Raw genomic sequence first — 144,179 nt, forward strand, 5'->3', positions numbered from 1 at the left:
TGTGTGTGTGTGTGTGTGTGTGTGTGTGTGTGTGTGTGTGAGCCCTGTTAAACGTCTCATGACAGTAGTGCAGTAGTGGCTAACTCCCTGCAGTTTTAATGAGGCCAGTTTTGTAACAAACTGGGCACACATCACAATGTTGGGCAGCAAACACACTATGTGGACCAGAGTAGAATAGAAGTGGACTCGGGACAACAGAGATATAAAGCAGTCCACGCTCACAATGTATACGACACCACTAATATGACCCATAATTTAACTCCCTGCTAGTCAAGTCGATGCCCTGGCTTCATTCTAGTCTTTATGAGAGACAGACTGCTGCATGTTTCACAGTAAGCAGTCTCCAGGGGAGCCTATGACTAAATGCAGCCAAGGAAGAGCGGGGGACCACACTTCATGTCTGCATAACATCAGCCGAGATGGATCGGGCTGGCGGGTTGTAATTCACACACGATGTGCGCGCACGCACACACACACACACACACACACACACACACACACACACACACACACAAACACACGCTCACATCATACATACACACAGTCACACGTTTTGCTTGTACAGAAAACAGAAAAGTGGAGGTGGGAGGGGGGCAATTGAAACCCAGAGATTTCTCACAAGGGAATAAACACACACACACACACACACACACACACACACACACACACACACACACACACACACACACACACACACACACACACAACCTGGCTTATCTTCAGATGGCTTTAACACTTTTTAAGCTCATTATTTATGTGTGTTTTTAAGCGTGCCCCCTCTAATAAATGAGTGGCTGTTTCTGTTTTGCCCTCCTCGGTTTCTTTTCCTTCAGTGTCCCTCTTCCATTTCCCCTCTGTAGGAGTGAACTCAACTGGTTTCAATTAGGTTCGCAGGGATGTGAAAGGGCCCTGCATCTCTCTCCCTCTCGCCTCCACTTTCTCGCGTTCTCGGTTACTTTTCCTCTTTTCCGTCCGTCTAGTTGCCTCCCTCTCTCCCTCGTTGTCCCTCTTGCCCTTTCAGTCTTTCAGCATCTTCTCCCCCGCACTGTCTCACCTCTTAAATTATGATTTAATTTTGTGGGGTGGCTATGTTTTGATTTGCAACAGACTTTGACACACACACACACACACACACACACACACACACAAACAGGAAATTTGGCTGAAGGACAAAAAAAGTCAGATTGGCTCACTGGGCGGCAGTGTGGCAGAGGAAATTAAACTCCTCTCCAGTGGTTCCCTCCTGTCTCTCTCTCTCGCTCTTTTTCTCCCTCTTCCTGTTTGTCTTCTATATTATTTGTCTACTTGTTTCTATGATTCAACATCTGCTTTGGCTGACCTACTGACTTTTTTCACTTTCCTGTCTGTCCATACCAAATCACTTGCTTTCTGCCTGCTGCACCCCAACACACACACTCTGTCTGTCTGTCTGTCTCTCTGTCTCTGTCACGCTGTCTGTCTGTCTCCCTTTCTCTGTCTGTCTGTCTGTCTGTCTATCTGTCTTTGTCTGTCTGTCTCTCGCGCTCTGTCTGTCTGTCTGTCTGTCTCTCTTTCTCTGTCTGTCTGTCTCTCGCTCTCTGTCTCTCTCGCGCTCTGTCTGTCTCTCTGTCTCCCTTTCTCTGTCTGTCTGTCGGTCTGTCTCTCGCGCTCTGTCGCTCTCGCTCTCTGTCTATCTGTCTGTCTGTCTGTCTCTCTGTCTGCATGTCTCTCTGTCTGTCTGTCTGTCTGTCTGTCTCTCTCGACGAGTCTCTCTCTCTCTCGGCGAGTCTCTCTCTCTCTCTCTTGGCGAGTCTCTCTCTCTCTTGGTACAGACCGCTTCTTGTATTCTGAGACCTTTCCTCTGGAGGCTTGTAATCTTTCCATCTCTGGTACCCTGTCCAGTGTTATTGGAGCACTGAGAGGCTCAGTCGGCAGCCAGTGGAGGTAGCTTAGCCCCTCGGGCAGCCTCAGGGTTGAAAAGGCTCAGTGCTGGCAAAGGACTCCGCGAAAATGCTCTGGTTGTGCAGGTTACCCAAAGTGGAGTGTGAATAAGGATCACTCGGCATTTTTTTTTTTAATCGCCCACCTCATTTCTTAACTCGCGCAGGTTGCTGAGCAGAGTTGTCACAACTAACGTTTTCCTTGTCACCTCATCACCAACACTGCATGGATTACAAATACAGTGTTTAAGGGCAACATGTATTGTGTATCTAGCTGTTGAACTAATTTCCATGCCATGGCTTTCGCTCTGTGCCTCTGAGGGCATGACAGAGTAGCACGACCTGAAATCTATCTGACTTGTTTCAGTGTACCAGGGGGATCAGCTTCCAGTCATCTGGAAACGCTGGATTTAGATCTAGACCATTACCTTCCCCCGTAGCACTTACTGCCTCGCTCTCCCAACCATCCAATCACTCTTTCCCCGAGGTGCATGTTTAGAAGCCGAATTTGCCTGGAACGCCTACAGGGTCTGCCTCGCCCATTTTCTTTCTTGCCCTCTCATTTTTCATTCTCCGAGCCTCACACCTGTGGTCCCACGTCTGTTTCTGTATTTGCTTCTCCTTTTTTCTCTTCCTCGCTCGCTTCTACCCGTGCTGTTCTTTCCTGGCTGTAGGTGGTTTGTGATGGTTTTGGAGGCCAACCTGTCTGTTTCCTTTTGCCTGCTGGGGCCAAGCCTCACAGCCTTCTGTGTAAGACAAATGAGCCCACAGACAGACAGTACACACACATACACACACACACACAAATATGCACACACGAAAGAAACAGAAAAAGCATGAATATTATGCGTACACACACACATACACACACACGCGCACACGTATGCTGTACACATAAATACATCCACACATGTACACTCATGAAATTCACACATGAAATACAGTGATTTTCAAGATTCCTACAGGAACCAAAAATGTCTCATCTTATTCCATGAACACATGCATGTATATGCACGTGTGTACAAAAACAGCACGCTACACATGCAAGAATAGCAAACACATGCATTTCGAATCACACACTCTCACCTCTCCAGAGCCTGTGTGCATGTGTGAGTGTGCACGCACATGCGCATTTGTGTTTATGTGTGCAGGTTCTTGTGAGTGTGTTACACAATTTGTCGCTGTCGGCTCATTCACCCGTTCACACTTTGACCCCTGCGTCTGCAGCGGAGCAGTATGACATCCTGTTCCCCCCTGGCCTGCATCTCTACTGCACTCTCGCCAAACCAAACACTTACACTGTGCTTTCCACTCCATTGTGTAACAGAAACACTGCCCCACATTAGCTAACATATGGCTTCATTTAAATACATTTACCCAGTTCAATTGTGTTTTCACATTCTAAGTAATGCTAACACTCCCCTCTCATCGTTGCATCATTTAAAATGACTGCAACAGTAATATTCAGTTTCTTGATCACCAACACAATATAAGATTAATACTAATGGTTGCAAAGATAACAGCTGTAAGTCCTTGACAGTAAACCTGTGAAACTCTACAGACTACAGTTTGATCATATACTAGGAGAGATAAGAGATAAGAAAGGTGAGATGAGTGAGGAAAGACACAAGTCAAGCAGAGAGATTAATATTCCACTTACTCTCACTTGGTTCCAACCTTCTGTATGACTAAGACTTTGCTTAAAGTACACTTCAAGTGCACTTATGTCCATGAGGAGTGTATTGTCATCATACTTGCACTATTTTCTATTACGGAAAAGTGCACGCATTGGAGTTTGCATGACAGACAATATAAGCCATTATGACTCTGGTTGGACTGTCACACTGTTACTGCTCTCAGTCGCCCCAAATAGAAGGCCACTCCGGAAGTTGTTGCACGTTATTTTGCATTATGGCTCATTAAATCATTTTATTATAAGGATCATTAGTCCCTTTTTATTTTCTTACATTGTGCTTACATAAATGTGTATATATATGCAAGTATGGATGCTTTGCTGGGCGGTGTAATGAGGGGTAAAAGATAAACGTGTCAACAAGCCATATCTTTGCTCAATGCAGTTTCCTTGCATAAAATTCTCTGTCTTGTGGTGAAAAACTATGATCGGTATATCTCTTTGAGTCATTTGACGGATTCCACACTTCACTGACACATCATGGGAATGCCGCCCCTTTGCATCGACACTATCACCTGCAGTATGTTCAAGTTCAGCTTTATTATCATGTGTATTGGAATACAATGAAAAAAAAAATTCGGCTTTCCCCCCCCCTTTTTCTCCTCAAATGTACTTGGCCAATTACCCCACTCTTCCGAGCTGTCCCGGTCGCTGCTCCACCCCCTCTTCCGATCCGGGGAGGGCTGCAGACTACCACATGCCTCCTCCGATACATGTGGAGTCGCCAGCTGCTTCTTTTCACCTGACAGTGAGGAGTTTCACCAGGGGAATGTAGCGTGTGGGAGGATCAAGCTATTCCCCCCAGTTCTCCCTCCACCATGAACAGGCGCCCCGACCGACCAGGGGAGGCGCTAGTGTAGCGACCAGGACACATGGCCATATCCGGCTTCCCACCCGCAGACACGGCCAATTGTGTCTGTAGAGACACCTGACCAAACCAGAAGTAACACGGGGATTCGAACCGGCAATGCCCGTGTTGGTACGCAACGTAATAGACTGCTACGCTACCTGGACACACAATGAAGTTCATATGCTTTGGCTCTCTCTGCCTTAACACAAAGGACACAAGGACTAAAGACAAAAAGGCACTCCATCCCTACACCAGACCTACATAGACTATGTACACAGAATTCATACATTATATACACAATATAGAAAAGTACATGATAACATAACAATGTGAAATGCATATGGGTGTGTCCGCTGTTCAGCAACTTGACAGCCTGTGGAAAGAAACTATTACTATTACCGGGGTGGCCAGTGTCCTTGATGATATTTTGGGCTTTCCTTTTGCAGTGATTGGTGTAAATATTATGAAGTTGTGGTGGTTCCACGACAATGATTTTTGCTGCTGTCTTTACAATCCTTTGCAACAGTCTGCAGTCCTGAGCAGTCAGGTTGCCAAACTACACTGTGATACAGCCCGTCAAGACACTATCTTTCAATCTGATGTGTGTTTGTAAACTTTCTATTTCTGTCTGTCTTCCACACCGCCTGTCAAGACACTCTCAATGGTACTGCCATAAAAGTTCATAAGAATTTTGATACTCATACCAAAACTCTTGAGACACCTCAGAAAATAGTCTCTGCTGTGGCTTCTTGAGGATGCAATTGGCGTTGAGAGACCACGTGAGGGCACCTGTAATGTGTAAACCGAGAAATCTAAAAATGTCCCCAATTTCAACAGATTACCCATTGATGGAAATAGGTATGATATTTCTTCTGATCTTTCTAAAGTCAACAGTGGTTTCTTACTGACATTTATACCCTTTTCACACTGGCCAAAAAACCCGCTAACAGTGTGAAAATACTGCTAGAGAGAGATCGTTATCATGACTCCGTATGGTTAAACATTCGACTTCCCTCCTATAAGACCTCTTATCACTGTGACTTATTAGTCCAATCACTGTGGTGTCATCTGTGAATTTGATTATGCTATTGTTATATTTGGTAACACAGTCATGTGTAAACAGACTGTACAATAGGGGACTCAGACAGCAGCCCTGAGGTGTTCCGGTCCCAAGAACTAATGTGGATGATTATGTTTTACCTATTCTCACAGTCTGGGGCCTACTTGTCAGGAAATCAAATAGCCAATTACAGATAGAGTTGCCCAGACCAAGACCTCTGAGTTTCAACACCAGTGTGGATGGTACAATTGTATTAAAAGCAGAGCTGTAATCAATAAACAACATTCTGACATGTGTATTTTTCTTTTCAAGGTGTACTAAAGCAGTATGCAGAGCATGTGAGATCGTGTCATCTACAGATCTGTTGGAATAGTAGGCAAACTGTAATGGGTCAAGGGTAGCAGGAAATTTACATTCCAAGCTCCACACACAAAAAAAAGATAATATAGGCAGTTATTAGTTGTTTGTTGGTTGTAAATTAATGCCCATGATAAAAATTTACTGTCTCTTCAATGTTCTTGGACAAATTTTTTTTTTAGTTTGCAAAGCCCGCCCAGGGATACGCAAGACCGTTACACATACTATAAACACAATTTTCCATTTGCACGGTAATTTCAAACATAATGGTGATTTTCTGCTCAGCGTATGCTCGTAACTGGATCCCCACCACAAAGAAATTATTTGAGAGTGCTCAATTTTCATTTTTTCGGCGTTACAAGTGCAATTTTCTGCTGAGCACTTACCGGTTGTAATGTGTGTTGTAATCTTTGGAGTTGTGGCAGACTGTTTTTTTGGCGATGTGGTTTCTCTTTTTAAAAGTAACCCTGTTTAGGGAGGAATGTGAAAGAATTGAGTTTTGAGCCAAGAATTAAAAGAAGAAAAAAACCCTAATAAATACGACTTTGTGAAAGGAAAATGATACTACAGAGGTGCTCTGAGGCACATAAATTCTACAGTTTGCGTGGAAGGATTTCACTGGACCATTAACACGTGAACACACTGATAAAAATATCAGCCAAACACGACAATTTACAAACTGTTGGATGATATAAGATTGGCGAAATAAGCTTGTTGATATGTTTAACTCTTGGTTTACCTTTTTTTAATTGAAACCCCAAACTTTTTTTGAATTTTTTTTTGTCTTATCCAGGGGTCTTTTGTTTGTGTGTATGTGTGGTATGTTGATGTGTTTGCTATTGAATGAACAGTAAACATTACATCACAATTTCTGGACAAATATATTGAATTAATTTCACTTTTGTTTATCTATCTATCTATCTATCTATCTATCTGTTCTGTGTAGATTTTATAATTTCAGTAATCTTTTAGTAAACTTAATAAAATTCTTTGAAGAAATATGCTTGCTCAAAATTAGTTTCTTTTGCAATGCAAAATTTATAGTTATTTTGCCAGAGTAATGTGGCAAAAGACAATGTTCCTGTGACTTTGTTGCTCAATCCTTAGTTCTGAAAAACACACACAAGCAGAGACTCACATACAAATTCATCCATCCAGCCATCCATCCATCCATTATCTTAACTGCTAATCCTGCTCACAGAGTCGCGGGGATGCTGGAGCCTATCCCAGCAGTCACTGGGTGGCAGGCAGGAAGATACCCTGGACAGGCCGCCAGGCCCCATCACAGGGACCCCACACACACACACACACACACACACACACACACACACACACACACACACACATTACTTCCTAGGGACAATTTAGTATGGCCAATTCATCTGACTTACATGTCTTTGGACTGTGGGGGGAAACTGGAGCCCCTGGAGGAAACCCACACAGACACGGGGAGAACATGCAAACTCCACACAGAGGACAACCCGGGATGGCCCACCAAGGTTGGACTACCCCGGGGCTCGAACCCAGGACCTTCTTGCTTTGAGGCAACCGCGCTAACCACTGCGCCACCGTGCCAACCCCATACTAATACAGATCAGACAAAACATCCCCCGGCGTTAAGATTCCTCCCAAAGGATCATTACTAGTGGACATTTGAAGTAGACTACAGTGATGCATGTCCAGACAAAGCCTCTCTGGAAATATTTCTTTCTTCAATGGCTGGGGCTATCCACAGGAGGCATAAAGGGTACTATGAGAGTAACTGGCCACAAGTATGAGCTTTTCTTGGCTTATACTTATTTGAAAGCGTTGGGATGGGCAATAAAATGAAGCCAGGGTGGCTTATTTGGCTTTGTATGAGTGGGAGGTAAAGCACGGGGCTGGTTAAGAGCTGGAGTGGGTTTGGTCCAGTCATAACTGGAATGCAGCTTATTTCCAGTAAGCTGAGTGTACTGTTTTCATTATGTGGCAACGCAATTTAACAGCAAGCTAAACTCTGTCCAATAAATGCATGAGTCAGGGATCATCTTAGTTTCACTTTTAATAAGATGCCTTTGTAGATACACTTATGAATCAAGAATGAAACTGTAGAAAAATAACAAAATACAAAAACAATTCAATTGTATTATAGCTGGTGCAATGACAAGGTAGCTGTGGCTTACTGCTACATACTACATGAATTTTAAATGAACCGAAATGTGAATTTCTACTATACATGTATTTTAAATTATAGTAATTCACTTGCACTTACATACAACGTAGGTCTCACAACATCCTACATACTATTTTAGCAAATATCAGCTCCAAACCAGGCAAGCACGTGTTACATCTCAAGAAATTACAGCATATATCTTACAGAGCTCACAAAAGCATCCTCCTCACAAATGTCCCCATATAGGATTAGAATATGAGGTAGCATAACACAGAAACTTACAGATAATGTCTTGCCAAGTTTAAACAAAAAGATGGCAGCAAATAAGATATGTGTCTGCTTGAGGAGAAAACGGCTGCTTTCTGGTCACATGAGAACTACTTCCTGTACAGGCAGGTTACTTTCTGTTCAAACAAACCACAACTAGTTGCTAAAACACAGCTAAAAAGAACTCAACAATGCTAAAAGAACACAAAAGCCTGAGGCAGGACACTCCCCGCATGGCATCTATAAGGTGTCAAATCTAGTTAACTATATCTTGGTCTTTTCTTGACAACAGAAGGACAATTTCTGTGACTGGTCTCATACACCTTGCACAATCCTTCCTTGGAAACCTTGATTTGTATCTTGAGTACTTTCTCATCTGGACTTGTTTTTTTTTGGTGGGGGGGGGGATTCTCCCCCTTTTTCTCCCCAATTGTACTTAGCCAATTAACCTATTTTCTGAACTGTCCCGGTCGCTACTCCACCCTCTTTGCAAATCTGGGGAGAGCTGCAGACTACCACATGCCTCCTCCGATACATGTGGAGTCGCCAGCCACTTCTTTTCACTTGACAGTGAGTAGTTTCACCAGGAAGATGTAGTGCATGGGAGGATCATGCTATTCCCCCCAGTTCCCCCTCCCCCCCGAACAGGCGCCACGACTGACCAGAGGAGGCACTAGTGCAGCGACCAGGACACATACCTACATCCGGCTTCCCACCCACAGACACAGCCAATTGTGTCTGTAGGGACACCCGAACAAGCCAGAGGTAACACAAGGATTTGACCTGACCATCCCCGTGTTAGTAGACAACGGAATAGACCACTACACTACCCGGACGCTCATCTGGACTTTTAAAGACGTCACAGACAAGTGCCATCGGCCATTCATGGTGCGTTACTTGAGTGTCTCTCATCAGAATAAGGTCTCCCTTCTGAATGTCCAGCTGTGTTGTCTTCCATTTGCAGTGGGTTTGCAGAGTGGGGAGATATTTGTGCCTCCAACAATACCAGAACTGGTCAGACTCTGCACTGTGGATGGCTTGTAGAGGAAATATGGTCCTGTAAGCCAATTTATATTCTGAAATTGAAAGGCAGGAACAGCTCTTGCAGTATGGTTGGCTGGATTGAGCTCAAAAGGCGCGTATTACCATCGCTTGGGACTCGTCGACTGTCTGATTATTTGGATTCTATTGTGTACATATGCATGAAAGCGTCGGCTCTCTCTGTAACCCAGTAAAACTTTATTGTCACACTTAGAGTGCACCTTGTCTGGCTTGATATCAATTTCATGTAAAATGAAATCCGACATCTCTACTGCTAAAACAGCTGTACAAAATTCAAGTCTGGGAATGGTAGGTTCATGTTGGTGTGTCAACTTCCCCCCCCCCCCCCAGAATGAATCTGACGTCACACTTTTCATCCTCATAGATGGCTCTGAGATACACTGCTGCACCAACAGCTTTGGGGGAGGTATCAGAGAAGAGACTCAGTGTGTTTTGCATTTGAGAGAGATTTTGAATTGTATGTTCAGCAGATGTGAAGCTGTTGCAGATCATTAAGAGAATCTCTCCATGCTTCACACTCCCTGCACTTTTCTACCAGGAATGGAGTGTCCCAATCATCAACTTCTTTGGAGAGTTCTCGCTGCAGGAGTGGAGGAGACTCCCTTGTATCCTCACTGGAACTGCAAAGCTGATTGGGTTGTATCGACTGTTCACAGGACCCCATGCCTCATGAATGGTTTGTTACCACCTAACGTCTGGAAGGTAAACATGTCTGCGGTGATCTCCTAGCACAAACCAAGACTACGCTGAATAAGCATAGCTTCATCTCTAAGATCAAGGTCTTTGATGCCTTTGGCACAATCCTCAGGAGGCAATGCTGACAGCACTGCTGCACTGGTGGATGCAATTTTGTGCAACCTTAGATTCAACTCCGCTAGTGAAGCCTGCATTCTCTGCAGTAGATCGATTGCCTCATTAGTAGAGAGGAGAAGTAAGTCCATCGCCATGCAAAAGTCCCGCTCTACGAACTTGCGAGTGACAGTTTCTGTGAAACATTTGCTGGATATCTGCTGTTATTGCAACTGGCTCCTTTCTGAACTGGATCAGGACACCCACGAGGCTGTTGTTCAAGTCAGAACCCATTAGGAGGACACTATTGCGAGAGAGAGAGAGACCCTGGTTCTGCGCACTGGAGTTGAAAACAACTAATTTGGTCAGGGTTTTGTTGGATGGTAAACTCCAAAAGTTGGCAAATACCAGCATTCCTGACCTTCAGCTAGAGGTGCTGGTTCAGCATGGTTGTTCTCGAATATCATCTGAATGAAGTCAGGGAACTCTTGTTTCATTTCTGGCTTCTTTTGCAAGGTGAATCTTAAGGAGAAGAGTGGTTGCTTTCTATTAATGGGGAGAGGAGGTCTTGAGTGTCTAAAAGGAAGTGGAGCTAGCCAGCTGTTGGCTTCATCTTGGAAGATCTCCTTCTCCATTGTGTCCAAGAAAATCTCATCCTCTATAGAGGACACAAATTTGTTGTTGCATGCTGAACGCTCAAACACTGAGTGTCTGAGGTGATCTTTGTCTGTTCTGCCTATCGAGTCGTCTTTGAAGGCATGAGGAAACCCGTGTTGTTTGTCATCTCTCATGCTCTGCTTCTTTTTGAGATGGATGTAGTTTTTGCAGGGCATGAAGTTTGAAGGCCTGCCATTAACACACTGGTTTTAAAGCATTGCACCCTTGGCATAGAAGAGGTGCCCAAATACACATTGCCTACAAGAACCCATCCCAGGACTAGATTGAGCGCAAACAGGGGGGTCGCAAGGCCCATTCACTCACTTCCTCATCTTGTGGACTCTCAAGATGTCACAACCTAGTAGCAGCAGGATTTGACCTTTTGCATCTGGTTCTGGGATCTCTGAGGCGATAGACTTCAGGTGTGGATAGTGACGGGCTGCCTCGGGTGTAAGTATCTCAGATCTGTTATCCGGTATTCCATTACATTCTATCAGTGTTGGAAGTGATAGATTAACTCCACTATGTACAGGCTTTATCTGGTAACCATCAGCCCTTCTCCCAGCTGTGCCTGTGATGCCAGCACAGGTCTTTGGTGAGTAAGGAGATGCATTGCTGTTGATGTGTGCTCAAAGAACTCTGACTTCGCTAGTGATCAGTTGCTTTGATCATCAAGCATTGCATACATCGTCACTGTATTCTCACACTTACCCATCAGATACATTTAGACCAAACAAATCTTTGAGCAGGACTTGGCTGTAAGATCTTTGCCACAGACCTCTGTACATGTGCTGCTTACAGATGGTAATTAAGATGAGGCTTCTTCCTCCTTGCCATGACCTCTAGAGGGGCTGGATGCTTGAGAGACTATGAGGCTTCTTCTTCCTTGCCATGACCTCTAGAGGGGCTGGATGCTTGAGAGACTGAACGGGGTGGACTTGGATGGAGGGCAGTGCTGTGGTCTTTACTGTCGCACTATATACACTTAATCGCACCATTGCAATTACGTGTGTGGTGAGAGAAGAGACACATTAATTGAAGAAGATGCCACTGTCTTTCATATAAGCTCTATACTCCAGTGTCTTCAACCTGAAGCCTCAGCGCTTCTTCAAGGGGTGAGGCTTATTATGACTTATTATGACGAGGGTCATTTTCAAATATCACCAAATACAATTGGAATATGAGGTAACATAACACAGAAACTTAGAGATGAAGCTTTTACAAGCTTAAATGAAAAGCTGGCAGCAGATAAGATACACATCTGCCCATCTGCCCCTTTGTCTGCTTGAGGAGAAAATGGCTGCTTTCTGGTCAGATAAGAACTACTTCCTGTACAGACAGGTTACTTCTTGTTCAAACAAACCACCACTAAAAGGTGCTAAAACACTGCTGAAAGAACTCAAAAGCCTGGGGCAGGAAACTGACCAAGGCTGGAAGTTTATTTGGGCTGAGTGGGACAGGACCTTTCTGTTATACAACAGGGCTGTGGAAATTAGGGGGGCATTACCTATGTTGGCCCAAATGGTTTGGGTAGAATCCAGACACAATACAGGGAAGTGGTGTAGAAAATGCCAAAAACCTTTTGCAGGGAGATGCTGTGGGATAATAGTTCGAGGCATTCTGGAGCCACAAACATAAAGCTCTGCTAATTGAGCTATGAAAGAAATAACCTCCAAGGAACAAGGAAAGAACCCATAACTTTGGCAGTGTTAGCATTGTGCTCCATCTACATGGCTTAATAGGGGACCAAATGGTATGAGATTCTGGGATCAAAGCATGCCACCCCACCAAGGCAATATACATACTTACTTCTTCAAGCACCATATCCAGCTCAGACATAATTGTTTGTACCAATATTAGCGGAAAAGAAAATAAATAAAAAGATCTAACTGAAGTGGATACACCAGTTCAACACATCTCCCCATCTGTTGTGCATATGCACCATGTGTGGTATTTTGGCTAGCATAGGTGTTTCCATTGTGCTCGAAAACATTTCATCAGGCACATAAACACAAATACAACCACCCATATTTTACATGCATGCATACAGAAGGACACATGAAAATACATACATACACAAACACACAACTCAAGCACATGCACCCACAAGGATACTCTCTGAAAGCTGGTAAATAAAATAAATCTTCAAACACTTACTCTTATTGGTGGGGTAACAGGGAACAGGAAATGGATTGTTACATGCAGAAACATAAGTAAAACTTATATTTGCTATATCTGACACCACTGTTGGGTTGATGGTCAGGGAATCTTCAATGGACTAGGAAGTGTCGCCCCAGATGCATTTTCAGCTGTTCATATCTGGAGCTAGCTAACATGCCCAGTCTATTATTCACAATGGAACATCACCATCTGCATTGACAAGCTTGTTCCACTGTGTGAGACTGGAAGACTGTGAGGGGTTTGTGGTTAGGTACAGTTGGACTGACTCAGTGTGTGTGCGCGTGTGTGCACGCGCGCGTGTGTGTATCTGTCTGTTTGTATGTGTTGTACATATATGTGTGTGGGGTGTAAATGGTGTTTCTTGGCAGACCTTTTGTCTTTGCCTCCTGCCTCTCTTTACTCAAGAGACCAATGACTCACTTATTTTACCATACAAAGCGTACACACACACACACACACACACACACACACACACACACACACACACACACACACACACACACACACACACGCGCGCTAACATGGAGTCTAAAACGAATTGATGCAAGGCAAAAATCAACACTCATCATCATTATTGAGCCACAAATATTAATATTTCCACTCTGGCGGGTTTCATGTTTTCTGGTGATGACAGTCCCATAACCTGGCTTAGTTCAGAAGAGAGTCTATATGCAAGCTGGACAGAAAAGGTAGCAAGGCACAGAGAGAGAAAGACAGAATGGCTGGGGGAGAGTTAGACAGAATGGCAGCAAAACAACAAGTATAGAGGTCACTCAGCTTAACTCTAAGTCAATTTAGTTTAACTCTGCTGTTATTCCATTTCGCACAAGTGCAAACAAGAGAAACACGGGCAGTACGAACTAGAAAAAACAACAACAACAAAAAAACAATGTGCAATACAATATAAACCAAAGAGGTTTACAATATGGCCCTGTGATGGATTGGCCCTGTATATGGCCTGTATAGTATATGGCCCTGTGATCGACTGGCGGCTTGTCTAGGGTGTCTCCCCGCTTGCCGCCCAATGACTGCTGGGATAGGCTCCAGCATCCCTGTGACCCTGAGCAGGATAAGCGGTTTGGATAAGGGATGTTTGGATGGTTTACAATATAAACAAAAGTGGTGTAAAAAAAGACTGGTGCATAGAATTAATTATCATGTATCAACCTTTAAGTCAAATAAGGCAGCCAGATGGGATTATACTTTGGCACAAATGCTATAGCAACATAAATTAATATGACAAAATCTGTCATCAATCCATAACACTTTCAGAAACCTCTGTTAAAGAACCAGTAATGTGGATTTATTCTAAATTGTGGGTAAACTGGATTGAGTCATTGAACGATTATTCGTTTAATCCAACAGCTCCTTCCTCTCTATCTTCTCTTATGGATAGTCATTGGAGACCTCAAAGAAATATTGAAATCCCACTTTTCTTCTTACTCATAACATCCATTTTAAATTTTACAGTATAAATCTCATTGTCTCTATTCTTTTGTGTTCTGCTTGTTTTAATGAGAAAAGGTTTGTTTTCTAATTTCCACAAATGGATGATTTCATCCAATCATTTTTTTCTTTGTCAATAGATAAAGTGACAGTTACTGAGAGTGACTTATTACGACCAGAACAGTTTCTCACCCTGGTCGGGTCTTCATAAACTAAAGTCCCACACCATTCAAGTCAATGAGGACATATTTATGACGTAATGGCTGGATTCAGTGATCGTGATATGTACTGGGCAGAAACGTTTTCCTTTGTATCTGAACACTTCTGAATATCCTGGCCTGGTTGTGACTTCTTTTTTTTTCACTATGTTAAAACAGCAAGCACGTGAGTCAAACTTAAGAGGATGTTCCTGTGGAGCAGGAGTTCTCAATCATAGCTCTCTTTCATTCATTCATCTGACTTAGGTAAATTATCACTTTTTCAAAACTCCAAAACAAGTTTCAGGTAGCAGGCTGGTGGCAAGAGGATTTGTCCTCACTTGCCTCTTACTACCATCCTCCCTGGTGCACTTTCAGTGGCTTGTGTGTAAATGGTAGCGTTTGAGATCACATTGGTCAATGATAGCTCATGGCTCCTCTTAAATAACTGATGGTGCAATCACTAGACCACTGTTTTAGTGGCAAATATGCTCTTCCATTGCACTTTATTGCCTCTTATTTCGACTGTATACAGTCATTCCTTCCTTTCCAAACACCGCGTCTCAGTTGCTTTCAAACCCCAAAATACGCTGCGCCAGAAATTGGTCCACCCCAAGGATCGGGTTCCCAGCACAAACAGAGCAATCTAGTGTACACTGTTAAGTGCTTGTACATTGGGAAAACTAAACAGATGCTGGCCAAGAGGATGACACAACACAGAAGAGCTAACACGTCAGGTCAGGACTCTGCAGTCTACACCCATCTACAGGCCGGTGGCCACTCTTTCAAGGATGAGGATGTGCACATCCTTGATAGGGAGGAATGCTGGTTTGAATATGGAGTCAAAGAGGCCATCTATGTTAAGAGGGAACGACCATCCCTGAACCGGGGGGGGGGGGGGGGGCTAAGAGTACATCTGTCACCATCTTACAATACTGTGATTGCAAACATTCCCAAATCCTCTGTAAATAGTACACACGGCCATTGTAACTCTAGTAAATGCTCACGCCCATATTTGCACATGAAACTGATCATTGGTTTCAGTCGTTATGCAGCTGTTTTGTTTATAAAAGTGGGGATACCTGCAGTCAGTTTAGACTGAAGAGGTCACTTAGATGACTGATGAAACGTTTCTGTCAATAAACGTTGTGTCCAGATGAACTGATTCAACTTTGTGATTTATTCAACTTTCTGTGATTTGCTTACCTGGATTATTGAGCATGCACAAAGACATAGTCATTCCTTGTCTAAAGACTGTTGTATTGTTATTCTATCTTAAGTACACTGTGACAGTCATGAAGCTGAAATTGTCCACCATTTTATATTTTGAAAATTCATCAATAAATATATTAGGTCGCCCTGTAATGGTCTGGTGGCCTATCCACGGTGTCTCCCCGCCTGCCGCCCAATGACTGCTGGGATAGGCTCCAGCATCCCTGCGACCCTGAGAGCAGGATAAGTAGATTGGATAGTGGATGGAAATATATTAGGTCCCCGAGGTAGTTCATAGTAAGTATACTTGGTACCACAACACCTTAGGCTGAGGATTGATGAGTGACTTTGTGGTCATATCATCAGATCTATGGCCAAATGTTTTGGACACTCTGGTGAAGAGAGGAGCAGAGGTGTCAACTGATCACCACCTGGTGGTGAGTTGGATCAGATGGTGGGGAAGGCTGCTGGACAGACCTGGCAAACCCAAATGTGTAGTGAGGGTGAACTGGGAACATCTGGCGGAGGCCCTGTCTGTGAAGTCTTCAACTCCCACCTCTGAAAGAAGTTCTCATGTATCCCGAGGGAGGTTGGGGACATGGAACGGGCCATGTTCAAAGCCTCTATTGCAGATGTGGCAGGCAGGAGCTGTGGTCAAAAGGTCATCGGTGCCTGTCGAGGTGGCAACCTAAGAACTCGCTAGTGGACACTGGCGGTAAGGGAAGCTGTCAGGCTGAAGAAGGAGGCCTTTCAGGCTTGGTTGGACCAGGGGTCTCCTGAAGCAGCAGACAGGTACCGGGAGGCCAGATGGGCTGTGACTTTGGCGGTCATGGAAGGAAAAACTCGGGTGTGGGAGGAGTTTGGTGAGGCTATGGAGGAGAACTTTTGGTTGGCCTCAAAGTTCTGGCAAACCATCTGGCGACTCGGGAAAGGGAAGCAGGGCTTGACTCAGGCTGTGTTCAGCCAGGGAGGGGAACTATTGACCTGGACTGGGGATGTTGTCAAGCAGTGGAAAGATTAAAAAAAGGACTGGTTGTTAAAATCCCTAGTGTTTGCACTGCAACAGATTCAGTGGAGATCAAACTGGAGATATCTGCCAAGGTGACATTGCCACCACCAGGACACATCATCAGTTGTGTACCTCAGCATCACAGGGTGTTTCGGCCTTTTATCACAAGACACCCTCCGCTGAGGCAGGCCCACCACAGGTTGATCGGTCCTGGGTGTGTGACCTGTGGTTAGCTGTTCACCCTGGCAGCCCAGACGGCGTCTCTCCTTTTGAGCCAGATCCAGTGGCTAGTCCTCTCAGCAGTGTTGGCTAGCTCTTTGATCACTCTCCTGTGGGCCTGCCCCCTGACTCCTAGTTCCCTCAGGAGTTTTGCTGTGGAGCTGGCAACAAAGCCCCTACAACCCACCTCCACAGGGCGCACCTTCACCTTCCAGCCTCTGTCCTCTGCTTCGACTGCTAGGTTGGCGTACCGCAGCTTCTTACGCTCGTACGCTTCATCGACTGCATCCTCCCAGGGGACTGTGAGCTCAATGATGTAAGCGAGCTGGTTAGAATTGGACCAGAGGACGAGGTCTGGTCGCAAGGTGGTTGTTGCGATCTCTGTCGGGAAGATGAGCTTCTGGCCTAAGTCCACTCGCATTTCCCAATCCCTGGCTGAGTTTAGTGAGCCTAAGTTGGGAAGTGAAGGGTTGGCCTTCAGTTTATCCCCCTCTCGAATGAAAGCTGGGAACCGCCGGGGCCCTTCCTGGTTGTTGAAGGGTTGGGCATTGATGGAAACCCTCTTGCAATCGAGTTCAGCTGCCAAACACCTGAGCACCTGATTGTGTCGCCAGGTGTATCTGCCTTAGGTAAGGCTGGTCTTGCAGCCAACCAAGATATGCTTGAGGGTTGCTGGGGCTGTACACAGGGAGCAAGATGGATTCTCTCCAAACCAGAGATTTAGATTTATGGGAGAGGGCAGGACATCATATGTGGCCTTGATGATGAAACTCAGCCTGTTTGATTCCATGCTCCAGAGCTCACTCCATGTGAGTTTCCTCTTTTCAACACCCTCCCACCTCATCCAGCGACCCTGTTTGGCTTGTGCTACGGCATTAGCACATCTGGCTGCTTCTTCCTGTGACATTGCCACCACCAGGACACATCAGTTGTGTACCTCAGCATTACAGGGTGTTTCGGCCTTTTATCACAAGACACCCTCCGCTGAGGCAGGCCCACCACAGGTTGATCGGTCCTGGGTGTGTGACCTGTGGTTAGCTGTTCACCCTGGCAGCCCAGACGGCGTCTCTCCTTTTGAGCCAGATCCAGTGGCTAGTCCTGAGCACCTGATTGTGTCGCCAGGTGTATCTGCCTTGGGTAAGGCTGGTCTTTCAACTGTTCCCTTTTGACCTTTGAGGAGCTCCTGAACACGGCTAACACATCTTCAGTGGAGCAGGTAGAGTCTGAAGACTCAGGGGAAGCCTGATCCATATCCCTGGCAGAGGGCGCTGAGGTGGTTAAGAAGCGTCTTTGTTGCAAGGCGCCGGGTGTGGATGAGATTTGCCCTGAGCTGCTGAAGGCTCTGGACATTGTTAGGCTGTCTTGGCTGACATGCCTCTTCAGTGTCGCATGGAGGTTGGGGACAGTACCCGTGGAGTGACAGACTGGGATGGTGGTTCCCATAGTTAAAAAGGGGGACCGGAGGGTGTACTCCAATTAACGGGGCATCACATTGCTCAGCCTCCCTGGGAAAGTCTACTCTAGGGTGCTGGAAAGGGGGCTCTGACCGATTGTCGAACCTCAGCTCCAGGAGGAACAATGCGGATTCTGTCCTGGCCGTGGAACAATGGACCAACTCTTTACCCTTGCAGAAGTGCTGAGGGGGGCATGGGAGTTTGACCAGCCAGTCCACATGTGTTTTGTGGACTTGGAGAAAGCTTACGACCATGTACCCTGTGTGTTTGTGTGTGTGGGGGGGGGGGTACTGTGGGAATATGGGGTACCAAGGCAGTTGCTACAAGCAATATGGTCCTTGTAAAACCAAAGTGAGAGCTGTGTCTGCATTCTTGTCACAAAGTCAAACATGTTTTCAGTGGGTGTCGGGTTCCACCAAGGTTGTCCCTTGTCTCCGATTCTGTTTGTGATATTCATGGACAGGATCTCAAGGTGCAGCCAAGGAGGTGTGTGTCCATTTTGGGAACCTCAGAATTGCATCTCTGCTCTTCCCAAATAATGTGGTTTTGTTGGCTTCATCAGAACGCGACCTCCAGCACGCACTGGGGCAGTTTGCAGCTGAGTGTGAAATGGCCGGGATGAGAGTCAGCACTTCCAAATCTGAGGCCATGGTTCTCTACCAGATCGGGGATGAGTTGTTGCCTCAAGTGAAAGAGTGAAGGTCTAGTTCACGAATCAGGGTAGGATGGAGCGGGAGATTGACAGGTGGATTGGTGCAGCATCAGCAGTAATGCGGATGTTGTACCGGACCATTGTGGTGAAGAGGGAGCTGAGCCGGAAAGCAAAGCTCTCAATTTACCAGTCAATCTTCGTTCCAACCCTCACCTATGGTCATGAGCTTTGGGTAGTGACCGAAAGGGTGAGACTGCAGATACAAGCGGTTGAAATGAGTTTCCTCAGTAGGGTGTCTGGCCTCAGCCTTAGAGATAGGGTAAGGATCTCGGAGATCCGAAGAGAGCTCGGACTAGAGCTGCTGCTCCTTAGTGTCAAAAGGAGTCAGTTAAGGTGGTTTGGGCATCTGATTAGGATGCCTCCTGCGCACCTTCCTTTGGAGGTTTTCCAAGCACGGCAAACTGGGATGAGACCCCATGGTAGCCCCAGAACCTGTTGGAGGGACTACATGTCCAATCTGGCCTGGGAATGCCCTGGGATCCCTCAGGAGGAGCTGGAGGGCATTGCTGGGGAAAGGGATATCTGGAGTGCCCTACTTAGCTTGCTGCCACCATGACCCAACCCCACAGAAGCGGCTGAAGATGAATGAATTAATTAATTAATTAATGAAATATATTAGCTGTATTAGCATTAATGTAACATTTGTTAAAGAATCTGTCAATATTCATTTGTTCACAGAAGTATATAACATCAAAAAACATGTAATAATGATCAGAAATGGCAACATCCAGAACAGCTATTATTACCATATCAATCAATCAAGTTGCATCTCATATAGCACTTTTTGAGCTGCAACAGCCACTCAAAGTTCTTTACATTTCTAGTCAAATCTCAATTTCAGACACTTGAAATCAAGACCTTTGGAAAAGACAAGGTTAAGTGTGTGACCCTTTGAATGAGTATACCCAGTGATTTTTTTTTGTTGGATATACTATATTAAGGCAGCATGGTGGCGCAGTGGTTAGCACGGTCGTTTCACAGCAAGAAGGTCCTGGCTTTGAGCCCCGGGGTAGTCCAACCTTGGGGGTCGTCCCGGGTCATCCCCGTGTGGAGGTTTCATGTTCTCCCCATGTCTGCGGGGGTTTCTCTGGGTGCTCCAATTTCCTCCCATAGTCCAAAGACATGTAGGTCAGGTGAATCAGCCGTACTAAATTGTCCCTAGATGCGAATGTGTGTGTGTGTGTGTGTGTGTGTGTGTGTGTGTGTGTGTGTGTGTGTGTGTGTGTGTGTGTGTGTGTGTGTATTTTAATAAACTGATGAATTGCTTTGTGTCTGAGTTGTTGCTATTGTCAACATGAATACTGTAATCACCTGATATGAGAATGCTGTCAAAATCAATTGTGATTTTAGATAGTACAACAGGAGATACAGATTTTACAACTTGATCTAAACATTCAAAACTCAGATAACTGCCAAAAGACACAGATTTACAGCCAAAAGTATCATTATATAAAACAGCAACCCCCACTTCCTTCCTATTAGTCTGAGTGCAATGTACAAAATTGTAGTGAGCAAGTGATGTTTCAATCAGTTCCTTATTACCATTTTGATCAAGCAAGGTTTCTGTTAGCAGGATATAGTCCAGTTTGTGAGCAGTAATGAAGTCATTAACAATGAAAGGCTTTTTAGCTAGAGACCTACCATTAAGCAGTGCAAGTTTCAGAGGGCAAGGAGAAGGGACTTTAGCACCCGGAATGTTCAGGAGCGGAGTATGAATGTGGGCCTAATCAGATTAAAACACATTTTGCATAATGCATTATCACGTTTGTGAGGTCTATTATTTATTATGAATGGGATGATAGAGAGCAGTAGTAGGAGCTGGTGGTACAAACAGGAGGTGAAGAGGTCACGTGGGGTGAAAAAGAACAATCAGTGGCCGGTGTGTAGTCCAGAGCTGTTGTGGAGTGAATAGCAGTCAGTGAGGGATGTGAAGCTGTCATAGCTGTCTGAAAAATGTTTGCTGAAAGTGCACTAGTGCCATGGAAGCTGGGGTGGATATCATCCTTGCTGAAAAAGGAAGCACTTTCCCTTTTTTTCCAGCTTTTCCTCCCCAATTGTATCCAGGCAATTACCCCACTCTTCCAAGCCTTCCTGGTTGCTGCTCCACCCACTCTGCTGATCCAGGGAGGTCTCCTCAGATACATGTGCAGTCGCCAGCTGCTTCTTTTCACCTGACAGTGAGGAGTTTCACCAGGGGGATGTACCGCGTGGGAGGATCACGCTATTCCCTCCAGTTCCCCCTCCTCCCTGAACAGGCACCCCGACCGACCAGAGGAGGTGCTAGTGCAGCGACCAGGACACATACCCACATCCGGCTTCCCACCTGCAGACATGGCCAGTTGTGTCTGTAGGGACGCCCGACCAAAGGAAGCGTTTTCCCAAAAAAGATTGATTAAAATTGTCGATGAAAGATAAATTGTGTGATGGAAAGACTGACCGCAGCCATGTGTGAAGAGAGAGCAGCTGACTAAAACGTGCGATACCTTGACCCGACGTGGCAATAGGGCCTGAGATAAAGACAGTCTTTCCACGGTTTTTGAGTTCATTAAAATAAAGGTTAAAATCCTGTTTTAAAACTTGAGACTGCTGCCTGATGGTGTAGTTTGTGCCAATATTAATAACAACCTTGTGAACATTTGGGTGTTTGCTGAGGAGACACGGAATCTGCTGCATAATATCTACAAATTTAGCACCTGGTAGACTATGGGTCACAATAGTTTTTGATTTCACGTCTTACCACTGAATCACCGACGATCATTGGTCTTGGCTAGACAAGATATATTTGATACAGATCACTATGGATTGGTAAATAATCTCAATAATTTAGCTTGTCTCCTTGAAGGAGATTAACTGTCCTCAGAAAATGCCTTAGAATTTGTTTAATTGTGAAGCAATACCACAAGATTGGGTATCAAAACGATACCAGATCATTCAACACAATTTAGAGAGAAACTCTCAATCCTCACCTCAATAAAACTGCTGTGAAGATCTGGACAGAGTTGATGCCAAATGGCATAAAACCCCCAATGAATTTCTAAAACAGTGTTTCAATGAATCATGATATGAATAATGAGATATGACCACAGAAGATCACAAGCAATCTTATATGAGTTGTTCCTTAGCTTGGACGTCGGCCCAATAGGCACTTTCGGGAAAACAATAGACAACACCAAAACATCATTTAACGACCTTGTTTTTCAATTTTTCAGTGACACTTTAATTGCTGAACGATTCTTTTGGGTTGTGACATGATTACTGACTCATCAAGCCCATAATGATGGTCATCATCAAACTGGCCATCAATGTGCCCTGTCTGGACCTTCAAAGATCTCTTCATAACTTTCTGGAGCATTCCAGTTCGCTGTTTTGTAAGCTGTTCCTTGTTTGATTTTCTGTTATCTTGTTTCTTGCGCTGAGTTCCTCTGTGTTTTGTTAAAACACAGAGGAACTCTGTGTTATAACAAAACCCTGTTTGTGTTTGGCTATCATTAACCCAACAACACAGCTTGTTGGCTTCATGATAGCACATTTTCCTTTATGGCACAGCATGCAGATTTTTTTGCTGCGACTGGATAAAACATGCAATAAGGGTTGGTCTCCTCAGAGAAATCCATTGTTTGCCCCAAAATCTCTATTACACTTCTCTCTACATCTTTATTTACTTTTGCGATCATTGCTGCCTTAATGGATATTACAACTTGTTCAGCCTTTCAGTCTATCCTTCACTTTCTCACCACAAGGAGATGAAGGGTTAAGTCATTACTTGCCTTTGATATAGCAATTCTGGCCTTCACTCTTTGTGTATTTATTTACTTAACCTTCTCTGTTACAAATGGAACTTGGACAGTTTTTACAACTGTGCTCTAATCATTGTGTTGTTGCTGAGGTCGGAGACAAATGTTAAGCCGCTTCTTATGCTGGACAGTTAGGATTTTTTTTTCTTGTTTCGCAGCATGAACTTTGGGAGATGTGGGGAGCTCGGCCTCTAACGGAAAGACAGAAGCTCCACTGAAAAAACCTACGGAACATTTGGTGGTCTCTAAAATATTAGTAACCAAAATGTTTTTTGCAACAGTTTAACTGCGTGTTTTTATATTGTTTTCTATGGCAATAGACATTCATATATTCACTGTCCAAACATGGTGGCACAAAAACTCACTTTAGCAAATGAGTGCTACTTACCAAGACTGTAAATATAAAGGTAAAACACAGCTAAATGCACAGACCAAAAGTATCTAATCCACAAGACTGTTAGAAAAGCAAAACCTAACTATCTCTGCGCATGTGGACTAATTCGGATTGCACTCAAGTCTGGCAGCTAACAATGTTGCTCAGAGGTCCCAGCACTATACACAAGACAACTCGTCATTCCTCAAGATGAAGCAAACGATATGCAATAAGTCACACAACAAATTGGGATGACCGCTGACAAAAGGTTTCAACTTGGGTCACATGTGGAACAAAATACATCTTATCATGCACACGAAAGGGCCAACTAAGACACTGGCACTGGGTTTAAGAATGAGCAGCAACCACACAAGTAGCCAATTGAGTGGGTACCACTCCCACTAGGTACAATATGGCTACCACCATGAGGTGAAAAAGAAAACACCACAAAACCAAACGTAAAAGTTACTGCGTTGGTGTCCCGTTGGTGTGGCGGTCTATTCTGTTGCCTACCAACATGGGGCTCGGTGGTTCTAATCCCCGTGTTACCACCGGCTTGGTCGGAGATCCCTACAGACACAATTGGCCCTATCTGCGGGTGGGAAGCCAGAAGTAGGTATGTGTCCTGGTCGCTGCACTAGCGCCTCCTACGGTTGGTCGAGGCGCCTGCTCGGGGGGAATAGTGTGATCCTCCCACACGCTACGTCCCCCTGGTGAAACTGCTCACTGTCAGGTGAAAAGAAGAAGCTGGTGACTCCACATGTATCAGAGGAGGTATGTGGTAGTCAGAAGCCCTCCCTGGATCAGCAGAGGGGGTGGAGCAGCAACCGGGAAGGCTTGGAAGAGTGGGGTAATTGGCCAGGTACAATTGGGGAGAAAAAGGAGGGAAAATCCCCCAAAAAGAAAACAAGTTACTACGTTTACCAACACAAAAGCAATAACACAGGTGACCAACACAAAAGTGGAGTGCAACAGCCACAAACCAAAAAAGGGTCATAACAAGTAGACAAACTACAAAGTTGCTGCCATACATCAACAAAAACACACAAAGATCCAACAACAATGAACTGCCACTACCATAACACAAAATGGACACCATGTGGTCTTCCACCACATATACAAGTTACTATCATGGATGTAAGAAACCAGCAACACAAACTTTTGACCTGACAAACTGGGAGGCCACACCCACCACACTAAGATCCAATGATCTGTGGATCACAATTTGCTACAATTAAATACACAACCGCAGTAACACATAAGTGACCACACCAAAAGTGGACTGCTACACCCACAACATAAAGTGGTCACACTGTAGTCAACCACTACACACAAATGTTGCCAACTTACACCTAAGCAGCAACCCACAAGTGACCCAACAAATATGGAGTGCAGTTACCATAACACAAATGTCATGAACCACTAGTTACTGCACACAAAAGTATTTATCACAACTCTACAAGATGAAGTGACCAAACAAGAAGTAGAGTCATGTCACACAAAAAGATCACAACCAAGTTGCTGTGCAAAGTGCAAAAAACCTGCCTATCACGATGGCTAACTCTCCTAGCTAGTCTACAGTGGCTTGCCAACTTTGAGGTGACTTTAAACGCTGAAATCAGTGTATCACCAAAGATGAGAGATGTATCCAACTGCAATACACTGAAGCATGCCCCCAAACAAGAAAGGCAAAACTCGAATGGCTATATAAATGTTAATAAATTTTCATGAATGGAAGCAGCCCCTCAGCCCCTTAATAAATAACTCTCTATTTCTGTGTTTCTGTCACCTACATTCACAGCTGTGACCTGCCTCCTGCGTCCTGTCACATCACCATTCACCTGAGCCCGATCTGATCACCAATTGGACTACGTTCCCCTTCAGTCCTCTCCATAATGTATCTCCTCACCCCCCTCCTCTTCCTGCTGTTCCTCCGGTCAGCCGAGCCCAGGCGAGGCCCTCGCTCAGGGACTGGGGCGCAGTCAAGGTCCCGGGCTCTAAGAGGGGACCCCGGGGGCCCTGTGCGGGGCAGGGGCAGGCCCGGCGCTGTGAAACGTCAGACCCAGCAGTGTAAGGAGTACATGGAGGCCGGGGAGAAGTACCTGGACTGCCAGGACAGACAGCTGACCACTGTGATGCAGGACTGGCCCAAGGATATCAACCACCTCCTCCTTGCAAGAAATAAGATACAGGTAAAATTTTCTAGCTGCAACAAACCCAGTACATGGATAGAGTGTTAACTCTGTTATGGTTTACTCAGATCAGTGCTGTGGGTGGGGAAAAGCACAGGAGTGCATTGTTATAAACATGTTAGTAATAAGTCATGGGAAACCACTCAGTTAATCTAGTGTTACTGTATTTGGTCTTGAAAATATTGGCTTTCTTAAAACAAGTGAAAATCTGCCAGTGGCGTGAGATGATTTCGCATTTTTCCATCTCTCCGACACAGATGAACTTTTTTTTCAAGAATTTTGTCAAGTGGCGTGACATTTTCTCGATTCTCAAGGAAGGATTTGCCCTCATTTGCCTGCTTTCTGGAAAATTCATGAGACATGTGCAGTTGCATTGGAAAGAAATGAAATTATCTCATTCTTCTGGCTGAATATTTTTATTGATTTCATAAAAATGGGATTTTAAGGCTGAATGCGAGACTGAATGATTATCTAAAGACAGCGGAATACATTAATCATCGGTTACTGAACAGAAACAAACCACAAATTACATCAATGATATCGATTTAGTCAGTCTATTGCTTCTGGCATTGGTGATTAGTGTAGATAAGCAGAGAGAATGGGAGAATAAAGAATAACAACAGAACAGTAAAACAATAGAACACTTGATTCCTTGTTACACAGTGGGATAAAATGTCTCCAGCTTGGTTTGTTGATAACTTGAGCATCTGTGCACCAGTTATATGGTGCCCAGATCAAAGAGGGGCTTTTCTCTTTAGTGTCTTTGTAACTGAGGGAGGGAGGGAGTGTGTGTGTGTGTGTGTGTGTGTGTGTGTGTGTGTGTGTGTGTGTGTGTGTGTGTGTGTGTGTGTGTGTGCGCGCGCGCGTACATGTTTTCTTGTACCTTCCTCTTTCCAAGTTCACATGGAGTGAAACTGATGAATGAAGGAAGGGAGGGAGGGAGGGAGGAAGGAAGGGAGATAGGACACAAGGAAAAGGGTAGAAAATGTAATAAAGGAATTGGATTGCTTTATCTGGATCCCTTTTTGGCAGAATTTGTTGATACTAATAAAAATAGCTGTAACATATAAAAAACATAAGGTGACATTAAAAGGATAACATTATGAGCAAAGCCGAGTGAATTACTACATGAGATAATAAATGAATGAATAATCAAATGAAATTTAGACATTAGGAGTTACAAAAGACACAAACAAACAAACAAAATACAAAAGACAGAAACCAGCCAACACGCCAACAAACAAATGAAATTAAACTCGCATGATGTCTCTGCCCCCAACCCCCGCAGGTTTTGAGAGACAACATGTTCTCCCAGTTCACCCAGCTGAAGAGTCTGGACCTCCAGCAGAATGACATCTCCATGATGGAGTCGCAGGCCTTCAGCGGGCTCTCCCAGCTCACCACCCTGCTCCTGCAGCACAACCGGCTGAAAACCGCCACCGAGGAGGTCCTCCTCCCCTTACCACGTCTCACCTACCTCCGTCTCTACGACAACCCCTGGAGCTGCCACTGCTCCTTGGACAGCCTGGTCAGCACCCTGCAGGTACCTAGCAACCGAAACCTGGGCAACTATGCCAAATGCACCGAGCCCCCGTCGCTGAGGGGGCAGAAACTGAGGAAGCTGGACGTGGACTCGCTGTGCTTGGATGACAACCACGTGGACAGGAGGCTGGTTGATGAAATGGGCAAGAAACCACAGTTTCCACCCACCAAAGTGAAACCAGATGCCGCCTCTTTGTGTCGCACCTACATGTTCCCCAAACCTCTGCTGGATTGTAAAGGCAAAGGTGAGATGAGAGAATCGGGTCAGGTTTAGTTTGGGAGTGTTGTGGCTGTGGTGTGTTCTATTGATGTGTTAAAGGTACAATCAGTCAAATTTTGCTCTAGCGACAACCATCAGTGACCAGCAGGAATTGCAACAACATTTGCAACCGTCCCTTTGAGTGGCGGTTGCCTGCCAGTGGCATAATTAATGTAAATAACATCTCACAGTTTAGCAAGCTGCCTGAACAGAGATCACACAGAAATGTCAAGTGAAGAGGTGGTCATGTTATAAAGCACTGTAAAATACTTCTAACTTATCACACATGGCTATGTCTTTAATATCAATGCTGTTTACTTGTCCAACAGTAACACGGCCAGCTCGGCATCAGTTTTTATGCCTTCAACGTTTTTGTCCCCTCACAGACACGACACCTATAATAATTCAACTTTGAGAACGACATTTCTCGTGTTATTTTCTCTGGACGATGAGACTCTATGGGTCCTTTAGAGTTATGTTGCAAAGCTGATTCCTCCATATTGGAAAGATGAATTACGAAGCAAAATGAATGAACGTGTGAGGGAATGGTAATTTTGTAGCAGGACATTGGATTTCTAAAGAGAAGAACGCCCTCTACTGTTGTTTTTTTTTTCTTTTGCCAAAATAAAGATTCTGGGCCAGAACGTGGGTTTGCAAGGCCAGAAATCTCAGCACCTTACAAATTCTCATTTTGAAAGTGAAAGAGAACATTTTTTTTCATCCTCCTGGTACATAATTTGTAATTTTTTTGTGATGAAATGTAAGAAAGAAATTCCTGAGAGTACATTTGAACTCTGCTGCTTTGTTGCATTGTGTTACATTGCCTAGTATGTCGTTAGCTTTATATGGCATAGTGTTAATTTCTTTATATGGCATAGTGTTAATTTGCCTATTGTGGCGTTGTGTAGTCAAGTCAGTTTTTTTTTGGGGGGGGGGATTCCCCCCCCCCTTTTCTCCCCAATTGTACCCATTCAATTACCCTACTCTTCCTAGCTGTCCTGGTCACTGCTCCACCCCCTCTGTCAATCCAGGGAGGGCTGCAGACCACCACATGCTGCCTCTGACACATGTGGAGTCACCAGCCACTTCTTTTCCCCTGACGGTGAGGAGTTTCACCAGGGGGACGTAGCGCATGGGAGGATCACACTATTCCCCCCAGTTTCTCCTTCCCCCTGAACAGGCGCCCCGACTGACCAGAGGAGGCGCTAGTGCAGCGACCAGGACACATACCCACATTCGGCTTTGCACCCGTAGACACAGCCAATTGTGTCTGCAGGGATGCCCGACCAAGCCGGAGGTAACAGGAATTTGAACTGGCGATCCCTGTGTTGGTAGGCAATGGAATAGACCACCACGCTACCTAGACGCCCCTGTCAAGTCAGTTTTTTGGCAAAGAATGATCACGTATGAGGACTTTGACTTTGTAAGTCGATCTCAGTTACACATAACATGTTCACATGCATACAGCGAGAAAAGATTAAATAAGGTTAGACATCAAAAACGAAACAGGATAAGTATAAAAAGTAAAAATGTGTATAGTGTTGGCTTGTGTAGTGTTAACGTTGCACTGCACAGCTTTTTGTGGTGTGGTGTGCCATATTGCATTTTCCTGATTTTGCGCCATATATTCTCTATTCCATTCTATTCTATTCACCCTAAAACAGGTCTTCTCTCCATGAAGAGAAGTGCTGCTCTCGTGCAGGATATTTGGTGAAATAGCTACAGTACTGTGGTCCTGTTGGTAACAACTGGTTTTTCAGTTTATGCGTTGAGAATTGGTGCTGAGTCAACCTGTGGTAGAAAGCAGCAGTAAAAGCAAGGCTCAGATGGGAAACAGTCAGAGCTTTGGGAAACATAAGCGAGATAGAGGAGTGAAAAGAGGGAGAGAGGAGGGGATGTTAATGTCTTCCAAATCCTCCAGCGTTCACATCTGGTTCGCGCTCACTTCTGCTCTTTAATCCCTCTTTCTCTCTCTATAAATATGCCTCTATGCAGCTCCTATCAAACCGGCTGTAATTTCTACAGCGCTCCATAAAAAAGCTGCTTCAGTGTTGATTTCCAAAGACAGACTGGAGACAGTAATGACAATTTCTATGTGCAGATGATATTGTGCTGCGGGATACTTTTCATCTTTTATCCCAAAGCATGCCTCTTTTGACAGGCTGATAACCTGAACTGACTGGACACATCACTGAATCATTCTATGTGTTTGTGACCGGAGCCAGGAAAGTATTTATGTTTAAATGCAAAATTGAATTCATTTATAAATGATGAGCTTATGCCCTAAAAAATAAAGCAGCCTTTCAATGACAGTGACACTGACAAGCATTGACAAGCCCAAACCACACAATACCGTCTCTGTGTTATGTACAGCCTGAGTGCCCAAGGAAGCTTTTTCCATATTTTCCCACTGATTTTTTTTCTACAGTCAAGAACTTTCAATCGATCCTTTATCTGTAGTGCTGAAAGGTCTTTCTGTTTTTTTTCACAGACTGTTTCTCTCATCCATCTCTCCTCAGCTGATGATCTCTTTCTACTAAGGCTTCCATCATTCTGACCCTTTCTCCTCTCTGCCATTCTGGTTCATCCGACCATAAATGAGAATGTATGGTGTTTTATATAGTTGCCTGATTTTTGCTGTTCAGTATTTCTTATCCGTGTTGGCCCTCAAACTGAATTTCCTTCCAAACAGTAAACAGTCTGGTGTGGTATGGTACTGTATATTATGGTATGATATGGTATGGTTAGGCATGGTATGACATGGTATGGTATGGTACAGTGTGGTATGGTATGGTATAACATGGTATGACATGGCATAGTATGGCATGGTATGACATGCTCAAAATCTCTCAAAATCTCATGGTATGGTATGATATGACATGGTATGGTATGGTATGGCATGACATGACATGGTACAGAGTAGTGTGGTATGGTTTGATATGCTCCATCTCTTTTTTATCTCATGTCCCAATTTCTTCCTATTTCCATTCTTCATGAGTCTGTCTACTACAACCACTGGCTCCTTCTCTTCTCTCTCTCTGGCTTCCTGGTTTAAAGGCTGTTCCATTGAGGTGAACCACAGTAGATTCCAGTGAATTCGGCCTCTATGATATTCTCCATATAGATCACATGGGAATACTATAGTGAGTGATTAGTTGGCCAGACTAGGCATGACAGTACGTTGGTTTTCATATGGAAGTGTTTTTCAGAAACGATCAGCGTTTCAAGTTGGGTTGTGAGAATAACAAAAAATGTCTCCAAATTACTCTGGAGGAAATGGTGACAAGGCCTGGAGGTTTTGCTTGGGAAGATCAAACTCTATATGAAGACAGTAGTTCTCATAAACTGTGCTACATTGTAAATTAGGCACTACACAGTAACACATGCAATATTAGTTCCCTGTGTTGTACCCATTCTGCACTAGGCATGAATGTAGAAGTAGCAGTTATAAAAAAAAGTCTCCTTTAAATGAGTCTTACATGAGGATGGCAGTAGTGGCCAACTTCTTGGGTAAAAAGCAATGATTACGTCAAACTATTAGTCAATAAAATAACTTCAATCCAATAAATCACAATAGAAACATAACCAGTATGGGGCGACAATGCTTCAATAGGTGGCACTATACTGTAATTTCAGACTGTGTCCTTAAGAAACTGTTGAAGTTGGAAAGGGAATCAGATGTCTAAAGTTTTTTTGACTAAGCTGCAGAAAATGGGAATAAGCTATATGGTAGGTTGGCGGCCTCCCAACCACACACACATGCACACAACTGCACTATTATATTAGGCTCTCCCTGGATTTCCTGGATAAGTAGTAGTGGGCAATTAGTCAGCAGAAAAACTGAATCCTTCATTATGTCCATTGAGAGAGTGGGAAAGGGGCACGATGGAGAAAGACACAAAAAATAAAAAAGCGAGTGGGGGGAGAGAGAATGGATGAAAGAGTGAAGGACAAAGAATCTACCATCCCGCAGCATGCTTAAGCAGTGATATATGCTTGGCGCCAGGAGGTTTTACCATAGCTTGAAGGTCCTGTGCACACTGTGGACTGTCGATCTTTCATGAAACCAGTGTGTGTACTGTAATTACAATCAGACTTATTCTCCATGCCAAAGGTTTCTGAAACATTATAAAACTTGAAACGTCAGATACTGAAGATCTTTGCTGAGATCAGTGCTGTTTCTCCAAGGCTGGGTGGTTGTTCTCAAGGTTGCACATGCCACAAACAGTACAATTTTAGCGTTATGGTCATAGTTTTAACATTGAGCTACATGGGATAACCACAGTTAGTCTTGAGTTTGGCAGTAGCAGTGCTTGTTGGCTACAAGCAATACTTCTGCAGCAGCATACAGAAACAAAGGCCTGATGCCAAATTGGCAATTTTTTTTTTTGTCCACTGCCATGCATTACCTTGAGTTAATAAATGAGTTTGTATGAACGGAGGGTTTACATACACGGGTATGGAGGGTTACGTTAGGGCTAACTTTTTTTCTCTGGTACTTTCCATGGAGCACAAAATGCACTTCTTTTAGAATAATGATAACCTTGACCAACAGAGGTGTATTGTACCCAGTGACGGCTGGTGGTGATATTGGGTGGGTGGGTGGGCTAACAAATCTAGTATGCCCATCTGTAGTTCACACTGCAGCAACAGCAACATAACATCTGAGAGACCAAGTTAGAGTACCGACACTACATATATACCCTGTTATACAAGTGCTCTACAACAACACTATAGATAAGTATAAGAATGGCCTGATGCAAAAAAAAACTCGCACACGCACACACATTTGACTATTTTTCTCTGTACACATTAGCACATGACATTTTTAAAAGAAAAACATGCAAGAATGATAGAATGATGCCACATGATAGATCATGTAGCCTACAATTTCAGAAAAGGGCTCACCTAAGGATGCACAACAAAACATGTCCCAACTGAAACGACTGCCAGTAAATACTGCAACAGTTTTTATCACAACTGTTTGCAACACATTGCGTCAAACATGTCCCGAATAAAACAATTTGGTAAGCACGTCAAAATAAGGGTCAAGAGCGACAAGCAATATGTAGACAAGCTAAACATGTCTGATGGTCTTTTATGAGGTCTATGGGCTTGGGCCTACCTTATTTGAAGAGAAACTCACATCGACGACCTTTCTGGGATGCAAACAGGTTCCTCACCACGTCATTGAAGTCCGGTGATTTTTGGATGACGTCCCGCTCAATCGACAGCATAGCCAGGGCGTTCAGCCTATCCTGTCCCATAGTACTTCAGAGGAATGATTTTCACCTCTTAAGTGTACTGGAACGCCTCTCTGACTCTGCAGACGTCATGGAGGCTGTTAATTTCAACGTTTCAGAAAAAGCGCTCTGAGGATTATTCTCAGGTTGTTTCTGAGCACAGTCACGCACTGGCTTACACGTGCCACATCGGTTGTGTCATCAGCTTGCACGGCCACAAATGGTGTCTGCGATATTTCATCAGCCAATTTATGTCCGTAAACTGCCAACATATAATCAAGCAACTCGTTTTGGCTCGCCTTAGACGTGTACTTGGCAACCTCTGGGTCTGACGAATGATCGGCTAACTGGCTACCCAAAAAAGAGAACTGTTCAGCGAGGTCCAGAAACACACCTCGCTGGAGGGAAGTCGGAGATTCGTCGGACCCCCGCTGAGCTAGCTCACGTGCCCCACAAAATTTAATACGATCCACAATCCGGGATAATGAATGGCTGCTTTTCTTTACCGGCTCGTTGTGTCTCTATAGAGATGCGGCGGCCCTCATCAAGTTGACAGGCGACGTTAACTTTACCCAGCATTGATAGATTTCCAGTGTGACTTGTGCTGCATTCATGTTTCCTAATTTTGTCGGATAAATGTTTAAAATCCACAATTCCTTGTTCGGCCAAGCCGCGTCTCCCCCCCAAAAAAGCAAGCGTGGGGAACAAAAGAGTGAATTCTTAGCTACACTTGCTGTTAGCCAGTCCTCTCGTTGAAACCAAGTAACACAAAACTTACGATTCTGTCGTTTGTCCTTTTGTGTTATTTGAACACCGTTTGAACGATGTGTCCCCACGCTCTTCGCTTCCAAATTTTCCTCCAAAGACATTGAAGAAAATGGATGAGAAAGTAAATAATCCACCTCGTTCATGCTAACGCACACGGCCGCCATTGCCACAGTCGCTCACTTTTCTCCCTTGTCACGCTCACACAAGTAGCGCTTCACTGGCTGTACTGTCTGTGCCGTCATTGGTCAAAATTCAGTGGCCTGTGGGCTGATTGACTTTAGCCCAAATGATCAGCAAATCAAAGGGGCGTGCCAAGAAACCTGTCACTCACGTAACACGAAGATGAATTGAAGCTGATGCATTTGTGTTTGGGCAGTAAAAAATCAGCCCATTTAGATGTATTTTGTGTTTTTCTTGTGACTATTTAGTGCCCTTGCTGCTCTTAGGTTCCACCAAAATTTAAAATAATCTGTTCTAAGGTTTTTAACAATAAATTTCTCATCTTTATTGTAAAAGATAGGGCGGGCTTAGCCCTGTTAGCCCATTTATACCAGCTGTCCCTGATTGTACCCAATGTGTTGGTAATGACAAGTCTTAATTCGTGGTGTTTAAAAATTGAGGTTCAATATAAAAATGGATAAAACGGACAACAAAAATGGCGTGCAGCCTCTCTACCATCCCTCTTGTTAAATAAGCTGAAATTAACTGCTGCCCAGCGTTAACCCATAGCATGCATCTAGCACTTGAAGCTTTTGGGGAAAAAGCTGTGAATTAATTCTACCCTGTCAAGCCCAGGCATTCATCCAAACAGTTAAAAATTTACTGCAATGTATGTGTCCCTACAGGACTGATATAAACACATCACAAATTAGGTTCTGCACTCTCTGCTGTCTAAAAAATAAAAATTATACTGCACCGTCTATTGCAGATTTACTCTTTAGTAGTGATAAATTTGTGTCCTGCATATTTAGTTATTTCCCTTATTAGAAATATGAGGAATTAAATAGTCTAGGGGAATAACTTGTAAAAAGTTCAAATTTAAAACTAAAAGGTTAAACAAATTCAAAGATGTGTAGCCGGCAGCTCAGCAACATTGCTAGTGTACATCAAGACCCCGAATGTATAAACATATCTAATCTGCAGTGCTGCATAGATAAATGTCCACAAAAATGCGTAGCAGTGCAACCCTCCAACTGAATTGTGTAACTGTCTCGATCGCTGTGATTCAAACTATGTAAATACATTTGAGGCTATTATTTAGCTGCAGTGCATTCACTGCATTGCATCATTTGTGGGCTGTACTGATATATAGCCTCCAGATGCTATACTAATAGTAATGCAACCACCAGAGGATGTTTTGACAAATGAGCTTCTTTCAAAAGTCAGTGGGAAGTAATTCAAATTCGGATCCTTGAGGTAAAACCATTACCATGAGCTAGAGTCCACAGAACTTGCTATTAGACTCGCTCCACACAATGTAGATTTACAGCGCAGATTAATGCAACTGTACGTTTTGGATGTAACTGGGAGAATGGATAATTAAGAGTCCTATTCTGTAACCTCTGGGCTATGAATGAAGATAAATGGTCATTCTGATAACTTTGCTGCACCCATGAAGAGTGACTGTAATAATCCTTGACCCTGCAAATTCATTCTCTACTATTCATCATGAATTCATTCTACCGTTTCCACTTGAGGTTTCCCGATGCACTGCTTTGCCTTAAGCATGTAACACTTGCTAGAAAATGTGCTATTCTGATGAGGCTTGATGGATTGCCGTGCATGTTTTGATGAATCCAAGAACAGCTGTTCAAATCTGCATCAGGCTGATTACTCCAACAGACCCACCTGAAAGCCCGTCCAAAGCTGGACATGTATGGTGGAAATCAAATTTTTCCACCGTGTTCTCTCTCTCTCACTCTCCCTCCCTCCCTCCCTCCCTGTTTCTGCATGAAATGCTCCAGTCAGAAAAGGTTTATTACAGATGTAAAAGTAGGAGAGACAGAAGCAAGCACAGCCCTTTATCCAATTAATCCGGTGAAATTCATTAATAACAAAACGTTTCCAATGCAGTCATTTAAACAAAATCAGACCCGGCAGCACATGTAGATCCCCCGGAAACATTGTACGCGGTGCACATCCTCATTTGCTCTTGTTTGGTAATACATGTTTAATGTTAAAGAAATGGGTTGGTCACACCTTTGGATAATAGTTTCTTACACGTGTGACATGGGGAAAGGCATGCATAGGTGTGTTGTTAATGGATGAAGTCTGAAGATGGATGCACTTTCCCACTGTCTGCAGCCATGCTAAACAAACAAGGTCAATTAAGTCCAATACACAATATGTAAGACAGCACTGACAAGATTAAGACCAGCACTTAGTGAAAAAACATACTTTGTGAGTGCTACTTCACACTTTTTGTCACATACAGAGCATTGTAGACAGTAATTACAGAGAGATGGGAGTCCAAGGTTTTTTTCCAACCATTATTTGAACCTGTCAGTCTAGCCTTTATGCTACCACCACTGCTCTTACAGGTAGATTGCAAGGAAGATTAACCTTGCCCAAAACATAGAGGAACACAGATTTATCCTCCTTAGACAGAGTGGATTTCTCTTTGGCTCAAGAGGTTGATGTCTGGTTTCTTGCACAGGGACTCTGGGATTTTGAGTCTTGGCTGCGATATTGGTAAATGGGGAGTTTCAGCGCTATCCAGATTCATGTAAATCTAAAAGTCTGGCCTTCCCCTTGACTCTGCACAGATAGACGGGGTGTCTATGGGGATAGGATGGAGGAAAGGTAAATGAAGACACCTTACACAGGTTTGGATTTCTCACTTGGAGAACAGTTACAGGATTTGTCTCCAAAGTGTTTATGTGCCTCTGCTGACATTGTAAATAGTTCCTTCCTCCTGCAGCCATCACAGAATAATGCAACCACTTTCTGTACATCTGAATGCAACATTAACATCTGTGTATGTGTTTGTGCGGATTTGTCTATATGTGTGTAATCATATTTTCTTGCGGTTGGTGACGATATATGGCACTGTGTCTACATGATAATGAGAGCTGTAACATCTGCAACAGTGTGTGCAAAAACATCTGTTGCATTAAAGTGTCCAGGCATTCATTTGACCTAATGAGCATGTAAATAAACACATGCAGGAAGTCAATTCAAAACACTTGTGCATAGAAGTATGCATAAACATAAATGGATGCATGTACACATGTGCACACACACAAACTGTTGCCTTTTTTTTGGCAGTCCTGATCCGCAAAGGAAACCCTATGACTTTACATAGAAACAAACAGTTGGATTGGATGTCAGCATTCATAGCACAAACGCGTGTGTGCAGTTTGCTAAGCACACATTTTGGAAATTGATTGTCTTGATGCATGCTCAATAATCCAGGTAAAACAAATCAAAGAGGGCTTAATCAGTTCATCTGGATAAAATGGTTATTGACAGATACGTTTTATCACACACCTAAGTGACATCTTCAGTCTAAACTGACTGCAGGTATCCCCACCCCTTATAAACAATACAGTGGCATAACGACAGAAACCAACGACCAGTTTCATATGTAAATATGGGCGTGACCATTAACTAGATTTTCATTGGCCATTGAAACTCTTGCCCTTTCGGTCATAATGCAACTGTATTGTTTATAAGGGTGGGGATACCTGCAGTCAGTTTAGACTGAAGATGTCACTTAGATGAGTGATGAAACGTATCTGTCAATGAACTGATTCAACCTTCTTGGAGCCATTCATTTTATTTTTCTTGATCCAGGCCTTACATGCATTAAAGGGACCACCTACAGTGTTGCACAGTACTTTAACATACTATACATTCAGTGTGACAGTAGACGGGTCACATCGGATGTGACCCGTCTTCTTCTTTGGGTTGTCCATCATGTCCGATGATGACTCCTATTTTTGATGGTTATGAGTCTTTCTGTGGCTGTATAGTCTACTGTAGGATGCACACTGTCTTCCACAGGCAGTGCACACAAAGGCACTGGCAGAGAGTGGTGTGAGATTAACCACAGCTGTGGATTTGTGTCTCCTGCGCTTCTTTGCCAGGTGCTTTTCCTCCCTTTTTTCTCAGCCACCTTCACGCCTTCATGACATAGACGGCCCCAGTTGGGTCGATCCATGGCTGCCATTGTGCCAAGGTGGAGCCCACACTTCTTAAGGGAGACTTTCTGCTGTTCTTTAAACCTCTTTTTTGGTCCACAGTTTGAGCGGTGTCTGAGCCTCAGCTGGCCATAGAGGATCCTCCAGGGGATGCGGTCCTCTGGCATCCTGATGAGGTGGCCAAGCCATCTGAGTTGGTGGTGAAAGATGGTGTCCTCTATGCTCCTGCTGCTGGTGCATTTTAGAATTTCCAGATGTGAGACATGATCTTGCCAGGTCACTTTCAAGATGCGCTGGAGGCATTTTATGTAAAAGGGGTTGTCTATTAATATCCCCAAAACAGAAATCCCCTGCCAAAGGTTATCTGATCACCCACCAGAACTTCCAAATTTTTACATCTTGGACTCTCCTCTTGCCCTTGTATCGCACTTCAAATACTTTGATAGCATCCTCTCTGGTGACTGCAACATCGAGCAGGACATCCAGAACATGATCCAACAGGCCTTGTACTCCTTTGGATGCCTTAGGGAGTGGGTCATCACCAACAACAACCTGCACCCCAATACAAAGATGGCAGTCTATCAGGCAGTGTGTCTATCCACACTTCTGTATGGATGTGAGATATGGACGCTTTACAGCCCCCACATGAAACAACTTGAGGCCTTTCACATAAAATGCCTCCAGCACATGTGACCTATAGTACCTGACTGACAATCCATACATCTCCAGACTTGCTGACTTACATGTTTCTGCCCACATAATTTCTCCAATGTCCACAGCCAATTGGTAGAATTCAGAGAGCCAAAACTCCAATCAGTAACATCATCATCTACATATACACTGATGAGCCAACAATTATGACCACTCACAGGTGAACCAAATAACGTTGATCATGTTCAAACAAGGGCACATGTCAAGGTCTGGGTAGATTAGACGGTAAGTGAACAGGCAGTTCTCATAGTCAACATGTTGGATGCGGGAGAAATGGCAGCAGTAAACACCTGACCGACTTTGACAAGAGCCAAATTGTTATGGCCAGACGACTGGGTCAGAGCATCTCTGAAACAGCAAGGCTTGTGGGGGGCTCCCGGTCAGCAGTGATGAGTACCTACCGACTGTGATCTGAGGAGTGACAAACCACAAACTGGCGATAGGGTGTTGGGTGCCTGAGGCTCATCAATGTGAGGGCAACGAAGGCTATCCAGTCTGGTCCAAACTGACAGAAGTTCTGCTGTGAGACAATTCACAGAAAATTTTAATGATGGTTACGAGAGGAATGTATCGCAACACACAGTCCCGTTTTGATAACATTTTAACCATGTCTCAGAATGTGAAATTACACTAGGTTTATAATAACCAAGCCAGGCTCCTAAGAGATAAATTTTAGGAAGTAAGCTTCTAATAGTCAAATGAATAACTTGTTAATTATGCAGTGACAGAAATAAAGAAACAAAATATTCACATAAGTACATCAACAGATTATGTCCTGGTATATGAAAAAAGGGGCGGGGGGTAAGGGGTGGGTAGCAAGAGAGCAATGTCTGAACGCATGCACGTGTGCACACGCACGCACGCACGCACGCACACACACACACACACACACACACACACAAGGTTATCACAAACTGGCTAAGCAAAAACTAAGATAAAGCAGAGCTCAGTCTGCAAGTTTAACAGGGGATAGTGGGATTGCATAAATTTAAATGACTGATTTATAGAGAACTTTACATTGTGACGGCTAATATTCAACATTCAAAGGTCATGGTCAACCATAGGCCTACAGTATAAAAAAACCACAATGGAAATAGAGATACTATTTAAGTATAAACCAAGAGGAAAAAAAAAATTCCACAATCATTCACTTCCCCTCAAATAGTCATACTGAGCCAGTATGACTCCATTCGTGTTACTCTCACGCATGTCTGAGGTTGTTGGCTTGTATAACAATAGGAATCTAAGCCACGGACTCTTACTAGAGACTTGTCCCAACCAGGGTTTGAACCCCTGATCTCTGACGGAAAAGCCGGCATTCATACCAACTGAGCTATCCAGCAGTAGTGACCAATGTAGAAATCCCAAGTGACGGCAAAATCAGGAAGAAAGCATGAGAAGCTAAAGAAACACCAAGGGCTGGGGGAAGAACTAGACTGGATGTGGAAGGTGAAATCCACAGTAGTCCCAGTGGTAATAGGAGCACTAGGGGCTGTGACCCCCAAACCAGGAGAGTGGCTCCAGCAGATTCCAGCAACAACATCTGAGGTCTGTGTCCAGAAGAGAACAGTCCTAGGAACAGCTTAGATACTGCGCAGAACCCTCAAACTCCCAGGCCTCTGGTAGAGGACCCAGGCTTGAGGAAGACACACACCACCCGAAAAAACTGGCTGCTATTAATAGTCCATGGACCAGCTCCAGAAATCGCTAATTGATGACATCATAGATGTGAAGCCAGGTGGCCTTGTTTCTAGCTATGTGACTGTCAAATCTTGATAAAACTGTCACCAAATCATGATCACGGTTGAGCATTTGCCAGACTTGCTTCAGTGTGGCGCTCTGATTCAGAGGTCAGGAGAGGCCCTATTATATGGTAGGAATGCAAGGGAAACACTGTTTCATCCATTAGACACATCAGAGGGATTGGGACCATCACAGTACGGAAAAAACACATCCTTGGTGTGTGTGTGTGCGTGTGTGTGTCTGTGTCTGGCAGCAGAAACAGGCTTCCCTGAAACAGAACAGAAACATCGGTACACACACACTGTCACAGCCGAGCCCATCTTGAAACTGTTAAATGCTGCTCTCAACCCACACACCATCTCGAAAGTGCAAAAAAAATAAAAAATACAGACAACTGATACATCCAGAGCCCCGACGGATTCTTATTACCTGCAGAGTTTCGGGTTCCACGCTCTGCCTTCAGATGTGTTTTCCCGTTTTGAGTGACACGGAAACATTTTAAGTGATGTTGTACACCAATGTCTTGCGAGCACCGTATTTCTGTTGTTCAAATAGAGAAACGGCACATGAATCATTTAAAGCAAACATAATGCTACTTTGAGTCTCTGCATACACCTTTGAAACAATTAAAAGGGGTCCTCCCTTTTTCTTATCTACTCCCCCCTTTATCTCTTCTGCATCTCTCTATTTTGCTCTTTCCAGATGTTGTCAGGACATTGATCCCTTTTGTATTTATAACCTCAGGAGAATGTCTCTCGGTCTTCGTCTCTCTCATCTGTCATTCTCTCCTCCTCCCTTGTAGAGCTAAAAAGTATTCCATCCGACCTGCCCTCAGACATAGTGAAGATGGACCTGTCCGATAACAACATCAAACAGCTCAGGACCAAGCACTTCTTGTTTGCCAAGGACCTCAAGCAGCTCAACCTCAGCAGCAACAGCCTTGAACATATAGACACAGGTGAGTATGGGCAGGCACCCCACATGCACACGCACACGCACACACACACACACACACACACACAAGTGGATATACTTTAATAATTTCCATCATCAACTATTATCACTGAAGCTCAACACTCGGGGAAGGAACATACATCTAGGGCAAATAGGCCCTCTTAGAAATTATATGGCAGAGAATTAATAGGTATAAAAGGACCATTATCATTCTTATTTGAATCAACATATGCTTGAAGGGTCATTCTGTTAGAAAACGCAAAACCAATAGTGACATACCTCCCTTGTGAATCTTGCAGAGGCAACACGGCAGGTCTTGAGATGAGTAGAGGAACCACAGTGAGAAACAGGAGTACACCGGTGAACTGTTAAAAGTTGTTGACAAACACAGACATCTCTTTCAATAAAGGGGCGGTCACATTACATTTTCCCATGTTCCATTCACTTCAGTTCAAACGCGTGCAGAGGGTGGGAAAGGGGATCCACATCTGTCTGCACACACATATACATATTTCACCTTTTCTCTCTGGAGTTGTTCAAAACTTGGTGAACTTTTTTTTTATTCCCCCCCCCTTTTTTTCTCCCAATTGTACTTGGCCAATTACCCCACACTTCCAAGCTGTCCTGATCGCTGCTCCACCCCCTCTGCCAATCCGGGGAGGGCTGCAGACTACCACATGCCTCCTCCGATACATGTGGAGTCACCAGCCGCGTCTTTTCACCTGACAGTGAGGAGTTTCGCCAGGGGGACATAGCGTGCGGGAGGGTCACGCTATTCCCCCCAGTTCCCCCCCCCCCCGAACAGGCGCCCCAACAAACCAGCGGAGGCACTAGTGCAGCGACCAGGACACATACCCACATCCGGCTTCCCACCCGCACATGGCCAATTGTGTCTGTAGAGACACCCAACCAAGCCGGAGGTAGCACGGGGATTCAAACCGGCGAGCCCTGTTTCGGTAGGCAACTGAATAAACTACCATGCCACCCAGACACCGAAACCAAGTGAACTTTAACTGGTGAATTCGTATGGCGTAAACAAGCTTGACCAATAAAGGTGCTCAATGTCACAGTGACCCTGATACTGAAACTCAAACATGTTGCGTGATCTCACACGTTTTATAACTTTAATTTGGCAGATTAAAAAATACACTCCAAAAGAGAAGCTGCGTGTATTTGGTGGGTATGGGATGATATGGTATGGTATACATATCCCATTATTACATGGTTATGTTATTGATTTGTTAGCATTAGCAGCTGTAGCAATGATATCACATCCTGTTGTGCCCATATTTGTTGCGGTGGGGATTATTTCGTTTTCATCAACACTAATGTGACCGTCCCTTAATAAATAGGCTTGGCTCTCTTTCAGTATTCCCCCTTTGGGATAAATCCAGAGTCCAGAGAATAAGATACCCTTCCAGTAAGAGACAATCCTCTCCTAGTCTCCATGTGGTCCAATGTACCCTTTTTCTCTTTACATAGCTCTGTCTTGAGCCCCCCCCCCACCTCTTTCTCTCTACCATCATCGGTGCCAAGCAAGGATAATTTAAAAAGTCCTCACTCATTAATCTCAGAGGCCTTAATGATGTCTGGGTTGGGCTGCCAATCCAGACGTGCCCGGGGCGGGGGATCTTTCATTAAACCTTATCATTCAAATGACACGTGTTAACAATCTAATGTACTTGCTTACCTCAGTGCGGTTCACAAACTGACTGGTTGCTAAAAAATGAATTTGCATTAATCCCAAACATTTGATAGCTGTTGACATATGGACTCAATCAGGGCTGCTCCTTCTAATCATGTACACATCTGAAGTTGCAGTAGGAAACTAGTGGAAGTCATTCGCCTTATCTGTGGAAGAAAAATTAAGAGGGAAAGTGAGTAAACAGAAAATAAATAGTTACTCTACAGAAGTCCTGGATTGAGCAGGTCTCTGAATTGATCCCAGTAAGACCCAACGTGCCTGTTCTACCATAGTGTCCTTGAGCCCAGGGTCCTTGACTCCTAACTAACTCACTGATAAGTCCGAGCAATTTCACGGATGGTTTTGATCTAATTGGGGTCCCAGATCGAAAGCGTTTTTGAAATTTAGCACCACTGACTCCATCCAAAACCTCAACCCATCTTATAATGAACAAAAAAACACAAAGAAAGATGCCACGTCTGAGCCAAAGTCCTGGAAGTGACATGACCTGACATCTCAACTGCACCCTTTCTGCAAGTTTTCCCAACAAGTCTTTAGAGGAACATGATAACAAAAAGCTCATTAAAGAAGAGACTTTTTCACTTGGTCATGTCTTTAGTTGTGGTCACGACTTCTTTGAAAGAATTACATTTGTTATGGGAATCTGTCACAACTTCCGTATTAGTGCCCGGTTCTGTGTTATTCATTTAGTCTCGCTTGTTCAGTTATCTGTGTAATATGTATCACCTGTGTTGAGCGTTGGGTAATTTCATTGTTTAGTCTATGTAGACCTTTCTCTGTGTGCTTGGGCCAGTTCTGTTTCCTCGTTTTGATTATTACATTTCCGTTTCTTGATCTTTTCTTTTTTCTTGGATTTCGAGCTTTGCATGACATTTGACCAACTTCAGTCAGGCCCATTGAAGTGCACTTTGGACTCATGTTTTACTTCCTACACTTGCTAATATGCGGTCTCTTTCTCTTGTAACAGGGACCTGTATTGTAATTCTTTCTCAACAGAGAAACAGGGGAAGTCTGACCCCTCAAATTCACAACCAAATCACGGTCTAGACAAAAAGTGGGCAGTGACCCGTCAAATACAGAGCAGGAAGAAGCCGAGTCATTCCCCGGTGCAGAAAATGAAATAACCTGTTTGCATTTTTTTTATGGGGTTCTTTTACAGTAAACCTAGTATAGTTTAAATAGACGGTGCAAAATAGTGGTTTGAGTTGTTTTCTCACAAACTACAAACCAAACGCAATTTCCACGGAACTAGCAAGTCTGCTATAAATGTGGATAATAGCTACTGAGAATTTCACAAAATTTGACTGCACAGGACTCACTATGATCATAAATTTTTGAAAATGACAGTTCTACTCATGAGAAGAAAGATAAGAATGGCCAGAGGAAGGGAAGGCGTTTCCTCTATTCCTCCCTTCCTCTTCGTGTCTCCTCCTCTCCCTTCCCTCTATCTGCTCTATCTTTTCTTCAGGCTTTGAGGGTCAAAGATTGCATCAGATACAGTATCCTGGCCATAAAGAAACATCATAACTCCTTAGCGAAAATCTCCACCAGAAGGATGTCGGTCTGGCCTCGATTTTCCCTTTCATGTCTCAGTGTATCCTCCCATCTCTGTGTTTTCTACACACTCTCCTCTCCACCTCTTGTCCTCCTCGTTCTCTTGTCTCCTCTCTTTCACGCCGAGGATCAAAGCTAGGCCCCAAGGCCACCAGACTCCATTGTCCCATTACTCACTGATAGAGACCCATACATGCAGCACTAAAGGAGCTCTGCAACCCATTAGGGACATCAAAAGTCCCCTTGTTGCCTCAAATTAGAGTGAGAGACCAAGTGATTTGACAGTCCCCGCTCATGGTTGCGGCATATTTACGAACGCGGCTGAGGTTGTATAAGAGGGCAGATGAAAGCAACCCGTGACTTGCAGATGATAACAGATTTAGCTTGGTTGATCTCCCGCATCTGTGATTGGGATGAGAAACGAGAGGTTCTGTTTGAAATGTGTACATCAATTTTGACAGCATTATCATCGTCATCATCACAATAATCAACAGCATCATCATCACCATCATCATCAATATAACCTGTGGAATGAACTAGGACATAGTGTAATAGATGTGAAGCACAAATGCTGAGTGACTCTGTGATGAAGATGATACAGAATCATTGACTTAAGTTTGTAATTGGAAGTGGACCAAGTATTGATTGCACATTTTCAACTGAGTAGCTAACGTTGTATATTATTTACATCATATCCTGATTGGATGCTTATCATTGACATTATAAAATACATGCTTTCGCAACAGTTTAACAAAGCTAAAGTTAGCTCGTCTGTATCGTGTTTTTTAGCTAACCAACAACCCAAAAGGCAAGCTGATATATTAGAAACATTTAAAAACTGTTGTCAAAAGATTGATAAGTTTGAGCAGGTTAAAGTTGATGAAGCACTTCTTACTTGCATCTCTGGGAGTTTCTACCTCTAATGAAACCACATGGGTGATACTAAGTGATAGAATAAGAGGGAGAGGCTACGAGAGAAAAGTGGTGGGGGTGCAGAAAAAAATATTTTGCTAATTATCTTACGAATGAGGGTTATAATGTTGATTACAAAACATCTTACAATATGTTTTTAGATGCACTCACTTGCAAACACTTTTGGAGAGGTCACACCCCCTTCAATTCTACACAGATGGCTAAACATCAGTTTGTGAGTAAAAACCAGGTTTATGAGAGGTTTTCATCTAAAAAAGGAACAGTTCTTTTAGGTTTCTCTTATTTTCTCTGTCCCTCAGGTGCATTCTCAGGCCTGCTGTACCTCCGTGAGCTTGACCTGTCCAACAACAGTCTCCATTATTTCCAGTACAGCGTGTTGGAGGACCTCTACTTCCTACGGAAGCTCTCACTGGCCAACAACCCCTGGATCTGCGACTACAACATCCACTACTTGATCTACTGGCTCAAGCACCACCCGGGGGTCTCCTATTCCGGTCTGGTCTGTACTGAGCCCCGGGAGTTCAGGGGCTGGGCTGTTGAGGAGTATGTCAAGACCTACAATGGCGAGTGTCCCAAGGACAGACAAACGGGGAAAACTGACATGGGACAAGGTGGGTCAGAAAATGATGCGCAGGAGCTGTTGGTGGAGACGGACGAACGTCTGCCAAGCCCCCTGAGAGAAAACAAGCCGAAAAGGTTTGAGATCATAAGGCTGAGTTAGGGAGAGAGGTGAACAAGAGGACTGTTTTCAAACAATGGGGGAACAACTCAGGGGTTTACAATTGGGGAAATTGGACATAGTCGTTTCTTAGCCTTAGGTTTTGTTGCTGAGCTGTTGAATAATGGACTAACTGACCAAATAATAAACGGTAGACTCAGTGAGGTGATATTATTCTCAATAATAATAATAATAATAATAAAGAAATAAAGAGCTTGACCACATTCATGGTTTTGAATAGGATCTCCCCCCAAAGAAGATCATCAAAATTATGAATGTTAGCAGGGGCTTGAACAAAAAAGGCCCTCAAAGACTTTATTTTAATCGTATGGATTTCACATCCAATTTGCAGTTTACGTTTTGGTGCATCATAGCAGAACTCAGCAATATATAGACATCAAGATCATCACTTTCTACAAAGACTCTGGCAAACTTTGTATTTGTTGAGTAAGGGTTATAATGTCGTATCAGTTATGCCGGGAGCAGCCTACACAATATTTTTGTCTTTCATGGTGGTCACCATTTTAGATTAGGCAATCATAGTGCCATGTGCATCGGCAGAAAAGGGGTGGAGCAGCGACCGGGACGGCTCAAAAAGAGCGGGGTAATTGACCAGATACAATTGGGGAGAAAAAGGGGGACATCTTGAAAAAAGAAAATACAAAAAGCTCTGACATACTAGACTTTTCGTCGGGGTGTCGTGGGGCGTCCTAGACACCACATCGCTGTTCTTCAATTATGTCACACTACACGGGGTAAAGACGCAGGCCTGTTCCTCGTCCCCTATGTTCATAGTCGGGCCTGACGCTGGAAATTTGTCGCCGACAACAATTCACTTCAAAATCGGCTGAAATCGTGTAGTCTGGTCCCGGCATTAGTCGACCTGTGCTTAATGGAGATTTTGGAGACGAAGTTGAGGTGTTTTTATCTTTTTTTTCTTTCTTTTTTTTTTTAGTCTTGCAGAACGTTCCCAATTCAGTCTGTATCAGATCAAAAGCCCTCGAACCCCCCCTCACCCTCCCTCACCCCCATCCATCCCCTACCCAAGCCCTCACTTTGAACATCCTGTACAACAGACTGTAGGTGCTGTTCATTTACTACTCTCATTTTGATATTTGACTTTCAGGACATTCTTTTCTTTGAAGTAGTTTTTTGGTCTTGTCTGTTGATTAATGTATGTTTTGTCACATGGTTTTTGGAAATAAAATTGGGTGATTTTTTTTTCTGAAGTTTTGTTGTGGTTTGAATAGTACATGCACAATGTCTCCATATTAGAAAGACAGGACAATTAACATGAAAACAAACAAATACACACACGCATGTGCCTATATGAACACACACATCTACACGCCCACAAACACTTGATTATCTACATGGCTCCCAATTAGCCAGAAAACATGACGAGAACCAGATGCATTGGGTCATACAGGGACTCACATACGGCTGGGGACCAGCTGTGTGTGTGTGTGTGTGTGTGTGTGTGTGTGTGTGTGTGTGTGTGTGTGTGTGTGTGTGTGTGTGTGTGTGTGTGTGTGTGCGCCCTTGTTTTTGTTCCCTAATGGGGACATTTGGTTTTTCTACTCTAATGGGGACATTTGGTCCCCATTAGAGTAGAAAAACCAGAAACCGCCTATCTTGTGGGGACATTTTATGGTCCCCATGAGTAAAAGGATCTATTTTAGGGTTAGGGTTAAGGTTTAGGGTTAAGGTTAGAATTAGGCTTAGGTTAAGGTTAGGGCAAGGGGTAAGGTTAGGCATTTAGTTATGATGGTTAAGGTTAGGTTTAAAGGCTAGGGAATGAATGAGGGGTCCCCACAAGTATAGAGAAACATAGGGTGTGTGTGTGTGTGTGTGTGTGTGTGTGTGTGTGTGTGTGTGTGTGTGTGTGTGTGTGTGTGTGTGTGTGTGCGCGTCAGTGTTTTCTTCAAAAAGATCCAGATGCAAGTCCATTTATGTTGCACTGGTGAATGGACTCTTAACAATGTGCCGTTTCATGAATTATGATCATAACCAGAACATTTCTGGAGAAGCATGTCAAACTAGTAGAACTTAGTTGCACATCAGGCAAATGACAATGATGTAAAAAGAAAACAAAAAAACACCTTGAGCTCTTTAACTTTTGCATCCTTGGAGCCCAGTGGGAAGCACAAAACCAGGATTATAGGGGCACAAGTAACGTTAATTGGGACAGAAACAGTGTTGCAAAGATGTAAAACAATACTGGCGTAAAAGACACACTGCGGCCATGTTTCAGTTCGAATGTTGGCGTGCTGTGATGGGATCGCGTCCCATCCGATCTTTCGCATCAGATTCAATCATCATGAATGAAGTGAAGTGATGCCATGACCTTTGTCTCAGAGGATATGCTGCTTCTCTCCTCATGACCAGACACTACGCAAGTAGGCCGTCCACCCAGCGTAATTTCCATCCCTCAGTTAAAGAAATTCCAACACATGATTAATGTAATCATACTATTACTTTTGTCATGTGGTGGTAGAGCCGGTGACCTACTTTGAGTAGAAACCAGGGCAAAGTTCTGCACACATCCTGCCGTCCCTGACCATGTTTATGAGAGAAAGAGAAAATGCTTGAATGAACTGGTGAATTGGGGGGGAAAAGGGCCAACCTTCAGCGATGGAGGCTGATAGATAAACAAAAAACGTGTTTTAAAAAAGTCTCTAAAGTTTCATAATCTATTTTTCATCACTTAAAGTTGTGACTGAATAAGTTGCACCAAAGCCAGTTCGGTTGCTTCAAACCAATTAAGGTGTTTATGTAAAGTCTACTTCTCTTTGAAATATGAGAAAATTACTTTAATCAAAGGATTCTTACGTTGTCATTTGGCCGACTCCAGTTTGGGCGGTGAGTTTACAAACAGTCACCTCATTTGGCAACGCGGTGGCCGAGCAAGCCAATAAGAAGGTCACAGATTCCGTTCCGTCGACAGCCATCTTGTCCCCGTGGGAGCGCCGTGAGCGAGAAAATGAACCCCAACCTTACAAATCATTGGGTGGCCAAAAGAGGGTCAGCGGAATTCCCAAAATGTCACCCACTTTGTACTACCAGCTGGTGAGGTAGGCGGGAATACGCTCCGTGACGCACGCCACATCTCTTACATGGGTTTAGTCCACGTGCCACCTACCCAACCCTGTGGGTGGACTATCAAGAACACCTGGCTTTCTCCAGGAAAATAAACACAGGATGCCTGTTGAGCAATATTCTCGCTTTTTTACATTTCTATTCCATGAGTCGATCAGTTTAGCTTTCATGAATGGACATTCTGGTCAGGGGGTTTGCACAGATGAATCAGAGTTTTATCTGTCTGAGATAAACGCAGCATTCTGCAACTTAATGTTACTATATTCCGCCCTCTAGTGTTCAGCATAAAGTGGTACAGACTATGTGGACTGAAAACATTTCGGAGAAAATCATTATTTCCTCATTTTTTTATGTAAGTGCATGTGTGTGTGTGGGGGGGGGTATCTGTAGGTATGTATTAATTAGGTGAAGGGCTAACTTCTTTCATACACCCTGACCTCCATTTACACCCCCTCCCACAGACTCCTTTTTTTAAAACGGTGCAAATAAACAACAAAATACTTAAGCATAATAGTGAGTATCAGGCTTAGTTTATTATCCCCTTACAATCTATTCATCCATTAACGATATATTCGCTTAGGAAAACGTCATGTTTAATCATGTGATGATGTCAAATGAGACATTGTTACTCGGAATTTCTTGGCACGTTTTATATTCACAGTAGGTCCACAGTAGCAGCAGAGATTCACAGCTCTTCATAGAGGCGCCGCTGAAGGACACTGGGGTGCAAGACTCTTTAGCCTTATTGTACTAAAACTAAACGATGGTTTCCCCCTCACTGGTTCTGAAAACTGGAGATGACAAAAAAAAATTAAATAGGGACTATGTCTTTGACTGAAAGCTCAATGGTGTACTTGTCATCTGGTGGGGTGCCTCAGAAACAGGCTTGGGTGCAACCGCACACTTCAATAAGTTTAGGTAGAAGAACTGAAATGTAGGGCTTCATTTGAATGACAGAAATCAGTCCTGGGTGAGTGAAATTACATGTCTCCCTGCCCAACGTGTGATAATCCACGTTTCCTGGTGATGAATGGGCTGAAATTGCGCCCCTGCTGGTTGAACTCGTCAGCTGCTGCAACTGCGCAGTCTCGAATGCTTCACACGTCCAAGTACATTACATTTGTCTAGAGACACGTCCCACTTTCAAAAAACACAAAACAAAGTATAAATGTCCATATCAAAGCTGATATTAGGGGGGTGATGTTCTTTAAGCAGTGTAATTTTTGATCCAAATTCATGGTTTGAGAAAATTATTCGCCTTCGTAGTAAACCTGCCTGCCATTCTTCAGCGCCCTGGTTCACAGTATAGCACAACCAGTCACGTGACAAACTGAAAAAGACGTTGACTCCTCACCGTTCTCTCCTAAAACCGGCCGAAGTGTTTGTTTTAAGATACTGGTAGTGACTGCTGGGCGGAGTTTACTGCATCAGCGCAACAGAAAGGGTAAATTGACATTCCCAGTAGACAGAATTGGTTGTTCGATACCTTTGTTTAGTGGTTACATAAATTCCCTGCGCTGTACTATTGTTTGTGACAAACACCACCCATTTGTCACCAAAACAGATTTAAAAAAAAAAAGACAAATCAGAAAGGGAACTGCAAACACTGTTTTGGCTAAGTCAGCAATCCATTAGAAAAGTTTGTTCTCCAAAATCATTTCTTATGGCTGTAAATCCGCATTTACAGCATTCTTTTTTTTACATAAGCAAAAAAAGTCATTTGTTTCTTCGTCTAAACATCTTTTTTTTGCAATAGTTCTTCTCAGACATTCAGTGTGATAATATATATACTATATATATATATATATATATATAGATGTATGATTTTTTTAAATACATAGCAGTACAAGCTTGTTTCGTGTGTCGCACATTCATCAGCTGCTTTATACACACACACACACACACACACACACACACACACACACACACACACACACACACACACACACACACACACACACACACACAAACAAGTGTTTTTGGTTTTCTAGCTGGTTAGACCAGTTTTGAGGTTGGGGGGTGGAGTGGAGCTATGTATGGTCCAAGGTGAAGTCAGCTTGTTTTCATATACTCAACAGGATCAACGGGGTAAGCTGTCCCTCCTAGCAGGCTCGACAAATTAACACAGGAGAGTCAGGGAGCTGTCAGTCTAACACGACGTGTACAAGTCACACGATGTGACTTGAGAAGAGGACTAATCAGCCAAATCAACTGAAAACACCCATGCGTGTGTCCCGGGTCTTTAATGTTAGAGCTCCACCCATCTGGTACCATCCCTTTCTTCCTTCATACCCTCCTTTGTCCAACTCATCCTCTGTCGCTTCTGTTAGCAACATGACTTCTTCTCTGATGCCGCAGAATAGGTGGCTGTGGTGCCATTAACTGGCCGAGAGTTGGTTCGGAGGAGGACGCATTGGGACCGGCTGCTAGCTGCATCTCCCTGCTGGACGGAGAGGCCGTTGCGAGACAGCAGCTCCCTGGCCATCAACATGAAGGCGTCCTCCACATTTTGGCTCTCCTAGACAGTATGAGGAAAAATAGAAAGGAGGAAGAAGAGAAAGAGAGAATGACGAAGAGAGAGAGATGGACACACACACACACACACACACACACACATTATAGTGAGGTCTATAACATGTTTAATGGTTCAAAAATGTAACAAAGCCAATCCAGTACTTTAACCTTTGTGTCTATATGTATGTGCCCCAATACCTTAGCAGATGTTTCTAGAGCAACTAGTATCTCTCTTTCCTTGGCCAGACAACAGGCTTCCTGAAACCGAACCTGACGCTCTGACTCCAAGTCACATTTGTTACCTGATGGAAGAGATAGAAAGAGGTGACAGCACATCAGTTTATATATATATACACACACACACACACACACACACACACACACACATATATATATATATATATATATATATATATACAAATAAGGAGCAAAATGGTATGGTATGTCTCATAAAGAATTTACTTGACTCACTGGATTTTACACACACACACACACACATATATATATATACTGTATGGCAAAGGTGCCGTAAATGCCATTTCATGGGACCTCTAAAGGGCTATTAATGGCATCCAGCCGACCCTACTTAGGACAGCACTTTGCATGTGCTATATACACTCACCGGCCACTTTATTAGGCACACCTGTCCAACTGCTCGTTAACGCAAATTTCTAATCAGCCAATCACATGGCAGCAACTCAATGCATTTAGGCATGTAGACATGGTCAAGACGATCTGCTGCAGTTCAAACCGAGCATCAGAATGGGGAAGAAAGGTGATTTAAGTGACTTTGAACGTGGCATGGTTGTTGGTGCCAGACGGGCTGGTCTGAGTATTTCAGAAACTGCTGATCTACTGAGATTTTCACGCACAACCATCTCTAGGGTTTACAGAGAATGGTCCGAAAAAGAGAAAATATCCAGTGAGCGGCAGTTCTGTGGGCGAAAATGCCTTGTTGATGCCAGAGGTCAGAGGAGAATGGCCAGACTGGTTCGAGCTGATAGAAAGGCAACAGTAACTCAAATAACCACTCATTACAACCGAGGTATGCAGAAGAGCATCTCTGAACGCACAACACGTCAAACCTTGAGGCAGATGGGCTACAGCAGCAGAAGACCACACCGGGTGCCACTCCTGTCAGCTAAGAACAGGAAACTGAGGCGACAATTTGCACAGGCTCACCAAAATTGGACAATAGAAGATTGGAAAAACGTTGCCTGGTCTGATGAGTCTCGATTTCTGCTGCGACATTCGGATGGTAGGGTCAGAATTTGGCGTCAATGACATGAAAGCACCGATCCATCCTGCCTTGTATCAACGGTTCAGGCTGGTGGTGGTGGTGTAATGGTGTGGGGGATATTTTCTTGGCACACTTTGGGCCCCTTAGTACCAACTGAGCATCGTGTCAACGCCACAGCCTACCTGAGTATTGTTGCTGACCATGTCCATCCCTTTATGACCACAGTGTTCCCATCTTCTGATGGCTACTTCCAGCAGGATAACGCGCCATGTCATAAAGCTCGAATCATCTCAGACTGGTTTCTTGAACATGACAATGAGTCCACTGTACTCAAATGGCCTCCACAGTCACCAGATCTCAATCCAATAGAGCACCTTTGGGATGTGGTGGACCGGGAGATTCGCATCATGGATGTGCAGCTGACAAATCTGCAGCAACTGCGTGATGCTATCATGTCAATATGGACCAAACTCTCTGAGGAATGTTTCCAGTACCTTGTTGAATCTATGCCACGAAGGATTAAGGCAGTTCTGAAGGCAAAAGGGGGTCCAACACGGTACTAGCAAGGTGTACCTAATAAAGTGGCCAGTGAGTGTATGTTTGTGATTAACAGGGAGATTCTAACTAGGAGGACGGGCTCTGATATATCAAGCACTACAAGAAACTATTGCTAGTTCTTCCCACACAGAATTCAATATGTATGTTCTTAAAAACATGCAGTGCTCAACATGATTTATGTGAACAGAGACGGTAACGCTGCGAGCAGGGTTCGAACCTGCGCGGGGAGTCCCCATTGGATTTCAAGTCCAACGCCTTAACCACTCGGCCATCGCAGCTGCACACATGCTGCCTTAAAGCAATTTTATCTCCACATCCAATGTGCACGAAAGCACAGCAGATGATCACTGGTGGAGCGGATGCTTATTTTGTCCCGTGTTTCCTTTTAACGTCGACTAGAAGCCACAGCACTTCCTCACGTACAAGACTGAGTGGTTAAGCTGTCAGGCTAAATATGCAAAGGAGACCATCTGCCTATGCTCAAACCCTGCTCTTGTTGCGTTTGCACTGTCCGCTCCGCGTGACAGCCAGGCATAACATCTGTTCTCCCTGCTGGATAATCACCTCCTTTGAGTTCAGCGTTTCAGAACAAGCACCCCGGGTTCCCTTAATTTTTTTTACACCACCACCCAGTGTGTCTAATTTTACTTTCATCCCATCCTTATTAAAATAACATCATTAACCTTGACCTGATACCTATAAATCAAGCACAGGCTGTGCATCCCTGACCTGGCTGTCTTTTCATCCAGCTGTTTCATTTAAGTGTGACGGACGGAGGAAATTACACATTTTAACCTGAAGAGTTTGGAAACTGCGATATGGTTATGAGGTTACTGTATGGAAATCACTGTTTGTACACCATTTCACCCAAATGATGCCACCTTAACCATTTCCCACCTTATCTTTTTTTTTTAATGTTTTCTCCCTTTTTCTCCCCAATTGTATCCGGCCAATTATCTTACTCTTCCAAGCCACCCCGATCACTGCTCCACCCCCTCTGCTGGACCGGGGAGGGCTGCAGACTACCACATGCCTCCTCCGATACATGTGGAGTCGCCAGCCACTTCTTTTCACCTGACAGTGAGGAGTTTCGCCAGGGGGATGTACCGCGTGGGAGGATCATGCTATTCCCCCCAGTTCCCCTCTCCCCTGAACAGGTGCCCCGACCAACCACAGGAGGCGCTAGTGCAGCGACCAGGACACATACCCACATCCAGCTTCCCACCCGCAGACACGGCCAATTGTGTCTGTAGGGACGCGCGACCAAGCCAGAGGTAACACGGGGATTCGAACCGGCGATCCCCGTGTTGGTAGGCAACGGAATAGACCGCCACGCTACCCGGACTAACCTTATCATTTTTAACCTTCACCCCTACCCCCAACCCGGCCCTAACCTTATCCTTAGCCCTTATTCTAACTTAATGTTAACCACCGGGTGATGTGGTGCACAGATAGGAAGTCCTGTCACTGGATAAACTTTTTACGATGGCGCTACTTTGTCCTGGAAAATAAAAAAACACATATCTCGCACGTACGCACACATACACACATACACACACACACCTATGAGAACCAGCACCACATTTGCTGCTCCACAGAGTTCCACTTCCTGGATCCAGTGGGTCACCGATTCAAAAGTGGCACGTCTCGTGATGTCATAGGCGATCATGGCGCCATGGGCACTGCGGTAGTAGCTCTGCGTAATTGTACGAAACCTCTCCTGGCCTGCCGTGTCCCACACCTGCATCTGTCACACACACACACACACACACACACACACACACACACACACACACACACACACACACACACACACACACACACACACACACACACAGAGGCACGCAAAAATGTAAACTAAATATATATAAAAATACTTCTGGATAAACACACATGTACACAAAGGGAGAAAACTAGATGTAAAGTCACTGGTTCATGTTGTTACATGGGTATTTGGAATATTTTGGGTTACATATTAGGATGCAAGTATACATGATTTTAATATGTGGCTTCGGCTCAAATGCAGGCAAACACACATCTAGACACGAAGGCCAAAAGACAGACTAGAGTGTTGCAGAGGAAGACAACTTTTAGACACTTCATTTTGAATCAAGTCTTGATAGACTGGCTTATTTTGAAACACACACACACACACACACACACACACACACACACACACACACACACACACACACACACACACACACACACACACACACACACACACACACTCACACACACACACACACACACACACACACACACACACACACACACACACACACACACACACACACACAGATTTCTTGTTCTCTCTCTGGAGATTAGTCGTTAAGTTTGCTGGCAGCATCCAACCATGTCACCATGGTAACAGTTATCATGACAACAAAAAACATGGACTCAAAAGCTTAACCTGCCAGGCCTTGGCTAACCTACTGGTACATAACCAGTGTCAGTCTACTCAGAGGCATTTTTTTTCTGTCCAATCTTGCAAAGATCTTATATTAGATTTTCTACTCTGTTCTTTGACAAAAAAACCTTATTACTTTAATACGGTTTGAGTCTATTTAATCAAATTTATTTGATTAGATTATTGTTTCTGTTGATCAGCAGCTACACTAACACACAACCTAAAACCCCTTCAGTAAACCCACTTTCTTGTCTTTTTTGCCTACTAGTTCTCACATTGAAACCTGCTACAAAGGGGTATGTGATGTTTTGTCTCCTCGAGCGTAGTTGAGAGAAATAAGATTCATGTGACCATACATAATAACCCTTGTAATGGACGCATCCGTTCATTGTTGGTGTTTAACTTGGAACGGTGTCTTGTTTTCAAAATGTTATGGTCAACAGGGTTCGAACAACAACTGCACCACAGTGTGCATACAGGAAATATGAAGAGATGGAGGGCGAGAGAGGGAAAATGTAATGCACATCTCACACATACGCACGACATGCCAAAATCCTGCATGACAACAATTTCAGGCCAGTTGTTGACATACACCAATGTGGACTCAGAAAATGCTATCTATAGAAATACATCCCATAATAATCATGTGACTACCGAGTCCACAGCCCCTGTTGAACCCTACTCTCTGCTCTGGATCACCACCGTCGATACTTGTTGTAATTCATGAGAACACAATGTGGTAGAAACCGGAGACAGGGGGCCTGTGAGGAGGTTAATGAGCCTTGCCAGTATGTACCACCCTCTTAGTACAGCTGCATGACATAGCTCTTCTTATGTCAGTTCATTTGGTCGACACAGAGGACGCATGCCACGGATTCCTCCTCCACAGTTATCTGGATGGCCGATCAACAAAACAATACAACCAAATGTGTGGGCAGGCATCTGTGTGTGTGTGTGTGTGTGTGTGTGTGTGTGTGTGTGTGTGTGTGTGTGATGGATTGGACCTTCCTCTTGTCTATGAGGTATTTACAGCTACTTCACTCCTAACCATCAAGAGGTTTCACAGAGAGAGAGAGAGAGAGAGAGAGAAAGAGAGGGAGAGGGAGAGAGAGAGAGAGAGAGAGAGAGAGAGAGAGAGAGAGAGAGAGAGAGAGAGAGAGAGAGAGAGAGAGAGAGAGAGAGAGAAGATATAGCAAGAAAGATAGAGAGAGTGAGGAAAAGATACAGAGAAAGAGAAAGAAAGCTAAAGTGAGAGAGAGAAAGATACAGTGAGAGAGACAGAGAGAAAGAAAGATACAGAGAGAGAGAGAGAAAGATACACAGAAGGAGAGAGAGAGAATTGAATTTTAAAGCAAGTCTTTATTTAACAAAAAACAGACTTGAAATCTTTCTAAACATAAACAATATTTGTCAAAGTACAAACACTCAATAAGCATCTTTCAGCAATCCCAAAAAACAATCATTCACCAAAAAAAAAAAAAAAACAGGTAAGACCCCTTTTATCCAAGCTCTGCAGAAAAAACCAGCTCATCCTTTATGGTCGAACACAGCCCCCCTTTATAACACCACAAAGAGAAAGAGAGAGAGAGAGAGAGAGAGAGAGAGAGAGAGAGAGAGAGAGAGAGAGAGAGAGAGAGAGAGAGAGAGAGAGAGAGAGAGAGAGAGAGAGAGAGAGAGAGAGAGAGAGAGAGAGAGAGAGAGAGAGAGAGAACCACAGAGACCGAAAGAAAGATACGGAGAGAGAGAGAGAGAGAGAGAGAGAGAGAGAGAGAGAGAGAGAGAGAGAGAGAGAGAGAGAGAGAGAGAGAGAGAGAGAGAGAGAGAGAGAGAGAGAGAGAGAGAGAGAGAGAGAGAGAGAGAGCGAAAGATACAGAGAGAAACACAGAGATACAGAGAGAGAAAGATACAGAAAGAGAGAGAGAAAGATACAGAGTGAGAGGGGGGGGCAAGAGAATTGTCAAGCAATGATTTCTATACTGCATTAATGTAAAATAAGGAAATTCACTATATCATTACATACATATCCACACCCAAAAATAAACAAATGCACCGTCCATTGCAAAAGTCATATGTTAATTTCCTTCTCAGATTACTATCCAGTACATTGAGAATATACATTTTTATATACATAGCTAGCTCCAGAAAGTACCAATTCTCTGATCCTAAAAGCTTAAGAACTAGGCTCTTTCTGTTGCAGGACCATTTTAATCATTTATTTCATATGCAGTATACTGATAATGTCACACAAAATGACTGTTGGTATGCTAATAACATGTTTCTACTATCAGGAACCAGTTTCCTTTAACTCAACATGAATAAATAACATTAGAATGAAACTCTCTGTTTCACAATGCCAAATAAACAGGACTTAGCTTGCTGCAGCGTTTTTTACGAGTGGCATTATTTACAGGAAACAGGGGACATGCAAATGAGATGTTAACAGTGGGGCTATATGTGGGTCATGTGTTGTTGACTTTAGCGTGGGCGGGTTAAATTACTCTGCGTTTAAATCAGTTAGTTCCTTCTCCATAATGACGATGCAGAAATACATTCCAGGTGTACTGTAGGCCGGCGAATCCTGCAGAACTTGTCTGTCCTGCAAGCTGCTGGCCTGCCATTGTTTGGGTTTGTCCAGGGTCTGTCTGACTGTCAGCATGGACAACTGACATCTTTGAATTTATAGAGGACATGTTTAATTTACAGCTCCCCTCTGATCTCTTATGAAGGTAGATTTAACCAACTGCATGTGGGCTTTGCATGTAGCATTGTCTGATTGCATCTGTTTTATTTGTTGTTGCTAATGTCATGCACTTGGGAGCATTCTGAACCACATTTTATGCAAGACATGCTACATTTTATGTACAAAGTCTATGGTAAAGTAAAATAAAGTGAATTGTTGGGTTATTATAAATGGCTAAGATGGGGTGAATACATGAAAAAAGAATAAGGAAAGCATAAGGGAAGTTTTAAGTAAGCGTATATTTGTGTGTAACCCCCATCGACACTTACACACACATGCACAAACGCCAGCAGAAACACACAAATGCACAAGATAACCTAAAGTTTCTCTACATGTGAGCATCGGTGTGTGTGCTATCTTGAAACAGGGGCTACAGCAGTCAGTTTAGTGTATACATCGACAGCGTGCTTGAAACGGTGGGCTTAAATCTGAGTCAAGCTTTAAACCCTGGTCAATTTTGGCAGTAAGTTATGCAGTATGTTGGTTCTTTTCAAACACTAACCTTGACTTTCTTCCCATCGATATCCATGGTTCGCACGGTGAAGTCAACTCCAATGGTGTTCTGCTGCCTCTCTGAGAAGACCCCCGATTTGAAGTTCTGGACGATGCAGGTCTTCCCCACGTTAGAGTCTCCTATCAGGATGATCTTGAACAGGAAGTCACAGGAATCGTCTTGTTCCACTCCTACCGTCTGCATGGCTGGAGTGCAGTACAGTCTGCCTCCCTTCGTGGGAACCAAATGTCTCCTTTGACTATATGAGGTATGGTTGTATTTCTCCGTTGGGTGACTTGGATGTTTAGTCCTCCAACCAGGAGAAACTCAAGTTACTCCAACTGGGCTTGTAAAAGCCTAGGTAGGCCCAAATCCAAAGGTGGGTCATGCAAAAACATAAAGCACCTCCTGATGTTATATCTGGAGGAAGAAAAAGTGTTAGTTATATCTCCTGAACTGATATAACTGGATATTAACTTACCACAGTCTGCACAAATCCAGGCAAAAAGTGTGCGAGATGAAATACTGGATGCTTTTAGGTTAGTTCCTGAGTGAGTTTGACCTTATTAGCCTGATTAGCTTGTAAAACAAACATGCGTTGAGCAATGTAGCCTCAAAAAAAAAAAGGTTTGGACAACTGCTGTTTGAATGCTTCTGTCAACGTGATTACTTTCTCTGTCTTTTACTGTCTGTTTGAATTTTGCTTGCTCTGGGTTTGAACAATGTCAAAGGTGGTCAAAAACTTTTGAAAGATTAACAAATGCAGTTCTTTTCAGTTGGAAAGAAGGAAATCTCTTCTATTTACAATTTTGTTCTATGGTCTTTTGTCTTCAGAAAGCATGGCCTTTCTCTCTCTCTCTCTCTCTCTCTCTCTTCTGAATCTGCTCTGCTCTGTAACTGCAGCTCCTTTCAGCTCCCTCTCAGGTGCTGACCTGCTTCATCACCCACGGCAACATAAAGCATGAATACACATCCCATAATGATTTGTCCTCAAGTGAAGGAAGGCCCAGGTGAGCTCCAAAGAAAGAAAGAGCGAAAGATAAGGAAGAGTGGTTCTTACTTGACGGAAACCACCTGGTTGTCTCTGTTGCTGAATAAGGTTTTTCTCTCCTCAGAAGTCTCATCCGCCTGCTGCTTTCACTCCTTTTGTTCATGTCAGGGATTTTCCTGCACTCACTCTCTCTCTCTCTCTCTCTCTCTCTCTCTCTCTCTCTCTCTCTCTCTCTCTCTCTCTCTCTCTCTCTCTCTCTCTCTCTCACACACACACACACACACACACACTCACTATCTCTCTCTCCACCTGTTCTGCAGCACCTGTTGAAACAATAGAGTCCCACCCTACCTGCTCTGGGGTGTGTGAGTAGTCCCGCCTCTTGACAGCTATGGGAACTTGGGAAATGTAGTCCTGTCGCTGAGCATGACATTATTACAACAATAACAACATTGTTACAATAATGACAACACATGAAGAGGCAGAGGGGTGGGGTGAGGAACAGAAGAAGGAGGAAGAGGAGGTCAGGGTAAGAATAAAGGTGTGGAAGAAAGGTAGGAGGTAGGGGGACCCGTGGGAGAGGAAGAGGCTGACAAAAGTTGATGACGAGGTCACTGTAAAAAGTGAGGAGGGGGATGATAAGGAAAGAGAAAATACAGATGATGAAGAGGTGGAGAGGGGAAGAAGAGTATGATGAAAATGGGAACAGAACACATTTGGAAAACGAAGGAAGAACAACAGATCATTTGTCTTAAAACCGACACCAAATAATACAGTCCAAACAGATGCTGTCACCTCTTTGGAGTGTCCCTCTCTTGACCCGGTAGGGAAGTAGGAGGATGTAAAAAGAACTACATTGTAAAGGATACCAGACTCTGAAAGGTCCTGCCCAGCTTGATTATTTCTTCAGAAATGTATCTGAAACTCAGATTCTGTTTAGGGCCTCAAAATGGTTTGGGCCCTACCCCTATCATATAGCCATTTGACTTCACACCAACAGTTTGTCTGCAAACGTTTTACCTCCTTTGCCACAAATGTTATCCCCAGCCTGCTGTTCTTATGGCTTTTTGCAGAACTTAACAAGCATCTTAGATATTATCGCATAAGCTCATTCACTGATCAGCACGCTTGACTTTGAAATTAAGTCCCATCTTCCTTGGGTATGCGGAAACAAAAGAAAGACTGATTCGGACAGTTACAGCAATTTACTTGACAGCGTTCAGGTTGGGTTGATAAGCACTTTTTTCATGAATAATGCCGTGCTGTATAATCTGAGGATAAGGTTGGTCTGAAGTTAGCCTACTATTGGGATGTATGTTTGCTTGGTTAACATTAGTAGGCCTGCGTGCGGAGAAATAAGCTGCGGATGCATGTTACAGTGTGTTCTCATTCACTGTCACTAATTATCCTACACCTTTGTTACAATTTCAGGTCAACCGACTATGCAGTGCAAATGTAACATTGGACTGCATTTAGTTCTGGTTTAATTGCACCTGACTCGATTAAGTTATGTAGTTGAAACAGGTAGACCCTGAATATGGAGCTGCCAGGGAAGAGGAGAAGAGGAAGGCCAAAGAGGAGGTTTATGGATGTGGTGAGGGAAGACATGCAGGTGGCTGGTGTGACAGAGGAAGACGCAGAAGACAGGAAGAAATGGAAACGGATGATCCGCTGTGGCGACCCCTAACGGGAGCAGCCGAAAGTAGTAGTAGTAGTTGAAACAGGTAGACCAATGAGTTGGCCAAAAACATGTCAAAGCTAGCAGCCATACCAATATGTACCCTGGCCCTGTTCCATGATGGAAGCTAAGCAGGTTTTGGCCTGGCAGGTACTTGGATGGGAGACCTCCTGGGAAAATGAGTTGCTGCTGGAAGTGTTGTTGGTGGGCCAGTAGAGGCAGTCTTAACTCTGGTCAAGTCAAGTCAAATCAGAGTTAATTTAAAGTGCATTATCACACCGAGGTGTCCCAACAGACTGCAACAAAAGCAGCATTAAACAACATGTGCCACAGTGCAGTGCTGTAGGAGATGCTGTCCTTCAGATGACACGTTAAACCGAGGTCCTGACTCATTGTGGTCGTCAAAGATCCCATGACACTTATCACAAAAAGTAAGGGGTATGTATCTGAGGAAATGAGCAAAATCCATAAAAATATGACTGACTGGAAACAAACATCCTCGTTTTTTTTATGAGTAATTGACAAGTTTTTCGTAATAGTCCATAAATCCTGACAGATGAGAACTGGCATGTAATAACAAGTGTGTCTGACAAATCAGTTTTATTTTAATTTTTTTATCAAAACAGTGCCGCGCAAAACACATATGGGATTCAATATTACAGACATTAGAATTAATTAACTGCCAGATAAAACACAACAAAGCAATATCTGCTGTCATCCAATCAATATTTGAGAATCTGACGTGTTTAATGAACATCTGTTCTGATTATTCCATTTCATTATGGTAAATTGTGCATCAGCATACCTGGCGTCTTTAGTCACCAAACCCTGATGGACTGCCATTATCATGAGAGAATCATGAGAAAATGTTATTTGCCTGCAACAAGACTTTTTATTTATTCACTAGTCACTACAAATTTCCCGGCAGGGCAGGCCTATGCAAACATTGCATATCATTGGATAGATGCTTCTAAATCTGAAATTGACTCATAGTATGTTTGATCTGCAGATTGTCTCATGACCGAGGATGCCTGAATAAGCGTATAAGTACTGAGGATTGCTCAATGTAAAATTGCATCTTTAATTAGGCTATATTTCTCTCTAGCCTGTATTTACTGCCAAAAGTGACTATCCAATTGAACGTATAGTACATTAATATGTCAACGAAGACGAGCTCCTTCATTGTCATGTATTGTATTCTATATATTCTATGTATATTATAATTACTTGTTCCCTCTTTGTCTCAAAGACACCAAAGTTTCTGATAATTGTCCTTCATGAAGCCATGTTTGCAGCAAGCATGAAACGCAGATTTGAAATGAAACGAACTTTGCACAAAAATAATATTTATCACTATAATGCATCATATTTTACACAAATGAATACGCGTATATTCTCACTCTTACACACTGACATGTATCATAACACAAATACCTCATATTGTGGCATTACATTGTCAAATATGACTGGTATAAAGTGACCTTGGTTGCTAGTGACAGCTTGCAAACAAACACCCACGCTGACTCCCAGTATGAAGAAATGCTTCATTAATTTTGTTTAAATTTTCTTGATTTACTAAACCAGTCTTTTTTTCTGCACATGCTGAAATTGCCAAATACCATTCGCTTCAAGGACGTTTATTTCCATCTATAATCCCTATCTCCCACTTCCAAAGTTTTTTTCCCCAACCAAAACAAATCACTGACTTTCATAAACTGTCACACCTTCAAACCTACTAACTGGCTAATAGATACAACACTTGTTCTGCAATGACATTTTTGCCACCTGTCCACACTTCACAAAAACAGCTTCAAGCCGTTCATCTGCGTTGAGGTGGTAATTCATCCAATTCAACAGCACAGGGCATGTGGCGTCGAGGCCAAACCGCGCCCTTTCAGGGGCCACCCCTCTTTTTGGAAGTATGCAAACACAGCATAGCTTCACCCGATGGACTTAAAATTCACTGAGCCTTACGTGTAGAACTTATGAAGCCAAAACACAGTGCTTTTGGCCTAGGCATGAAAGCTTTGCTGCTGCTTGCAGCTTAAATCAAACGTTTGTTATCTGTTGCCTCCCACATCAAGATGTTTTAAGAGTTTTAAGCCTATTTCACAGCAGATAAACGCTATTGAACTCTACAGGATCATAACCCACCCCTTATGGCTTCATGGCCAGAGTGAAACATACACACCAGATGTGACGTGCCTTCTACATAATTCAGGTGACTTCTATGATAATGTAATAATTAAATTCCAATGCGACATGCAGTTTAAGTATCCTAAGCATCATTATCTTGCTTAGGTTTCACACACAACAGCAAAAAACCTCCTGCAGAAGACTGCAGAGAACTGTTAACTCTGTTATTTCCCCCTGTTCTTCCAGTCTCTTTTGTGCTATGGATCGCCTCCTCACAAAATGCATAGCTCAGCATTTTGCGCTTGCAAAATAAGACCATAAAGCAGAATCAAGTGTTTCTTTCCAATGATGAATGTTAAAAAAAAATCCCCCTACTGAAGCCCATTATAATGATTTGATGACCCTTATCAAATACTCAGATATCATGAAAGCCACATAAAACAAAAAAACAAAACCTCACATAAGACAAAAACTTATGAAACTGTTGAGACAAACGTCCCTGTACCCTTTCAGTCCAGATTGGAAATTGTTCGAGGCAACAGTGTAATGTTTAAAGAGATAATAATCTGTGACTCCCTTCATCTGGTACTCTTGCATCCATCCTATGTTTGTGTAACTATTCCATTATTTGGTTTGGCGTCATGCTGCAGTAACCTTGTCCATTTTGTAGCGCTTAACAAAATTAGGCGTTTTCTGATGCGTCTCTCAGGGTGGTGTAATTCCCTGATTTGGCCTCTGCACTGTACGCCACCGGCGGGACTTCGACCTTTTGTTTCAGCTGGCACAGAATTGCAATGCTCAGTACAGCTGACACAATCTAGGGCAGATGGTAAGAGAGAGAGAGAAATAAATAAGGTTTAACCTGTTTTATGAGCCTGACAGACTCACACATATATACAAACACACACACACACACACACACATCTGTACATGCAAAAGACTTCAGTACAACACATACTATACAGTTGTTTTAATGCAAACACAATTTCAATTTTGAGAGCGATGTCTTGACATCTGACGCCCAAGTATTGGGCTGCCATGAGAAAGAGGAAGTGTATTTCCAGCTTGCACTGATGCTTTGTTCGCTTCTTGTATTTAACACTAAAGCCGTACTTTTTCTTTTCCTCTGTCACTTATACTTTGCCTGGTTATTTTTACCTGGCAGTTTTGGATGTAAAATTTGTGTTTATAAAACATTTTCAATTGAATTGCGCACGGGTTGTTTTGTGTTTTTCCATTTCGTCTTACCAGCAAACTGCATTGACTATTTGAAGGATGGATAACATGTTAGGCTGACTGATACAGTAATGTACAATCAAGCAAACACACCAGATAAACAAGAGAGATCTGTATCGTGTATAGCTAAATAAACACATGGCTATGGCTAACTCAGGCCCCGTCCCAATACACCCCCCACCCCCCAGCCCTACCAATCAGCTCTACCCCTCCATTTTGCACACTCCCCCATGGTGTGATTTTATTTGGAGTGGTGGGGTTGTGTTCCTCTAGCCCTCCAGATGGTCCTCCAAATGCAGCATTTTCAGATACAGACTCAAAAATGAGTGGTTGAATAAATGTACTGCAAGCTGGCTTAAAGGGAAAATTCATAACATTTCAACCTTATCTCTGTCCAACTGTGCTGGGGATAGCATGTGATAAACACCTGCAGTTGTTCCTGATTGTTTCTGCATCTCTGGAGCGGCAGTGAAATCCAGTTATTTTTTTCTGTCTGCAAAGTGACGTGTTGTGATGTCAAATTGAAGGAAAAACTAAAAAAAAAAGCCTAGCAGAGTTTCTAATACTCTAATCTACCCTAAACACGCTGTTCAAAAAGCACAACCTTGATCCCTCAGCTAAGCTGCGTTTCTGATGGTGGAAATGACGTGCCACAACACAGGATTTTATGGATGACGATGAAGAGGTTATTGTACAGGGAAACAACACGCATAGTAACACTACTTAAGCATCTACTAACGTGCGGGATACGACATTATACGCCCTGTGCCATACAAGAGAGTGAGCATTCACACTGAAGACCAATTTGGACAACTAGCTAATATATTAATCCATGTTCTCACGCAATGTCCTGACCAGTCAGATCACCATTGACGTTTACAATTACGATTTCATTTAGCAGACACTTTTATCTAAAGCGGCGTACATCTGAGAGTTAATACAACACATGCAAGGATCTAGTCAGGACACGACAACACAAGTACGTAAGTGTAAAAAAAAAACTAGGTCCAAGTCCGATAGGACATAGGTGTCAACAGGCAGTGCACAAAGGCAAAGGTATACAGAAACGGGTTTTTTTTTTAATACCATCAGGTGTGATGTTCAAGAAAGAGCTGGGTCTTTAACTTCTTCTTAAAGATGGAGAGGGACTCAGCAGATTGGATGGAGTTTAGTAACTCGTTCCACCACCAGGGAACTACAGATGAAAAGAGCCTGGCTAGTGAATTAGGGCCCAGTTGTGGCGGAAGTGCCAGGTGCCTTTCATTGGCAGAGTGTAGTAAGCGGGACTGAGTGTAGACCTGAATGAGGGAGTTCAGGTAGGTAGAAGCTGTTTTAGTTGCTGTTTTGTAAGCGAGTTCATAGCCTTCCACTGGGAGCCAGATGAGGGATATGAACAACCGAGTGACATGTGCTGTTTTGGGTTGGTTGAAGACCAGATGCGCTGCCGTGTTCTGGATCATTTGCAGAGGTTTGAAAGTGCATGCAGGGAGACCTGCCAGTAAGGAGTTACAGTCGTCAATGTGTGATATAACAAGAGCCTGTACCAGGAGTTGTGCTGCATGCTCAGACAGGTAGGGTCTAATTTTCCTGATGTTGTACAGGGCAAATTGGCATGACCGAGTTATTGACGCCACGTGAACCTTAAAGGTTAGTTGGTCATCAATCATGACACACGGGTTTCGGGCAGACTGTGTGGGCATGAGTTGGGTTGATCCGAGCTGGATATTGATCTGTTCTTGTAAGGATGGACTGGCTGGGATGACAAGGAGCTCAGCCTTAGATAGGTTAAGCTGAAGGTGGCATTCTTTCATCCATGCAGAGATATCAGCAAGGCATTACGATGTCCGTGCCAAGACTGTGAGGTCATGTGTCGGGGATGATAGGAAGAGCAGGGTATCATCAGCATAGCAATGGTTTGAGAAACCATGGAAGCGGATAATTGCACCAGGTGAGGAGGTGTGTATTGAGAAAAGGAAGGGACCGAGCACTGACCCTTGAGGTACCCCCATGGATAAGCCGTGTGATTTGGACACTTCTCCCCTCCAAGATACTCTAAAAGATCTCCTCGAGAGTTAGGAATTGAACCAGCGGAGGGCAGATCCTGAGATACCAAGTCCAGTGAGTGTGGAGAGGGGGATTTGGTGGTTAACTGTGTCAAAGGTAGCTGACAGAGCTAGCTAAAAACAGATCTAGTTAAAAACAAACTGGGTTGTCCACTCATTCGTTCTGTTTCCAGTATCCATTGAGACAGGTGAAAAGCAGAAAGAGAAACAGAGTAGGGGAGAAACAGGACACAGTGGCCCAACCACTATCCCTCTCCATTAGCAGACGAATAGCAATGCAACAGCCATCTGGCCTGTTACATTGTTTGCAGACACTGGATACCTTTTGGCTAATTTCCTGTAAGGCTGGGTTCACACTGAATCCGGTACCTTCCCGCAGGGTTGTGCGGAGGTGTGGGTGTGTCACTACATGGCCATCACAGCTACCATGCCCTATTGGGCCGTGGGCGTCTTCGGTCTGATCGCCAGATTACGTGATTGGCGACTGCAGCATGACGTCGGGTAGTGTTTGGGCAAAAGCTGATTCTCGTTCTACTTCTTGCCAGATGGCCACTGCATTTTTTTTGCTGAGCCCCCTGCAGTACACACTGCCGCAACCTAAACACACTACCCTCATTCAAAGGAAAGAATGGAAGGACCCGCGTTTTTCACACATTGCAGGATTCAGTGTGAATGCAGCCTCAGTCACATAAGACTCCAACATGTAAATGCTTGGGGTCTAGCCAGTGTCATTTTATTGCATCCTGTGCCCAAGGATTTGGTAACTTGTTTGTCTCTCTCACAGGGTGAATTTTTAATTGGCTGTTTCTCTCTATGTAAGCCTATTCATTCAGCTGTGCAGCAGATAATTCAATCTGTTTCGCAATATATAAATGTTTGAGTAAATGAAAAAAGTTATTTAGATAGCTAGATAGCTGTGAAAAAGTATTTGCCCCCTTCCTGATATCCTCTATTTTTGAACATTTGTCCCCCTTAATTGTTTCAAATCATCATACAAAATGTAATATATAAGACAAAGAGAACCCCAGTAAAAAAAAAATCAGTTTTTAAATGATAATTTTATTTACTCAAGGAAAAAAGTCATCCAACACCAATTGACCCTATGTGAAAAAGTAATTGCCCCCTTAGTTACTCAATTAACCAATTAATCTATTTTAATTGATCGCGGAATTCAATTAGAGCAGAGACACCAAGGGCTGAATGCTGTGTGGGAAGCCTGCCTCACCTCTTGTGGTCATGTGAAGTCTGTTCTCTCTGCAGGGCCCCCATAACCATACATTTTTTTGGCGTGGGGTCCTGTCGGCTCTTGGCTGCATCTGTGCGGTTCTTGATGTTATCTTGGATTGTAACAGAGTCACTAATTGCCCTGCACTTGCTTTAAAATTTTATTATCTGGCACATTTAAATTTGTTAAATTTTATGCATTAACTGTATGTATTCTACATTACCTTGATCTGCATGTAATCTACAGTGTTACATTATAATTCTGTTATTTTTGTGCATTTGACACCTATTGCATGTCTGCCCATCCTGGAAGAGGAATCCCTCCTCTGTTGCTCTTCCTGAGGTTTCACCCATAATGTTTCTCCTGATCAGGCTTTTCTTGTGGAGTTTATCCTCATTCGTGTCTAGGGTCCAAGGATAGAGGGTGTTGTACGTCGTATATTGTTGTATATTGTATTGATTGTAACGTCCTTTGGGACTACCTTGTGATTTTGGGATACACAAATAAACTTGACTTGACTTATGTAGAACCTCACCATCATTGTGAAGTAGGCGAAAAGGTCTCAACAAGCAGCACACTATGCTGCCATCAAAAGAAATTCCGGAAGAGAGGAGAAAAAAAGGTTGTTGCGATATATCAGTCTGGAAAGGGTTATAAAGCTATTTCTAAGGCTCTAGGATTCCACATTGAGAGCCATTGTCTCCAAATGGAGAAAACTTGGAACAGCGGGGAATCTTCCAAGGAGTGGCCAGCCCACCTAAATTCTTCCAAGGGCGCAGTGACTACTCATCCAGGATGTCTCAAAAAACCCAATACAACATCTATAGAAGGGCAGGCCTCTCTAGCCTCAGCTAAGGTCATTGTTTATGATTTAACAATAACAATGAGATTGGGCAAAAATGGAATTCATGGGAGAGCTGCAAGGTGTAAACCGCTGCTAACTAAGAGAAACATTAGCGCTCATCTTGTGTTTGTGAAAAAGGACATTGATGACCCCCAAGCCTTTTAGGATAATGTTCTGTGGACAGCTGAGCCAAAGTTGGAAGTTTTTGGAAGACACAGGTCCAATCTGTTATGTCTGGTGTAAAGCAAACACAGCATTTCACAATAAGAACATCATACCAACATTCAAATATAGTGGTGGTTGTGTAGTGATGTGGGGATGCTTTGCTGCCTCATGGCCTGGAAGACTTGCCATCGCTGAAGGGACCATGAATTCTGCTCTCTACCAGAGCATTCTGAAGGTGAATGTCCAGTCATCAGTCTGTTATCTCAAGCTGAAGCATAATTGGGTTATGCAGCATGATAATTATCCAAAACACAAGATTAGGTCCACCTCAGAAATGCTAAAACGAAACAAAATTAAGATTTTGGAGTGGACTAGTGAAAATCCTGACTCGAACCTCATCGAGATGCTGTGGCAGGACCTTAAACAAGCAGTTTATGCTCAAAAACCCTCCAATGTTGGGAGCATCTGGGTGGCGCGGCGGTCTATTCCGTTGCCTACCAACATAGGGATCACCGGTTCGAATCCCTGTGTTACCTCCGGCTTGGTCGGGCGTCCCTACAGACACAATTGCCATGTCTGTGGGTGGGAAGCCAGAAGTGGGTATGTGTCCTGGTCGCTGCACTAGTACCTCCTCTGGTCGGTCGGGGCACCTGTTCTAGGGGGAGAGGGAACTGAGGGGAATAGCGTGATCTTCCCATGCACTACGTCCCCCGGTGAAACTCCTCACTGTCAGGTGAAAAGAAGTGGCTGGTGACTCCACATGTATCGGAGGAGGCATGTGGTAGTCTGCAGCCCTCCACCGGTTGGCAGAGGGGGTGGAGCGGTGACCGGGACAGTTAGGAAGAGGGGGGGTAATTGGCTCGATACAATTGGGGAGAAAAAGGGGGGAAATTTTTCAAAAAAACCCTCCAATGTCGCTGAATCACTGAATTACAGCAATTCTGCAAAGAAGAGTGGACCAAAATTCCTCCACAGTGATGTGAAAGACTGATCTCAAACAATTATAGGGAGTGTTTGGTTGCAGTTGTCACTGCTAAAGGTGGCACAACCAATTAGTAAGTTGGGGGGGGGGGTGATTACTTTTTCACATGGGTGATATGAGTGTTGGATAACTTTGTTCCTTCAATAAATGAAATAATAACTCAAAAACTGTATTTTGCGTTTACTCAGGTTCTCGTCTTATATTACATTTTGCATCTTCTTCTTTCGGCTTGTTCCGTTTTTCAGGGGTCACCACAGTGGATTTTATAGTTTCCATCGATACCTTGTGAGGACACAGCCACCAATGGCGGCCGTTGTTAACCCGGGCCTTGACCGATCCGGTATGGTCTTGTCAATCCACATACTGATTTGGCAAAATTTTACGTCGGATGCCCTTCCCGACAAAACCACTAACTCTATGGATGGGTCCACAGGTAAAGCGCTGGATGCCATCCCAGTATTCATGGACTTGCGCCCATGCCTGTCACCATTTATATTACATTTTGTATGACAACCTGAAACCATTCAGTGTGACAATATGCAAAAATAGACGAAATCAAGAAGGGGGTTGTAAAAAGAGAACACTTGTGACCAATGCATAGTGGAAAAGTACAGAGCAAATAAGCAAAATACAGAAGAGAGTGTCTCTGAGGACAATTACAAAAACTTACTTATGAAATTAACTAGACAGGAACAGGAGTGGAGTGTGATAGATAAGACCTCAAACCACCCCTTTGTAGCTACACTTGAGGCCACTCTGCTTGACAATCTGACAGTGGGGTAGCTCAGAAAGAGTATAAAGCGGGAGGGAAAAAAAAAACAAGAGAGGGAAAGTGCATGATGTGTGCCATTAGGTAAGTGTGATAATTCTTTGAGTCTGAATCCTCTGTGATAGTCTGCTAAAACAAGTGCCACGACAAGGGCAAATACTTTTTCACAGCAATGTATATAGATAGATAGATGATACAATCCACCCTAAGGGACTATACGTACATCCAGTTTTTATGACCAAAGGCTGTGCTAAGAAGCCATAATCTGCCTCCGGTAGATGGGAGAGACCATGCTTAGATGACTAATTGAGAAGCTAATTTAAATGGCATGTTGCACACGGCAGTGAAACTCCACTATAACAGAGCACTGTAAAAAATCTGTGAGGAGAGACCAGTACAGAAAGGAGGATTGGTTGAGAGACAGAAAGATAAAGATGGGAAATAGATTTCAACAGACAGAAAACTGATAGACAGACAGACAGAATACTTACCCAGATTAACGTGAGTACCATAAGCACTGCTAATATGATATCAATGACCATCTTGACTAAAATGATCAGAATAGGAAGACATGGCTGAAACAGAAAGGCAGATAACAAGATAAAGGTTTAATCAATCAACATATATATCAAATGATTGACTGCACCACAAATATTTCCTAAAATAATTGAAAAATATTTCAAGCGTGCTAGTTTCCTGGGCAATATTTAATTTGGCAGATTGCCATGCCAAGATACAATGGATGTAGGTCGCCCTTGATGTAATCAGTTACAATTATGTAAAAGCATCAATTAAAAGCCACCTGTCATTTTGACCACTTTCCCAACAACATAGACCTTAACGTAAGTCGGGATTCAATCAGTGTGGCGTAATATCATGCAAGAGATTCATGTTTCAGAAATTGCTTTATTTACAAACTACAACATGTTTCTATTGCTACAGGGCATTTCTGTCATGTAATGTGGACAATCTTGAGTCCTTATACATGGTGACAATTCATATACATCACTGAATTATAGTGAACACAAAAAGAAATACAATCTATGGGAATTCACATTGAAAATGGGTAAATTTAGCTTTGCACTCACTTTGCACATTTTACTTTGGAAAGGACATGTCAGGTGGAAGTCAGCTTTCATTTGAGGGGAAGTTCATACAAATTACATGTTCTGTTCAGGATTTGCTGCACTATGTACATCAACCCCCCCCCCCCAAATGTTCAATGAAAATTGCCAGGTGTTGCATTTCTGTTTGTGTTCAGTGTAGGGGAATTCTATAAGAATCGAAGGTAAAGCGCCACGGTCTTCTAACTGTATGTGAATCAAGCAAACATTATAATTTGTCTGCACATACACCCACTCCTGACTGCCCATTAGCAAGAAAAATATGCTGCGGTTTGTGAGTGAAACAACTTGGTAAGCATGAATCCACTTTGCGTGACGTCATGCCAATCTGATTTAATCCTGACCTTAGTATAGCCTACTGAATCTTTGTTTGTGTTTACAATTCAGAAATCAGAGTGAAATTCGGCTATAAACTACTATAGTCAAAAATACATGAATATATCATAAACGTTACATGGGATAAAAACAGCAGCAGATAATAACATTAATAATGACTGTTTCATCCAGGTGTACCAGCACACCTATCAGCACTGACATACAGACAGACAGACAACAGGCAGAAAGACAGGCAGGCAGGCAGACAGACAGACAGACACACAGACAGACAGACAGAGCCAGCACTAACAATTGTTAATAGTGCTGTAAATGCTGGTTCTTTGACACACCTACATCCAACAGACCCATTATTAATGCTATTATCTGCAGCTGTGTTCATCCTGCTACGCTAACATCAGAGTACCAAGACCCAGCATGGCATGTTTTCAACTTTTAGATGGTTTTTAATTTGCAGATGTCAGAAGACTCACTGAAATCGTCAAGGTCAAAGTTACTCTTTAACACTGAGCAAAGATCTCATCACAAACTATTATCTGTGCGTCCGGATTTAAGGTGAACCTGTGTAATGTCCAGGATAATCAAAAGCATATTAAATGAGTTTCCATCCCACCATTTTCGTATTCAAATTTACAAAAAAATATAAGAAAACTTATGTCATATTTTTTAACACTTTTAGTCCTAATTTCCTCTGAATACCACAAGTCAATATATCTTTAGCGCATGCTGTGGAAATGTGTCCTTGTGGAAATGAAACTAGTTTCTTAAGAAATGAGGCATACAAGGCCCTATGCAAAAAAAAACAAACCTAAAAATCCCTCCCCCAAAGAAAACCCATTAATTTATGGAAGTTATGGACTTGCTGTATCGAAGGAATTTTTTTTCCTTCTTTACCTGTTTATGAATCTTGATATGTTCACCAGTTGTCGCTACAGACAGACTGCTGTTCATAGGGGCTGGCACCTAGATCAGACATGGGACATTAATGAAGAAAGAATGAATGAGCAAATGATGAGCAAATCAATGATTAGAATACGTTGTTCCAAAATGCATCTCTGGTGATTATACTGATAGATAGATAGATAGATAGATAGATAGATAGATAGATAGATAGATAGATAGATAGATAGATAGATAGATAGATAGATAGATAGATAGATAGATAGATAGATAGATAGATAGATAGATAGATAGATAGATAGATAGATAGATAGATAGATAGATAGATAGATAGATAGATAGATAGATAGATAGATAGATAAAAGACAGACAAGCAAACAGATAAATAGATCAATGCCTTGAAAAAGACGATCATGAGGATAATTCCATTCTCAAATTTATACCATTTTGTAAGCAAATGTCATAGGATAGCAATATCTATGGATTCTATGACGCTTACATAAAAGCAATGACATGGGACTTTAAAATCCTTTCAACAGAATGTGTTGACATTTCTAATGGAGAATATATCGTTTTTTGAGCAACACTTTCATTCCATCTTGTGTACAGAGGAGTGCGTCTTCAACTCACGCATTCATTGGTAGAGTCTTCTGAGCAGACACAGGATTCAGGGATGTCGTAGCCCCAATCCTCGTAACCGTTCTCCACGCCACAACAATCGAGCTGAGATGGAAAACAATGAGAGAGTCTTAAAATACGAGGATATGGTCATCATATTTTGCAAGTTAGATGCTGAGGAGCTGAAAGATCAAACACACACACACACACACACGCACAAGGGGAACTTACATTTGCCTGTATGTTGCTCAGTTCAGCTTTACTGGAGTCCTGAGCTTGACTCAGCGGCAGCATGGCCAGGTGCTCCTGCCTCATCAAGTCGACCGCCTGCAACCACAACATGCTGAGTCGTTTCATTATACACCAAGACAGTGGGAAAATAGAGAGCGTAGCCGAGGAAAGCACTCCTGTAGGAGCTAGCCTTAAGACAGAGAAGTCTACACACAGCTTGAGAGTCAGACTGGGACAGACCAGTTCAGCTTGGCCCTCTCTGGGAAACTACACAGAACAACCTAGGATAAACACTTACATTTCATTCTTGTGTATAGAAGAGACATGTTTTATCCAACTGAGAACAGCTCGACATTGCTTATGAATTCCTGCTTCCAGTATTTTAAGAACAACAACACTGTGTGCCATTGTGTTTTAAGATGCCCATTGAGATCCACTCAACATGAGATACACCTCTTAAAAACTGAACTATTTATTTTACATGGGGAAAAGCACCTTTTGGGGGGACTATCCTAAATTATTAACGCCATGTAAATTTTAAAGGCTTGCTAGCCAGGATGATGTGCGGCTTTCAGACCGAGGAAATGAAATTTTGTGAAATATCTCGGAATTTGAAGCCAAGTGGAATATTTCCCTCCAAATTTAAGAATTTACCTCTCTGGTTTACCCTGAGATTGATTACCCAGCACCAAATAGTTAGACAACGTCTTTAAAAAGGTTAGCCGTGACATACCTCTTTTCGTCCCGGTATTGCTGTCATCGTCTCCACAAACAATATCAGACCGATCAGGGTCATTCCAGATGCAAACTGCAACACACATGCATAAATGTTGAAATAGAAAGTGTTATACATGTTACTATACACAGCTTTGTGGGTTTTTGAAACTGCCCATACACACACACACACACACACACACACACACACACACACACACACACACACACACACACACACACACATTATATATATATATACAAACATACATACTTAAACACATACATACATACATACAAGCATACATAGATACACACAGTCACACATACAAAAACACATATACACACATACATACACTACCGTTCAAAAGTTTGGGATCACCCAAACAATTTTGTGTTTTCCATGAAAAGTCACACTTATTCACCACCATATGTTGTGAAATGAATAGAAAATAGAGTCAAGACATTGACAAGGTTAGAAATAATGATTTGTATTTGAAATAAGATTTTTTTTACATCAAACTTTGCTTTCGTCAAAGAATCCTCCATTTGCAGCAATTACAGCATTGCAGACCTTTGGCATTCTAGCTGTTAATTTGTTGAGGTAATCTGGAGAAATTGCACCCCACGCTTCAAGAAGCAGCTCCCACAAGTTGGATTGGTTGGATGGGCACTTCTTTGAGCAGATTGAGTTTCTGGAGCATCACATTTGTGGGGTCAATTAAACGCTCAAAATGGCCAGAAAAAGAGAACTTTCATCTGAAACTCGACAGTCTATTCTTGTTCTTAGAAATGAAGGCTATTCCATGCGAGAAATTGCTAAGAAATTGAAGATTTCCTACACCGGTGTGTACTACTCCCTTCAGAGGACAGCACAAACAGGCTCTAACCAGAGTAGAAAAAGAAGTGGGAGGCCGCGTTGCACAACTGAGCAAGAAGATAAGTACATTAGAGTCTCTAGTTTGAGAAACAGACGCCTCACAGGTCCCCAACTGGCATCTTCATTAAATAGTACCTGTTAGAGCCTGTTTGTGCTGTCCTCTGAAGGGAGTAGTACACACCGGTGTAGGAAATCTTCAATTTCTTAGCAATTTCTCGCATGGAATAGCCTTCATTTCTAAGAACAAGAATAGACTGTCGAGTTTCAGATGAAAGTTCTCTTTTTCTGGCCATTTTGAGCGTTTAATTGACCCCACAAATGTGGTGCTCCAGAAACTCAATCTGCTCAAAGAAGTGCCCATCCAACCAATCCAACTTGTGGGAGCTGCTTCTGGAAGCGTGGGGTGCAATTTCTCCAGATTACCTCAACAAATTAACAGCTAGAATGCCAAAGGTCTGCAATGCTGTAATTGCTGCAAATGGAGGATTCTTTGACGAAAGCAAAGTTTGATGTAAAAAAAATCTTATTTCAAATACAAATCATTATTTCTAACCTTGTCAATGTCTTGACTCTATTTTCTATTCATTTCACAACATATGGTGGTGAATAAGTGTGACTTTTCATGGAAAACACGAAATTGTTTGGGTGATCCCAAACTTTTGAACGGTAGTGTACATACATCCCAGCCACTGAGGATGTACAAGCCAGTGCACTCTTAGTGCTGGTCCCAAGCTCGGATAAATATGTGAATCATGAATCAGATTTCCACACCAGATCGGTCAAGGCCCGGGTTACCAATGACCGCCACCGGTAAGGTTAGTCCAGCAGGGTGCCGGTGGAAACTATGCTACTGTTGGGTGAAGGAAAAGAAGAAGGGGAAGGCACATCCAGATGCCGAGGGAGAGGAGGAAGGGTAGGAGTGTGGAGGTGAGAGTCGGAACTTTGAATGTTGGCACTATGACTGGTATATACGTATATGCATATACATACGTATGTATAAACATACATACACGCACAACTGATTTCTGTAACTTCGGTGTTTATTATTTGTGAGATAATGTAAAACTCCAAACACAAAGGGACATTTAGAACTAATCTATTTATTTACTAAATGGTAAAGGAATTAAATAAACTAATCAGCCACGATGAAACTTAAAACATTTCATAACGGATAGTATGAATTTCTTACTCTGATTCAGGATTACTGTTTATTGTTTAATAATCCTATTCATAGCAGAATATAGTCTTTGAAAACCAGCATAAGATCTGTGGTTTTAGCAAAGCCTCCAGTGGCCCCCAAAGTGCTTACTCTGTCGTCGACGCCTGAACTCCTCTTCCACATGAGGAAGCGATCAATTCATTTGAAAGGAAGATGCAATACAATTAGCGCCATTTCTTTTTTTTTTAATTTCCCCCCTTTTTTTTCTCCCCAATTGTACCCGGCCAATTACCCCACTCTTCCAAGCCATCCCGGTCGCTGCTCCACCCCCTCTGCTGATCCGGAGAGGGCTGCAGACTACCACATGTCTCCTCCAATACATGTGGAGTCGCCAGCCACTTCTTTTCACCTGACAGTGAGGAGTTTCACCAGGGGGACGTAGCACGTGGGAGGATCACGCTATCCCCCCCCCCCAATTCCCCCTCCCCCTCGACCAGGTGCCCCAACTGACCAGAGGAGGCGCTAGTGCAGCGACCAGGACACATACCCACATCCGGCTTCCCACCCGCAGACACGGCCAATTGTGTTTGTAGGGACGCGCGACCAAGCCGGAGTTAACACAGGGATTCAAACTGCCGATCCCCGTGTTGGTAGGCAACAGAATAGACTGTCACGCTACCTGGACACCCCAATTAGCACTATTTCTAAATTTTAACCATGAACTCCGACTGAGTTCAAGTTTTTTCTTTTCCTGAGAACATTTTCTCTTTGCCAGACCTGGCCGAGGAATGCTAGAGCGGTGTCAAAATACACATTACAGATGACATCTCATCCCAAACAACACTATGTTTTAGGAAAAATAATTTCCGCCAAATCCCTTATTTGATAGCTTCAAATTCCACATAATTTGATCCATAGATATTTTTATACACTAAATTTTATTGAGTTTTTTTTTGTGAGCCACTGACTTAGTCTACCTATTATACTCGCAAAGGTAAAATAATTTGTTTTGATCGTCCACAACTAACCATTTTCAGAAAGTGGGTACCACTGAGCATGTGTGACAGGTAACTAAAGACATAAACTCCGAGGTTAAAAATTAGGAAGTATTTTTAGCTTTTTGCACTCACCACTGTCAGTGCCCACTTCTTCTCTTTTGAGGCTCCATAAACGCCAAGGAATGACAAGAGCAGAGCAGTGATTCCAAACACATACAACTGAGTTATTCCCGGGAGCATCTCATCTATCTAGGGAATTAAGAAAAAGAGAGAAACAGGATAGTAGGTGGGAGACAGCAAGGTGGCATGGTGGTGAGTACAGACCCCGTCGTTCACCCAGTCCCCAATGAAGACCTCAAGTCAGCTGAAGGCATCCGCCCTGCTAAATCATCCCCAGAAAAATACATTGAACCCTTATCAACCCCATTGGTGCTGTCCTGTAGCTGACCTTACACTTTTTAATTAATGTTCATTGAAAGAAGGATGGCCTTGTAGCTTCTGTAGACACAAAGCCTTGTGTCCACAGAAGCTACAACACGGGAAATTGCAACTGTTTCAAACCCAAAGGAGTTTTTAATTATTTTTGGAGTGGAATATATGGAAATCGTTAACGCCCAAGTGAGTGCTTGAAACTCCTTGTACTTTTCACACAAACTCTGTTTAGTAACTCCAGGTGATATTCAAAGATGGTATCGTTGGAAGAAACTGAGAAAATTTTCCAACATAATAACTGTTCAGCCGAAAGTAAATGACATGATTATTACAATTTGGCAGTCCTCCCCGGGAAGCAAGAGTTCTGTGAGATGGATAAGTCATATTTCAGGTAACACTACCCTGCATTTATTCCCAAGCTGCATTAGCCTGTTGCACATGATATTGGGAAATGCAATGTCAGGAATTCGTAAGGTGCCAGCCAATACACAGGTGTTTCTTGACAGATGACTCAGAACACCCAATGGCAGATTAGTTTGATGCCCATGATGATGACTGCTGGAGTAAAAAAATTACTAAAATCCTTCTTGGTCATCGGATGAAGCAAAACACCGACCCTGTGCCCTGACCCACATAATGTATGTGGGTCTTATTACATTACCCTCCATATAGTATGTAAAAAAGTATGTTGGCTAAAATTGGCAAAGAGGTTGATAGTCGGATAGACTGACAAAAACACACAGAATGATAAGAGGCTGACAGTTAGATACATACATACATGAGGCTCTGTGTTTATGCGTTTGTGTTTTAGAGTATGTTACCTCTTCAGCCTTGGCAAAGTATCCATGACCAAACAGAGTGGCTGCCAATAAAAGGGCACTGGTGACCTGCAAAAAAAAAAATCATCTTTTTTTTGCATACAAAATGTTTTCTTAATATTTGCATTGCATGACTAGCAGGGGCATGATAACTACTCTTTCATAACTGTAAGTGGATGCAATTCACTATATTACAGACTATACTGCAATAATTTAATTGGCATTGCCAATTCATTAGTTTATCAACAGATTCAACCGAGGATACTGGTAACAAGATAAGGTTAGCTGCGTAGCAAGCGCTCCCCATAGCCTGATTATGGAGTTTTAGTTTATGTTTAATCTTGATTAAACAAAGAAATGAACGTTGACCCTCTTTATGGACAAAAAAATAACAAATATTAAATTTGCCTTAAGGCCTCCTCGGATAACTCAAGAGCGGGCCCCAGTCAGTTGAAACACCAAGTCAGGATTATGTATATGATGGATGTTTCTATGTGCAGTTAGCTGGCTATCTGTGTGTCATGTTGTTTTCATCCGTGTGTTCTTGCCTGCACACCCAATTCAAAGAAAGAAATAAAGAAAGAACTGTTAACCAAACATTTGGTTGGACTGGGATTCTAATTGAGGAAATCGGTGAGGATCTTATTTTATTTATTTTTTTGCCCTATCTCGGGTAATATTTTACACTTCATTTTGGGTAAAATGCCTGTGACGAAATTCTACTAACCACCAGAGACGAGTATTACTCAATCTCCCGACAGGCACTCTGGTCAGGCAACGGCGAACAGGGATTCAAACAGGTGCAGAGAAACGGAGCTAAAACAAGTGTTGCCTAAAACAAAGTTTTCCCCTCTTATCTCTCTTCCCGTTCTCCCACCGGAGGTCCACGGTGTGGTGCGCACACATGAAAGCCGGATGAAATACGATTCCCGCCTCCACGAGGTGGAGGATATCCCTTCGCCAAAGAAAACAAACCACATTTTACCAACATTTAGTTCGTTTCGTCTGATTTGATTCCTAGCGGACTTATCCACTCCACTGTCGTCGTTGGGCTGGTGGACCAACATCACGCAAGTAAAGACGACCACTTACCCCGGTTAAACACGTCAAGATAACGTATCCCCGTTTCAGACAGACGTTCGCTCTTCCCATTTCGGATCACAGGGAACTGATAATGGAGAAAATGTCTTTTGAGGCGACCTCGAGTTAGGCGCTTCTTGTCCCTGTTCAAAGAAAGCAGTTTTGTTGAAAGCTTTGTAAGTGGGCGAGGGGAGGGGATAGTGTGGCCCTCATGTTATGTTATTGGAAGGCCCAACCTGAAGAGGATGACGGACGGAGCGCCCCGACCCCCCCCCCCCCCCAAACACTCTTCACAGTGAATGGGGCGGGGGGAACGAGAAGGGAGAGCGAAACATATAGATGAGGTGAGAGAATGAGTTAGAAAAAAGTGTACAAAAAGGGGTGTGTGTTTGTGGGGGGGGGGGGGTCAAACTGCCGTACATGAACATTGCCTGAAAGGAGTTTGTTCATGGACTGTAGACAGCTGTGGAAAGGGGGCAGAAGTGGAAGGAACACATGACTTCTAATAAAAGCAGGAAAAAGTGACCAATGAAAGAATAGTTATCCAGAGCCTATAACAGAGGAAAGTGTGCGTGTGTGTGTGTGTGTGTGTGTGTGTGAGAGAGAGAGAGAGAGAGAGAGAGAGAGAGAGAGAGAGAGAGAGAGAGAGAGAGAGAGAGAGAGTCAGAGACAAGAGACTTGTTCACAGTGTGATTTCCCATTAAGCACTTGTCTTCAATCTGGATGGTAGACGAGTCGTTGTTTTCGAACGACTCTTTTTAGAGAGTCTCTTTTTAGAGTCGTTCGTGTCCATTCACCAACCCAGCCAGTGAAGATGCACAAGCCAGTGCATTCTTAGTGCCGGTCCAAAGCCCGGACAAATGGGGAGGGTTGCGTCTGGAAGGGCATCCGGCGTAAAATCTTTGCCAAATCAAATATGCGGATCATAAATAAGATTTCCATACCGGATCGGTCGAGGCCCGGGTTACCAACGACCGCCACCGGTACTGTTAACCAGCAGGGTGCCGGTGGAAACTATGCCACTGTTGGGTAGGGTTGGGCCCCGGTACTCGGGGCTGAATAGCCCCGGGGCTAATTTTTGGAAATACCGAGGTATTGATAAGGTGCGAGCTTAACGGTCCTGCTATCGATACTTCACTTGAGCAGTTGTTGATATATAACACCAGTGTATTTGTATGACTATGTGTTACTGTGTACTATTATTTTGTTTACGACTTTGTTTGTCCACAAGTGGGCGGTGTTGCGCTTGCATGCGTGGATTGATTACGTCACTGAGACGCTGTTCATTTTCTTCTTCTCCCAAAACTACCGAATAAACGGAGGCTGCATTTTTCCCTCCAGCAGAAGTTCGGTAGTCAGTACGATTCTTTATAACGGTTTAATAATCCACTTCATCTGCGCAGAGATAGACATAAAGTATTAATCTAGTCTTCCAACAGGTTATTGGCCCAGATAACGTTGGATTATTTAGTAGTTTGATAAAAGAAGTACACGAAGTGTGATAACCTCGGATGGCGGGATGCGCGCAGGTTAGCACGGAGTAGCAAGTTAGCAAGTGTGAAGCTAGTTAGCATCGAGAGAGGCTATCGGGAAGCTAACGGAACGCTAAGCTAAGCTAACGCTACCTAGGGAGATGGAGCGAAAGAAGAGCAGGTGGCCCACATTCAACGGACAGGCCGATGAGTATGAACTGTGGGAAGAGCGAATGCTCTGTTGCATGCATGGTGTGGGGCTGAAAACCACCATTCTTACCGAGCCCGTGGGACCTTTGACAGTGGAAGAGCAGGCCCTAGACGAGGAGCGGAACGCGGACGCCTACTGCGCATTGGCGCCTTTATTGGACAACACAAGCTTGGGACTGATCTTCAGAGAAACGAAGAACAAAGGTAGAGAGAGTCTACGGGTGTTGCGGGAACATTACATTGGTAAGGGCAGACCCCGGATTGTCACTGTATGTAACATTGACTGGGCTAAAGAAAGCTGATGATGAGACAATAACCGAATACATTATCCGAGCGGAACAAATCATTACGGCTCTCAAAGGGGCGGGAGAAGCACCGAGTGAGGGACTAATGATGGCCATGGTGATGAGGGGGTTACCCGAGAGATATAAGCCATTCATTCACTCTAATGGTGACACATGGCGACAGTGAGTTGACATTGGGACAGTTTAAGGCCAAATTGAGAAACTTTGAGGCGGCAGAAGATGTAGCTAATGCTACAGCATCGGACGAGACGTCCGAGAGGGTGATGAAGGCCCACGCAGCGCCTAAGAAAAAGCCAGTGAAACGCTGTGAGGGAGATGATGAACAAACAGTGTGCTGGCGATGCGGTGACAAAGGCCATCGGAAATCGGACTGTTCACGCAGCGTGTGGTGCAGCTTCTGCCGGATCAAGGGTCACACGGACAAAGTGTGCAAGAAGAAGGACTGCGCTGATGGAGCCAGGTGTGCACGCGAGCAAGGTGGCGGCGGCAGTGGTGGTCACGGAGCAGGTCGACGTCAGGGACCTGAGAATGCTGCGGAAGAAGAGAACTACATCTTCAGAGTGCAGGCTGGAGAGACCAGCTCAGCAGGACCAGGACGACGGCAACAGTTCAAACCAGGATTGATTGTGGACTGTGGGGCTTCTTCCCACATAGTCAATGATAAGAAGAAGTTCAAGAGCTTTGACAGCTCGTTCGAGCCAGAGAAACACTGCATGGAGCTGGCGGACGGTAAGCGCACCTTTGGTGTGGTGCAGGGCAGGGGAGATGCTACGGTATGTCTGCTCGACAGTGAGGGGCGACGGTGTAGAGTGACACTGCGGAACGCACTATATATTCCATCGTACCCCTAAGAGCTCTTCTCTGTGAAGTCTGCGACAGCACACGGAGCCAGTGTGTTCTTCGAAGAGGGCAGAGATGCCCTGATGTCACCGGATGGTACCAGGTTTGACATCTTTGTCCAGGGGAAAATGTACTATTTGCAAACTGAATATGTTGTTGAAAAGTGCCATGTGAGCCATGATATAGAAACTTGGCATGAGATAATGGGCCACTGCAACTATGACGATATCATAAAGCTACAGGATATCACTGATGGTATGCATATAAAGGGTAAAGTGTGTAAACCTGACAAAGAGTGTGCAGTATGCATAGAAGGGAAGTTTACCCAAAACAGGAACAGGAAATCTATAGACAAAGCCAAGACACCACTGGAGTTGGTAAACACTGATTTAGCCGGTCCTGTGGCAAACAAGTCCATTAATGGTTTCAGGTACATGCAATCATTTACAGATGTGTGCACAGGGGCTGTGTGTGTTTATTTCTTAAAAACAAAGAGTGACACAGTGCAAGCGACCGAGAAATTTCTGGCAGATGTAGCTCCCTATGGGACAGTGAAATGCATAAGGTCCGATAATGGAACTGAGTTTACAGGCAAGGAGTTTCAAACCCTGTTGAGATGGAACAAAATAAGACATGAGACGTCCTGCCCATACTCTCCCCATCAAAATGGCGTTGCAGAGAGAAGGACGCACACTATTCGAGATGGCAAGGTGTATGCTAATAGATAGTGGTCTACCAAAGAGCCTCTGGCATTATGCTGTACAGGAGGCAGCCCACACCAGGAACAGATGCTTCAACAAGCACACAGGCACTACGCCATACACGGCAATGACAGGAAAAAAGTGCAACATGGCTAGAATGCAAAAGTTTGGGACAGAATGCTATGCTTACCAGCAGGACAAGGGAAAGTTAGATTCTAGATGTGAGAGGGGGCGTTTTGTAGGACACGACAAGAACAGCCCGGCCTACCTAGTCTACTACCCTGACCAAGAGAAAGTACAGAAACACAGACTAGTTAAGTTTATACACAAGGCAACTAGTGAAAATGAGACTCAAAGACCAGGTCTGCACCCAGAAGACTGGGTAAGAGAGAGAAAGTCTGTTGAGACAGCTGCAACTCAGCCTAGAGTACAGAAAAATGTACAGACTGACGGTACACAGTCAGCACCCGAGGATGATGACGAGGAGCACCCAAGGGTGACATCACAAGCCTCAGCCAGTGGAGGTACCCCCAAAGGGAAGGCAACCCTCCGAGATACCTGATTGACTATAGTCAGGGCGACAGTGATGACAGCTCACTCACTTCTATAGATTATGCATACAGGGCAGTGTGCGGTGTCCCTCTGACCTTTAAAGAGGCCATAGAATTGCCAGAATCAGAAAAGTGGTCCAGGGCAATGGACGAGGAAATGGAGTCTCTAAGAGACAACAAAACATTCACCCTTACGAAATTGCCAGAGGGCAAGAAAACAGTGGGAGGAAGGTGGGTGTATGCGATAAAGACAGATATAGACGGACACGACAAATACAAGGCTAGATTTGTAGCAAAGGGATATAGCCAGAGAGCTGGGGTGGATTATGGGGAGACATTTTCGCCAACAGCCAACTAACAAGTGTTCGAGTGCTTCTACAGAAGGCGGCTCAGTATGACTTGATTTTACACCAGATGGATGTAAAGACGGCCTATCTTCATGCCCCCATAGACTATGACATATACATGGAACAACCTGAGGGTTATATTGAGAAGGGAGAAAAACTAGTGTGTAAACTAGAGAAGTCAATCTACGGCCTCAAGCAGTCTGGCCGCAATTGGAACTTACTGTTACACGAGTGTTTGACAGGTGATGGTTTTACACAAAACCAATCAGACCATTGTGTGTACTCCAAGGAGTCACAGGAAAGGATGTCATTGGTGTATTGCCCTACAGACGAAATGGTTGCGGATGTAATGACGAAGCCCGCATCCAAGGTAAAACTGAAGACATTTGCTAAGGCAATGTTTGGTGTGTGAAATGTGAGTGGTATGGGTTATACCAAGTTTTTTTTTTTATTTTGTTCTATAAATATGAAAAGGTATACAGTAAGCTCATGATTCATAAGTGGGAGTGTTGAGATATAACACCAGTGTATTTGTATGACTGTGTTACTGTGTACTATTATTTTGTTTACGACTTTGTCCACAAGTGGGCGGTGTTGCGCTTGCATGCGTGATTGATTACGTCACTGAGACGCTGTTCATTTTCTTCTTCTCCCAAAACTACCGAATAAACGGAGGCTGCATTTTTTCCCTCCAGCAGAAGTTCGGTAGTCAGTACGATTCTTTATAACGGTTTAATAATCCACTTCATCTGCGCAGAGATAGACATAAAGTATTAGTCTAGTCTTCTAACAGCAGTCGCTTTTTTCGTATTTTTTCTCACTAGATAAAAGCAATCTTGCACTTATCTTGCACATTTATCTCATCTCACCAACTCCACCAAATATCCGCTTTGCATATTATATATTTTCACTACTCTCCCACAACTTACGATCGTCTGTTTAAACGCGACTCACTCTGCTTGCCTACAGCTGGGGCGGGGGCAGTTACACATAGTACACGCGCGCGCGCGCGCAGGTCGCACGAAGGGCTCCAGTGACAGAGAAGCGATGGCGGAGAGAAAATGGTCAAAAGTTTGGCTCTATTTCACTAGAGCCGACAATGAAACAGCCCGTTGCCACAGTTGTGATACTACGTAGTGTCAAATATGCGCTTTGTATATTAGGCTGTATGTCCGCTATTCTCCCAGAAAGGACGAGAGGTCTGTCTCTCAACGTGACTGCATGCCTGCAAGCTGTGTGTGTGTGTGTGTGTGTGTGTGTGTGTGTGTGTGTGTGTGTGTGTGTGAGTGAGTGAGTGAGTGCGCTGAGGGCAGAGAGGCGGGGCTCTGGGCAGTGAGTGACACACAAACAGATAAACACAGGCGCACGTGCTTGCGACGCTAGGAGGCTCCGTGTGACGTGATGGCGGAGAGAGCAAAACGTCCTAAAGTTTAGCTTTATTTCACTAGAGCTGACAAATGAAACGGCCCGTTGCCACAATAGTGATAAGCATTTTGCATGCAAGGGTGGCAACACCAGCAATCTTTCAGAGCACCTTGCCAAAGTGCACCATCTCTTCATTCGAGAGGACAAGTGTACGGTACCGATAAGAGTACCATTAAAGTACCGAACCGATAAGCAGTACCGTTAAGAGTAGTACCGATATGACCCTTTAGGGGCCCAACCCTACTGTTGGGCGAAGGACAAAGAGAGGGGGAAGGCATGTCCAGAGGCAGCTAGAGAGGAGGAAGGGTAGGCGTGTGGAGGTGAGAGTCGGAACTTTGAATGTTGGCACTATGACTAGTAAAGGGAGAGAGCTGGCTGACATGATGGAAAGAAGAAAGGTAGGCATACTGTGTGTGCAAGAGACCAGGTGGAAGGGGAGTAAGGCCAGGAGTGTCGGAGGTGAAACTCTTCTACCATGGCGCGAATGGGAGGAGAAATGGGGTAGGGGTAATTCTGAAGGAAGAGTATGTCAAGAGCATGCTGGAGGTGGAGTGTCAGACAGAGTGACGAGTATGAAGCTGGAAATCGAAGGTGTATTGCTGAATGTTATCAGCGCATATGTCCCGCAAGTTGGGTGTGAGATGGACGAAAAAGAAGAATTCTCGAGTGAGTTGGACGACGTGGTGGAGAGGGTACCCAAGGAGGAGAGAGTGGTGATTGGAGCAGACTTCAATGGACATGTTGGTGAAGGGAACAGAGGTGATGATGAGGTGATGGGAAGGTATGGAGTCAAGGAGAGAAATGTGGAAGGACAGATGGTGGTTGATTTTGCGAAAAGGATGGAAATGGCTGTGGTGAATACATATTTCAAGAAGAGGGAGGAACACAGGGTGACGTACAAGAGTGGAGGAAAGTGCACACAGGTGGACTATATCTTATGTAGAAGGCGCCATCTAAAAGGGATTGGAGACTGCAAGGTGGTGACAGGGGAGAACGTAGCTAGGCAGCATCGGATGGTGGTCTGTAGGATGACTTTGGAGACCAAGAAGAGGAAGCGAGTGAAGACACAGCCGAAGATCAAATGGTGGAAGTTGAAGAAGGAAGACTGTTGTGTGGAGTTCAGGCAGGAGTTAAGACAGGCACTGGGTGGTAGTGAAGAGTTGCCAGATGGCTGGGCAAGCACTGCAGAAATAGTGAGGGAGATGACTAGGAAGCTACTTGGTGTGTCATCAAGCCAGAGGAAGGAAGAAAAGGATACTTGGTGGTGGAATGAGTAAGTACAGCAAAGTATACAGAGGAAAAGGTTGGCAAAGAAGAAGTGGGATAGTCAGAGAGATGAAGAAAGTAAACAGGAGTACAAGGAGATGCAGCGTAAAGCAAAGAGAGGGGTGGCAAAGGCAAAGGAAAAGGCGTATGGTGAGTTGTATGACAGGTTAGACACCAAGGAAGGAGAAAAGGACTTGTACAGGTTGGCTAGACAGAGGGACCGAGCTGCAAAGGATGTGCAGCAAGTTAGGGCGATCAAGGATAGAGATGGAAATGTGCTGACAAGCGAGGACAGTGTGCTAAGAAGGTGGAAGGAGTACTTTGAGGGGCTGATGAATGAAGACAATGAGAGAGAGAGAAGGTTGGATGATGTAGGGATAGTGAATCAGGAAGTTCAGTGGATTAACAAGGAGGAAGTGAGGGCAGCTATGAAGAGGATGAAGAGTGGAAAGGCAGTTGGTCCTGATGACACACCTGTGGAGGCATGGAGATGTTTAGGAGAGATGGCAGTGGAGTTTTTAACTAGATTGTTTAACACAATCCTGGAAAGTGAGAGGATGCCTGAAGAGTAGAGAAGAAGCATACTGGTACCGATTTTCAAGAACAAGGGCGATGTGCAGAACTGTAGCAACTACAGAGGTATAAAGTTGACCAGCCACAGCATGAAGATTTGGGAAAGAGTAATAGAAGCTAGGTTAAGAGGACAGGTGATGATCAGCGAGCAGCAGTATGGTTTCATGCCACAAAAGAGCACCACAGATGTGATGTTTGCTTTGAGAATGTTGATTGAGAAGTATAGAGAAGGCCAGAAAGAGTTGCATTGTGTCTTTGTAGATTTAGAGAAAGCATACGACAGGGTGCCGAGAGAGGAGGTGTGGTATTGTATGTGGAAGTCAGGAGTTGCAGAGAAGTACGTAGGAGTGGTGCAGGATATGTATGAGGGAAGTGTGACAATGGTGAGGTGTGTGGTTGGAATGACAGATGGGTTCAAGTTGGAGGTGGGATTACATCAAGGATCGGCTCTGAGCCCTTTCTTGTTTGCAATGGTGATGGACAGGTTGACAGACAAGATCAGGCAGGAGTCTTCATGGACAATGATGTTCGAGGATGAAATTGTGATCTTTAGCGAGAGTAGGGTGCAGGTTGAGGAGAGCCTGGAGAGGTGGAGGTATGCACTGGAGAGAAGAGGAAGGAAAGTCAGTAGGAGCAAGACGGAATACCTATGCGTGAATGAGAGGGAGGACAGTGGAATGGTCAGGATGCAAGGAGTGGAGGTGACAAAGGCATTTGAGTTTAAATACTTGGGGTCAACTATCCAAAGTAACGGGAGTGCAGTAGAGAGGTAAAGAAGAGAGTGCAGGCAGGTTGGAGTGGGTGGAGAAGAGTGTCAGGAGTGATTTGCGACAGAAGGGTACCAGCAAGAGCTAAAGGGAAGGTTTACAAGATGGTTGTGAGACCAGCTATGTTATATGGTTTGGAGACAGTGGCACTGACGAAAAGACAGGAGGTGGAGCTGGAGGTGGCAGAGTTGAAGATGCTAAGATTTTCACTGGGAGTAACGAAGAAGGACAGGATTAGGAAGGATTATATTAGAGGGACCGCTCAGGTTGGACGGTTTGGAGACAAAGCAAGAGAGGCAAGATTGAGATGGCTTGGACATGTGTGGAAGAGAGATGCTGGTTATATTGGGAGGACACTGAATATGGAGCTGCCAGGAAAGGGGAAAAGAGGAAGGCCAAAGAGGAGGTTTGTGGATGTGGTGAGGGAAGACATGCAGGTGGCCGGTGTGACAGAGGAAGACGCAGAAGACAGGAAGAAATGGAAACGGATGATCCGCTGTGGCGACCCCTAACGAGAGCAGCCGAAAGTAGTAGTAGTAGTTCGTGTCCATTCACCGGCATAACTGACCTGTTCTTTTTTCTTCCCTTGCCACCAGTTCTTGCAGCCATTGCATTCAAATCAGTCGGAAATAGACTGACCAGGCACCCCGCTTTGCATTTTTACTGGACAGGGTATTGCAGCGAATTCGGGGGGGGGGGGGGCAGCCAGGGAACCGTCGCCACAACGACGAACCCGTGTCTCCTGCACCACAGGCGATAACGTTAACCAGTCGACAAAAGGATCAGCTAACGGGTCTACTCATCCGTGCCCGCCACACTACCCCCCTCCTTCGGGAAGCGCGCTCCGTATGCCCTCACGCCTCTGGGCACACGCGCTTCCGATGGCCTCACGGTCTCTCCATCCCACTTCTGACACCAATGTGGCAAAATCGGGGGGGGGGCAACCACAAGAACCACCGCAGCCAGGACGCGAACCCGTATCTCTCGCACCGCGAGAGACATCGCTAACCGCTCGACTAAATATCTGACATCCGTGCACGCTACAGTATAGTCTCTTACTTGCCCAGTGTCCCATACGCGTTTCTCTTTTTAAAAATTATAGTGATAATGATAATCACTGACATTCTCTGCTTAGACTTCACGCTCGTGTCGCAGAATTTATCTGGTCGTAAATTAACACCTTCTTTTGTTGTAAAACTACACCATGGCACATAATATTAGTCAAAATACTCTGATAAGATTTTCTGATTTTCCAATAGAATCCTATAGGATTCTATTGGAAAGAAGAATTTCTGTCACCTCCATCAGGCTCTGACTGAAAAATGTTCCCCCTACTGGAAGTCTAAAGTAAAGCTATTGCATCGTGTGGTTTGTCTGACAAAAATATCAATTGAAAAAAAAAATCTTACAGGAATGCGTTCCCAGCTGGAAATCTATAGTCTATTGTTTCCTTGGAAATATGAAGATCATATGAAATAATGGTTAAAAAATTGCTGTTTCTACCACAACCTACTTCTGTTTTTTTTCTGTTTTTTTCTACTTTTTTTCTCTTCATCTGTTTTCCCCAACTTAACGTCGAAACAAGTTTGTGCTCATTACAAAATTTAAAAAAAATGTAACTTTGCACATTGTACACATAAACGGTATTGATCAACCACTTTTATTTTTTGTATTTATTAACCAGGGAGAGAGTGAAGGCAAAGGCCAAGGATCAAATGGTGAAAGTTGAAGCAGAAAGACTGCTGTGTGGAGTTCAGGGAGGAGTTAAAACAGGCACTGGTAGTGAAGAGTTGCCGGATGGTAGGGCAACCACTGCAGAAATAGTGAGGGGGACAGCTAGGAAGGTACTTGGTGTGTCATCAGGACAAAGGAAGGAAGACAAGGAGACTTGATGGTAGAATGAGAAGTACAGCAAAGTATACAGAGAATCAGCAACACTTTGTCATTTCACCTCATGTATTTGCGCACATGAAGTGAAAGGAAATGCCATTTCCCCCAGTCCAGAGCAGTGCAACATACTGAATATTAATGGGTCTCTTACTGGTAATGCAAATGATATATCTAAATTTTGTTATGATTACTATTCCAATCTACACAGAACTGTGCATGCGCGAACATGCGCGTGCGTGTTCGCGTGTTCGCTTACACGCAGATCCGAAACTGTACTGCAGATGTGCAAAGACGCACGTGCGTGCACGCATGCATGTGCGCGTACACGTCACGCGCACGCCTTGCCAGCAGATGGCGATATAGCGTCATTTATCCAAGTACGTTCATTTTTAAACTGGATTTACACAGGTTCATTTTTAAACAAGTACGTTCAAGTTTAAACTGGATAATATCGCTCAGTTCAAGCTGAAAAAAACAGAAATATTACGTTTTTGTCACGTATCTGGAAAAACCCAAAAGCAGACGGGACAACCAGGTAAGGGAAGAAATCAAGTATTTATTGAAGTGGCCGATCCCAGGGGTAGAGCAGGAGTTGGCTCAGTGGCAGGGTGACTGGCAGGCTGAAGTCTGGTCCACAGTGGAGGCTTCTTAAGGGTGAGGGCGATTGCTTGATGGCCATCAGGTGTGCCGGGGTGAAGGAGGGGTGAGCAGGTGTCAAGGGAGAGGGGGTGATTGCTTGATGGCCAGCAGGTGTGCCAGGGTGAAGGAGAGGTGAGCAGGTGTCAAGGGCGAGGGGCTGTGACAGTTTTATGTATTTGTTTTTTTTTTTTTTTTTTTTTTTTTTGCAAGTTCAGTCAAACTGAAGATATTCGTAAATTTACAAAATCAACTTTACCTGAATTTTTACTTTCTTCCTAAAGCATGTGCGATTTGTCCGGTCTCATTGTGAGACAGGTTCAAAAACGGCCGATATTACGGTCTTGTGACCAACCACCTTGGACAAAAGTCTGACAATGTCAGAAATATAGGTTTGTAGAGCCGAAGTAACGGAGAAGACCGTAGGTTCACACTTTAGCCGTGTAGGCAACTTTCTTTAATCCACGGTAAATCAGCGAGACAAACAAAACCCACAGCTCGACTGAGCGGAGGTGGCAAGAATAACCAGAAAACTGGCTGGACAACCATAACTTAACCCTGCGTTAACCTGCCAGGGCAACCATGATTTAACCCTTAGTTCCTGGGTTGAATTCTGTCCCCAATACGTGTCCACCACATGAGCCCCCCCAGAATTCGCCCTAGTAATCGAAGTCAGGCAGGCGCGGGTGGACGACAGGCCGTCCGCGGCGGCTCCGGATAACAGGGGCCGGAGTGTCTGTGGGAGGCATTGACGCGGGCCTGTGGAGGTCGGCCTGAGGAGCAGAAGAGGCAGCTCGGGCCTCCACGGGGGGAGGAGGCGGAGCCGGGGGACGACCGCGACGAGGAGGTTGGGCTAACTCCAACGGCTGCGTCAAGTCCAGGTGTGCGGGTTTAACTCGGTCCACTGAAACATGCTCGGCCGTGCCCCCAAAATCCACCACCAGGTGCTTAGTTCCCCGTTCCAGGACGCGGAAGGGGCCGTCATAAGGGGGTTGCAGAGGGGGGCGGTGTGCGTCGTGACGGATGAACACGTAGTCCGCTGACTGCAGACCTGGGGGCACCTGGGACACCGGAGCGCCGTGTTGGGCGGTAGGGACGGGTGTGAAAGCTCTGACCCCGTCCAGCAAGGAGGCTCGTTGGTCCACAGCTGACCAGGGACGCGTTGCATTGGGCATGAAATCGCCTGGGACTCGCAGCGGCGTGCCGTACACCAGCTCCGCAGAGGAGGCTTGTAGGTCTTCCTTCGGGGCGGTCCGCAGGCCCAGCATGACCCATGGGAGCTTGTCAACCCAGTTGCAGTCCTTGAGAGTAGCCCGAAGCGCAGCCTTCATGGACCGGTGGAAGCGCTCACATAGGCCGTTCGCCTGAGGGTGGTAGGCGGTAGTGCGATGAAGCTTGACGCCCAGAGCCTCACCCACAGCATTCCATAGCTCTGAGGTAAACTGTGGCCCACGGTCAGATGAAAGGTCGGAAGGCGTACCGAAACGTGAGACCCACGACCCAATAAAAGCCCGGGCCACATCAGCAGACGTCGTGGATGCCAGGGGAACAGCTTCAGGCCAGCGCGTAGTCCTGTCCACCACAGTGAAGAGGTAGGTGAACCCATGGGAGGGGGGTAGGGGACCAACCAGGTCGACATGGACATGGTCAAATCGTCTCTCCGGCACTGCGAAGCGTTCCAGGGGCGCCTTAATGTGGCGGTGTATCTTAGCCCGCTGACAGGCAACACACGAGTCGGCCCACGCTTTCACGTCTCTCTTAAGTCCCTCCCACACAAACTTAGCAGAGGTCAGGCGCACGGATGGCTTACCGCCTGGATGAGAGAGGCCGTGCACAGCTTCAAATACGGGGCGTCTCCAGCTGTGCGGGACGATGGGCCTGGGCTGTCCTGTGGAGACGTCACACAGGAGGGTGACACCTGTGTCGCTGAAAGGAACGTCCTGCAGGCGGAGCCCCGTGTCGGAGGCCCGGAGACGGAGGATGCTCGGGTCCGTGGCCTGGTCAGCAGCCATCTGTGCATAGTCAAGGCCTAGGTGGACCGCTCCAATCACTGCCCTAGACAGGCAGTCAGCTACCTGGTTAGACTTACCAGCGACGTGCTGGATGTCGGTAGTGAATTCCGAAATGTAGGAGAGTTGTCGCTGCTGGCGAGCGGACCATGGCTCGGCCGTCTTGGACATGGCAAACGTGAGGGGCTTGTGGTCCACGTACGCAGTAAACTCGCGGCCCTCTAGCAGGAAACGGAAATGCCGGACGGCGAGCCAGAGACCGAGGAGTTCCCTGTCAAAAGTACTATACTTGCGCTCTCGGGGTGTAAGCTGGCGACTGAAAAAGGCCAAAGGCTGCCAAGCCCCCCCCCCCCACTGTTCGTGAACCGCACCAACAGCATAGTCCGATGCATCCGTGGTTATGGAAATAGGCGCTGTAGGTGAAGGATGCGCTAGCAGGGTAGCCTGGGAGAGCGCAGCTTTAGTCTCGGTGAACGCACGGTCCCGCTCTGCTGTCCAGTCGACCGCCTGGTTGGGGGACATGCCTTTCAGCGCCTCGTACAGCGGCCGGATGATAAAGGCGGCTCGAGGAATGAAGCGGTGGTAGAATGTCACCATCCCGATGAACTCCCTGAGCGCACGAGCTGTTTGGGGGCGCGGAAAGGCCGCCACCGCTTCCACCTTTGAGGGCAGGGGGACTGCCCCGTCCCCAGTGATGCGGTGCCCGAGGAAATCAATGGCTGTCAGCCCGAACCGGCACTTCGCCGGGTTGACGATCAGCCCATGCTGGCTGAGGCGTGTGAAGAGGGCATGAAGATGGGACAGGTGTTCTTCCTCGGAGGCGCTGGCGATGAGTATGTCGTCCAAATAGACGAAGATGAAAGGAAGGCCACGGAGCACTGAATCCATCAGCCGCTGAAAGGACTGGGCCGCGTTTTTGAGTCCAAATGGCATTCGTAGGAATTCAAATAGGCCGAATGGGGTTGTCACCGCTGTCTTGGGGATGTCTGAGGGGTGCACGGGAACTTGATGATAACCACGGACCAGGTCGACTTTTGAGAAGACGCATTTGCCAGACAGGTTTGCAGAAAAGTCCTGGATATGCGGGACAGGATAGCGGTCAGGCGTGGTGGCGTCATTTAGTCGGCGGTAGTCCCCGCATGGGCGCCAACCTCCATCAGGCTTAGCGACGATGTGGAGTGGGGACGCCCACGGGCTGTCAGAGCGGCGGATGATCCCCATGCGTTCCAGGTGCTCGAACTCAGATTTGGCAATGGCGAGTTTGGCGGGGTCGAGACGCCTGGCTCTGGCGTAGACCGGGGGCCCCTTCGTAGCAATGTGATGCTCCACCCCATGCTTAGCGGTGGGTGCAGAGAAGGTAGGCTGGGTGAGGTCAGGGAACTCAGCGAGGAGGCGGGTGAACTTGTCTGCCTCTGAGAGAGAGTTGGCTAGACCTGCATAGGCCGCTTCCCTCCGCGTACATGCGAAGGAGGAGAAGGTTAAGGCATCGACCAGACGGCTGTTCTGAATGTCCACTAGCAAACCGTAAGCGCACAAAAAATCAGCTCCGAGGAGGGGAAGCGTTACATTGGCCATGACGAACTCCCACGTGAAACGTTGTCCACCAAAACACAGTTCTACAGACCGCACGCCGTAGGTGTGGATAGGGCTGCCGTCAGCCGTCGCCAACTGGGGACCCCGCTCCCCGCCCATGATGTCGACGTCAGTAGCAGGGAGCACGCTTCTCTGTGCGCCCGTGTCACAAAGAAATCGCCGACCGGAGATGGTGTCGAGGATGAAGAGTAGCCTGCTCGTATCGCCAACACTCATGGCCACTACTGAGTGTTGGCCCTCTCGTTTCCCGTCGGCCTGTAGTTGCAGGGGGAACGGCACCGTTTAGCTTTCGCACCAAATCGAGCGTGGTACATACAGAGTCCAGAGGGCTTGTAGCGGTCTGATGCTGTGGCGCCACCGTCGGGCCACGCCCGCGATGTCGGCGGGGGGCCAGTGAAGGTAGGAGCCAGCACCCCGGCATGGGAGGAACGTTGTGTAGCGACGAAGAATCGGTCAGCCTCCTTTGCCAGCTCACGGGGATCAGTGATGGTGGAGTTAGCGAGCGCAGTCTGGACGTGGGGCGGCATGTTGCGCAGAAACAGCTCCATAAACAGGAAACATGGCTTTTCTTGACCCAGTAGGTTTAACATCCTGCTCATTAGCTCCGATGGTTTGCCATCTCCCAAGCCCTGAATTGCGAAGAGGCGACGTGCTCTCTCCGTTGCTGACAGTTCAAAAGTGTCAAGGAGGAGATGTTTAAGTGCGGCGTATTTACCATCGGCCGGTGGGTTGGTTATGAAACCGCTTATCCTGGAAGCCGTAGCGCACCCCAGCGCTGCCACTACGTAGTAGTACCTGGTCTCGTCTGCTGTTATGTCTCTGAGCGCGAACTGCGCCTCAGCCTGCGCGAACCATGTAGCCGCGGAAGACTCCCAAAACTCCGGCAGTTTAATTGCAACGGCGTTCGTAGCCATAATGTGTGTGGTTTCAGAAAACTTATCCGAAAACCGACGTCGGGGTCACCAGTGTAGAGCCGAAGTAACGGAGAAGACCGTAGGTTCACACTTTAGCCGTGTAGGCAACTTTCTTTAATCCACGGTAAATCAGCGAGACAAACAAAACCCACAGCTCGACTGAGCGGAGGTGGCAAGAATAACCAGAAAACTGGCTGGACAACCATAACTTAACCCTGCGTTAACCTGCCAGGGCAACCATGACTTAACCCTTAGTTCCTGGGTTGAATTCTGTCCCCAATACGTGTCCACCACAGGTTGATCATATCACAATGTGACCCAGCAGTAACTTGTAATTTATTTGCTGCACAATCTTTGCTGGCACTAAACACAGACTGTTAGCGTCTGTGACCCAAATGCGATGGATTCAACAAACCGAGCTAAAACGACTGCGGCGACTATTGAAAGGACTCGATTCCTGCTTGGCGTCAGTTTTTCTTGCTGTTGTTTTATTTTTATTTTTTTCCAGCACCTGTAAATCATATTTGTTTGTGAGACGTCCAACTTTTTTGTCCAACTTTTTTCCATGGAATATTCTGATCAAACTGGGACCAGTAAGCTGCCACCTATGGAGAAGTGGTAAACTCCCTATGAAAAAGAGTATGGACAGCCTTATTGATTTTTATGGCTTCAGTGAAGCAACCCCAGCATCTCTCCTCCACCTATATGTCCAAGCCATCTCAACCTTGCCTCTCTGGCTTTGGCTCCAAACCGCACAACCTGAGCGGTCCCTCTATCATTCCTAAACTTGAAGCTCGAGTAAATCAATAATCAGTAATCTTGATTATTGATTTAGTCAAAAAAAATAAAGAAAGAAAATCAATAATCTTTATAGGTGATTCTACCTGAGAGGCATTTTTAAGAAATAATAATGTATCATCTGCCAACTGACTTATAAGATTATGATCAGCAACAGAACCTTCTAACCTACTGGATTTAATATAATGGCAAAAAACCTGAGCCACCAGGAGGAAAAGGACAACAAACAAAAAAACAGAAACAGGGCAACCTTGTTTCACCCCTCACTTTAGAGAAAATCTTTGAGTTGTCACACGTTTTAGTTTAACTGAGTTATTACCATTAACACAGACAATTTTCATAGCGTTACAAAAATATGTCCCAAAACAAAAGCTTTCTAGACAATAAACAAATCAAAGGATGTTTTACGCAGTCAAATGCTTTGCAGAAGTCCTGGCAAAATATGACACTTTTTTCTAGAATTAGATCACAATTGTCTATGACCAATCCAATATCATTGTTAATGTCTACCGCTCATAAATCCAGACTTGATTTTCATCAATTATTGAGTTTGAGACCTGCTTGAATCTTTTAGCTAAAATAATAGCAAACACTTCATAATCATTATTGAGTAACGTTTTTGGTCTCCAATTGTCCAGCAGAAGCAGATCTTTCTTTGGGTTGGGGATTAAACATATTACTCCTTGTGTCATTGTAGTAGAAAGAGAGGAATTCTGGATACTTTTTGAATATACCTCATAAGGAAATGGTGGGAGTAAATCAGAGAATGATTTGTAAAATTCAGCAGCGATACCATCATTACCAGACGATTGTTTTTGAGTGAATGGATGCCCTCCTCCATTTCACCTTCTCATACTGGAGTTTCACGTGATAAACAGTCCTCCTTACTTATAGGATCAAATTCATCAAGATGTTGACTTAACAAAGACCCATTAATATTTAGCTGTAACAAAATATTTTATTTTTCTCTTTGCTTTCCTAATTAAAAAAAATAAAGCTGACATTTTCTCTCCATGTTCCAGCCATTTCAACCTGGATCTTACAAAGGCCCCCTCAGCACTCTCTATACAAGTCTGCAAGCCCAACTCTGCAAGCCCAACAACGTGTTTATCATTCACTTCCTCTGGTGGCAAATTCAACGCAGTATCACACGTTTTCGTTACATACCGCTCATGTACGATTCCAGCTCATCCTGGTTAACAGTTTTTTTCTACTTGTTCCACTCTACGTTCCAGGTTCCAGACCAGTCAGGTCGGCAGTGATCAACTCATTTTGAAAATTTACTACTTCTTCTCTCGGTTTACCGGTGGATCGCAATCAACTTTAAGATGCATACCGCCACCTACTGTACAAGAGTGTGTAACATCATGTCATTTTACCCTATTAAATTCTACCCGTTAACCTTGTGTCACTTAAAAAAAAATAGAGTGCCTTCCTTGTGATTTTAATCCCCTCTCCCTCTCCTTCTCTTCCCAGCATCCCCATCAGTTTCCACTCCCGTCCAGCCTCTCGGACTTTATCGTGTAACCTTTCTCTTTCTACTTCTTACATGTTACAATGTAATATTCCATGTTCAGCGTTGTCTTTAACGCCACAGTTCTAACACTTATCACTGTCCCTTTTCTCCATTATAAACAAAGTGCCATTTAGTCCTGTGTGATCCAATCTTAGTCTTGTTACGATGATCTCCTCCCTTCTGTTCCTTTCTTTATAATTCTTTGTTATGACAGATTTTTGTATTTTGTAATACCCCCTTCCTTTCTGGTCTTCATCCCACCTTTTCTGCCATAGCTCCATTCCTTTCCTCTTAATCACTGCTTTTCCTTCTCCTTTTCCAAGTGGAACTGATACTGTTATTTCTTTTTAGAATGCCGCTTTTGTTAATTTATCTGCACACTCGTTCCCTTTCAGTTCCTCACGTGCTGGTACCCAACAGAGCTGTACGTCTATACCACCTCTGTGTAGTCCTAGTAAATTATGGTAAATTTCAATGATCAAGTCTTCTCTGACAGTTTTTGTTGACTGTATACTCTCCAAGACTGCTGTTGGGTCTGTACATATCACCACCCTATCAGGTCTGACCTCTTCACCCCACTGTAACCCAATAATGACTGCCACTACTTCTGCTGTATATACTGATAACTGGTCAGATATTCTTTTGGAAATAGATATTTTAAACTCAGTGACATACACACCAATTCCCACACATTCCTGTTTGCTCTTGGAACTATCTGTGTAGATTTTGATACAACTGTGATAACTATTACTCAGGTATACACTTGTTTTAATTCCCACTTCATTCATTCGCCATTCTCTTTTCTTTTCCAGGATACTCATGTCTATCTTTACTTCTGGGAACCCTCTTTGTTCCAGTACATGTGATAGCCTACGAACTATTATCTTCCCCATCCATTTACATACATGATATGTCAACGCTATGGGCCTATAATTACCAGGATTGCCAGGATCCTTCCCTGGCTTGATGAATCGTAATATGACTGCCCTTTTCCAACAACTCGGCAGCATTCCCTCCCTCCAGATTTTATTAAAAGTTCTCAGCACTAACTTCAATGTTTCCACTGGCAGCTGCCGGAACATGGCATAGCATAACTGGTCTTGTCCTGGGGCTGTATATCCCATATCTTGTAAGGCTATTTTAAGTTCTGACATTGTAAAGTCTATATCCAGAGTTGACATCTCATCCTCTCTCTTTCCCTCACGTTCTCATTCTCTCCGAGTACATGCTCTTTCTACTGCCTGTGGAAATCAACAAGGTGCTCACCACTATGTTCTGCAGCAAATGCCCTACCAACCTTTCTCAAACACTGCCAGCCTCTCCCCATCAACCAATGCTGGGTTTTTAACCGACTTCTTTCTCCCACTGATTTGCTTGAACATGGACCAGACATCCCCTAACTTTATTCCTCTGCCAACGGTGGAACAGACTTCTCTCCATGTCCTCTTTTTTGTGTGTTTACTTATCCTACGAGCCAATAGCCTTTTCCTTTGGTACTCTGTAACATTCTGTTGTGACATGTTTTTCTTCAAAGCTCTGAATGCCCGGTTTCGTTCTTTTACAGCTCTGCTGCATTCCTCGTTCCACCAAGGCACCACTTTCAAACAGAACACTGTGTTGTTCTCTTTCATATACACAAATTTGCTGCATTTAGAATATGCTCTGTAACTTGAGTTGAGCATTCCTCTATGCTTCCTTCTAGTGTTACCAAGCGTGCTGACTCCTTCCAACATATCTTGAATTTCACCACCTGGTGCTTTGGTAAAACTGACTGGGAGAACTGTACTTCCTTCTAGTATATTAACACCCGTCCCACGTAGCTATATAGTTTTCACTGTATAACTGGGGTTTGTAGTACGATGGGCGGGGCCCTGGGTACTTTTAACAAACGGCTGTTTCACTTGACTACGTCAAGCAGCAAAATAAAATAGCACGTGCATTGGTTATTGTTACCATAGACATATAAAGAGTAGACGCCGCATCGACCGCTACTGCCTATTGGCGCTGACGAGCCGTGGGGCCGCCATCTTGGACCGGTCGCCCGCTCCACTCAGTGTAATGTGTTTGGCAGGCGCAATGAACTGTCAACGCAGTTAATCAATCATAACTCGCTGAATACCAAACTGATTTCCACGCCTTTTTTGTTGCTGAAAACGTCATACATGTAGCTATGATACAGGACACATGGTTTGACGTATTTTAATATTCATAGTTGGCTTAACAGTAATAGAATATTCTGATATATGATGTATGTGATGTATAATAGGTAGCTACCGTATTGTTCTGAATATAAGACGGGGTTTTTACCCTGGAAATACGTATGAAAAAGTGGGGGTCGTCTTACATTCGAGGTCTAGACTTTTGAATGTCAATATACATTCTCACTCAGTCAGATTTGTTTCAAGACCGTTCTAAAATTAGACCACTTCGATGGTTAATGCAGTTATTGAAATGTTGAAATGGTTATTTTTTCACTATGAGATGGATAGTCTCAATAGTCTACAGTTTATTTTCATTTGTATGCCATTTAAATACCATAAGTCATTCATTTACAAATGTATTTACATTTTTTATTCAAATGTGACAATTTCATCTAAAATATATTGAAAACATAATTTTATTTAAAAGCTGTTAAACAGACTACCTTGTTTTATTCAATGTGTTTTTATTATCATTATTTTCAAATATAATGTTTTTCTTTATAAAACTAATATTTGCTCTTCAAAAAGTATTTTTCCAAAAATGAGTCTTGAAAAAGGGGGGGGTCGTCTTATAATCAGGGTCGTCTTATATTCGGAACAATACGGTATTTAGCAAAACACTCTATAAATATATATATACACACACACACGCTAAAATATGATAGAGAGGCAGAAGCAGATAGTGGCAGTAAAGTCAGCTATTTTAATAAGTTGAAGAAACAATATATGATTAGGCTATATAAATATATAAACAATATATGAACACATTATATCTACAGTATATATAACAACAATATATGTTATATATAAGAGAAAATGAAAATATATATAAATCCCCGCCCCAAACCATATTTACACATGTACAAAGTTGCTTACATAGGTGACCAGTACACTACACACAATGGACAAACGTAAATACTGACAACACAAAATATTTACATGTGAGGGTAGGACGTATACAGTGTTTGTGTGTGTGTGTGTGTGTGTGTGTGTGTGTGTGTGTGTATAATAAAGTGGTATAATACTGTAATAATATCGTAATTATATCCAATAGTATGATGTAATAATAAATACAGATATACATATATATTTTAAAGAGAGATAAATATATAAACAATGTAGCATAACAATGTAGGGGAAAAAATAAAAGTTGCTAATTAAAGTTTGACATGAAACCCCTAAAACCCTTGAAAGAGAACTGTTTTGCAGAGTTTCTTTCTCGTGCTCCCTTTCTGCAGGTCAAGAGAGGTGAGTTTTGCAATGTGGTGCAACCTTATCTTGAGAAACACAGACACAACCAAAGACAACAAGTTGTAGTGGTGGTTGTCGATGCCAAACTGTGTCTCCTCAATGTGTTCCCCAAGCAGAAAAACATCCTCCGTGCCAATCTCCTCTCGGACGATGTGGGTGACTGTAGACAGCTTTGGAGTTTGCTTTGTTGCAGCTTGGTGAATCACCCTCTCTGCAGCTCTCAGCACCTTATAATAATAATAATACATTATATTTATATAGCGCTTTACATAGTGCGCAAAGACACTTTACAGAACAGAGAAAATAAGAACAAAGAACAAAGCAACTTTAATATACAAAGATTAAAATATTTTTTAAAACAAGATAATGAAATCAAACCTTCACTGTGCCTCGTGATGGAATCACTAGGCCGCCCGCCGTTGTGTTTCAGGGCTAGAAGGCGGCGGGCAGCTCTCGTCAAATGATGATGGCACAGCATCTCTGACAAGTCTCGCACGGCACACATCACAGGACAGCTTTCGCACTATAACTTTTTTAAATAACTGCGTATCGCGCCAATTTTTTGGGAGAAGGGAGAGGTCTTATAAACACACACACTGACTTAATTGCATCACGTCCTGTTTTGTTTCCTTCGAAAAAAGCTCTGTGCTAATTTCGCGGCGTGTTACTTTGGGCCCGGTTCTCCCCTATTTTACTGTTGTTAGGATGGATTACATGTGAATAATACAGCCTGTGCCACCTGTGTAAAATTCGCTGGCCAATATAATACCAGTAACGTTAATATTGTTTTATTTGTACAATAGCATTCTTTTGTCAGTTGTAAAGTCAGCGTTATGGAATATGACTTATAAAGTCTCAGTTCATAGCCGGGTGAACACCGGCACTGAGCATAGCCTACCTAGCTGGCTACGATTTCGCAGTTGCACATAAATCTACTACTACTACTTTCGGCTGCTCCCGTTAGGGGTCGCCACAGCAGATCATCCGTTTCCATTTCTTCCTGTCTTCTGCGTCTTCCTCTGTCACACCAGCCACCTGCATGTCTTCCCTCACCACATCCATAAACCTCCTCTTTGGCCTTCCTCTTCTCCTCTTCCCTGGCAGCTCCATATTCAGCATTCTTCTCCCAATATACTCAGCATCTCTCCTCCACACAGGTCCAAGCCACCTCAATCTTGCCTCTCTTGCTTTGTCTCCAAACCATCCAACCTGAGCGGTCCCTCTAATATAATCGTTCCTAATGTTGTCCTTCTTCGTTACTCCCAGTGAAAATCTTAGCATCTTCAACTCTGCCACCTCCAGCTCCGCCTCCTGTCTTTTTCTCAGTGCCACTGTCTCCAAACCATATAACATAGCTGGTCTCACAACCATCTTGTAAACGTTCCCTTTAACTCTTGCTGATACCCTTCTGTCACAAATCACTCCTGACACACTTCTCCACCCACTCCAACCTGCCTGCACTCTCTTTTTCACCTCTCTACTGCACTCCCCGTTACTTTGGACAGTTGACCCCAAGTATTTAAACTCAAATGCCTTTGTCACCTCCACTCCTTGCATCCTAACCATTCCACTGTCCTCTCTCTCATTCACGCATAGGTATTCCGTCTTGCTCCAACTGACTTTCATTCCTCTTCTCTCCAGTGCATACCTCCACCTCTCCAGGCTCTCCTCAACCTGCACCCTACTCTCGCTAAAGATCACAATGTCATCCGCGAACATCATCGTCCCCCTGCCTGATCTTGTCCGTCAACCTGTTCATCACCATTGCAAACAAGAAAGGGCTCAGAGCCGATCCTTGATGTAATCCCACCTCCACCTTGAACCCATCTGTCATTCCAACCGCACACCTCACCATTGTCACACTTCCCGCATACGTATCCTGCACCACTCCTACATACTTCTCTGCAACTCCTGACTTCCTCATACAATACCACACCTCCTCTCTCGGCACTCTGTCATAAGCTTTCTCTAAATCTACAAAGACACAATGCAACTCTTTCTGGCCTTCTCTATACTTCTCAATCAACATTCTCAAAGCAAACATCACATCTGTGGTGCTCTTTCGTGGCATGAAACCATAATGCTGCTCGCTGATCACCTCTCCTCTTAACCTAGCTTCTATTACTCTTTCCCAAATCTTCATGCTGTGGCTGATCAACTTTATACCTCTGTAGTTATTACAGTTCTGCACATCGCCCTTGTTCTTGAAAATCGGTACCAGTATGCTTCTTCTCCACTCCTCAGGCATCCTCTCACTTTCCAGGATTGTGTTGAACAATCTAGTTAAAAACTCCACTGCCATCTCTCCTAAACATCTCCATGCCTCCACAGGTATGTCATCTGGACCAACTGCCTTTCCACTCTTCATCCTCTTCATAGCTGCCCTCACTTCCTCCTTGTTAATCCACTGAACTTCCTGATTCACTATCCCTACATCATCCAACCTTCTCTCTCTCTCATTTTCTTCATTCATCAGCCCCTCAAAGTACTCCTTCCACCTTCTTAGCACACTGTCCTCGCTTGTCAGCACATTTCCATCTCTATCCTTGATCGCCCTAACTTGCTGCACATCCTTTGCAGCTTGGTCTCTCTGTCTAGCCAATCGGTGCAAGTCCTTTTCTCCTTCCTTAGTGTCTAATCTGTCATACAACTCACCATACGCCTTTTCCTTTGCCTTTGCCACCTCTCTCTTTGCTTTACGCTGCATCTCCTTGTACTCCTGTCTACTTTCTTCATCTCTCTGACTATCCCACTTCTTCTTTGCCAACCTTTTCCTCTGTATACTTTGCTGTACTTACTCATTCCACCACCAAGTATCCTTTTCTTCCTTCCTCTGGCTTGATGACACACCAAGTAGCTTCCTAGTCATCTCCCTCACTATTTCTGCAGTGCTTGCCCAGCCATCTGGCAACTCTTCACTACCACCCAGTGCCTGTCTTAACTCCTGCCTGAACTCCACACAACAGTCTTCCTTCTTCAACTTCCACCATTTGATCTTCGGCTGTGTCTTCACTCGCTTCCTCTTCTTGGTCTCCAAAGTCATCCTACAGACCACCATCCGATGCTGCCTAGCTACGTTCTCCCCTGTCACCACCTTGCAGTCTCCAATCCCTTTTAGATGGCGCCTTCTACATAAGATATAGTCCACCTGTGTGCACTTTCCTCCACTCTTGTACGTCACCCTGTGTTCCTCCCTCTTCTTGAAATATGTATTCACCACAGCCATTTCCATCCTTTTCGCAAAATCAACCACCATCTGTCCTTCCACATTTCTCTCCTTGACTCCATACCTTCCCATCACCTCATCATCACCTCTGTTCCCTTCACCAACATGGCCATTGAAGTCCGCTCCAATCACCACTCTCTCCTCCTTGGGTACCCTCTCCACCATGTCGTCCAACTCACTCCAGAATTCTTCTTTTTAATCCATCTCACACCCAACTTGCGGGGCATATGCGCTGATAACATTCAGCAATAAACCTTCAATTTCCAGCTTCATACTCATCACTCTGTCTGACACTCTCTTCACCTCCAGCACGCTCTTGACATACTCTTCCTTCAGAATTACCCCTACCCCATTACTCCTCCCATTCACACCATGGCAGAAGAGTTTGAACCCACCTCCGATACTCCTGGCCTTACTCCCCTTCCACCTGGTCTCTTGCACACACAGTATGCCTACCTTTCTTCTTTCCATCATGTCAGCCAGCTCTCTCCCTTTACCAATCATAGTGCCAACATTCAAAGTTCCAACTCTCACCTCCACATGCCTACCCTTCCTCCTCTCTAGCTGCCTCTGGACATGCTTTCCCCCTCTCCTTCTCCTTCGCCCAACAGTAGCATAGTTTCCACCGACACCCTGCTGGTTAACAGTACTGGTGGCGGTCGTTGGTAACCCGGGCCTCGACCGATCCGGTATGTAAGTCTTATTTATGATCCGCATATTTGATTTGGCAAAGATTTTACGCCGGATGCCCTTCCTGACGCAACCCTCCCCATTTGTGCACTAAGGATGCACTGGCTTGTGCATCCTCAGTGGCTGGGTTGCAGTTGGACATAAATACAGTACAGTAATATTATATTCACAAAATACAACCAATAGTGATGTTCAATCTTACTTGTGAAAAGTAATCCCCCGAGCCCTGTTTTCGACAGTCCGTCGATTGGAGCAGGAATATGCTGAACAGTGTTCTGGCATCTTTCTCAGTCGTGTATTCTGCTGCTAGGCAACTCGTATGATGACCGGTCCAAGATGGCGGCCGTATTTCTCGCGCCCCAACAGCCAATGCGGCGTCTACTCTTTATATGTCTATGATTGTTACTCACAGACCGTGAGTTGGAACCAGGGTGATGGCTGACGAATGAAGCGAGTCAATGCGATAAAAACCACGAGTGAAACACAGGCGGGAAATCGTCAACATGTCCGGATGAAGGGAAAAGCTGAGTGGAAGACATCTACTTGTCTTTAAGGTCCAATGAGTACTTCTTGATCCTCTCGGTCTAATGAGTGTACATGACAGTTTTTTCTCAGTCACTGTACTCGTCATGAAACTCATTACTTTTCATCCTGAGTTCAGTTAAGTTTTAGCGGGTTGCTAACATCTGTAACCGGTTATTTTCTTGCCCGGTGCGGGATTCGATACAGGGTGTACTGCACCACAAGGCGACATCACTAACCACTCGGCTAAATGGTCAGGCCCGTTAGCTAGGGACTAACGTGTCTTATTACTAGTTTACACGTCAATATATGCTAACACACAGTAACATGAGATGCTACTACAGGAAACACAGGCTAATAGGCTAATACGCTAATCGCGACTAGCATGACAATTCTTTACTCAGATATAGCATCGTTACAGAGTGATACAAAACACATACACCGAGATATTTACCTTCGGCATATTGTACACGTCCTTTACACATTGGAAAACTCTGCATTCACCGGGTAAAGTACATTACGCTCCGCTCTCTCTCTCTCTGGGTGTTTTCAGTACGTCCTTCACACAGCGGTCTGCTTGTCGTCTGACTCACCCCCTGAATCGGACCTACGGGTTCAACTTGAGTTTTCCACCTCTCCGCCATTCTGATTGGCTTTTAAGTTGGCAACAACCAATGCAACTAAATATCACGACAGACAACCAAATACCGCCAAAAGTTAGTTTGTGAACTGTCCACGTGTTCCCTTGATTTGTATAGCCAAACAAACTATTTAAATCTCAATTAACTTTATTGACACTACAATGAACGTAACACAATGACAGTTATCAGCCTATATTGCTTTTCTTTTTTTTTAATTCAGATGAATTGTATTAAACATTCATCTTAACTGATTTTAATGAAATACTTTTTTTAAACTTTATTAAGTCATATATATTTGTCTGAAATGTCAGATTTTAGACAGGGCTACACCTACACACATTTGTGTTTACTATAGTTAGAACTGGGTAATGATCATTCCCTATAGTTGAATCATTATTTACATAACATTCACCAAACAATCTGATACCATTGTGAGATCCAAGCATGATACCAAGCCCCTGTTCACATCTACTCTCGTACCTTGTCCATCATTACGGCAGACCAATGATCTTTCATCCAACATTTCTTCCACTATGTTTCCATTACTGTCTGTATGATTGCTACCCCATAAGCTTCTGTGTGCATTAAAATGTCCATACCATATTTCCTTTCTATATACAGCCCCTGCTATTTCCTTGAACATTTCATTGGTTGGATTTCTCCATGGATTATAAAAATTAACTTAATATTTCCTTCTTTCCTTGGGCTGCAAATTTCAACTACGATAGGAACCTTCCTAGGCCAACGGGGGACAACGCAACCACAGGAACTGCCGCGGCCGGGAAGCGAACCCGTGTCGCCCGCACCGCAGGAGCAGTGGCGTAACCAGGAATATTTTTGTAGGTGGGCCTGAGTGAAAATGGGTGGGCCAAAATTTTCCAGCAATAATCCTTCAAACAAGACGCAAATTCGAACACATTACAGCAGTAAACACATAACACAGGTTTTTAGTACGCGACCAAGAAACATACTAAAACTTTAATAAAAACCCACTTAAACAAATACCACCCCAGTCATTCTCGACAGGCTCTGCACAACCATTTAAACATCACTGAGGAAAACAGCCCGACTCGGTCTAAAAGATCATGATACAACATGTAAGCTATAGGCCTATAGTACATGTTTTACAGCACAATGTGTAGACGCCGAGGGCGAGCGTTGAAGATCGAGATTATTTCATCATAGTCCAAAGAGTCAGTAAGTTCCCTTTCAAAGGACAACAGGGATAGATTGGCGTGCAGTTAGCATGGAAGAGCTTAGACATGTTTTGATACGGCCTGTAGTGGAGAAGAGTCTTTCAACAGTACATGAAGTCAGGGGAATGGTGATCATTGCCCTTAACAGTCTGTTAATGTTTGGGAAAACGTCAGAGTTGCAGCTGTCCAGCACTTCAATGAAGGATGGGTAACACGGACCCCTCTCCACTTTACGACGCAGTGCCTGAATGAAAACGGTCCATTCCGAACCCTCAAATTTACCAAGTGCAATACAATGGGGTTTGCTAGCCTGATGTTTCGAGCATGCCTGGCGGAGGTGCTTCCAATCTACAAACCCGCTTCGAAAAAACGTGTTTTCCATATGGGGCTCGGGGAAATGCCTACACATTTTACAGAAAACAGCGTTCCTTGCTGAGCTGTATTCAAGCCACTTAAATTCTTCATACCACTTATGGGAAAAAGAACGTAATTTTCCTGAAATGTTGGTTGCGGGGAACACTAATTCAGGCTGCGTGGGTGGCTCATCCACAGCAGACAAATCTGACGGTGGCATGGTCAAGGGAATCGTCTCACCGTCGTCAGAGGGGGGAGGAGAAGCTGCCTGCAACGGAGAAGCTGTAGCCTCCTCTGTCGTTCTCTCCGGCGGTATCTCACTCTCATTGGGCGGCTGAGTCGGTGCTGGAGCAGGTGTGCTTTCCTCCTCTCCATCCGTGGCTTTTTAAAAAAGCGGAAGATTGAACTTTGTTTCGCCATTCCATAAGTTATGGCTAACTGTTGGCTATTGGCTAGTTAGCAGCAGTGAAAAATACAGAGCGTGATGGTATGCGCGCTCAGATTTTGCAGTTCTACGTACGTAAAAGGGGCCGGCCTACGTGCTTGTAAGCCAGCGTGATTGGGTGGGCCTGGGCTTGAAATGGGTGGGCCAGTGACAGGCCAGGCCCACCCGTGGTTACGCCCCTGCGCAGGAGGCATCGCTAACCGCTCGACTAAAGGGTCAGACCCGCGAGCCAGCGTGTCTACTTATCCATGCACGTTACACTACCCCCCTCCTTCGGGAAGCGCGTCCCCGCGCTTAAGCATATCAACTTCTTCACGCCTCAGGGCACATACGCTTCCGATGGCCTTACGGTCGCTCCATCCCACTTCTGACACCAATGTAGCGAATTCGGGGGACAACGCAACCACAGGAAGTGCCGCGGCCGGGACGCGAACCCGTATCGCCCGCACCGCAGGAGACATCGCTAACCGCTAGACTAAAGGGTCAGACCCGCGAGCCAGCGGCCAGCGTGTCTTCTTATCCATGCACGTTACACTGGTTCTCTACCCCCCTCCTTCGGGAAGCGCGTCCCCGCGCTTAAGCATATCAGCTTCTTCACGCCTCAGGGCACATACGCTTCCGATGGCTTTACGGTCGCTCCATCCCACTTCTGACACCAATGTAGCGAATTCGGGGAACAACGCAACCACAGGACCTGCCGCGGCCGGGAAGCGAACTCGTATCGCCCGCACCGCAGGAGGCATCGCTAACCGCTCGACTAAAGGGTCAGACCCGCGAGCCAGCGGCCAGCGTGTCTACTTATCCATGCACGTTACACAACCCATCTTTGAAAAAAGTAGCACACCCTCCACCATTTTGATTGTTAGCTCTGTTGTGTCTTATAGAACTGAATCCTGGGATCACACGCTATGGTTAAATCTCTACTTAAAAAACTGCACCTCGATCCAGGGTCTCTTGATAACTATTGACCAGTGTCTAATCTTCAATTCTTTTCTAAAGTGTTACAGAGAGTTATGTATCAACAACTTTCAACCCATATAGTAGAAGAAAACCATCTATATGAACCTTTTCAATCGGCTTTCAGGGCCTGTCACTCCACTGAAACTGGGCTGGCCAGAGTGGTGAATGATCTTTTACTAGCTATGGACTCTGATCCCCCTTCTGTGCTTCTACTACTGGACCTCAGTGCAGCCTTTGGAACCCTTGATCACTGTATACTATTAGACAGATTAAATTGTAATTTTGGTGTCACTGTCTTAGCTCTCTCTTGGCTTAAGTCCTACTTATCCGGAAGAACACATTGTGTCTGCTATAGTAATATTACATCAAAATTCTCTGAAGTTAAATATGGTGTACCACAGGGCTCAGTTCTTGGCCCTCTACCTTTCTCTCTTTATATTTCACCTCTTGGCCAAATTATATGCAGTTATAGAATAAATTTCCATTACTATGCTGATGATACTCAGCTGTATGTGCCTATAAGGGCTGATGATCATACTCAAAGACTAATTTAGAGGCCTGCTTGGCTGCTGTGAAAAATTGGATGTCACTAAACTTTCTGCTTTTAAATTCAGATAAAACCAAGATGGTGGTCATTGGCCCGGCTAGACACAGACACCAATTTGATCAAGTAACGATAACAATCAACAACTCTGTGATTTCACAAAGTGTGGCAGCCAAAAATCTTGGTGTTACATTTGATCTTGGACTTTCCTTTGATAAGTACATTAAAGAAATCACCAAGACTTTCTTTTTTTCACTTGCGTAATATAGCTAAAATTAGGTCTTTCCTGTCCATGGCTGATGCAGAGGCTCTAATACATGCATTTGTTTCATCCAGACTTGATTACTGTAATGTTCTGTTTTCAAGTCTGCCACATTCTAGTACTAAAAGTCTTCAGATGGTTCAGAATGCTGCAGCTAGAGTCCTAATTAAAACTAGAAAATTTGACCATATTACACCAATTCTTGCCTCCCTTCATTGGCTTCCTAGCCATAATAATAATAACAATAATAATAATATTAAAAATAATAGTCATTACATTTATAGCACTTTTTTAGACACCCAAAGCACTTCACATTGATGGGGGTAACTCGCTTCAAACAACACCAATGTGTAGCACCCACCTGGCTGATGCACAGCAGTCATTTTGCACCAGAATGCTCACCACACATCAGCTTGAGGTGAAGAGATAGGAATCAGAGATAATTACATGGGGGGACAATTAGATGGCCAGATGGAGACAGCCATGTTTTGGAATTTTGCCAGGACACTGGGTAATCCCCTACTCTTTGCGATAAATGCCATGGGATCTTTAATGACCACAGAGAGTCAGGAACTCGTTTAACGTCCCATCCGAAGAATGGCATTTCTACTGCACAGTGTCCCCATCACTGCACTGGGTCATTGGAATTTTTGCTTTTTTAATTTTTTTTTAAATTAGGACCAGAGGGAAGACTATCCCCTACCGGCCAACCAACACCACTCCCATCAGCAACTCGGTTTTCCCAGAAAATCTTCCATCCAAGGACTAGTCAAGCCCATACCTGCTTAGCTTCCCTCAGTTGGCAAAGCCAGGGTACATATTGGTATGGCTGCCTGAAGCTCGGACATGAAGGTGCTTCTGCTGACTTATAAAATCCTAAATGGGCTTGTCCCACCTTATATGTTTGATCTCCTTAAACTATACATTGAGCTCCTTGCTCTCAAAATACAGGGCTCCTGTGTGTACCCAAAATTAAAAAGAAGTCAGCTGGTGGCAGGGCCTTTTCCTATCGGGCCCTGTTCTTGTGGAATAACCTGCCTGCTGCTGTCAGACAATCAGAGTCTGGTGAGTCCTTTATATCCAAACTTAAAACTCATCTTTTTGCTTAGCCTACAATTAGTAGCCTTTAAGTTGAGTACTTCACAACCTGTACTGCATGGCGGGTCGGTTTCTGTCTCAGTGAATTTACCAAGCACTGTTCTGCTGATGAGATTATAGTGTATAGATTATTGCAAACTGTTCTCTTCTCTCATATATATATATATATATATATATATATATATATATATATATATATATATATATCTCCTCGTCGTTGGCGTCTCTCGTGTCCGAGGATCCATTCCAAGAGATAGAAAAAAAACTCTTGGAGCTATTTGCTAAAGCCTTGATTAAAGTGGTGATCAGGTCGCGACGCTGGTCCACACTGCTTGGCCTGGGAGGATCTAGTTCCATGGCAACACAAGAATGAAGACGATGGGATCCGCCACAGGTTGCACCCAAGTTATGGTCGGATTGGGAGTCTGGACTGCCCACTTGTTAGGCACTTACGAGCCAGGGATGTGTGGGATTTTTATAATCGCCAGTCCGCGGTCCCATTAGGCTTTAGCCAGCTGAGTGCTGCCCAGGATACGCCAACTCCACAAGTGAAGTCCGGTCAATACCGTGAGGAGGGGCCTATCCAGGGTTTGTCATGCATGCAGGAATCGGTAGCCTGAACCTTTCAGCCTACATCACATGACGCTTCAGCAACCAATATATGTATGTATGTATGTATGTATGTATGTATGTATGTATGTATGTATGTATGTATGTATGTATGTATGTATGTATATATATACATATGTATGTATGTATATATATACATACACACACACACATATATACACACACATATATACACACATATACACATATACACATACATACATACATACATACATACATACATACATACATACATACATACATACGCATGTATATATATATATATATATACATACATACATATATACATATATATACATACATACATACATACATATACATACACACACACACACACACACACACACACACATATATATATATATATAGTTTTTTTTTCCAAAATCGTCAATGGTGTTGTGAGTGCTTAACTAATGAGGAGTGGACGCACTCATTTAGCAGCTGATGAGTGCGAGACGCAGGAAACGGGCCTGTATTGCAAAGAATGTATTAAAATCTTTTTTCCTGTATCTGTGTTGAGATATACACTCACTGGCCACTTTATTAGGTACACCTTGCTAGTACCAGGTTGGACCCCCTTTTGCCTTCAGAACTGCCTTAATCCTTCGTGGCATAGATTCAACAAGGTACTGGAAACATTCCTCAGAGAGTTTGGTCTATATTGACATGATAGTATCACGCAGTTGCTGCAGATTTGTCGGCTGCACATCCATGATGCGAATCTCCCGGTCCACCACATCCCAAAGGTGCTCTATTGGATTGAGATCTGGTGACTGTGGAGGCCATTTGAGTACAGTGAACTCATTGTCATGTTCAAGAAACCAGTCTGAGATGATTCGAGCTTTATGACATGGCGCGTTATCCTGCTGGAAGTAGCCATCAGAAGATGGGAACACTGTGGTCATAAAGGGATGGACATGGTCAGCAACAATACTCAGGTAGGCTGTGGCGTTGACACGATGCTGAATTGGTACTAAGGGGCCCAAAGTGTGCCAAGAAAATATCCCCCACACCATTACACCACCACCACCAGCCTGAACCGTTGATACAAGGCAGGATGGATCCATGCTTTCATGTTCTTGGCGCCAAATTCTGACCCTACCATCCGAATGTCGCAGCAGAAATCGAGATTCATCAGACCAGGCAACGTTTTTCCAATCTTCTATTGTCCAATTTTGGTGAGCCTGTGCGAATTGTAGCCTCAGTTTCCTGTTCTTAGCTGACAGGAGTGGCACCCGGTGTGGTCTTCTGCTGCTGTAGCCCATATGCCTCAAGGTTCGACGTGTTGTGCGTTCACAGATGCTCCTCTGCATACCTCGGTTGTAATGAGTGGTCATTTGAGTTACTGTTGCCTTTCTATCAGCTCGAACCAGTCTGGCCATTCTCCTCTGACCTCTGGCATCAACAAGGCATTTTCGCCCACAGAACTGCCGCTCACTGGATATTTTCTCTTTTTCGGACCATTCTCTGTAAACCCTAGAGATGGTTGTGCATGAAAATCCCAGTAGATCAGCAGTTTCTGAAATACTCAGACCAGCCCGTCTGGCACCAACAACCATGCCACGTTCAAAGTCACTTAAATCACCTTTCTCCCCCATTCTGATGCTCGGTTTGAACTGCAGCAGATCGTCTTGACCATGTCTACATGCCTAAATGCATTGAGTTGCTGCCATGTGATTGGCTGATTAGAAATTTGCGTTAACGAGCAGTTGGACAGGTGTGCCTAATAAAGTGGCCGGTGAGTGTATATATATATATATATATATATATATATATACTACTACTACTACTACTTCCGGCTACTCCCATTAGGGGTCACCACAGCGGATCATCCATTTTCATCTCTTCCTGTCCTCTGCATCTTCCTCTGTCACACCAGCCACCTGCATGTCCTCCCTCACCACATTCATAAACCTCCTCTTTGGCCTTCCTCTTTTCCTCTTCCCTGGCAGCTCCATATTCAGCATCCTTCTTCCAATATACCCAGCATCTCTCCTCCACACATGTCCAAACCATCTCAATCTTGCCTCTCTTGCTTTGTCTCCAAACCGTCCAACCTGAGCTGTTCCTCTAATATACTCGTTCCTAATCCTGTCCTTCTTCGTCGCTCCCAGTGAAAATACATTTTATATTACATTGTCTTTTTATATATCTTGTAAATCCATACAATTTTGTCATCCTCTTTTAATGTTATATCCTTCTCTCACTAAGATATGTGACTTCATTTTATTTTATTTTTTACATGGGGATGGTGGTTGCGTGGGCCTTTCCAGTGGCTCTGGACACTGCTTGGCATCCTCCACATCGTATTCTTCCTATATCTCATATTTCCGTTATAATTATATTATCCTCTTTCAATGTTGTATTCTGCAAATTGTGTAAACACAATATCCATTGCAAGTTGTCCATCTTTGGAGGGAGAGAGCCCTCGTCTGTTGCTCTCCCTGAGGTTTCTTCCTATTTATTCACTTTTAAAGTTTTTTTTTTTTTTTTTTTAGGGTGCTGTTCCTTATCCAGTGCAAGAGTCTAAGGACAGGTTGCTGTAAAGCCCCTTGAGGCAAATTTGCAATTTGTGATATTGGGCTACACAAATAAAATTGACTTGACTTATAGGATTATATCCTATAGGTATTTATCCCATTGGATTTGTTCTAAGGTCTCATTGGATTTTTAATTGGATTTTTCTATTTGAATCCTATAGGACTTTTTGACCAGCTGTGATTTTTTTTTTTTTTTTTGCTCTTGGTCATGACTGTCGCGATTTCTTTTTTTCTATCCAGTTTTAGACTAAATTGTCACATGCCAACTAGTGGGCATGAGTGTAACTTACGTGTTCAACACACGCTATATCAAAGATCCATCTATACCTTCTTATGTTAGTAACCCACAAAGAGTGGACATCTTAAATCTGCCCCACATGGTCCTGGAAAACCTGTTTATCCTGCATTTTATTTTTAGTTCTACAAACAAAATAACCGAACTGTAGTAAAAAAAAAAAACCACTTGAGTTTCCCAGCCAATAGTCAAGCACCTCTGCTCAGAGGCCAGTCAGTACAGACACTGTGTCAGTACACACTCGCTGTATCATCCAGTAGATGGTATAGCTGCACGTGTGTGTGCAACGTGTCTGTTAGTTGCAGTAATCATGGGCAAATTAAACTGTGAGCAGAATTCTGCCATCAGAAAAATGATGAATGAGCAAGATAAAGAGTCTGTTCATTATCTCAAAGTGACTCAGTCGAGCTTCCCACCACTACACAAGTTGTCCTACCCGAACAAAAGCCCAATTGGGACCCTAGCAGTTTCAACCATGAGCCGCCTATGCCAAATAAGAAGTCACATGACGTGTTGTTCAATATAAGCCTGGCTCCTTTAAAACACACACACACACACACACACACACACACACACACACACGGATCTCTGAAATGTCCACACAAGGTAGGTTCTGTCAGGTTTTTCTATCCTAACCTTATGAGGACATTTGGTCCACACAAAGATAGCTAAACATGCACACACACACACACACACACACACACACACACACACACACACACACACACACACACACACACACACACACACACACACACACACACTTGCTTGATAGTCGACCCCATTGCTCAGTCTTCCTGACCCACTCACTCATTCACTGACTCACTCATTTGTTCAGCACTGCGATGCTATTGGTCCTCAGAGTTCCTGGAAGAGTAAAATGGGCTCAATTGTTATAGCAGGTCTAGAAGAGCATTTCCTGATGGGACATACAAAAACATCTGGAGAGTATGAGTGCATACACACACATACACACACAAACACACCAACATACAAACACACCACACATATGCATGCACACACTCACATCCACATGAATAAGCACTCACCTATAGACACACACAGACAGAAAATAAATGGATGGTCTCACACACACACACACACACACACACACACACACACACACACACACACACACACACACACACACACACACACACACACACACATTCTGATGTTTACCAGCACAGAGGAAGTGGGTGGTAAAATGTGATGGGCTGGAATCTGCCAGAGACTCATGGGGAAAAGTTACACATCAGTCCAGGCCAATGTTACAGAAACAGATGTTAGTTTGATTCCAGTGGAAAAATAGTCTCTCAGATATCTGGGAACAATGTGATGGACAGCATAGTAAAGCATAATAAAAATAAATGTAGTATAAATTCAGTAACTGACCGTTACGCTACACTACGGGGGGAAATAAATGTGATGGAAATGAATGCCCGTTGCCATATTTGAATTTCAACCACTTTTATTGTATTTGATAACCATATTTTACCTTCATTAACATGCATCTGACATCTCTGCATACCATATGGAGATGCTACTTAAAGACAGCTGTCGTGGCAGTATGCAATAATAAATTTGACATGAATAATAAGGAATAAAAAGGAAAACAGAAATTGTCTGCACACATCAGAATGAAAGTGAACAGTATAATTACTGGAGACAAAAGTTATGAAACGAGTTTAGGGGGTACTTGTATTTTTTTGATTGATTGAAAAGTAAGTTCCCCATCAAATTTCAGACAAAGGGAAGTAAAACAAAAAGTGCCCTGCCTTCTTTAAATAAATTTTATGTTTGAACATACAAACGGCTAATCCCTGCAGAATGAGTAAAAATGCAAACCACAGTGTAGCCGGAGGGGATCATAATGGATGTTAAGTGAATTTAATTTCACCGCATTTGGTTCACTGGTAGTAGACATTGTTTTGATTACTTTATTTTACCACTCACACAAGAAAGCCACTGTGCGGACTGCAGGCAATGATGCCTGAGAAAAGCCTGCAACAGCCACTCAAAGCGCTTTGATAATGATGATGACCAAATCAAATGCATCCCACCACAAACACATCTATTAATAATTTTATGGCTCATTGTCTTTTGTCTTTTGTTTTTTTGTTATCATCATGGCCTTTACCAGACCTTTTCAGTAGGAACGGCCTCGAAAAACCAGTCACAACCAAGCGGCAGTTGAAGGTTTGTTTGCCATTTTCTGTTTGCAAGTTGTATGGAAATGAAGAGATGTGCCACTCCGTGAGGATCTTAGAGGAAACTGTACTGTGGCATATCAACAATGAGAGGATATCAAACAACGTCCTTGGTTTCAAAAATGTTGCTGACACAACAGGCCCTGTGGCATGTGTATTTCGCCACTCGTCCAGATGTGGTTATTGTTGTGGCATTAGTCATAATGGAGTGTGTCAGCAAAGTGCACTCTTGACAGTTTTAAATGACCTACTTGTGATTTGAGTTTCACTTTTTAAATTCAAAAGCATACCAATTAACGGTAAAGCGTTTACCATTTAGCTACTGCATTGCAGTCAGCACTGGTCCTTTCTATCCACTACAGGAGCCACCACACTTTAAGCCAATGTGCACTCCTGTCGCTGTCTTTTGCCTTGATTAACAGCCACGGATTGCGTTTTGTTGTGCTTGTTTTCGAACTGGACTTGTTTTTTTTCTTCTTCTTTTCTTTTAGACTGTGCAGAATTTGCACAGCCTCCCTACATGCTTTATCGCACATGCGTTGCAGGTTCTGGTTGATTTGCCTCACTGTTGTTGCTCCTGATAAAGTATTGGCAATTAAAGAACTTAGTACAAACTCATACGCAACAGAAACCTTCTGAATATAATCTTGTCAAATAAGCCGTTTTCTGGCCTAACGCACATTGAAGGGGGTTCAATGAACTGGAAAAAGTTCGAATCCCCAAAAAGAATGAATGAACTCCAAGTAAGGGATTAATGACTCGGTTAACTTTGAGGATTTAAGAGCAAAAAAAAAAGAAGAAAAAGGTGACTTTTTTTGGATTCGTTTCTCTCGCGAGATTTTGCCAACCCAGGCCTGTCGGTACTGAAGGTAGCGGTCCCTTTAAGAACCCGCCGAGCTTTGTCACATGATGCGGAAGTATACTCACTCGTCTGCGTGGTTCTGTTTACATGTTGCAAGTATGTTTTCGTCCAGACCAATTACATTAAAATTCGTTTATTTGAAATGTATATTCTTATTTAGGGGACAAAATTGCATTTGATATGCTTTCGTTTAGTGTGTCCGGGTCCCCACACAATTGACGTCGAGATAAGGTTTATGTGACGGCTGTGAATTTATTCAGCATTTGGACGTTATAAACGAAAGCTAAGGTGTAAGTGAAAAACGTTTGGGGCTGTTGTATCTGCTAAACGTCGTGTGTGTGGCCATAATAGAATTTGTTCCCCGTGTCTGTTTTTGCAGAGGAAACCCCGCGTTGGAAAAGTACATTCCTGGAATAATTGGATCAAGTTACAATGAAGGGCGATTGTGATGTGGTCAACGTCCCTATTTGCTTTATATCAAATCACGAAGGTTTCGACGGAAGCATCAAAAACTTTACCAGAGACTTTGTAGTGACCGAGTTAGACATCAACGGACTACTAGTCACCAAGCCGACGGCCATACTTGATGTTTTTCCGCGAATATCAAACGCGATCAGTCCCTGTACCGGAAGGAACCGTGAACCTGTCCCAGAATTCAAGAGTAATTCTATCTCAGCTACACAGGACACAGACGTCCCCGTAGATGATAAGAGTAGGGATGTTACTAGTCCTAGTTTGGACAATTTTGATCTAAAAGTGATTTTAGGCCAGTTGGTCAGCGAGGAACTGGAGCAGTTTGTGGTAACCCTCAAAGACGAATCAGGCCTTAGAGGGGATGAGGTGGAGAAGCTGGTTAACCAAGATCTATCCCTGGGGTCCTTCCCTGACAAACACCACAGAGCTTGTGTCCATCGCGCCGTACGACACAACTTTCCTTTTCTTATGACTGTCACCATTCAGCCTGAGATCAGGGTGAGGGGGGACCCAGACTACAGAGAGCTGTCCCGGTTAGTCACAGAGATGGAAGCGGAGGACTTTTTTAGGTTCATCAATGCAAAAGAGCAAGGGTCATCCTATACGTTCAGGCCCGATCATGACAAAGAGCACAGGACAGCCGTCCACCACTTTCTCAGTCGAAGGTTTGGTAAACTGGTGGAAACCAAGAGTTTCTGCGAACAGGGGGAGACAGCCATCTCTGTGAGATTGAGAGAGCGAGGCCGACCCAAAAAGAGGAAGGCAGAGGACTGTAAGAAAGAAGAGGTTTACACTGGTAAGAGAGTCATCGGAAACCAACGTTTTTTTCCCCTAATGACAACCTATTGACTCCCATTGATCTCATCAGAAGCATAGTTTTTGAGTGTGTGTGTTACCCCCTCCCCTTCATTTGATTTAGGGCCCCTTTCTTATCAGGTTATATTTTCTGTTTTGAATAATAATCGGCTAATCATCCAGAGTGACCTGGTAGCAGGCTTATCCTGATAGGCATAATGAATATTAGTAGAACTGACATGTAGACTTGACTAAAATCTTAATAGCTGGATGAGAAAAGGAGGTTTTGAAAAAGAAACCTGTGTAAAGACTCTGGGCAGAAAAAAAGATCAAGCACTCAAGACCATCATCCCATGGATGTGTTGTGTGTTTTTCCACTCTTGCAGCCTTCACCCTTTGCAAGGAGAACTTGGAGACCCTGGAGGCCATCAGCTACATGGCAGCAACGCTGGGGGTGCTGCCTTCAGACTTCACCTACTGTGGTATCAAAGACAAGAGAGCCATCACCTACCAGTCCATGGTGGTAAAGAAGGTCTCACCGCAACGGTACTGCCACTTAGTCTTTGTTACCTTTTTATATTTACATTTTAATGGTGTATTATGCAAGGTTTTCAAGTCAGTCTATTCAACAAATCTGCTCAGTGGGTCTAAAGATGTGGTAGAGAGATGAAATTCTAATAAAAAAGGTTCTCCTAAACACATTAAGCCTTGATTCATGCTCAGGCTCCATCACATAACCCAGAAGTATATATTCCAAAATATGTTGGAGGAAAACTTTCAGCAAAAAGCAAAAACTTTCATGAAAACAAAGAAAATCTTGGCTCCTGTTGTAAGCATCCATCAATTGAGGCTTTGTGATAGCCTTCAGTAGGTAAACAAAAACAGTACTTTAATAAAGTAATGAATGGCATCATTTTTCTATTCCCAGCTCCAGTTCTGTTTGTTGACTGTAACCTGTATTTGGTTAATGTTTTGTGTGTTGTCAGGCTAAAAGAGAAGACTGCAGAGTTTGAGAAGAGAGGGATGCGTCTGTCTCATGTCCGCTCAGTCAGTGAGCCTCTGAGGTTGGGCCAGCTGCAGGGAAACCACTTTGACTTGGTTGTCCGTGACCTCAGGCCACACAAAGCCAGCGATACACACCCCTCCGGCCCTGACACACCCTCTCACCTGGCGGTGCTGGTACAGCAAGCTGTGGAAAATGTCAAGGTATCAGATCACCAGGCTACACATTATAAGACAGGCAACATGGTGGCGCAGTGGTTAGCGCGGTCGCCTCACAGCACGAAGGTCCTGAGTTTGAGCCCCGGGGTAGTCCAACCTTGGGGGTCGTCCTCTGTGTGGAGTTTGCATGTTCTACCCCAATGTCTGTGTGGGTTTCCTCCGGGGGCTCCGGTTTCCTCCTACAGTCCAAAGACATGTAAGTCAGGTGAATTGGCTGTATTGAATTGTCCCTAGGTATGAATGGGTGTGTGTGTGTGTCGGCCTTGTGATGGCCTGGCGGCCTGTCCAGGGTGTCTCCCCGCCTGCTGCCCAATGACTGCTGGAATAGGCTCCAGCATCCCCCCCTATCATGAGAGCAAGATAAGCGGTTCTGATAATGGATGGATGGACATAATGAGACACACACATCTGTTGAAAATGATATGAAGTTGGCCACAGAGCACTGAAGTGTTTCATTAAAACCAATAGGACTGGAGATTACAAATCCAGTGAACAATATATCCACTTTGTGAGACAAAGAAATATAGTCAAATGTAAAGTCCCACACGGTATATTCATGGTTTTAAAAGCTACAGCTTCTGAACTAAAAGTGATATCAAAATAACACCATCAAGGTACAAATAGCAGCTTTAACTGACATTAAAGGGGGATGGGAATTTGGACCCAATACTTCTACGTTTTGGTAGTTAATAAATACACGCATTCCAATTGTGTACCTCTAAAAAAACGCCAAAGATTTTTCATCAGATGTAGACATAAAAAGTCAAAGATAGATGGAATATTTCTTACATTTTCACAATAACTGTAGTTTTATATAACGTTCTCCAGTGCAGTAAATGGAGATGTGTCAAATGGATACACAGGAGGAGATGGGACTTAAAAAAAAAACAACAAATCATTAAGTTCATTATTCATTATCTTTAAAGTATAAAGGTTCCAGTGTGTAAAAGTGTTGCAGTTTGGTCAGCTCGGGATATAGATTATACATAATGAAGATCAACTGACCCTTAAAACAAGCCATTATCACAGCCACAGGATGCTCTCTGGTTTTTGTTCCTTGCAGGCCAGAGGCTTCGTCAACTACTACGGACCACAGAGGTTTGGGACTGGGCAGAATGTCCGGTCTGACCAAGTAGGACTTGCTCTACTCAAAGAAGACATGGTAAATTTTCAATACCAATTCACAGGAACACTGCTATACACTAATATAGCTTTATTATTTTGTTAAACAAGGGTGGGCAGCTGCATAGAAACCTGCCTAGAGTCATCAAATGGCCTGCTAAAATTGAAAGTCATATAAATAAAAATTGGGTTGTTGATGTCCCCTCAGTGGCTACTTTTTTAGGTACACCTGTTTGTTAACACAAGTGGCCAAACAGTGAATCATAAGGCTGCAAATCAATATACAAAACACGCAGACATGGTCAATAAGTTAATTTGTTTGACCAAATATTAGAATAGTGAAGATGCTTGATCTAATGGATTTTGACTGTGGAATGATTGTTGGTCCCAGATGTAGTAATTTGAGCATCTCAGTAACAGCTGACCACCTGGGATTTTCCCACACTACAGTCTCTAGGGTTTACAGAAAATGGTGCAACATTTTTTTTTTTTTTTTTTAAATGGCTAGACTCATTCAAGCTGATGGGAAGGCCACGAGTATTCAAGTAACCACTCTTTACAACAGCGGTGTGTAGAAGGGCATCTCTGAGTGACAGAAGCAGAAGACCATGCTGAATTTTACTCCTGTCAGCTAGGAACAGGGAGATGAGGATACAGTGGACATGGGATGACAAAAACTTGACGATTGAAGATTGCATCAATCTGGCCTTGTGTCAATGGTACAGGCTGGTAGCAGTGGTGTAATGAATGGTGTGAGGAGCGTTTTCTTGGTGTACATTAAGACCCTTAATTCAAAACAGAGCATCATTTGAATGCCACAGAGTACCACATCATTATTGCTGACCATGTGCATCTCTTTATGGCCACAGTGTACCCATTTTCCAATGGCTACTTCCAGCAGGATAATGTGACATGTCTCAAAGTATGCATCATCTCTAGCTGGTTCCGTGAACATGTCTTCAGTTTACTCCCAATGGCTTGTACAATTCTGAGATCTCAATCCTGTAGAGCACCTTTAGGATGAAGTGGAATGGGAGGCTCGCAGCAGGAATGTGAAGCCAACAAGTCTCCAGCTACTGCGTAATGCTTTCGAGTCAGCTTGGACCAAAATCCCTGAGAGATGTGTCCATTACCTTGTTGAACTCATGACACAAAAGTTAAGGCTGTTCTGGAGGCAAAAGGTGGTGTAACCTGGTACTAGACAAATGTATGCAATTAAGTGGTCACTGAGTGTATATTGGTGTGTGTATGTGTGTGTGTGTGTGTTTGTCAGGTGAGTGCTGTGCATCTGTTCTTCACTCCAGAGGAGGGTGATGATCCTCAAAGCAGGGCTAAGAGACACTTCCTCCAGACAGGTGAGAGATGGTTCAATACTGACATTTTGTGCTATTGATAGACAGAATCAAAAATCACCATCGACAATAGTTAAGCTCCAGGGATTTTTGATGAATTTCTTCTTCTCGTTTCCTCTGATCCTCCACCCCAGGTGACGCCAAGGAAAGCCTGGCACTGATGCCCCTGTCCAAAGCCAGGGAGCGCTTGATGCTGCGTGCCCTGCACCGCTACGGTACCGGAGCAGACGGCTGTGCCCAAGCCTGGCTCAGCCTGCCCCATGGCATGAGAGTCTTCTCCCTCCATGCCTACTGTAGCAGGTTAGCTCGCTATATCGTAACTAACATTATGTCTGACCTTTGTTGTTCTGAGGAAGGTCAGCAGGATATACATTCACTTTCTCCACTGTGTTGTCAGAAGTGCCCTGAGCGTCCCTTCAGCCAGTCACAGATTTGCAAATATGCCCACTGAGCTTTTTTTTTGGGGGGGGGTTATGATGATGATGATAGAACCGTGATGGAAATAGGCGAGAACTTTATTGATTCACTTCTTGCACCCAGACTTTTCTCTCTGATCTGGAGATTAAATTTTGTGACCTCTGTTTGAATCACATTTTCCTTTCATCAATTAACTCAGTCTTTACTGTTTGTGTAGGTACTATTTTGTTGTAGTATGTCATGTTGAATGCCATTAAGGTTTATCATAGAATAATTAATCACCAAATTAAGAATTATCGGCTGTCTCGGCCGAGTAATTCTTAACTTAGACATGGCTAGTTAGTTTGACCACACTAACATCTGCTTTGGCTACCAATAACAATCATTTGGAAGTCATATTTCATTTTGAATATTAATTGGCTGTTGAAATAGTGAAAGTTGGTCTGTACACAAATAAGTGTCAGATTGTTTTAACATCCTTCTAATTCAGTAGCAGTCAGTTTGATGATGTGTGTATGTTTGTTGTCAGAGTGTGGAATGAGGCAGTGGCGCACAGGTTGTCTTCTCTGGGCCACCTTGTCAGGCAGGGAGACCTGGTGTGGGTGCAGGACCACCAAGGCGGCACTGTGGACTCCAACCTGCCTCAGGTACAGTAAAATACGATATAATGAAAATGTAGAAAATGTAGAATGGAAAAAAGGGGATAAGATGGAATGGAAAAGAACAGATAGCAATTGAATAGAACAACACAGGGAATGGCATTCACCAAAAGAGAAGGACAAACTACCTCTGTGATGTTAAACATTGTCAAGCACCTTCTCAGGAACCTGTCTTGGGTGCTGGTCCTATGGATGAGCGCAGTTAGGTAATTTAGGATATGTCACCTGCCACCACTGCTAATTCTTATAATTTTTCTCAGTCCCCAGATTTACCTCATGTTTTTCCTCTTATGTCTTGTCTTTTAAGTGTTATAATCATGTCCCTTTACTCAGAATCTAAGATCTGGACTCATATAAAAATTACCCAATTTCCCCTCGGGGATGAATAAAGTATCCTGATTCCGATATAATGTACTTCCAAAGGAATTGAATCGAGTGCAACTATATATATATACCAAGTCCATTCGATTCAATTCCTTTGGATAACCATGACCTGGATGAATGCGAACATTCACAGACAGATATAATGTACTGTGTGATGATTCTGTTATACTATAGTCTCAAGTTTGCTTTCATCTACCGTTCATTTCATCTACCATATCAAGTGCACTGTAAACAGTAAAACATTTTCATTGAGTTTACATTTGCTGATAAGCCCTTATTATGCTATCATCAAGGGTAATTTGCAATGAGCCAGCGGGCAGGGTACAATGTCTTCCTTAAATCATCATCGGCGGTCACTCGAAGCGAGTATCGCTGTCCTCTCTGTTGGGTTGTCTACTTGTGGATCTTCAGATGGCCGTAGAAGTCGAACCGCAATCCACTTTGGTGCAGTGTGGACAGGGGAAAGTGTTGGTGGTGGTGGTAGCTGAGCCTTTTTCTCTCCTTGCGGTGCTGTTGCTTTTTCTCTGCGGCACAGTGGAGTTCCATTTCATGACGTGCAGCTCCTTCCTGCACGGATTTCTTCCAGGATTGCCTATCCAGTGCAATGTGTTCCCAGTTGATCGATTTGATGTTGAATTTCTTCAGACTGGTCTTGATGTTGTCCTTGAAATGTTTCTTTTACCTGCCGGGAGCTCGCTGACCTTCCTTCAGCTGGGAGTACAGGATCTGTTTGGGGAGACATGCTGGACATGCGGATGACATGGCCAGTCCATTGGAGTTGGTGCTGCATTATTGTGGTGGTGATGCTAGTCATGTTGGCTTCTTCCAGAAAGCTGATGTTGGTGTGTCTGTCCTTCCAGTTGATCCTCAAGATCTTTCAAAAGGATCTTTGGTGGTATTGTTCCAGGGCTCTCAGGTGCCTGCTGTAAATGGTCCATGACTCTGCTCCATACAGCAGGGTGGGGAGAACAACAGCTCTGTAGAGAAGAGAGTTTTGTTTAGGCCTTTAGGTCTTGGTCTTCAAAGACTCTTTTCCTGAGTCTGGCGTAAGCGCCACTGGCACAACTCAGGCGATGGTTGACCTCTTCCTTAAATACACATTGGGATGCAAGGTGGTTCTGTTGATTCTACTGAAATGGGTCTTTTCCTTTGTCTACTTTTCTAGATCCATGTGGTAACCAGTGAAGAGGAAAAAGATGGCGTTTATACTCTGGAACAGGTAATAGGTTATAACTGTGGGTATTTCAAATTTAATGGGTGTTTCAAATGTATTTCTTTAAATTTGTATGGAACAGACAAGGGGCCTTTTATGGCTAAATCGGCTGACCCAAAAAAGCCTCAATTGAGTCTATCCAGTAAAGTGAAGAAAATGAGAGAGAATCTTTTATTTAGTTTTAATCTGGGACTTTCCCTCTCCTGATTTTGAATATCCAGTCGGGAAAGCCACAGTGTCTATTTGGCTCCTCTTGTAAGTCAGGAAAAGCATGTATAATAATAATTTTCCGTTTGGGAAAACTGTGAATTCTTTCCAAAGTTTGGGGAAGTACCTGTTCCATCTCATACATGTATGAAATGCTTAATGTGAAGAGACACAGTAGACAACTGAATGAACGGGCCCATTCAGATCTATGTAAGCTTTTGTCATCTATTCTAGGTGGTACTGCCCATGCCAGGCAACACGGTCAGATACCCAGGGAACGCCATGGGAACTTGGTACAAGGAGAGGCTGGCCAGTGACGGACTGGAAAACTGTCCCTTCAGGGTGAGCGCCCTCAAACTAAATCTGCCCGGCTGCTACCGCCCCCTGCTGGCGTGTCCGCGCAACCTCACCTACAGGTTACAGGGCCCAACAACTGGGGATGGAGGACGAGAGGGTGGTGCGGCAAGCTATAGCGGGGAGGCAAAAAGCGAGGAGAAGCCAAATTGTACGTCGTCAAAGATGAAGCAGGACGCGGACTCACTCACTCTCACCCTAAACTTTGACCTGGAATCTTCCTGCTATGCCACCGTCTGCCTCCGAGAGATTATGAAGTGTGACCCCTAGAGGTCAGGTGTAGATAATGGCTATCTCTTATCTGTTGTGTTTGTTTACTCTGTTACATTGCAAATGTGTAGAACACATCTTTTAAATCATAAATGTTAATTTTTTTTATTGAAAAATTGTACATGGCAGTGCACCAGTACTTTTCTGTGCTAGTTCTGGTCCTACCTATACCATATCACTACCTTTTTTTTCCCCTTCAGTAGCACAGAGCAAGTGAGGTCCTGTTTGTGTAGGAGACAAGCAGAAGCAAGCATATAGTAATCACCAATTGAAAGTTGGCTTGTACTAAGTATGCTGAAGTGTCTCACCTGCATACTTAAATCAATTCCTATCTTAAGCTTAGCAGAGCAAAAGGATAGTATGGCTCAGTCAATCAGTATCATCACAGCACTATATGCTGACCCGGTAGGGAAAATTACACAAGTTCAGGTCGGCAAAAAGAGAGTTAAATGAATATTTCATTTGAATTTTCTCAAAAGGTGGGTTCTGTTTGCAACACTGAATCATTTAATGATCAAAGCCCCCCCCCCCCAACACGCACACACACACACACTGATGTGATCTTGTTATTTTTAGTCATGAGTGAAATTTGTAGCCAGTGTATGTCATGTCCACTAAATACCACTAGGTGGAGTCATAACGCCACAACTCATTTTTGAGGCAACTAATGTGGCGATCTTATACAACCTGGGGGTTTCTTTTCCATATGGAGAGAAAATACAAATAAAGTATCTAAAATCTACTATTGTGGTACTCCCGAACTGATAGTGGGGAACTGTAAGGCTGATTGATTTAAGAAAACACTTAACTCCTTACCTGTATCTCAACCCAATATGTCAATTTGTGTTTAAGTAATGTAAAATGTAATGAGCTTTAAACTCCAGTGTAATTAAGTTTTACTCACGCCATTTTGGTTGCTGCATTCAAATCTGAGTGCTGTCTGGGCAGCTTTGTCTCCTGTGATTAATTTATGAAATTTTGATGAGAATGTCTAAAGACAGCACCTTATGAAATCCCCACAGAGTAACTAACTATACTGGAGTCCTCTGGGCTATTCTTGATCCCTGTAATTGTAAGCAATGGCCAAAGTAGTTAACTGTTAGCATGGAGTGTCTTTTGCTGAAAGTAAGTTCTGACTTGCAGACTGTTTTGTGCCTATAGCACTGTTTGATAAAGTACCTGTCATTATGATAAGCTGTCTACTACGGAGCTCTATTAGCTACATTTGAATTTATTCCAAATGAGACATGCACCAGTCAAGAAGATACTTTTCATGCTAAATCACTGGTGTCAAAAATCAAAACAAACAAACAAACTTACCATTATTTCAAGAGGTTTCAAGGTTGTCTCGTAGTAACTAAGTTGTAACTTGAGATTTAGGTTGACCAAATGCCATTCCTTGTACTCTAACCAACGTTTCAGTGATGTTAAATGTTGTACTTGACTATATACATGTCATAAAAGACTTAAATAACACCCTATTAAGCTTGTGCACGTAATTATTTAAGTCAACTACTGTACTTTTGCTATAGATTGCATGCATTTTCTAGTCCATGTTCATATATAGTGAGCCTTTTGTTGCGAATAATTCTCAAATATTCAGACTAGACAACACATAATGGGAATCACATGTTGGGGAGAATCCCGCAAAAGTGGTATAGAGGCTGTGCATCTTAAGTGGATCCTTGACCTTTCTGCAGCCTCTCGTAAAATCCTCAATACTTTCATCTAATGTCACCTGCACATAATCTGACCGAATGCAGCCATCCTCGCAAAGTCTGCTGTGGTAACTCTTCATTGCTGAAAAGCATAATGAATCAATGCGAGGCTGACGTTTCGCCATAGCCCCTATATTAAGCTGTCCCTTTCAATTATGCAGCTGTTCCCTGTAGCTGCCCTCAGTTAGGTCTGCCATGTTGTGTGTCTGCCCCGCTGTCAATGTGCTGCACAGCCATGTGTGAGATGCAAAGATCTCCCAACCCAATGAAAACATAGCAAAGCCACTTTCTTGATGTCCCTCTGTTACTTCTCCATTCACATTGAAGATCCGAGCAATGACACTGGACTTTTTTTTTGGGATCCCCCCCCCTTTTTTTTCTCCCCAATTGTATCTGGCCAATTATCCCACTCTTCTGAGCCGTCCCGGCCACTGCTCCACCCCCCTCTGCCGACTGGGGAAGGGCTGCAGATTACCATGTCTCCTCTGATACATGTGAAGTCGCCAGCCGCTTTTCACCTGACAGTGAGGAGTTTCGCCAGGGGGATGTAGTGCGTTAGAGGATCACGCTATTCCCCCCCCCCCCCCCCACACACACACACACACACACACACACACAAGCACCCCGACTGACCAGAGGAGGCGCTATTGCAGCGACCAGTGTACCTACCCACATCCGGGATGTGGGTTATATGCAGACCCACAGACACGGCCAATTGTGTCTGTAGGGATGCCCAACCAAGCCGGAGGTAACACGGGGATTCGAACCGGCAATCTCCGTGTTGGTAGGCAACAGAATAGACCACTATGCTACCCAGATGCCCACGACACTGAACTTTAAAGTTGAAAACACAGTGCCTCAGACTTTTCTCTTGTCCATAAGTGCTGTCTGGCAGCCAAACTGGGTCAACCCTATGCTTCTAGTGTCCCCATACAAAACTGAATTCCCCATGCACAAGATGCAAGAAATATGCTCTACCATGCCATAATAGGCACAAAATGCAGTAGTGCACTTATGCGAGGGGAAACTAATAATTGGCATATGGAGTTAGCTTGGCTTTACATTACAGAGACACTTGGAGTGTGTTGAGGTCATGCTCTGCTACGGTCCCTCTCTGCAGATAGACACGGATGAGGGACTTCCTTACAATCCCACACTGATTCCACCTTCCAACTGGCTGTGGATAAATATTGACCCAGTTCAGTGCCAAAGATGACGACTTGGCTGCAAGTCTCACTCGCCTGGAATGGAGAGTAAAACCTTGACAGAGAATAACGAGGAGTGACAGAATGAAGTCAAGGGGTTGTGAAAGACTTTGACCACGGAGGGCAAGAGGATACAATGCCTTTCTTCAAAACCAGAGTGGAAACAAACTGGAGAGGGAGAGAGCGACACTGAGTCAGAGAAGGAAGTTGGTGGAGGGTTATGAAAGACATCGAGCGTGGAAATGGAGAGCGGTATATTTTTCTGTGCCCTCGCTTTTCTCTCTCAGCCCTCTCAAATGTGGCAGCCGTGTCCCAACGGACAAATGAAGCCGATAACGAGATGTTGGTGGAGACCCATGGCCTCAGTGACAATGAGTTGGTACGATGGATTTAATGATGGGAAAAAAAGCATAGATGAGAGATGGAGGATAGGAAAGAAGAGATTAAGAAGTCTAGCAGTTAGCCAGTTGGGTTTGCCTTGTTTGCAAATTGAACTGGTTATCAGAATCAGAATCATGTTTATTGGCCATGTAGGTTTGCACTACATGGAATTTGACTCCGGTTTCGTGGCTCTCTCAGTGTACTTAACATAGAATAACAACACTACAACACAACAATCTTCAGATATATACGCAAGGACTGACTTATACAGGTGAAATAAGAGGCGATAAAGAGCAATGGTGCCGAGAGAGACATAAAACGAATGAAATGAAAGCCACTTTATTTGATATTGTATTCTTACAATGAAATTTGTCTTCTGCATTTAACCCATCCTATTGTATAGGAGCAGCGGGCAGCTGCAGCGCCCAGGGGACCAACTCCAGTTCTTCTTTCCATTACCTTGCTCAGGAGGAGTATTAACCCTAACATGCATGTCTTTTTGATGGCGGGAGGAAACCCACCACAGACACGGGGAGAACATGCAAACTCCACACCGAACAGACCTGGGATGGCCTGGGGTTCGAATAGAGGACCTTCTTGCTGTGAGGCAGCAGTGCCAACCACTGGGCCACCACACTGCTATAATGAGACCAAGTGAAAGCTGTAAACCACACACCTTTTTCTCAGACTTCCTGTCTTTTTCAGAATGCAGATATAGAAATAACATTCAAACGCTACTCAAACCAATGCAAGTGAAACACATCCCCATACTTTCTACTGTATCAGTCCCTCACATAGTCACATTTGGCCAGGGGATGAGATCTTTTTCTCCTCGGGGAACTCCTTAAGGGAAGGTTTTTCTTGTTTATTCACATTTTAATAATCCGGCCATCTGAATGTATCTTCCGATATGAGAGCGGTGAGAGAGGCCCATCACTGAAATAGCAGCTCTTACACAACATCTGATTGGGTTCGTTTCAGGAGAGTTGCCCTATTGTGTAATAAACTAAACTCCTCATTTTCATAGAGAACTTCTGGATTTCACCTGAACCATCAGCGGAGCAGACTGTCTGGCTTGTGACAACTTGATTGTTTAATGATGGAGGAAACACACACACACTTGTACACACACACACACGCATTCATGCACACACACACACACGGATGCATGTACACACGCATTCATGCACACACAAACACACACACGCATGCAGACACACACACACACACCACACACACACACACACACACACACATGGATGCACACACACGTGCACACACACATGGATGTACACACACATGCATGCACACACTCATGCGCGCGCGCAAACACACACACACACACACAAACACACACACACAGAACTCATCATTCATGATTAGACGCGTAAACACTCCAATGACCGTTGCCCTGTCTGAGCTGTTGTCAGGCAGTGGACTGGCACACTGCCCTCAGTGGTTGTATATAGTAGCAGATACGGGAGCGCGTTTGTTGAGTGCCGTTTGTTGCGCGGTATAACTGTGCGCCATTACTGGGGCTGAATTCGAAAATGCATTCAATATTTCACAAGTTGAGCTGAGAAAAAGCCGTGTCAGTGCATTCATTCTCCTGTGTGCATGCATGTGTGTGCATGCATACGTGTGTGTGTGTGTGTGTGTGTGTGTGTGTGTGCATGCATGCATGCACACCTGTGTATGTGTGTGCATGTGTGTCCATTGTGTGTGTGTGTGCATGTGTGTCCATGCATGCATGCGTGTGTGTGTGTGTGTGTGTGTGTGTGTGTGTGTGTGTGTGTGTGTGTGTGTGTGTGTGTGTGTGTGTGTGTGAAAAACAAAGAAAGAAAGTGTGTTTTCTCTGCCCTCTCAACCGTATTATTGCAGTAGCGGCCACTGAGTATTGTCCAGACGTGACAGTCTGTGTACACAAGGTGGTCAAGTGCGGCCGAGAGAGGTTGTATAAGCATAAGCAATACTGTTGTTACAGCGTCAACATACATTTGCCCTCGCTGTGGTAAAAGAAAGCAATGCTCCCGCTGCTGTGAACTTGTATATTATTTTTCCAACATGTGGCTTTTCGCATTCAAGCCGGCACATAATTACACGCGCCCTCAAGTTGTTGTCAAAATTTCCAAGGTAAATTTAAAAGCTTTTCCATTAAAATTTACAGGTGACACTCTTCGCCGAGGAGACTTAGGGGGGAGTCAGTGTGTGGTAAAAACTTGGCAAAAAAGGAGCCTTAAGTCAAAATGTAAAGACTTTCACTCCACAAGGCTAACGTCTGTATTAAAAAAAAAATCATCTGGAATTCATTAGTCGATATTTATAAAGCGACATAAATTCTCTGAAATTACAACTACTTTGATAGTAACTGTCTTAATGTAATTCATGACTGGGAGAGGAACTCAAAATGAGCATTAATTTCATCACAACTACCAATTTTTTAGTAAGAGTTGGGGTTATTTTTCTATATTTTGTAAAATGGCAGATTTATCATTTTTGGGATAAGCTATGATCAATTTGATCAGCATTTATGATGAATATATGAACGCTTCCAGGTTTCAAATGATGTGACTGATAAGCGTCGCCTTGGAAACAAACAAGCAATTAAGCAAACAAAAACAAAATAACTCCCCCCAAAAAAACGCCACATTTACATGCATACGTTTCTCACTATACACAACTGAAAGTTCCAATGCTTTTACCTATAGTGTGACTAGCAACGAGCAGGCCCACAGAAATGGCCGGGCCCCTGAAAAGGTCCAGTGAATGCCCCCCCCCCCAATCTGCTTTACTCATATCATCACATGCACAACTGAGAGAGACTTACTCAGCAATGAGGGCTACATAGGCACATGCACGCACACAAACACACACACACACACACACACACACACACACACACACACACCATAATAGTTCTTTGACACACTTAAACACACCAAACACAGCAAAGATCTGCTACGCTTACACTACACATTTCTTAGAAAATGCAATTTCTTACCATTTCTTACCTTATGGCTTCATCGTTGCCTCTTTTACAAGTCAAGTCAATTTTATTTGTATAGCCGATTATCACACATTACAAATTTGCCTCAGTGGGCTTTACAGCAACACAACATTCTGTCCTTAGACCCTCTCATCGGATAAGGAACAACTCCCTAAATAACCCCTTTAACAGGGAGAAACCTCAGGGAGAGCAACAGAGGAGGGATCTCTCTTCAAAGACGGACAATGTGCAAGGGATGTTGTATGTACACAATTTACACAATACAACATTGAAAGAGCCATCTCCCTTGTCTTACTGGATGCAAAGTCCTTTATAATGTCTTTACAGTCCATCTGATTAGCCATTTCACACTCAATGCCAAGTACCGCCATTATCATTGCTTATATTTAGGATGAACACGATTATTGTTGGCCTCCATGCGCCCTCTCCAGCAGCTGGGCCCCAGAACGCTATCCCCTTTTTTGCCCCTTATGGGCGGCCCTGCAACAAGCAAGGTCGTTTGGGGTTTGGTGCCTTGCTCAAGGGCACGAGAGAACTGGACCAGCAACTCGGGCAACTCAGTCTCAAAAGACGATGTACACACTCGCTGACAGAAGAGTCCCATGTGTGAGCGGCCCGTACACGAGAGTCACACTGACCCGATAAATGCAGCCGAGCTATTGACGAGTGGAAAGAGAAGAACGAAACTGTGGAATCAGATTCCCCGATTGACGAGGAGTGACGCTGTGGCTCGGCTGGCTGCGTTGACTTTGAGGCGATTGTTGGTTCCTGCCAAGTGTACATTCATTGGATCTGCTGGACAGGAGCTACAGAGGACAGATGCAAGTCAGATGTGACCATGTCCATTTCAGGGGAGCATATCAGAAATGGTTGGGACTGCATACATTAAGGGCGGAACGATGCTGGAAAAAAAAATAAAATCGACAATGCAATATTTTTGTCTTTTATGATACGCATTACAATATTTGAATAAAGAATAAAAAGGAGTTAGATTAATTTCACCTTATATACATATGCAGATTTTAATTTTCAAAACTCCGTTTGCAGAGACTGTATCACTCTAGCAATGATAAAGGTGATTTTGGAGGTAAGGAAGTTTCTGTTATTCAGACTGTATCACTCTAGCAATGATAAAGGTGATTTTGGAGGTAAGTAAGTTTCTGTTATTCCATCGCGCAGAAAGCGTTTTTGCTTCACGTGATGTATGGGCCCCATTTGCCTTACATTGCATCCTTTGCAATGTGACTATTCCACATGCGTAAACTGTGATGTTGATTCTGAAATAATATATTGTTCAGTCCAAGCATGTTCATTTGCAACAACTAAAGACAGGGATTGTCCACAAAAAAACCCCAAAATTCTGGGGGGAAAAAACTATATTAGGAGTCACAGAAAGTTGAATCAGTTCGTCTGGACACAACATTTATTGAGAGAGAAACGTTTCATCACTCATCTAAGCGACCTCTTCAGTCTCAACTGACTGCAGGTACCCCCACCCTTATAAACAATACAGTGCCATAATGACCAAAATCAACGTTTTCAATGGTGTCATATGCAAACTGCCATGAGCATTAACTAGAGTTACAATGGCCATGTGTACTATTCACAGAGGATTGGGGAATAGTTGCAATCACAGCATTGTAAGATGGTGACAGATGTCACCATCACCATAGTACATCCCTGAACCGGGGGGGAGGAGGGGGACTAAGAGTACCTTAGTCTCCCCTCGGTTCAGGGATGGTCGTTCCCTCTTCACACAGATGGCCTCTTTGACTCCTTATTCAAACCAGCCTTCCTCCCTATCAAGGATGTACACATCCTCATCCTTGAAAGAGTGGCCACTGGCCTGTGATTGCAACTATTCCCCAATCTTCTGTGAATAGTACACATGGCCGTTGTAACGCTAGTTAATGGTCACAGTAATTGGCATATGAAACCGATCGTTGGTTTCGGTCATCATGCCACTGTATTGTTTATGGGTGGGGATACCTGCAGTCAGGTGAGACTGCAGACTGTGTCCAGATGAACTGATTCTAATTTCTGGGATTCTCACCTGTATTACCGAGCATGCATAAAGACATGTATACTGGGAGCTTCATCGATGCTATCTTGAATAAAACAAAAAGACCAAAATATCAGTGAAACCTGTGTGTGAGTGAGCCGCAATTATCTTCTTCTTTTTACATTTTGAACGCATCGTGTTGAAAACAAACTGACTCAGCCTCCCGCCTTGAGATTTGCATTTTCCTTTCCAGGCATGGCAACCAAAACCCGTGGCGTTAGACCAAAACGCATTTCAAGGCAGCGTGCTTGGACTTTGTGAGATTTAATTAAAGATATTTCACTGCGGCGAGATGGTGAAGACAGGAGAAAGCCCTTAAAATGACCCGCTCTAGTGAAAGTGGCCCAGTGACCAACATGCAGAAAAGGGTAATTGTACCAAGCAACTCCAAAACGTAGATGGGCGGCACCATGCAAGTGTGAAACACGAATCTAAGCCTTGCTAGGCCGTCAAAAATGCCTGTATTTTGGATGTTAAGTGTCTGTCAGCTTTACTTACGACTCCGTTCCAGCATATACGTCTATGGCACGCCATCCATAGATGCAACCAGGGTGGAAAATTAACATTTACCACATGCCAGATACGAATAAGCCGTCACTGTTAAGTTTGTCTACCACACTAGACAATGTGGCAGGGATCCAACGCTGCTCTTTTTTTCTGCCCTAAAATTGTGAAAGAGGCCATTGAAAACGCAAATCCACCGGCTACCGCGTCCATTATATGGAAATGCTTAATTTCCTGCCCTGGTCGTGACCCGGCTTTCTGAAATATCCGCACAGACACCAACCCGACACAAAGAGGGATCACGGTAAAACTGTGCATACGTAAACTGTAAATGAGTTAGTCCCCGCAACTGGAAATATTTCTCACACTGTAAAAGTTAAGAAGCTGTTAAAAAACAGCCTCGGTACAGTGGGCTTTCTGTCTGGTAGTCGAGTGGAGAGGTCTGTTGACTGAGTGGACTCAGATGGAGGTGAGGGTAAGCTCATTATTTTTAATGGCGTCCCTCCTTTGCTCTCCACCACTCCATCCCTCCTCCTTCAGTGCTCGCACAGTGCCCATCTGTGCATGTGTGTGTGCGTGTGCATGTGTGTGTGGTAAACCTGACCATAATAAACATGTGAACATATGCATGGAAAAAGAGCTAAAAGGAAAAGCCCTTATACGTGGCTGCAGACGTCCATGAACATGAGCATGCAAACAAACAGGCTGTTGCGCAGCTCACGGCTAAAACCTACATGCCTCCCATGCTTTTGTTGGTGTTTCTCGTCTCATCGTGTGTGTGTGGGTCCATATTGGTAAACACCATTTAAATACCTTGGTGGAATTTGTGTCAGTGAGAAAATCAATATTCACATCATCATTGCGGAAAGAAAATGAGACTTGGATCATTTCTGACTCTCCTGTAAGTCAGTTTGGATGGAGGGGTCTGCTAAATGAGTAAATGTAAATGCTATGTGCGTCCTCAGTAGACTGGTCCTGGGTAGCCTGCCCTTGAGTGTTTGTCATAGGTTGAATTGAGGTACAACCCTGACTTTGCCTGGATTTGTTTTGTCATCTATAGTCTCCATGCAAGTCAGTGGCTTGATTCAAAAATCTTTTTCAGGTCTGAAAGAAAGTTATCAAACCATCATTTCTTTCTCCATCACTTTCTCTCCCTCCCTGTCTCTCTCTCAAACACACACACACACACACACACACACACACACACACACACACACACACACACACACACACACACACACACACACACGCTTCCTAGAGTGGTACATTAATGAGGTTTGGTATCCTTTTACATCCTTTCATTGCAGTCAACCTATCTCATTCACATCAATCAGTGTCTCTCGCTGGTTTGGAGTCTGACTGCAGTCCTGTAATTACCTTGTTGGCTCCATCTGAGCCGCGCGTGTGTGTGTGTGTGTGTGTGTGTGTGTGTGTGTGTGTGTGTGTGTGTGTGTGTGTGTGTGTGTGTGTGTGTGTGTGTGTGTGTCACAGACAGATAGGAATGAAAATAGGAGGCTGGCCACTTGGAGCAGCTGCACTAGTGTGTCTGAGAGACAGACTGAGAGAAAAAGAGGAATGAGAGAGAGAGAGAGAGGTGGGGGGATAGAGGTAGAGGGAGAGAGAGAGCTGTCTTTGTGGTGATTGATGGCCTTTCTTCCTGTCCTGGTTGATGTTATGGAGGAGCTTTGGGGGACCTCCGTTATTTCCTGAATCTCTTAAATATCCTTACTGCTCCTCTCTCTCTCTCCATCTTCTCTTCATTCTCCCCCCTCCCCTCCATCCTCCACCCCTCTACATCTCTCCTTCGCTTCCTCTCCCCTTGTTATTTTTTTCCTTACAATGACAGATATTGTTTACCCATGGCCTGCTGATAACACAGTCGGCCGTATTATCCGCTGTAAATCCAGCCATACGTAGACCATTAGATAATATGTTGAGAAAACTAAAAGCCATATTCATCACAACCATGGGCTAACGGACACACCGCAGAACGGCCCGCTCGAGTCGGCTGTCAGACATACTTCATGTTGTTATTCTGTCTATCTATACAAACATAGCTCTTGAAGTTTTGCAGGCATATGGTGCAGTATTTCACTTCTTTTGCCGTCTGTTTGCCCCCCCATCTTTACATTTCAACTCCTTCTCTCTCTCGCTCTCTCTCTCTCTGCCCTTGACCCTCTTGTCTCCTACCCTCACATCCTGCGCCTGTGTTCCATGTCTGCCATGCAAAAAAAAAAAAAAATCTGGGAATTACAGTTATGATAAAGTCTTAAAATGAAATAAGAGGAATGCACTTCCACCGGGGTTAGGTCATTTCATATCAGTGCAACTCAAAGCGTTACCGGATTCGCCATTATTTCCAAGCTAGTTGAGCGATTTTGCCTCGTTGCATTAAAGCCGAGACAAACCAAAACTATAGAAACAATTGAAAATATTTCAGACCAATGGATATTCTTCATTTCTTTTTTTTGTTGTTTTTTTTGGATTTCCCCTCTTTTTCTCCCTAATTGTACTTGGCCAATTACCCCACTCTTCTGAGCCCGGTCGCTGCTCCACACCACTCTGCTGATCCGTGGAGGGCTGCAAACTACCACATGCCTCCTCTTGATACATGTGGAGTTGCCAGCCGCTTCTTTTCACCTGACAGTGAGGTGTTTCACCAGGGGGACGTAGCGTGTGGGAGGATCATGTTATTCCCCCCAGTTCCCCCTCCTCCCTGAACTGGTACCCCGTCCAACCAGAGGAGGTGCTAGTGCAGTGACCACGGCACATACCCACCTCCCACGGACAATTGTGTCTGTAGGGATGCCCAACCAAGCTGGAGGTAATACAGGGATTCAAACCAGTGATCCCCATGTTGGTAAGCAACGGAATAGACCGCCACGCCACCTGGATGCCTAGGAAATTCTTAATTTCTTAAAGGAAAAATGACACCGTAAACCTCAACAGATTAAATGGCTCAACAAACTGGCCTTTTTTTCCAGTGAGAACAATTTACGCCAATACACGGTACATGGCAAGACACAGTGATCAATTTATACAGGGTTTCACGGTGAACGACCATCTCACGGTCCCGCTGCTATGATCCACGAAATTCATTCCAAAACCCAAGTGTAACGCTCTGCTCCTTTTCATTCAACAGGCCCCTGCAATCTCCTCAACCAACAGGCCTCCATATGTCTGTGAGATTCATAAATAGCCTGTCTGCAGCTGGCTCTGACAACCAAATTAGTGCTAGCTCAAATGCAACATCGCCTGCCTGGACCCTGAAACCCAACAACAGTTATTGCCCACAGGAGGGCCGGAAAAAGAGGGGGGTTAGAGGAAGGACGGAGAGTTTGAGGAGGAAGCGGAGAGGAGCGGACGTGTAATTGGATTTGATCATGATGAGAATTTCTTAAGAACGGGACCATTGTTGTCAAAGGGGGACTGGAAAAACCCAGCATGCATCGGTGTGTGCGCGGCTCTGCGAGTGTGCAAGCAGAGCAGGAGGTTCTCACTTAGTCATATGGTCACGGGTGATGAACATATAACCGGTGCTGAATGGAGCAGAGGGGTTAACCGGTGAAGGACACAATGCATTTACAACTCATTCATAGGCATAATTGAATTCTGAACGTATCAGATAGTACAAAAAGTATACTGTTGAGTAAAACAGCCCAGCACAACAAAGAGGAGAATGTATGTTTGGTTTGAGCGGTAACGGGATACAGATCAAGGCCTGTGTAGGCCACACATGGAGAGAGAGAGCTACAAATATTGCTTTCTCCAGATGTCCCTGGGAGATGAAACTTATCCACCGTGTGACTGCACAATGCCGGGGCCCTACCACAGCTGATCCAAAACACCTCAGTCATTTTCACACCGTTGTCAGGCGCTCTTATCAGCGCCCTGCTATGATGCGATATGTCTAAATAAGCAGGTTCAATGTACCGCCATGTCCTCTCTCTGGAGAACAAGGCTTTCCACGCACTGACACGGTTCTTTGGAAGAGCACAAAACGTCCTCGTCTCGCCGATTTCCTTCGGGTGCTCAACACGTAGAGAAACAGACATGAGAACATCCACCGCGGCCAATTTATCCCAAATGGATTTATCTCTTATGTCAACAGAGTCAACCTGTCAAAAGGAGTCTCATGTGAAGGTGAATACAGGGTTGACGGCATGCTTTTCACTGTGTTTGACTTGGTGTTGTCATGCATGTGTGTGTGGGTGTATGCCAGGTTTTTCTATCCTAATGGGGACCAAATCTCTCCTTTAGGGTAGAAAAACCTGAAACCACCTACCTGTGGGGACATTTTATGGGTCCCCACGAGGAAAAGGGTGTATTTTAGGGTTGAATTTGGGTTTAGGGTTAAGGTTAGAATTAGGATTAGGTTAGGCATGTAGTTATGATGGTTAAGGTTAGGGTTAAGGGCTAGGGAATGAATGTAGTCAATGAGGGGTGTGTGTGTGTGTGTGTGTGTGTGTGTGTGTGTGTGTGTGTGTGTGTGTGTGTGTGAGTGAGTGCGTGAGAGATGAAAAGTGTATTTGTTTTGGCTTACATAGAGTTTCGGCATTCATGGGGGTGGACTTTCACCGTCACAACCCAAGAAATGTTTATTATAGCAGGTCACAAAATATATTATAAATCATGACACAGGTGAGATGCTTAACAGAGGTGTTTTGCTCAGCACTATTTACAGTGCATTAATTTGTGCAGGTGTCCTTTTTTTCCTTTTAGGCCTTTCTCCCGAGGAATTATCTCCGTCATCAGCCCTGCTTGTGTCGCTCCCCTGCAAAGTTTCCAGCCCTCTTTTTCTCAAACAGAGATTTTTATCAAGAGCGGGATATCCAGGAAGAGGAAATCAACACATTTCATTTTTATCAAGCACTTGAGCCCAATGACGGGAGTGTGGTCTTTGTTAGTCACAGTTATAGAATGCTTTTACAGACTGCATCCATGGCAAACACCAGGAGTGGTCCTGCCGATCAAAAAGGCACAATTGGACTTAATTATGAACATATTTTCATAAATCTGTGTGCTCTGCTCGTGTCCCCATATGACATGCTGTACGTGTCTTGTTATGGCCGAAGTGTCTTTTGAAGATGAAACAAGGCCAAGAAAATACAATCCATCAATCGGCCATTTGGCTGATGCAAAGTCCAAAAATTCATTGTAACAGCCAATGAGGGAAACTGAACAGTGACATAGTACATTCTGTTGGCAGTTCAAACAGCATGGAGGATGACGACCTATTTATTTACCACATTGCATTTCGGTTGTCTATTTTGTTTCCTTCGAGGAAACCTTGGGAAAACGCTCTCCACACAGACACAAGTATCGAAACAGAACTCTCAGTTTCCGTAATAATTATTAATCAATAATATTAATCAGTGATAATCAGTTTACGCCTCTGCCCTTAGAGACTATGGGTGTATGCAGCTTAGAATAAGTGGTGCTTCTTATTCCCTTATTCTCCAAAGACTGAACACCTGTCACAGCATTTTATGTGTTTCAGAGATACTAAATGAGGAAAGTATAATATTTTCTTGATGCTTCTGTGTTCTGCATGGTTATTTTGCTTTAACTTTTTTGGTACATATTTTTGTGCATATCCTGTCTTTGCACTTTAACTTTCCCAAGTACTTTTATTAGTACTTCGATTTCCAACTTCCAACCAGCCAGCAGACCGACGAGCATTTCATTATGAGAATAAGTGTAAACTTGCTGTTATACTACATGGCAAATAAAACCTGAAACTTAAATATCGAGCTCAACTCGACGAATAATAAACCGCTTTTGTTTAGCACAAGTCGATGATTTGATGTCATTTACTAAGTTTGTGTAACAGAGCTATTGATTACAAATGTTCATTTTAACTTTTTACATAAAGTGGGTTCCAGACGTGGAGATAGTACTAAAAGTGCATACTTGAATAAAAGTACTGCTACTTAAGTGAGACTTTCATTAGGTACAAGTAAAAGTGTTGATTAAAGAAAATTACTCGAGTAACAGTAAATGCGTCTTACTGAAAAAAGCTACATGAGTAATTACTTTGAGAGTTACTTTTGTTCTCTTCATGTCCACAAACACTGAAATTATAAAGTTTTGCTTATTTCACTATAGCAATTGTATATATTCTGCATTGTTTGACTTTAACCTATGCAGTCATTTAGTGCCTCATTGCGTGGTTATATCTGTTACTGCTTGTCTGCTCTGTCCACCCACCACCTACTGCATGTCTACCAGTATTGGAAGAGGAATCTCTCCTTGGATGCTTTTTCTGAAGGCTGGGTCCAGCCCTACACATGCGGTTGTCCCTGAGTGAGTGATGGAGTGTCACCATTGGTCGGACGGCCGAGTTCCAACTAGCAGTGACCAACGACGTCACTCAAGTTACATGATTGGTCGGCTGACCAACGACGTCACTTGTAAACATGAAAGTGGGAGTTTCCCTACTGGTCGTGAATCAGCGCAGCAGCTCGCAAGCTAACGAACATAGAATATTGCTGCTTGTGGATACTACTGAAACACCTCATTACAAAAACAGACCAATTCACAAACACCAGCGCTAATAGCCACACGCAGTGGGAGTCAAAATTATTGGAGTCTTCAGAGAGTTGGTGGGAACTGAAGCGCATTTATAAGAGGTGTCCCGCCCAGACCTCCCAGGGATCATGGCAGCAGCGATTGCAGCCAGGTAATTATTTCATAAAGAAATAAATCGGCGCTACTGTATAAATAATCAGGGTTTGAAAACAGCTTGCTTTTTCTGACAAGGTTTTCTCTGTGCAGTGCCACCCCCCCCCCCTCCGAATCGAGGGTTCAGTGATAGGGAGTGTAATGTGATTGTAAAGCCCTCTGAGACTGGATTGTGATATGAGGCAAATAAAATTCGACTTAGCTATTTCTCAAAACGAAAATAAGGTATTGTGGAAGCATTTGTATAAGAGGTCATTTATAGACCCCCTGCGTTGTAAACAAGATGCGCGCGCAGAATCTGTGGCAAAACATGGCCGAGAAATAACGTGCGTGCCTATGAAAACTCACGGATGAACGCGTATAACACTTAACATTAAACGGAGGAAAGTTAGAAATTTGAGAAAATGGACATCTCAGAATATGTTGAAGCAAGGAAGAAAGAAAGCATTACGGGTCGAAATCTACGCTAAGCACTGGAGAAACACTTCCCGATCCGTTTATGCTTGCTGAAGCTCAGTGGACAAGCAATATCACGATACTGCCAAACATCTGCTGGAGGGATGTGACTGAACACCTCATAGACACACCAACCACACTTACGAAAGAATCAATGTAGACAAACAAGTGTTTAGAAGCATACAAATACCTTGTTGGTGGACATGTACAAGACTGCTTTTACCATCCGTTAACGAAGGAAAAACAAGTTTTGCGTCATCAAATCAAAGGTAAGCCCTCGTCGTTTAACTGTTTGTACAGGTGAATTGTTTGTATTCAACAACTATGAGGCATATCGTTTCGTTTTAAGTCAATTTCTCCGTGATGATCCCCGCCTGCCGCCCAGTGACTGCTGGGATAGGCTCCAGCATCCCGTGACCCCGACTGGGATAAGCGGCTTGGATAATGGATGGATGGATGGATCTCTTTGAAATGAACCTAGCAAAGTTTACAAACACAAGACTCGTGGCCGCTTTTTGCCTCACAATCTGTGCACGCACATTTGGCGCGTGTAAACAAGGGAACACGTCTATTGGGACATGAATGTGCTAGCCTTTTATCGGAAAAACTTGGAACTGACATCACAGAAAGCTAAATCAGTTCATCTGGACACAACATGTATTGAGAGAGAGAAACATTCCATCACACATGTAAGTGACCTCTTCAGTGGAAACTGACTGCAGGTATCCCCACCCTTATAAACAATACAGTGGCATAACGACTGAAAACAACAGTGAGTTTCATATGCAAACTGCTGTGAGCATTAACTAGAGTTTCAGCGGCCATGTGTACTATTTACAGAAGATTGGGGAATAGTTGCAATCACAGCATTGTAAGATGGCGACAGATGTACTCTTAGCCCCCCCTGGTTCAGGGGTGGTCGTTCCCTCTTCACAGAGCCTCTCTGACTCCCTAATCAAACCAGCGTTCCTCCCTATCGAGGACGTGCACATCCTCATCCTTGAAAGAGTGGCCACTGGCTTGTAGATGGGTGTCGACTGCGGAGTCCTGGCCTGATGTGCTATCTCTTCTGTGCTGTGGCATCCTCTTGGCCAGCGTCTGTTTTGTTTTTTACAGCGTACACTATATTGTTCTGTTTGTAACAGGGGACCTGATCCTTGGGGTGCACCAATTTCTGGCACAGTGTGTTTTGGGGTTTGAAAACAACTGAGACGTGATATTTAGAAAATACGCATCTCAATTTTTCTGACACTCCCGCCACCTACACAATCACCTCTGGTTTACGCTTAGACAGCTGTTGTCCTCCTCCTCTCTTCAATCGGCAGGTGCACTGTTTAGGCGTCTTCCTGGCTTTGACAAACGCCCAGTTAGGATAACCACACTTAACCAGGGCCTGTTTAATGTGGGATTTCTCCCCTTCCACAGCCGCTGTGTCGGTGGGGACGTTGTCAGCTTGGTGGTACAGTGTCCTGATGACTCTTAGTTTGTGCTCCAGTGGATGATGAGAGTCAAACCTTAAGTACTGATCAGTATGTGTTAGTTTACAGTAAACATCAACAATCAAATGTCCCCCATCACCAATTACAATTTCACAGTCTAAGAAGGCTAACCTGTCATTTTTCACATATTTTTTCAAAACTTTCACATTTTTGGGGTG

General features: G+C 44.0%; 4 protein-coding genes and 1 non-coding gene across 6 annotated transcripts; 2 read left to right on the forward strand and 3 right to left on the reverse strand.

The window, feature by feature from the left end:
- The first annotated feature begins 25,298 nt into the window (after positions 1-25,298).
- On the forward strand, positions 25,299-46,064 carry lrrc17 (leucine rich repeat containing 17). The gene is made up of 4 exons (XM_056277862.1): positions 25,299-25,595; positions 26,884-27,382; positions 40,806-40,961; positions 45,449-46,064. The coding sequence occupies exons 1-4, from the start codon at positions 25,299-25,301 to the stop codon at positions 45,868-45,870; spliced, it is 1,374 nt and encodes a 457-aa protein (XP_056133837.1). The 3' UTR covers positions 45,871-46,064.
- A 4,833-nt stretch (positions 46,065-50,897) lies between these two features.
- Positions 50,898-60,089, reverse strand: LOC130109035 (ras-related protein Rab-19-like). The gene is made up of 5 exons (XM_056275743.1): positions 59,982-60,089; positions 58,931-59,341; positions 54,842-55,025; positions 51,679-51,782; positions 50,898-51,484 (listed from the first exon to the last, which is right to left on the reverse strand). Exons 2-5 carry the CDS (start codon positions 59,123-59,125, stop codon positions 51,293-51,295), a joined length of 675 nt encoding a protein of 224 aa, XP_056131718.1. The 5' UTR covers positions 59,126-59,341; positions 59,982-60,089; the 3' UTR covers positions 50,898-51,292.
- Positions 53,475-53,556, reverse strand: trnas-uga (transfer RNA serine (anticodon UGA)). The gene has a single exon. It is a non-coding gene; the product is annotated as a tRNA-Ser (tRNA).
- Positions 60,090-62,177: 2,088 nt separating the features above from the next.
- Positions 62,178-97,851, reverse strand: LOC130109034 (tetraspanin-8-like). 2 transcript variants are annotated; one of them, XM_056275742.1, is made up of 9 exons: positions 97,762-97,851; positions 79,221-79,286; positions 78,100-78,216; positions 74,950-75,024; positions 74,217-74,312; positions 73,998-74,090; positions 73,362-73,430; positions 71,502-71,585; positions 62,178-64,543 (listed from the first exon to the last, which is right to left on the reverse strand). In XM_056275742.1, exons 3-9 carry the CDS (start codon positions 78,205-78,207, stop codon positions 64,409-64,411), a joined length of 660 nt encoding a protein of 219 aa, XP_056131717.1. In that variant the 5' UTR covers positions 78,208-78,216; positions 79,221-79,286; positions 97,762-97,851; the 3' UTR covers positions 62,178-64,408. The 2 variants fall into 2 exon arrangements, with proteins under 2 accessions (XP_056131717.1, XP_056131715.1); XM_056275740.1 differs by lacking the exon at positions 97,762-97,851 and adding an exon at positions 80,310-80,482.
- Positions 97,852-118,113: 20,262 nt separating this feature from the next.
- Positions 118,114-127,978, forward strand: pus7l (pseudouridine synthase 7 like). The gene is made up of 10 exons (XM_056277439.1): positions 118,114-118,133; positions 118,417-119,307; positions 119,693-119,852; positions 120,293-120,512; positions 121,591-121,689; positions 122,923-123,004; positions 123,136-123,301; positions 123,948-124,065; positions 125,627-125,680; positions 126,116-127,978. Exons 2-10 carry the CDS (start codon positions 118,470-118,472, stop codon positions 126,503-126,505), a joined length of 2,127 nt encoding a protein of 708 aa, XP_056133414.1. The 5' UTR covers positions 118,114-118,133; positions 118,417-118,469; the 3' UTR covers positions 126,506-127,978.
- The last annotated feature ends 16,201 nt before the right edge of the window (positions 127,979-144,179 follow it).

Source organism: Lampris incognitus, chromosome 3 (assembly GCF_029633865.1).
Source record: "Lampris incognitus isolate fLamInc1 chromosome 3, fLamInc1.hap2, whole genome shotgun sequence".
NCBI classification, from domain to species: domain Eukaryota; kingdom Metazoa; phylum Chordata; class Actinopteri; order Lampriformes; family Lampridae; genus Lampris; species Lampris incognitus.

Bases quoted from the DNA above. Each gene is read 5' to 3' on its own strand.
- LOC130109034 (XM_056275740.1), bottom strand. From the start codon at position 80,369: ATGGGAAGAGCGAACGTCTGTCTGAAACGGGGATACGTTATCTTGACG. The intron at 74,091-74,216 runs GTAAGTTCCCCT...TTTCCATCTCAG, and splicing joins TGAGCAACATACAGGCAAAT to CTCGATTGTTGTGGCGTGGA. The intron at 64,544-71,501 runs GTAAGTATTCTG...CATCTGCCCTAG, and splicing joins TGGTACTCACGTTAATCTGG to ATTGTGTCAGCTGTACTGAG.
- LOC130109035 (XM_056275743.1), bottom strand. From the start codon at position 59,125: ATGCAGACGGTAGGAGTGGAACAAGACGATTCCTGTGACTTCCTGTTC. The intron at 55,026-58,930 runs GTTAGTGTTTGA...TGTGTGTGACAG, and splicing joins TCGATGGGAAGAAAGTCAAG to ATGCAGGTGTGGGACACGGC. The intron at 51,783-54,841 runs GTGTGTGTGTGT...CTCTTCCATCAG, and splicing joins TGTGGTGCTGGTTCTCATAG to GTAACAAATGTGACTTGGAG.
- pus7l (XM_056277439.1), top strand. From the start codon at position 118,470: ATGAAGGGCGATTGTGATGTGGTCAACGTCCCTATTTGCTTTATATCA. The intron at 120,513-121,590 runs GTATCAGATCAC...TGTTCCTTGCAG, and splicing joins AAGCTGTGGAAAATGTCAAG to GCCAGAGGCTTCGTCAACTA. The intron at 123,005-123,135 runs GTGAGAGATGGT...CCTCCACCCCAG, and splicing joins GAGACACTTCCTCCAGACAG to GTGACGCCAAGGAAAGCCTG.
- lrrc17 (XM_056277862.1), top strand. From the start codon at position 25,299: ATGTATCTCCTCACCCCCCTCCTCTTCCTGCTGTTCCTCCGGTCAGCC. The intron at 25,596-26,883 runs GTAAAATTTTCT...CAACCCCCGCAG, and splicing joins TTGCAAGAAATAAGATACAG to GTTTTGAGAGACAACATGTT. The intron at 27,383-40,805 runs GTGAGATGAGAG...CCTCCCTTGTAG, and splicing joins GCTGGATTGTAAAGGCAAAG to AGCTAAAAAGTATTCCATCC.